The sequence below is a fragment of the Strix aluco genome, chromosome 16 (genome assembly GCF_031877795.1).
Source record: "Strix aluco isolate bStrAlu1 chromosome 16, bStrAlu1.hap1, whole genome shotgun sequence".
In the NCBI taxonomy this organism is placed as follows: domain Eukaryota; kingdom Metazoa; phylum Chordata; class Aves; order Strigiformes; family Strigidae; genus Strix; species Strix aluco.
This window is the reverse complement of record NC_133946.1, coordinates 13,746,630-13,890,808: the sequence shown is the minus strand read 5'-3', so window position 1 is coordinate 13,890,808 and position 144,179 is coordinate 13,746,630. Positions and strand designations below refer to the sequence as shown.

The following is a 144,179-nucleotide window of genomic DNA, read 5'->3' as shown; positions in this document are numbered from 1 at the left end:
GGCTTGGATCTATTAGGTGTTAAGCAACATCTCTGCTTGTTTACAATATTCTAATATCTGAAAACTGCAACTTGAAACAGTCCACTTAATTTATTGTGGGTTATGCACAGATCTGATACCAGCCTGGGAGGCAAGTGTCCCAGTTAATTGGGTTAGTACAGCTGATGTCACCATGCAGAAAGCGATGGTGTTCACTGGCTCCTTACCATTAGATCCATATTGACATATATTATTTTTCTAAGGAGAAAGAGTGAATTGTGAATTCTTATTCTACAGTAGCTATGGTTCTTTGAAGTGTTGTTATCCTCAAGGATCCTGTAGCTCACCCTTCATCCATACTTGAGGTAGGTGGAGAAGAAGAAGAGGCCACTTGAATCTGTAACTGGTGGCACATGCAGCAGAGCACGTATCACTGGCTGATTCAGACAGTCTGCAAGGCCCGACACGTGTGCTCAGGGAGAGTCATGCTGACTGCACCTGCTCCTAAAACCCCTGTTTCTATAAAGCCAGTCTTCCCCAGTTTACTAGGTTGCATTCAGACGGGTCTTTACCTACTCAGATATCACCTCCCTGCCAGTGAAAACCCTGTTGTAGGAGCATTCTGCTCTTCTGGTTCATCCAACATGGGCTTGGTAGAGGTCTCAGAAGAGCGATTTCAGCCCAAGTATGGCAGCTGGCTCCCTGTGCCATACTGTACTGTCCCATGATAGAAGTGGCTGTATCTCTCCTAACTTCGACATACAGAGACCAACAAGGTGATTGACTAAACTGAAATCTTGTTTCTTACAGTTTACTTCTATAATGTAAATGTTTCCCTCATGGAAAACAGCTTTACCTTTTATTCAGGTTAGCAGGAATTGCCTTGGATTCCTAGATGAGATTTTTTTCAATGTTATATCAAACTTTCTTTTGTAAAGGTGCAAGAAAATAAGCTATTAAAACCTTAAGGTGTTTGACCCGTTAACACTTTAGTGCTTGTATTTTAAAGCATGTGACAAATGCTATGTTAATGCATCTTTAACAAGAGATATAATTATTCCAGGGTTTGTATGCCTGCTCCATAAGTAAGAACAGGTGTTTTTTTCCTACGCCTGTTCTCACACTTCAGGCGCACAAGTTCAGCAGTGATACTATATCCAGCCTTAATAAATGTGAACGTTGCCATAGAAACACTGTCACTTTGACAGAGGTATCGAATGCCAGAGAAACCTGTTCTCGCAGCATGCAGATGCTAAAAGCAGATGAAGACATTTATCAGTTAATCAGTTAAGCTTATTATTTATGGAAAATACAGATCATGTGAGACTATGGTATGCATTTGTTAATTAAGTGAAAAATCAGAAATTGTGTATGTTCCAGCTAATTCCTCATGTGTTACTGTAGAGCATGAACATACAAGCCCTAACAAGTATATTTCTGGAAGCTTAAAGTAGTCCCTAACTTCCCACGTTATAGATATTAAAGCACATAAATAATGAAGCTGCAAATCTTGTTAACATTTGCTTTATTGTTGCCAATGTATTTTTGCGTTATCAGTTTTCTAGGAAGATATTGGGGTTTGTAATTGGGACAACCACGTTTTCTAAAGCTTGTAACTGATTTTTTTATAGCAGTATTCAATGGATGGTACATGGAAGTAGGTCCTGAAAATGAAACCATTTCAGCAATTTCTCTCATAGGCCCAGGAAATCACCTTAGGGCCTCAGTTCCATAGCTGTGAAGTGGAGATATGCTGCCACGTTTGCCAAGTGTTCTGAGATCTGTTGGTGAAAAGTTCTGTACAAAAGCTCAGTTGCTGCTCTGCTTCTGAAAACCTAGTCAACAGTCCCCGTTTGCTTCTTGGTCAATAAATAAGCAGGTGACTGAGCTGAGTCAAGTTTCAGAGAAAGCTCTGGGTGAGCGCAACAAGACAGAACTGGGAACTGAATACCTGTGCACATGTTGCAAAGGAGTGCTGGTAAGCAGGTAGCTGTCAGAAGAGAGACTTTGCCAGCTCTATACTATGATTTACACTTTGCCATAGTTTCATATGAAGACAGTAAGCTCTGGGCAAAGCAAGACTAGTTTTTGACATGCGCAAAAGCTAATGAACAGTTGGGTACCTGAAGTGTTCTTTAGCAGCAGCAGGACCAATCTGCAGGAGGGACAACCTAGTGTATTTTGGATGACCTTTCTTGTGGGCCAAGGAAAGGGACTTGATAAATCATTGAAGGCTGGGCGTGGCAGTCTTGTCCTCCTGCTCCCATGTAGCCTTTAGTGAAAAGAATTGTACAACACCTTGTTTGTTATAGTCAAAGCGTATTTTTCAGCTCTGTTTTCCAGTATGTCTTGTCTTTAATAGATACATGCACAGATGCTTTTGGAGGGCAAATGCAATAGTCCTGCTGTCAGCTGCTAGGCAGTAGTTTTGGAAGCTCCTTTTCTAGTAAGGCTGTTCATGTTAAATTCTGTACACATCTCTGGATGCAGGGGGTCAAATTAACTTCTAGAGACTGTTTCAAGCGCCTATCTAGAGCCCTTTGAGGGACCCCCAATCCTTCTGCAACGCTGTTGCCACCATCGGGTCCAGGGTCACGGGCTGAGGAGGGGGCTGGAGCCCAGGCACACAAGGGGAGGTGGAGGGCAGTCCCTGTGCCCAAGGGGCAGCAGAAGGTTTAGCTGATCCTGCCCCAGGAAAGGGGCCCTCAGCCCCCCGACCCTCCTCCCTCTCCCACACGAGGCCATCTTTAAGGCCCCCCAACTCCCAGAACAGCCATATTTGGCCACATGCATCCCCATGACAGTGGACTCTTGATGCCACAAACCACCTCGCTTCCGTTTGTGTTTGTTCCGGAACCAGTAACCATAGAGACCCCAGCAGCTGGCCCACAACTCACTGAGCTTCGAGACCCTCGGGGTACAAGGATGCCTGGCACGAAGAGGCTGATGGCTTCCTATCTTCACGTGGGCAGGCGAGAGGACGTGCGGCCGCAGGAACCACAGGCCAAGAGGAGGAGGTGTGAGATGGGGGCACCATCTTGGGACTTGAACTGCGTGGAGCCCATGGACGTGGATCTGCCCACAGATGCGGAAGAACCAATGGAGGTGGATCCACCAGCAGATGTGGAAGAACCGATGGAGGTGGATCCACCTCCGGCACAGCCTCCCTCCGTGATGCTGCAGGACGCCCGGCCCAGCCGCCAGACCTGCAGTTAGCTGGGAGGCCCAGCCTCCACACCTGGCCATCCCCTGGGCTCACCCGTTCCATCTCCCGGCAGCAACAATTATTGTGCCACGGGTGGTGTGAGCCCCTCTTTCCTATCCCCCATCTCCTCCTCATATTTAAAAAACCAAACAACCCTCCAATAAACCCAGAAAACACCAGGAAAAATGCTTTCCTCCACTCTTGTTTGGTACTTTGGCAACTGCATCTGGACTCCTCTGTCCCCTCCTGGTCTCCCAGTCCAGGAAAGACACCGAGGTGTGGGGTGTGGGCCCAGCCCAGGGCCCCCGGGATGGTGAGGGGCCGGGGCACATGGCACACAAGGGCAGGCTGAGGGAAGTGCCTCTGGTCATGAGGGTGGGGAGACACTGGAGCGGGTTGCCCAGAGAAGGTGTGGATGCCCCGTCCCTGGAAGTGTTCAAGGTCAGGCTGGCTGGGGCTTTGAGCAACCTGGTCTAGTGGAAGATACCTGTCAGCCTCACCTCTGTGCCTGGGAAGAGCGTGGAACAGATCCTCCAAGAAGCTACGGCACATGGAGGAGAGGGAGGTGATTCGAGACAGCCAGCATGGCTTCACCAAGGGCAAGTCTTGCCTGAGCAAGCCCGTGGCCTTCTGTGGAGTGGACAAGGGAAGAGCTATGGATGTCATCTAGCTGGATTTCTGTACGGCCTTTGACAAGGCCCCCCACAACTTCCCTCTCTGTAAATTGGAGACATATGGATTTGATGGATGGACTATTCAGTGGATGAGGAATTGGCTGGATGGTCACATCCAGAGAGTGGTGGTCAAAGGCTCAGTGTCTGTATGGGGAGCAGTGACAAGTGGTGTCCCTCAGGGGTCTGTACTGGGACCAGTGCTGTTTCATAACTTCATCAGTGACATAGGGATCGAGTGCACCCTCAGCAAATTTGCAGATGACTCCAAGCTGAGTGGTGTGCTTGACACACCTGAGGGATGAGATGCCATTCAGAGGGACCTGGACAAGCTTGAGAAGTGGGCCCATGTGAACCTCGTAAAGTTCAACAAGGCCAAGTGCAAGGTCCTGCCTTTGGGTCAGGGCAACTCCCAGTACCAAGACAGGCTGGGCAGTGAAGGAATTGAGAGCAGCCCTGTGAAGGACTTGGGGGTACTGGTGGATTTAAAACTGGACGTGAGCTGGCAACATGTGCTCGCAGCCCAGAAAGCCAACTGTGTCCTGAGCTGCATTAAGGGAAGTGTGGCCAGCAGGTCGAGGGAGGTGTTTCTCCCCCTCTACTCCCCTCTCATGAGACCCCACCTGCAGTGCTGTGTCCAGCTTGGACTCCTCAGCACAGGAAAGACATGGCCCTGCTCGAGCAGGTCCAGAGAAGGCCACAAAAAAGATCAGAGGGCTGGAGTCACCTCCCCTGTGAGGACAGGCTGAGAGAGTTGCGGTTGTTCAGCCTGGAGAAGAGAAGGCTCCGGGGAGACCTTATAGCAGCCTTCCAGTACTTAAAGGAGGCTTGTAAGACAGATGGGGACAGACTTTTAATAGGGCCTGTAGCAATAGGACAGGGGGCAATGCTTTTAAACTGAAATAGGGTGGATCCACACTAGATATAGGGAAGAAATGTTTTACGATGAGAGTGGTAAAACACTGGAACAGGTTGCTTAGAGAGGTGGAAGATGCCCCACCCCTGGAAACATTCAAGCTGAGATTGTATAGGGCTCTGAGGAACCTGATCTAATGGAAGGTGTCCCTGCCCATGGCAGGGGGATTGAACTAGATGACCTTTAAAGGTCCCTTTAAACTGAATCCATTCTAGGATTCTCTGCTTCTGTATACTGCATCAAGCTTCAGTTGCTTCAGGTTGCAAAACACCAAGCTGATTTAGAGAAGTCTAGAGGACTAGATCTTGATGTTTTAAGGAAAATCTGCAAATTGACATATACTTCACCCAAGGAAAGACAGAAGAGCTTTGTAATCATTGGAAAAAGGAAGAGCAGTGGAGTTCAGTCTTCCTCTAAAGAACTCTTAAATGCCCTGTACTGGGTTTGCATGGCAAGGTTTTGGTAGCTGGAGGAGCTTCTGTGAGAATCTGCTAGGAGCTTCCCCCATGTCCAACAGAGCCAATGCCAGACGGCTCCAGGGGATTTCAGGTGTGGCTTTTTAACTTGATGTTTTCCAGTATGCAGGAAGGTTGCCTTTTGCTAGAGGCTGGTCCTGTAGTAGCAAGGAAGCTTGCTGGTGTCCCAGTTGGAGCCAGCTTAGAGCTTTTTAGAAACATAAGATGGAATCTTGAAACATGGAGCAGGAGAGGCTCAGGGCTGGCTGGGGCTGTGCTGTTGCTCCCCACAAGAGAAGGACAAGGAGGAATGGATCTGAGGGCAATGGGAGGGTTGTAGATGGTTTTCTCTCTAATGCATTCATTCTAATATCTACAGGCCAGGTACTACCCGTGGTTGTAGTAACAGTTATCACTAGCTGTATTGGTGCCAGGGTTTTAGCTGATGTCCTTAGAAGCTTTGGTACCACTTGCAAATTTGCTAAAGAGGCTTAATGCTGGGTTGAATTTTAAATGAGTAAGTTTGATTTGTTTTAGGGGTGTGTTTCAGGAAAGTGTACTGGTTGATTTGGTCTGGAAAGCCTGTTTCTAGATAAAAGCATTGCAGCCCTCATCCAAAAGCTATTAGGGGGCTCTGCCAAGGATTGTGTTATATTTTGAAACCCAGGTACTGTCTGTTTGTACATATGTGCACAACTGTACATAATGTAGCAATATATAACTGAGACAAGGGCGGTCCCTGATTCTCCTGCATCAGTAAAACCCACAGGGAGGTGCACTTTGCCATGCACACACAGGCCCACGCGCTCTCAGAGCATCTGATGCTTTTTAAAAGGACCTATTATCTTAAATTTCTTGAAAACTTCCTGAAAATTAAAAATCAATCCATTTTCTTGATCTGTGTCAAGCCAAGTAATCTCATGGAAGTACTTTTTGTGCCCAAAGTGAAGGACTCTGACAGGAGACAAATGCAGTCATTTACCCTGGCAGACTCATTCTCTGCCTGACCTCACCCTAATGGCATTTCAAAAGTGTGGGTGCATTATTTTGTTCAGGTGAATCATTCAAAATTACCATTTGTCTGAAAGAGTTTATCAAAAACTAATGGGATTTTGCAAAATAAATGGGTTTGCAATTCTTCATCTAGCAGATTGCTAAGACATGAAATGGGTCTCTGAAATATTTATTAACTTCTGTTGGTAGCTCTGAATATAAGAAAGGCACGTGCTTTAAACTTTTCTAAAGGAAGTCTTACCCTTTTCAGTTATCAGGAGTTTTTAATGCACAATGAACATGCTAATCATCCAGTTTGCTGCTTATAATACTGTTTGTAATAACAGAAGATTATTTTTAATAAAGAATTCAAATTTTCTAAGAATAATTTTCTAAAAATAAGAATTTTTAGAAAATTCTTTACAATAGTATTTTCTGAATAACTGGTCTTTTCTAGCAGCTCAGAACACTGGTGGATGCCTAGTCCCTGAGGATAAGGAGAAGGGTTTCTCATGTAGTTGCTCAGCGATGGGCGTGGAAGAAAATGGCAGCTATGATGCTCATCAAGCAGAGTACACCATCAAGTTTTGATACCAGATGTAATTATTCACTAGAAGCAAGTGTATATTTAATCCTGTAAGATAAGAGTGTTAAGTAGGCAGGATAGAGTTCACAGGTATGGAATACTGCATTCTTTAATGATGCTGGAGCAGGCTAAAGCTTATTCTCTTCTTTTGTATCTGCATGTTAAAGCATGAACACAAATCAAAATCTTTGTTGGTACAGATCAGTCACAGGTGCAAATGTGCAACCGCAATTTAATTAGGGCAAACTATGTCAGCAAAGGGGAACTTGCCCTTCCCAAAAGGTACCCCTCAAATTGTGCCTTTGCCAGAAGACTGTGCTAAGTAGATGAGCTCTTCCCGCCATAAAATTGTGTTTTGAATCTCATCTAGATTGTCAGATAAGCTTTATGGAGACAGGGATGGTATGCATGTAGCATGTGCTAAACGTGTTTGGACCGTGATATGCTGTCATAACCTAGTTATGACTGGGTTATCTGAGCGATACCATAATATAAGCTTCAAATTATTTTTGCCTTCTCTTTACCTGGTGTTAATGTATATACTCATTCTCCAAGGAGCAAAGGACTATGAGAAGGAAACAAGGAAAGATTATCTGTAGGAAGGGAAATTCCTTCTAACTTTCTCTAAGTCTGTAATTTTCCGTAGTCACCTGTGTTAGTAGTTCTCTTATATTCTTTGTCGATAAACACTTAACTGGCCCAGAACAATAACAGATGAAAAAAGGAGAACACAGTATCACTGAGAGACTGTTTTAATTTTGATGGTCAACAAAACTAACTGTTCAGCAGTGCAAGGGAAAAACAGATGGAAGCAGCAACTCTAAAATCAGATGAGGTTAAGATGAGTTTTTAGCAGAATGTTTCATCTGTAATAGCTAATAACATCTCTTTACATCTTATTTTGAAGGCAAAATATTTTTTAAATAGTTTTTTGTCCAGCATTCTGCAGATGGGGAGAGTTTGGGAATTTTTCAGATGATTTTCTCTAATGAAGTGTTCTATGGCTAAGACCATTGCTGGAATAAAAATGTTAGCTACTTCTGCCTGCAGCTTCTACATCAAAATCCTATATACAGTCATTAACTCTAGCTTCCTCCTTTCTTACTGATCTTATTCATTAATGAATACTGTGGGTTCCTTTATTGCATCTTCTTCATCCTGGATCATTTCAGGGTCACTAAATGTAATTCTTCCCTGTGGGTATATACTAGCTGTTCCTGCTTATTTCACCACATTGTAATTATGGAGAAACAAGAGGTGGCAAATTATGAAAACAATTTAGTTTAATTTAGATTCAGTGTCAGCTGTAGGGGAAAATCCATTTATGCACCCACATTGTTGGCTTTAATTTTTGCTTTGGTTTTAATAGAAAGGGACCTGGTTTTACTTATCCAATGCCTCATACAAGGTAGGAGTTTTGTGGCAGTGTTCTTTTTTCATAGCCAGTTGGATTTGAGATTTAGTACATTTTAAAAGAAATTATTCTTATTTCATCAGGCAAATGCACCTGAGGTCCTGAGTAGCAGCAGCTCTGGCGTTGGTGAATGTCATGGTTGGTTCCCCTGAGGACTGTGCTGTGCGTGATGGGACTGGCTGTGCGTGTGAAAGAAACGGAGAGTGCTGCTGCTCGCAGCCTCTAGCTCTGTTTGGGTTTCTCCTCTCCTGTGCTTTGAGCTAAGCCAGGTCATGATGTAGGGCTGGCTGCTGCCAAAATGCCTTGTGTTTCTTTTGCTGTGTGCGCTGTCGGTAGAAACAGCAGCTTCAAAAAGATGACAACTGACTCCTCTATTTCTTGGAACAGCTACTTCTTTTCTAATCATGCCAGTGTGGAAACAGTTTCCCGTCAACGACAGCTAAGAGTGAACTGCTCATTTTTTTTCCCTTCCTAATTTTGCAAAGTCTGGGGCAGCACACCTTACTTTACACACTGTCCATTACAGCACATGTCCTCGTGCTGCTTATATTCCTCTGGATGTCCCTAGGGATTTATCGTTGAGCTTTTGAGAGGGATGGTTACCAGACACTTCATCTGATTCTGAGAGATGAGGAAAAGGGGAAATGCACATCCTTCACTGGTCGGCAGCAGAAATGATCCACTCTAGGTTTAGTATTACGCTGATCTCACTAGTGTAGTTGGTGTTTAAACCCAAAGATGACAGTTACTTTTCGGTACTTTTGACAACAGACAAAGCAGGTACTGAGTACAGATTTCCACACAGTGCTGCTGTTGAACCTCAGTTGTTTCAGCCTACAGCACATCCATTATTCCAGTCCTTAGACTCTGATCATCAGGAAATGGCTACTGCGTGAGTGCTGCAGTAAGAACAAGTCCCTGAAGTGTCTGAGGGCCATAAGCCCGTTTCACCTCTACCCATGCATCAAATATGAACTCATGTCTCCAGTGACTTAACTTTCTGCACCACCGGTCTCCAGGCCTCTCTGTAATGCTCTTATTTCTGCATGGGTCACAGGGGACCTTCTCAGGCTTTTAATCTGTAGCTTATTGTTTAAAGATTTATTTGTTTTGCAAGACTACTGCCAATGCTGATCACAGGCTGACATCCATGGATGGAAGCTGGGCAACTGGAAGAGTGTCTACTACTTCTCCAACTGGGTGCCTTATCTGTGATGAGACTGCTTTGAAGGATTCAGGTCATTTGCAAATGTCATCTTAAAACAACAAATGCTTAATTTTTCTTGTTTACAGTAGAAATGTGTGAGAGAAAATGAGGTGTAACCAGCAAGTCCCTGGATGTTGCAGGAAAGCTTTTTTTTGTAGAAGTGCCTTGTTTCCATGGCTACCCTTTGTTAAGATTCCTGCTGTTGGGATCAACTTTGATTCTGCGAGTACCAGAGGATGCCCTGTGGTGGGACGGTTTGGTCTCAGGCAGGGGGTGGGGACAGGATATTCCCCTGCACAAACCAGCAGTGTCTGTTTTCTGGGCTCTGCTAATCTCTCCTCCTCCTCCCTCATGTTAAAGAAGGCAATCTCATGTTTCTTTCTCTTCCTTCTTCTCCCTCCAGCAGACTTCCCCACTTCAGGGACACATCACCATAACATTTATTAAGACCAGAAACCATTAAGAAAATGCTGATCTTTCTCCTTGCTGCCAAATCAAGATGGTATAGCCAAGGGAACAGCAGACTTCTTGCCCCCACCCCTGTGCTCGCCCACTGATCAGCCTGTATCCTGCTAAAAAAACCCCAAACAAAAAAAACCAAAACCCACCCAAACCAAAACAACCACAGTCTCATAGAATTGCTGTTAATTTCAAATCGAGATATCAATGTTAAATGTTTCTGTCTCAGATTTTTCCCATGATTTTTTCCTCTTCCAGATTCTCCCTCCCCCATGCAGGCAGCAACAAGTTGGTGGAAGGAATTGTTAATTTTTGGTTGTTAGTGTAGCTATACTCGGATGCCACAATCTCGGGAGTGTTGGGTTATAGGTGAAGTAGTAGTTTTCTACTTATTCACAGATACATCTGTAATAATAGGAAAAGGTTTCTGAAAGCCTAATGGTGGTTTGATAATATTGGTAACTTCTAAAAGTTTTCTTGGATGTTTCTATGAGTTTTTAAGTGTGTCACATATGGATCATTTGATTCCCTCTTTCTCATCTGTTTTGAAATTGCATGTTCTTGTCAATGATGTGTGTCCAGAAGCACCAGACTTCAAACCTATTCATGGATTATTTCTAATTTCTCATTATCTTTCTCTCTTTGGAATTGATTGAATATATCTGGGACTTTCTCTCTTGTCACAAAAAGGAGCAATGCTGCTTGCAGCCTTTTCTCCTACTTATCTATTTCTGTAGCCATGAGGTACAAGAGAAATCTCAGCTTCTATTTTCTTCAATTTTCCGCTAAATTTCCTTTGAAGGTTATCTTTCCTGGAGGCTTCAACTGATCCATTTTCTTTTCATTTCCTTCTCTTTTTTTTGGCACTGTATAATGTATTTATGTAAAGAAGAAGAAAGGAGAGGAGAAGAAAGTATACCTTTCTGTTGACATGAAAACTCTTTGGTTCTTACTCTGCTTCTGGGCTTTCTGCTTGGATATCCTAAATACAGCCATGCATCTCTTCTGTGCTATAAAAGGGAATGCTGCTGTGAAGAATGCGATTTGAAATAGCTTTCCTTATGGACTTTGAATCAGGCCCTTTTGCAGCAGGTCTGTTATCCATATATATTCATGTAATCATAGCTCTTTGCTTTACTGATTCAAAGACAGTTTTAATTATTCCTTATTTTTCTATTTCATCTGGAGCCAATGCAGCTAAAACATATTTATCCTATTTTGGAGAGGGTATGAGCTTTGGAGGGTTGTTTCTGCTCCATGAAGATGCCCCTGGCTGCTCCTTTAGGGTGGGGGCTCTTAACACTCCTGCAAAGGGTCTGTGCTAGGACAAAGTGATCAGGTGAAGAGCAGAGCCATCCTGCTGCTGAGAGTCACACGTGTGTGCATGTAGGTGCCTTGTGTGCCCTTACCTCTGCTGCTGGATACAGAAATTGAGTGTGCCTGGGTGCTTGTAGTGTCCCAGACCCAAGACATTTGAATGACTGTCTCTTTCCCTGTATCCCCACAAGGCAGTAAAGACTGGCTGTGTTTGCCCTGTCCTCTCTCCTGATGGGGCTCATCTGGGAAAGTTTAGAAGCCTTCCTCATTTTGAGAATTAATTGATGGCATCTTTTCCTGAGCATGCTCTGCCCTCAGCTTTTACTTATGCCTTCAAGACTTCATGCAGAGCTTTCTTTTCAAGCAAATTCATCTTTTGATAATTTCATCCCACTTTCTCAGCAACTCTTCTGGACTTTTTTAATATTTTCTGAGTGTGTCTGTGAGCTGCCTGGGAGTTTGGTTAGTATTTAAAAAGTATTTATTTACACATTTCACATTCAGAGCATGTAAATAACCAAATCAATATTGGGTAAGTCCCAGTCCATACCTCAGAACTAATGGAGGGACATTATTGCATCTCTCCAATTCAGAACCTCTCTTGTCCAGAAAACCAACCTTAGACATAAAATTGTTTGTGTTAAAGGAAAACTGGAAGCGATGCAGTTCAGATCAGCCCTGCTCCTGCCACCTTGTATCTTCCTTCTCTGAGGGGGCTGTAGGATGCTGGCACCAAAAAGCCTCCTCAGACACTGGGTGCTCTATGCTAGAACCACTGTCTCATCTAAAACTGCACTTTATATTGCCACCAAATTGCCTTAGCAGGATGAAGAATTAGGCCTGTTGGTTTCTCAGTTGAAAAGCATAGCCATAAAATCCTTGAGAAAAGCAAGTTTTCTGTTCACAGCAGAGCTAATGTAGCTTTCCTACATAACTGTGTTCTATATCTCCATCACCTGCTCGTATCCACACTGTTTTTCCTTCTGCTTTTGTAAGACTTTCTAGTTCCCTTTCTGTATTGCTCTGGGCAAGCAGCAGTGTTTTGGCTGATTGAGAGTTATGGATGGGCTGACTGGCAGGTCAGTTAGTTACGTGTTTGTTAGTCAGCTGGCTGCTCCTTCATGGTATCAGCTTTCCCTCTCTATGTGGCTATTTGCTTGGGTTTCTATCCTCCATCCAGCTGATTTGCATGAAGAAAAAATATTAATCTCAAGTGGTATGTCAAATGTGGCTGAAATTGGTATTAACAGGAGTATCAGTTTGCTTCTTATGCTGAAAAACATCAGTGTGCTCCTATTTGGCCCCAAGTCATTTTATATTTTATTGAAATATTTGCCCACTAGCCTTAAAAGATACCAATAATTGAGCTTTCATTCTCTTTTTTTTTTTTTCTGTGGAATTTTATTCATTCATGGGGGAGCAATCTGATAGCTTCTATAGCATGTAGACCATTGGTTATATGAGTTTAGTAGAAGGTCATTGTGCAGAAGATTAATAAAGTTATTTGACTGTGTTGCATTTCCTCTTTATTCATTGTGTGAGCAGTGTTGACGTGCGCAGTACACTGACACAGATTGTACTGTTTCATCCAAGTACACACAGTCCTATTCTCCCTATTTTTTGTCTTTAAAGTGAAGCACTTGTGAATGATGTGATTTATTTCATTAATGGTATCTTTGCTGCAGGCTGTAGCATTGAGTCTCTTTGTCCTGATGAAGTCTTTTTTATGACAATGATAATATATGGCTTAGTGTTTGTTTCGGTAACAAGGAGACAACTGTATTTTGCTTGTACTTATTTTTTCAGTCTTGAATTCTTTGGCCATTCCCAAAATAGACAAAATGGGCTGAAGCATATGCAAAGATCCTTATTTCAAACTTAGCATTATCTATTACCACATTATTTTTAACTGGAGGCAACTGCTCAAGTAAACCAACACATTCCTTAAGCATATCCTTAGGTTTTGTTGAAATCAGTCTGAGGTTTCAGACCAAGTTTAGCAGCCTTAGCCTGTTAAAATTGTAAAGTTAAGTGGAACTGCGGATCGCTGTGATTCTGGACTGCATTAGATGAGCACATAAAGAGAGCCCAGGGACCTGCGCGGGGTTTGCTAGCAGGGAGAACCCGTGTTGTCTCCAGCTGCAGCTGTGGCAAGGCGTTAGGATGCAATTGCACAGGCTGGACTTTGTCCAGGGTATCAGGAAACCCTATTCAGAAAGTGGCCTGTGCTGTTATTGACCACACATCACCAGGGCTGCCCTTTACAGCCCTGTGTAAGAAGTGGTAACGCTGCCAGAGTAACTCCTTCCAAACCTCATCCTGCAGTTCTGGCTCAGTGCTGGGCCGAGCTCAGCTCTCATCAACATCGCGTTGGTGCCACTTGGAGACCTTCCACTGCAAATATTGATCCAGCTAACACTGCTTAGCTTATGAGATCTGAGGAGATGAAAGTATTTGGCCCCATGGCTGCAGGCTATTACAAATGATTACAACGTGAATCAGATCCTCCGCCTACCTGCAAGGTACTGAGCTTGGGATTCTTTTCCATCCCCTGCCCACGCAGTCTTTAGCCCAAAGACTGCTACCTCTGCAGAGAAACATGCCGCTGGAAGGGTCTGGCTGGCACATCGCCTTCTGGTTTGTGTTTCTGTCTTGAACACATCATCTTTTTATGTTCATTATATGCTTATGATAAGGCATTGGCTAGAGTGGAAATGTTTGGAGATCTTTTGGCTCCAGCCGTGTCACTGCTTGTTCAGCTCAGTGTCATGATTCACAGGTCTGCATTCTTTGCACTGAATCAGATGTTAGAGATGCAAAAGGTCTGTTAGGTCACCTAGCACGCCCTTTGGTGACTCTTCCTGTCAGGATGTAGTCTAGTTTTTATACTGCTAGGAGAAAAAAGGAAGCAGCATTGCATGGTGTCTCCGCAGGTCTGGGTTGCTGCATGAACCTGTGTCTCTGGTCCTTTGTGCTCATGGAGAGCTTTTGGTGTTGATACATTCAGAAAATCAGTATTGTTTCTTTTTGACTGATCACATGTGATCTGATGCAGCAAAGGCAGAATAAAAGTCACAGTGCAGTAGATAATCAAGGGAGAAAATCTTTCTAAATAGTGGGGTTTGGGTATTTGTGCCACCTGCTTTTTGCCATCTCTTGGGGACAAACACAACACATGCGTATCTTTCCTGGCTTATTTGTCGTGACATTTCTTTTTCTGCTACACTAAAAAGCATTGTTAGTATTGGTACTTCTTTGATGTCCATATCTAGCCAAAAAAACAGGATCTTGTTGATTGTCTCATTTAAGAGATAACTGGTGAAAGAGAGAGGTACTGCTAGGAACAGATCTTGTTTATTTGAGAAGCAAATCATCCTTCCTTGAGCACAGGAGAACCACTGGAGCAGAGACTCACTTCACATTCTTGCAGTCAACACCCTCCTTTGCTCACTGAGGTGTTTTTCATGATTACTCTGCCATGCTTGTTCAGGGTGAGCTTCCTTCTCTCTTTTCTCCATGCTCCTCTTTTGAATTACAAATGTGTGCATGAGTGCCCAGGGACATGCGACCCTACCCAAGGCAAGACTCGGACAAATATCTTCTGCCCCACTCAGGTTTCTGGCTAGGCTTGCATTTCTACTTGAGTTTGTGTGCTATATTTTGGAGATTATTATTTCAAGTATCAGCTCTCAGAGAGGAATTTACTGATTTCTTGAAGCCATTTTAAACAAAAGTCTGTGTTTATATCCCATTGTTTTAGTGAGGTATATCCCGAGCTACAATCAAACTAGCTGATTACTTGTATTTCAGCAAGACCTGTATGGGAGTTTATTTTTCTGGGCTCCACACATACATGATGGGAGACAACCCCTGTGCAGGGGAATTTACTGAGGAGACACTACAACAAAGGCTGAACAGAGACAGTGAATGTAGCAGCTCGAAAGCAAGAAGCAAATCAAGCTGAGAGCCTAACTTAGAAATCCATCTTTCTCAGGTGCTGCCTAAGCCCTAACATATTCCACCCCAGTACTTCCCAGGTACTCTGTTGTGTAATTTAAAAAACATTGAAATTGGTGAAAAAGCTGATGGCTTTGAGTCCATAATGCAGGATTCTCATTTCAGTTCATTTCATACTGAGGAGATTTATTAAATGAAAGGTGAAGTTATAAAACCTAACACAGGAGCCTTTCTTTTCAGTGGAAAAGGGAGTTGCTGCCAACTTGTTTGGATAACAGCAGTTAGCCAAGCCTGTGTCCCAGAGTGTGCTTTAACCCTCAGTGACTCCAAGTTCTCCGGCTGGTTTGCGGCAGGCAGACTGGCAGCGTAGGTTTGCAAGAGCTCCATGTCTGACCTTCTCACCAGCCATAGCATGCTGGCAGCCTGGACTTTCTCTTCCTCTGTGAGAAGCACATCAAAGAAACAGGTGTAAAAGCTACAGATTAGGGTTAATTTGTATTTCATTTGCTGGATAGCAAAACAAAAAGCAGAACGGTGAGGACTCATCCTCATTTTCCTAAACAGGTCTTATAAATCCTCTTAAAGTGTCCTACTCAGGGGAAAAAAATCCTTTCTGAATCCCACTGCTCAGGAGAGGCAACTGTGATTTCAAACAGTCTTTGCCGTCTCCCAACCCCAAAAATAGCCTAATGATGCTCTGATGCAGACAGGAGCCCGTAGTCCCCCTAGCACAAGTTGGTTTGGGCTGGAGGTGCTCTCTGCACCGCCCTCATGGGATATGGGTTTGCCCGCATGGAGGATAACAAAATGACTTTTGTCCCCTTTCTGTTGTAGCTCTGTATCCCCCTTCCCTTACTGCAAGGACACTCTAACCCCATCCTATTTCTCTGAGTAAATAATGTATTAAAAATGAGGGAGGGGTTGGTTTTGGTATTAGTCAATAACGGAGGGGGTTTTTATGTTTGAAGGAGTAAAAATTCGTGCCGAATTACTCAGGATGGGAGATCTTGCCAAAGTTGTTCCAGTCATGCCTCAAGACTACTTGAGAATTCAGTAATTGAAGTCCACGCCAAAACCTGAAGACCTATATCTGAGAAATGGTTTTGGTTTTTTTTATAAGTCTATGAGTCTATATTTTAGGTTTTGTTTTAAAACAAGCAATTTTTTAAAGATGGCAATCCCCAGATATTGATGACCTGAGTTAGTAGTTACAGGTCTCAACAGTCAGTGGAAGAGGGGACACTTTCCAGAGAGGTGAATGCCCAGGTGAGGTGGTGACACTTCTAAAGGTTGCCCATGCTGTGCTGTAGGATCTGTTCAAATGAGAAATTATTATGTTTTCCAGCTCAGCTTGGGTTTTTTTGTTTTGATTTATTTGCATTTTCCTTACTAGTGCCTGTAAAGCAGTCCTAGGGAGTTATGAAAAGTCATAAAATATTCCTCACTTCTCAGAGGATCAACAGGTCCCACCCAGGGGTGCATCCTACCTGGCTTACTTAAGTATATCTTTCACAGAAAATGCAGGGTACTCAGCACCTCAGAACCCATGTTTTTAGTGCCTCCACTTGATTATATCTAAAATAAGTAAAATAATATGAACCTAAAAAAAGAAACTTTTTTTCTGGAAAATGTTTGGCTTGGAGTTCTTAGTCTGTTCATTGATGTCTGTCTCAGAAAGGGCAGATGAATCTTGCATTTCCAAGAAGACTATAAATATAGAGCAGTGTAGTCTCATTTACTAATATTATGAAGCTAATTTAGCTGTAAATTCAATCTTGCATCTATCTAAACAATCAAGAAAAAAGTCCCCATGCTGGGAGACTGAGTTCCCAGCAAACATCTAAGCAGGAGCACAAGTCTCCACTCCTCTTCCTGTCAAATCATGAAAATGTTGTTCTCTTGAAGCTTTTTGAAATTAGAAAGTCGTTGTATATTCAGGACCTACTATTGACTGAAGGAACCTTTATATGTTTCCTTTTAATTTCTCTATCACTTGTGATCTCTATGTATTTAATGATTACTGAAATTTCCTGCAGTTAAAAGCAGTGTCTCCTTAGTTATTAATTAAATATATATATATATATATAAAACAAAGAGAGAATCATTTGATAATCTGCCTGGTACTTTTCCAATAAGTGAGTGATAATATACTATTCTAGGTATCTCAAGAAATTCATTAAGCCTTTCAGCACTGAGCAGGTCACTAATGGATGCAGAATATCCTTTAAGTCCCTACTAAAATACAATAATCTTTACTGGAAATTGTAAGCCTTTGACAGTACGCTCTAGGGTAGGGTGGCAGGGATCTACCTGAGGTGGAATTTGGTTGCACACACAATTTATTATCACTCGCTTACAAAATGTTCCAGGAATTTATTCCGATTCTCTGAGCTTTCCTTCATATCACCTAACTTTGACTCAGAGCCCAGACTGCAAAATGTAGTTTGGTTTATGAGATAAGATTTTCAATTTCAACCTTAACAGAATTAAGTATTGACTTGACATTTATACAGATTCTGACTTGTGGGATGAGTTGACTGATTAAAATGAGGACAAGCAACCTACCAGAGCGTAAAAAAATGATGAATAGTGAAGAATTAGTGGTTGATAGTAATTAGGGAAGATTATATAATGTCTGTAGATCTATAGGAGCTCATACTGAATGAACTGCAAAAGTTAGTTAGGAGACCCTTAAACAGAAAAGCAGAAAATTCCAGTGAACTTCTTAAATGTGGTTGACTTGAGCGTTCATTTCATACAGGTCTTATTACATCAGATGAGTATTTACCAGCGGTGTACAATACGAGTTTCCACCTTTCTTCTCCAGTGAAGAGGTAAGGGCAAGGCTCACTTGCAAGTCTGTTTAAAGTTTAAACTCTATCATGCTTTTTTCATAACCTTTAATATTGCTTTCCATTATCTAACTCTTGAGTGACTCCCCCTGAATAAAACCAAACAGAAATAATGAAAAGGCTTCATGGCAAACTGTACCGCAGGGACCATTATCACAGCTTTTAGAAGACAGAGGTTGAGCAAATAAGGAGCTGGGTCCTCAGAGTGCTGGTTTCCTGTTAGATTTCATTCACTTTTTAGTTGCCTGTTTTCTTGCCTACCCCTGTCGCTCTCTTCTGTTTGGTGTCTCCACTGTGTCAGAACTGACTCTTGAAACCATGAACTTCTGCAGTGAAACTGAGTTGGGCACAGGATTTGGCTAGGTGGGTTTTTTTTGTTCTCTTACTAAAAGTGGTGAAATTTGTGTTATTTTTCTCTATGTTGTGTTCAGAAATAGACTCCTAATTTCTCTCTGATATTCCTGGCCAGTACCTTAATTAAAACAGTAACCTGGCAGTCACATAGAACCTGTCAGCAGATTACCTGAAATTTAACTTTCTAGAACCAGATTTGCCATCTTTTTTTCCTCTCTATAAAATTTATCATGATCTATCCATAGCCCTAGATTACACCAAGTTCTTCACTGGAACGGTGGGGAGGCACCATGAGGGAATACTATAAAATCTCTCCAAGAACAGCAGATGGGGGGAGAAAACCTGCTTTGCTCCCAAAGGCAAAATATCTGGGCACAGAGACAAGTATCGTTTATAGCAAGAGCTGATAATATTTTATTTTTTTTAAAACTAACCAGCTTCCCTCTGGAAAAATGCTACTTGCTTGTAATGATCTATTTTAGTGAAACTGGGAAAACTGTGAAATGGTTCAATATTGAAAGGGACACTTCATTTAGACTCTCTTGTCTCCTTTACGCTCTTCCATTTCTTTTGCTCTGATGCCTTCGCTTTATTCCCACTATGTATATGGTAAGAATGATTATATATATAGTAAAATTTTGATGTTCAGAGTTCATTTTTTACATCCATCTCTATTTTTATTCACATTAACTAGCTTCCCACTCTCTGGTGTTTGGGTTTTTTTCTTACTTAAAATCACTTTAACCTATGACACTATTTCCCAACTTCTAGTCCCTTCCCTCATTGCTCTCCTCCTTCATTTGGCCCTTAGCCAAATGGTGACGTCCCGAACTTTTAAATCTTGTTCTCTCTCTCTTATGTTTGACAATGCCTAAGGAAAGATCTTGGGGAACAGATTATGCGTGAATAACAGTGTACAAGGAGAAGCCCCAGGACACTTTCATACTTTTCTGATGCACAATACTTTTTTCTTCTTCTTGCTTAGGGAAAACGAGCTACTACAAGCTTCAGATGATGTTCCCATCACACCTACTAGCTATTGACCTTAATTTATGGGATAATGGGTTCCCATTTTGTCCTCTTGGCGCTGATGAATACCAGGAGAGCTGATTTCAAAATCTCACTGTGAGGGTCAGGCAGAGTCTAACCTTGATCATCTTCATCTTCATCTTTTATCCTTGGCATGTGCTACAACTCTTGGAAATTCTCAGCAATTACCCCTGAATGTTATTGCTGTTTCCGGTTTTACAGATGCATCAAACATAGCTTGAGGACACATTTTAATAGACACTGTATTAGACTGATGTATGATCTCTGATCTTAGACATTTATGATCTTAAAAAACCTTCCATGAACTGTAATTCTGTCTCCAACGTGTTTGTACAAAATCTCGTTTTTGGCACGTTGCAGCTAAAGAAAGAAGATGATAGCAAAGATGCGGGCTTTCAGCAAGAAGAAATGCTTAGGAAAGCTTTAAGGAAAGAAAGAGAGAAATGGCACCGATGATGGAAGTAAGATTGTGTCAGTCACTGAAGCTGGGAAACATGAACACAAAAGCAGAAGGCCAGCAAAGGAATTCCTTGAAAGACGTGGACTCCAAGACAGTGTGAAGGGGAAGGTGACTTGCTGTTAGAGCTCTCCAGTGACCATCCAGGGGCGAAGTAAGGAAGAGCTGTGAGGGGTTTGGGAGGCCATGGAGGGAGATCAGCAATAATTGTGGTGATTGAGTTTTCCAAGTGAGGGATGTCTCTGGTAGATTTTAACTGAAGAAATGAGTGCAAGTGAAGTGATGCATCAGATGCTGTGACTCTTGGCTGTGGAGGGAACAATGAGTGGCAAGGAAGACAGGAATAAGAAGGTGGAGAGATAAATGGAATCTATTTACTAGAGATTTGTGACAGGGTAGATATGAGCTGCTTCTTATTGAATAATTACTGTCACTGCAAATACTGTTTAAGTGAATCCATTCTTTATCCTTAACGTGTATATTAGCCAAGTCATGGCTGTCTGTTCCAGGATTTCAAGTAGAGGTGAAGGGCTATTCCAAACAAGACTGCAGCTCTGCTTTGACATTTGTTCAGTGTTGTCATACGTGCTGTGGGTTTATACCTGCATCTCTCTAACCAGTTTTTGAACATTGTAAGCTTTAAGGAATCATACTATCCCAAGGCAAGCAATGCCACCAGTTAGCTGCTTCTAATGCCAGGGAGAGGAAACGGATCCTTCCCCACTCATCTCCACAGCAAACACAGTTAGGAAACCTTGTTCCTATTCCAGCCTCAGCTCTCCTTTTTTCCTTTAGAAATGTTCTATATTTTTTCATAGAACCATCGAATGGTTTCAGTTGGAAGGGACCTTTAAAGGTCATGTAGTTCAACCCACCCTGCAATGAGCAGGGACACCTTCAACTAGATCAGGTTCCTCAGACCCCTATACAACCTCAGCTTGAATGTTTCCAGGGGTGGGGCATCTACCAACTCTCTAAGCAACCTGTTCCACTGCCTCACAATCCTCATTGTAAAACATTTCTTCCCTATATCTAGTGTGGATCTACCCTATTTCAGTTTAAAAGCATTGCCCCCTGTCCTATTGCTACAGGCCCTATTAAAAGTCTGTCCCCATCTGTCTTACAAGCCTCCTTTAAGTACTGGAAGGCTGCTATAAGGTCTCCCCAGAGCCTTCTCTCTCCAGGCTGAACAACCGCAACTCTCTCAGCCTGTCCTCACAGGGGAGGTGACTCCAGCCCTCTGATCTTTTTTGTGGCCTCCTCTGGACCCGCTCGAGCAGGGCCATGTCTTTCCTGTGCTGAGGAGTCCAAGCTGGACACAGCACTGCAGGTGGGGTCTCATGAGAGGAGAGTAGAGGGGGAGAAACACCTCCCTCGACCTGCTGGCCACACTTCCCTTGATGCAGCCCAGGACACAGTTGGCTTTCTGGGCTGCGAGCACATGTTGCCAGCTCACGTCCAGTTTTTCATCCACCAGTACCCCCAAGTCCTTCACAGGGCTGCTCTCAATTCCTTCATTGCCCAGCCTGTCTTGGTACTGGGGGTTGCACTGACCCAGAGGCAGGACCTTGCACTTGGCCTTGTTGAACTTTACGAGGTTCACGTGGGCCCACTTCTCAAGCTTGTCCAGATCCCTCTGAATGGCATCTCATCCCTCAGGTGTGTCAAGCACACCACTCAGCTTAGTGTCATCTGCAAATTTGCTGAGGGTGCTATGTCACTGATGAAGTTATGAAACAGCACTGGTCCCAGTACAGACCCCTGAGGGACACCACTTGTCACTGCTCCCCATACAGACACTGAGCCTTTGACCACCACTCTCTGGATGTGACCATCCAGCCAATTCCTCATCCACTGAATAGTCCATCCATCAAATCCATATGTCTCCAATTTACAGAGAGGGAAGTTGTGGGGGGCCTTGTCAAAGGCCGTACAGAAATCCAGCTAGATGACATCCATAGCTCTTCCCTTGTCCACTCCACAGAAGGCCACAGGCTTGCTCAGGCAAGACTTGCCCTTGGTGAAGCCATGCTGGCTGTCTCGAATCACCTCCCTCTCCTCCATGTGCCGTAGCTTCTTGGAGGATCTGTTCCACGCTCTTCCCAGGCACAGAGGTGAGGCTGACAGGTATCTTCCACTAGACCAGGTTGCTCAAAGCCCCAGCCAGCCTGACCTTGAAACACTTCCAGGGACGGGGCATCCACACCTTCTCTGGGCAACCCGCTCCAGTGTCTCCCCACCCTCATGACCAGAGGCACTTCCCTCAGCCTGCCCTTGTGTGCCATGTGCCCCGGCCCCTCACCATCCTGGGGGCCCTGGGCTGGGCCCACACCCCACACCTCGGTGTCTTTCCTGGACTGGGAGACCAGGAGGGGACAGAGGAGTCCAGATGCAGTTGCCAAAGTACCAAACAAGAGTGGAGGAAAGCATTTTTCCTGGTGTTTTCTGGGTTTATTGGAGGGTTGTTTGGTTTTTTAAATATGAGGAGGAGATGGGGGATAGGAAAGAGGGGCTCACACCACCCGTGGCAATCAGCGCAATAATTGTTGCTGCCGGGAGATGGAACGGGTGAGCCCAGGGGACGGCCAGGTGTGGAGGCTGGGCCTCCTCCCAGCTAACGGCAGGTCTGGCGGCTGGGCCGGGCGTCCTGCGGCATCACGGAGGGAGGCTGTGCTGGAGGTGGATCCACCTCCATCGGTTCTTCCACATCTGCCGGTTGATCCACCTCCATTGGTTCTTCCGCATCTGTGGGCAGATCCACGTCCATGGGCTCCACGCAGTTCAAGTCCCAAGATGGTGCCCCCATCTCACACCTCCTCCTCTTGGCCTGTGGTTCCTGCGGCCGCACGTCCTCTCGCCTGCCCACGTGAAGATAGGAAGCCATCAGCCTCTTCGTGCCAGGCATCCTTGTACCCCGAGGGCCTCGAAGCTCAGTGAGTTGTGGGCCAGCTGCTGGGGTCTCTATGGTTACTGGTTCCGGAACAAACACAAACGGAAGCGAGGTGGTTTGTGGCATCAAGAGTCCACTGTCATGGGGATGCATGTGGCCAAATATGGCTGTTCTGGGAGTTGGGGGGCCTTAAAGATGGCCTCGTGTGGGAGAGGGAGGAGGGTCGGGGGGGCTGAGGGCCCCTTTCCTGGGGCAGGATCAGCTAAACCTTCTGCTGCCCCTTGGGCACAGGGACTGCCCTCCACCTCCCCTCGTGTGCCTGGGCTCCAGCCCCCTCCTCAGCCCGTGACGGGGCTCCCCTGGACCCGATGGTGGCAACGGTGTTCCAGGAGGGTCGGGGGTCCTCAGTGACCCCCCCACAACCCGGCTCCCTGCAAGTGGCGCAGTCCCCCATGCCCACCAGTGGCTGAGAGGGGGTGAAGCATCCAGACATCCTGCTGGCGGGCGAGGCAGGCGCAGCCGGCCTGCGCAAGGTCTCCCAGCACTCCATAAAAGAATTGCTATTTGGTTTTGTTTGTCTTTCAGCATCTTTTCTAGTTTGCTATGTCCTTTTGGAAATGTGAGGACTAGGATTGTGCACGGTATTTGAAATATGGGTGCAATATGTATTGAATTGTTGAGGTAAATGTGTTTGTATTTTTTTGTTCTATTTCTTTCTTTTTAATTTCAAACCGCTTATTGGCTCCCTGCTCCATGAAGTTTCTTTGAAACTTCACTAACAGAATCATAAAAGTCTAATTGTTAGTGTAAGTAATGGAGTATTTCTCAAAAATTAGTTTCCACTAGGGCTCATATTTGGGCTCTGAACAGGCTGTTCTGACACTGCAGAGACTGCTGCATCTTAGTTTGTGTTCACACGAGATTTTTATTCTCTGTCAAATTGGTCTAAAAGCGTGCCTATGAACTTACTTACTTCTGAAAATGTTATTTAGTCCTTAAAATTTGTGTTCCTATGCTTGATTTACATGAAGTGACTGTTTTTAAGCAAAAACAATTAAGTATTTTTCTAATGCTAATGCAAGCAGCAGAAACTGGTAATGAGTTTTTCACAGGAAATTAACAGACCAGGAATGAAATTCTTGGCTCTGTGAAGTAAGCAGTAACATTTCCATCGGTTTCAGGGATGTACTCCCTGTGAGCTGCTAAATAATTTCAAAATACTGAACAGGTTTCAGGACATTTTGGCTGTCTTCAAATGCAACTTTTAAACAAAGAAACGGGGAGGTGGCGTTTAACAGGCGATTATTGGCATTTAAGCTAATACAGCCCCATTGACAGCGACAGTCCCCAACATTGCAACTTTAAGGGCTATACTACAAGTCCCTGCACGTCCTTGGATGGCAGTGCTACATGTGAAAGGCATGTTCTTCCCTTACGGGAAGACGACAAAGAAAAATTTGATTTTACATGGGAGGGTATCCAATATACCTTTAACAGATTCACAGAGGGGTATAAACACTCACCTACAATTTCTCATGCTGCACTTGCTGAACTTTTACCGACAGTTTAACTCCCTGAAGAGGTAAAACTATATCAGATTATAGACAATATTCTAATTGGAGGACCCTCTCCTAACAAGGTGGGAGAAGTGGCAGCAACAGTTTGGCAAACATTGCATGAAGCAAAAATTGAAATTCCACCTGAAAATGTCAGGGACCAAGTAAAGAAGTGAAATTTCTGGGCATTTAGTGGATTGCTGGAAGCACAGCAATTCCACCAGATACTCTAAATAAAATAGAACAATCAGAAATGCCCCAATCTAGAAAAAGAAAATTACAACAGCTAATGGGTACTTTAGGATATTGGAGAGAACATGCACCTGGATTCTCCATTGCCTGTCCACTGTATTTGCTTTTACAAAAAGGAAAACCATGGAGTTGGGATTCAGAACATGAAGAAGCGATTAAAACTCTGATACTAGAATTAAAAACATATCAATCCCTAGGACCTGTCCATCCTTGTGACCCTATTATAGCAAAACTGGGTTTTGCAGAACATGGCACTTACTGTAGTTTATTTCAAATCGGTCCTGAGGGACCAAGGAGACCTTTACTGTTTAGCTCAACTGCATTTAAAAAGACAGAACAAAAATACTCGGAGTGGGCAAAGGATCTTTTGTCTTTAGTCTGTGGAATTACACAAGTTAAGAAAAGACATCAAGAACAAGCTGTCCAAACTAGAGGTCCCTTTAAAGGGGACTGCTCCCTGAAGTGCTAAGGCTTGGACAACCGGCCCAAGCCAGAGTTGACCTATAGATGGATCCTGTATATTTTATAACTGATACCCATTGTGCTAATAGCTATTATACTGAGTTATAACAAACCACCTCCTCTGATGTAAAAAGTGGAAGTATTGAAGCCTGAAGAACAGGCCCTGAGCTGAAGCTGCTAACTCAGTATGTAATCATTAGTGAAATATGTACGGAAGATGTAGCTATCTTGAATGTATCTGTATCTTTCTTTGTGTGTATAAGATAACAGGGCCACAGAGACAGTTGTCTGGCCCTCTGACCTGATGTGTGATCCTGCTCATAATCCAACTACATAAGCAGGGAAACTCCCTTAGCTTCTCCCTTGAGCCCTGGCCAGGCTCTGGGGGAACCTAATGTGAGATTGAAACCAGATATTTCCGCTTAAAACAAAGGTGCCAGCTATTCTGGCTTGCTGATTTTTGGGTATATAAGGCCGGACCCGCTCACAGCGACTTTGGAAGCCTCACCTACGGGTGGACGCACCGCGTAGGATTTCCCACTTGCCGGGACAGGCTCTCCAAATCCTCGCTGTGACCGGGGCTGCCCAGCGACTGCGGGTCTGGATGATGGTGACGTATGCAAGTGGTGATGGATCTTTTTTAAGCACTATTTTTTCTCTCATGTAGTAATGATTTGATGCATTACCCTGTATTTTCCTATTTGTTTGCTTTAAGTGCAGTATTCTGTCTTTTTTTATTGTATGTTTTCTGTATTATTCTGTTACATTATTTAGTTATCCCCAGTGAAATACACCTACTCTTTTTACTCTGGTGTCCGAATTTAATTGGTATCCTTAATCAGCAAAACACACGCCCGCCCCCCCCCCCCGCCGAGGGAATTGCACAAAACCCTACAATTAGGAAATGGTATACCTATCTAGTGGGCATGGCAGATGAAATGTGATTGGCTCAAGGATACACAAAAGTTTCTAAATTACAAATGCCTATTAATACTGACCCACTAGCATTACAACAACTAGTTAAACCTTCAACAATTTTAGATGCACCTCCCCTATTTCTAGCATGGGATGCTATTGACAATAATGAGGTAAAACAAAATCAGTACTAGATAGACTTATCCTGCATCCTAAGGGGTAACCTGTTCAGCCTCCCCCCCCCCGAGGCCATTCTCTTTTCTTTCTTTTTCAGTAATAACCAACTCCATCAACAACATCGCGGAGGAAACAAACACCACATCCAGCAAGCCCACCAGTAGCACTGTGAAAACAATCCTCGTCTTTAATATGAGAGTCTCTGCAGAATTGTGCCTACCCTTTAAAACCTGGACAAAAGACTCTTATCATGGTCCAGCATGATATAAAAGAAATACATCCAAGTGCTAACGAGAGTCAAAGGGATGAAAAACATCGATGGTGGGAAAGTTTATTTGGATGATCACCAACCGCAACAGGACTGTTTAATTCCATGTTCCACCCGGTCATGATTTTCTTGATTCTAATTTTAATATGTTTACTGCTCATAATCGTATTGTATATTAAGGTTTGAAGGATAGTTAAACAGATTACTCAGTTACAAAAGTATCCCTGTGTGTATATACTATCCCAAAATAGGTTGGGGTTTTTTTTGAAGCTAATCAAACACAAAATTTCCTTCAATTGTAATTGGATTATGGCATCCTCTGTTTATAGGCATAGAGGCAAGAGGCAACCACACTGCCACTCTATGGACAGGATAAATTGACTTTAGTCACGGGGTGGATTGTGGTGGTGCAATTCTTACCCCTCCCCGCCCCTCCTTGTTGGGCTGCTTGGTGCTATGTATGATTCCACCCACATCCCCCGAGCTATACACCAATCTGTGGAGATAAGGACTGATAACGTTAACGAGCCTGGCTCCTGCCCCTCCCGATTGCTCGGAAAGGGTTAAAATAGCCCATCATCTCCTAAGGGCCTGGCACACCTGTGCCTGGGATGTGGTCAAATGGGAACAATAACAGAGTTGCACATTCATGAAGTTCTTGTGCAACTGCTGGAAGGCACCAGATGGTATCTGACAAAAGTCAATTATCTTGGACCCTATAAAGGGCGACCACGAGGGAGACCCTTTGAGCTCTCCTGGATCGCAGCGGGCCTGTGACCAGCATCTCCCCTGAGCTGGGACGCCTCTCAGGTACCAAAACCCTTAAGGTGTTGTCTGCTGCCAGAGCTGACAGAAGGCCAGGGTGAAGTCCACCCGCTCGAGTCTCAATTATCACCCGTTGAGGAATGCCAAGGCATCGTGAGTATTTACTCTAAAGTCAAGAGGGAAATTTTCCTTTGAGCTAGCTTCTCTTTCCCCCATTCTTTCTCTGTTTATTGGTGTGTGGGTACGTACTTCATTTTACTGGATCCAGATACTTTTGTCTCTGTGGGTGTGTTTGTACGTTTTGTGTATGCGCATGTATATATGTATAAATTAAGGTACTGTTAAGTAAGTTAGTGTGAATCTTCTCATTTTAGAATCTGTGAATAAGTTGCTTTCCTTTCAGCATTTCTGAATTATTTTGTAATAATAATAAATTGCTGATAGTTATTAATAAATCTAGATTTCTTACTAAATCATTACCGTGTCAATACTTTCATCCGCGGCACCGTTAAAAAATGTAAGTAAAGGAGAAAAGAAAATTCTTACAGTAATGCATCAATTACAGCCGTTACCACGATGTATAGGAAAAGCTGTGTTTTGCTCCAGTGATTTGGGGGTTCTCTATTTGCAGGAACTTACTACCTTGCAAAGGATCTCTGCACCATACTGAGTCAGCACTGGAAAACACCAGGGTACAGAGCCATTTTGAATGCAACGTGCTAAATAGTTGCCCTGGTTCTAAAACACTTAAATACCAGAATCACATACCTGGTATTGCTGACTCTCATTGTAACAGGTCAGATATTGGTATACGATGCTATCATCCATCTGGTCATTGCTGAAAGCATATATTACGTGAGGCCAAATTTTTAATCCCTGTTATGTCTGCGTAAATCTGTCAAAATTTTATTGATTTCAATAGGCTTCCTGGTGAGATTTTTTTTGTGTATAAAAGGGCAGAATTTGGGTTATGTTCTCATTTCCAAGACCAGTGCTCCTGTGGACTTCTGCACTGCTCCATGCTGGCTGCAATAAAGGCACCACACAGCTCGGATAACTGTGTCCCGAAAGTAGAAGTGCTCCCTGACATTTGAGTCCTGGGGTTTTTGCTGCCTCTCTCGTCTCCAGCTTCTGCAGGCTGAGTACGAACGTTCATTAGGCTGCTGTATTATAAAAATAGACTAGTCACTAAGACATCAAGAAGTCACTTAATTTAGAAAGAATACATGGATTTTTTTCACTGGTGATTTTGGGGGAGTGGATAAATTGCATGATGAAGACTCTGGGGCTGATGTGGTAGAGTATCAGCTGCACTTTGAGCTCAGTCCCTTGTGAAATTGGGTATGTAAGCAAAACTGCTGTGCTCTTTTTTCCTGTGAAACATGCCTGAGGTGTTTGACTGTTAGAGGATCTTTGCCAAAACCCCCTACCTTCGGATGTACCCTTGCCAAAACCACCCTGTTCTCAGGTACATGACATCATACATAGTCTTCACCCCAGTGAAAAGGAAAATATGTAGTTCAGACATTCAGACACCTTTCGGCAGACTGTCGAGGCATGGCTGTCAGCAGAGGTTAAACCAGCTCTGTATCCAGAAGGAAAATAACCTGAAAATAGCTTGCAACTGAGCTTATTTCAGTGGATAGCACTATTACTGTAGGTAGTACAGTGTTGTTTTTATCTTGAACGGTGGTGCAAACTTACTGGTATATATTTGTGTACAGATGTGAGAGTACTTTCTGAGGGACAGTATAGTCCGTGGTCACTGCAGGTAGCTTGGATGGGATTGCCTGCTGGCTTTAAAACTTATTTCTTAGATCATATAAACACCAATAAATGTTGACTGCAAGAGTAAGGAGATTCTTTGTGAAAACATGTTGGAAAACCGAAGATTGTCTTCACACTAGAGAGCTACAGCAAATTACCTGACACTCAGGCAGTTACTTAAGAGTCTGAAGCAAGACACTATCATATAAAAAAATACTAGTCATGATATTAATCACAGAATCACAGAACCAGACCCTTGGGATCACCAAGTCCAACCATCAGCCCTACTCTACAAAGTTCTCCCCTACACCATATCCCCCAACATCTCATCTAAACGACCCGTAAACATATCCAGGGATAGTGACTCCACCACCTCCCTGGGCAGCCTATTCCACTGTCTGACCACTTTTTCTGTGAAAAATTTTTTCCTAATGTCCAGTCTGAACCTCCCCTGTTGCAGTTCAAAGCCATTCCCTCTTGTTCTACCGCTAATTACCTGTGAGAAGAGACCAGCACCAGCCTCTCTACAATGTCCTTTCAGGTAGCTGTAGAGAGTGATGAGGTCTCCCCTCAGCCTTATCCTCCTCAGACTAAACAGTCCCAGCTCCTTCAATCTCTCCTCATAGGATTTATTCTCCAGGCCCTTCCCCAGCTTCGTTGCCCTCCTCTGCACTCGCTCCAGCACCTTGACATCTCTCTCATATTGAGGTGCCCAAAACTGGACACAATACTCCAGGTGTGGCCTCACCAGTGCAGAGTACAGGGGGACTATCACCTCCCTAATTCTGCTGGTCACACTATTTTTAATCCAAGCCAGGATGCTGTTGGCTTTCTTGGCCACCCGGGCACACTGCCGGCTCATGTTCAGCTGCTTGTCAATGAGAACCCCCGGATCCTTTTCTTCCAGACAGCTCCAGCCACACCTCCCCAAGCCTGTAGCCATGCAGGGCGTTGTTGTGGCCCAAGTGCAGGACCCGGCACTTGGCCTTGTTGAAGCTCATCCCGTTAACGTTGGCCACCGATCCAATCTATCCAAGTCTCTCTGTAGAGCCTCCCTATCCTCATGCAGACCGACACTCCCACTTAACTTGGTGTCATCTGCAAATTTACTGATGATACACTCTATGTCCTTATCAAGATCATCAATAAAGATGTTGAAATGGTCCCAACATCGAGCCCTGAGGAACACCACTTGTGACGGGCCACCAGCTGGATTTAGCTCCATTGACCACCACTCTCTGGGACCGTCCATCCAGCCAGTGCTTGACCCAGCAGACCACTCACTCATCCAGGCCATGGGCAGCCAGTTTTTCTATGAGAATTCTGTGGGGAACTGTGTTGAATGCTTTTTGAAAATCCAGGTAGACAATATCCGCAGCTTTTCTCTCGTTCAATAGTCGGGTCATCTTGTCATAGAAGGAGATCAGGTTTGTCAGGCAGGACCTGCCTTTCATAAACCCGTGCTGACTGGGCCTGATCCCCTGGTTGTCATTATATGACTTGTAATGGCACTCGAGAGGACCTGCTCCATGACCTTCCCTGGCACCGAGGTCAGACTGACAGGTCTATAGTTTCCTGGATTCTACTGTCTGCCTCTCTTGTAGATGGGTGTTACATTTGCCACCCTCCAGTCCAATGGGACCTCCCTAGTTAGCCATGACTTCAGGTAAATCATGGACAGCGGCTTGGTGAGCACATCTGCCAACTCTTTCAGCACCCTTGGGTGTAACCGATCCGGTCCCACAGACTTGTGTGCATCCAAGTGGTGTAGCAGGTCTCTGACCACTTCCTCTTTAATTGTGATGACCTCATTCTGCTTCCCCTCCCCATCTCCTAGCTCATGAGGCTGGGTGTCCAGGGAACAGCTTATTCTTTGCATACCTATGAGCTGCTGTTAGTAGTTCCTGTCCATATCCCTAATAAAAGCGTGACCCTTTGTCACAGAACCAAGTCAGAGACAACTATCAACTATAGCTTCATCTGCTGCAGTAAATAGGGCTTGTTTCTATATAAGCTGTGGTGTAAGCTGCAGTTCTAAATTGTTCTTATTTAGTAGTTCCCACATGAACTGCTGTGTTTGCTCAGAGACCAATTTGATTTCAGGAAGGCTCTATGCAGTCACTGCAGCCTGTCTTGATGTTATCAGCAGAAAGATGAGAGCCATAGATCTTAATTCTCACTGTTAAGGAGTGTCAAAAATACGCAGCAGGAGCCCATATGTGCTGTGTACATTACTTAGACCTGCCTGTTATCCCTAGGGCAGATTTTTTTATATATTGAAACACAAAAATAATACAATCATGCTGCTTGTGGATGTAATGACTATAACCATGTCCAATCCATTTCCCAATGGCAAGAAAAGATGGTCTTTGCACTATGCCTTTCATTATTAAATCCAGACTGACATGAAAGAAAGAAGTGGTGAGGATGAATCCCTGCTCAGATATGTACCCCATTAAAAAGTCAACAAAGAACAAAACAAGTTTTGTCTACATTAGACATTGTTCTGTTTCCTTATGGAAAAAAAGTCTATCCCTCACTCCCCACCCCGGAAAGCATTAACACTTCATTGCCCAATTATCTAGAAAGCTTCTCCAATAGTAAGACTAGTGCCAAAAGAAAGAGTCTAAAAAGCCTGTAGGGCATGGATGAATGACAGGTTTGTTATTATAACTTCCTACAATGAAATGAGAAACGACTTTGCTCTTCTGAGAGTGGGAATTATAAAGAAATTTGGTCAAACATGTAGTGTGAAATCTTGCTTTCAACAAACTGAGAAGCCTTTTCAGCATATGCGAAGGCATGGATTGATGAAAGTATTTGGAAGCAAAAGTCTCTTTATCACTTTGGGACTAAGTATAAAAAGCTTAATGCCATTATTAATGTGACTCTATCATTTCACTAATACCAGGTAAATCCAAACAAAATGAACAGATCACACCTTTTGGCTGCATCATCTAATGACTTGTCGTGGTGTGAATCTCATGTCCCTCTTGAGGAGCAAGCTGGGCTTGCTTTCTCCTGCCTCTGGCACAACGCTGCTGTGGAGGAGGAGGAGGAGGCTCTTTGGCCACAGCCAGACAGTGATCTTCACATGCTGCGGGCTGTGGCTGAAGCCACAGACTCTCCTGTTCCTGGTCCCTTTGGGGATGGCTAATACTCCTGGCGGTACTTGGTTTGACTGTGCTTGTGATCGGATCTGGTGCCAAGCTGTAATTACGACTCTGCTTGTTCTGTCTAATCTCGGGGCTGTATCACTGTCTTGTCCTTGGTTTGTAATTTCCTTACAGCAGCAGCTACGTTTGTGTTTTGTGCAATGCCAGCCAGCAGCTGCAGATATATATGCAGTTTGGCTTGGAGTGCTGGTGTGGCTCTAGAGGGAATGCTCCCAGTTGTCCCCATGTGCTGCCTGCAGATTTGGACCACGGAGCAGTTTCGGTGCATGCAGACTATGTCCTTTCTAGAGGAAACCAAACCACATTCAGGTGGGTACTTACTGTGTGCCCACTCTTAAAGTGTTCAAAGCAGCAAGCGGGCCACACCATCACAAAATCCTCCAGCACGGACTTAAGTTCTCTGGGAGATCCTGTGACACTCTGAGGGGCTTTTCAGGATGTACAAAGGCCCAAAACATGTCAGGCCCCTCATGTTTCCTGCTGACTGTTAGCCCTCTAACCTTTGCAACTCACTTCTTCATCTTCCCTAAGACCTCCCCTGCTTAATCTTTTCCCTGCTTTGCTTGTTGTACCTTCTGTTGCTGTTCCCCGTTCCTGAAGTACCTATCTCTTTTATCTTTGGGTTTTGGGTTTTTGGGAGCCTTTTTTTTTTTGTGTGTGTGTTTGGTAACATCAATCCTTTTATTATTCCAGGAAAGCCAGCGCAGAGCAACCTAGAACTTGAAGGAAATGACATTGCAGCACTACCAGGAGGTTGCCAGCTGTGAAATGAGAATGAGAAAATGTTCAAGATGTCCATTTCCTTGAAGACCTGAGGAAAGAACCATGCAAAATGGTGACATGGCAGCTATTCCCCATGTTATGATGTGGTACAGACACCTTGGACATGTCTTCCAGTGAGAGTATACCACTAAATCAGACACTCCTTTGGATATCCATGCTCTGGACAGACTGTATAGGAGTCACAAGGAGAAGGTATCCTTTGGATCCCTTTTCTAGACCCCACAAAGTCCCCCAGAGAAGACAAATCCAGGAAGCCTCTTCAGACCACTCCTAGCCCCAGCCTGCATCAGCAATCCCCTATGTTTCTCATTCCAGCCTAAGTGAGCAAACTGCTTTTCTATTAATTTCTTCTTTTGAGAAAATGATGGGGGTACAATTTGCAGCTTCTGCCAGGAGAGTTTCTGGCTTCTTCTAGAACCACTGAGTTATGTACCCAAGAAGTGCCAGGTAGGCCAGTTAATGGAGCACAAGTAAGAGTAATGTCTGATGTGTTTCCCTCTCTTCAGAGACCTCTTTTAGGCTGAAAGCACACAAAATGGCAGCATGCTCCATACAACATGGTGACCATTGGGGCATCTCCTCTCCACAAAATGGAGAGGCTTAATAACATCTAGGGTGCAGGTGGCCCTTGGTGAGGTTCAAAAAGCATGGCCACTCCATGAATAGAGTGGTTGGCCAAAAGTCTAGATAAATGGGTAAATGGCCAATTTCTCTAGAGACAAAAAAAGGGAGAGAACAGGACAGGACAGAAGGTCTTGTGTCACTGTGGACAGGGGGAAAGAAAGTTTCCTTGGTGAAAGGGTGCTTTTATTGTCCTGCAGGATCCAGTCAGCTGGTTCCACCCCTTGCCTTTCTAGCCCTTATGAAATCTTACTCCCCCATCCATATGAGCTGCTTACACATCCTTATTCCCTCTGCCACTCTCTCCACCACCTCCCAAGAAGCAGACAGCAAGCAAATCCCTGCTCACCCTCCCCACTTTCCTGAACTACATGGCACAGCCACTTGTCAGCCACATTTTTCTCCATCAAAACATGTAGCCTTCAGCCTGTGATGTTTCCTGAGGGTTGTGGAGGCAGCAGTCGCAGCCATCTGCCAGAGTGCTCGAAAGGTCAGAAGACATAGAGGGCCAGGATAGACACAGTCAGAGTAACCATGCTTGCCCAGAAGTGTGGATTGAGGTCCCCTGGGGAGTGAGTGGGTAAAGCAGGCAAACCTAAACCCCTCCTCTAGGAAACTGAGGAAAATGAGATCATGTGTAGTTAATTGGACTCCACCCTAATCTGCTCAGGTCACCCCATTAATGAAGGTTTGTTCAGACATAGGGGGTCATCTGGCTTCCCCAGCTACTCACAGACTGCAGAAGAGGGACATAAAGCTGCTGAAAAAACTAGTCCTTGTTCTCCTTGTCCAGATGGAAAGCCAATTCCTTGCAGAAGCTGTGTAGGACACAGCAGTCATCAGGGCTGCACTGATTTATGCAGCTTGTGCAGTTTGCGCATTTGTGTCTAGTCTGTCAGTCAGGACCTGCCATATTGTAGTCAAAGAAAAAAGCACATTCCACTTATTCATAGCATCTCATAGCATGTGGTTAAACTAGCCCTGTTCTCCACTGTTGTGTGGGTATGGCTTCATCACCCAGCAGCACAGAGGGGTTTCAGCCCCTTCCACTTTATGCTGTGAATGATTCTGCTTGGAAAGAAGGTTTCAGCATTCCCTTTGAACCTGATGCTGGAGGAGGGGAAAACACAGATATCATGAGGCCTTCTAGTGAAGCCTGCCAGGGTGTCTGAATCTGTGTTGGTGGGTCCACCGAGGCCTACTGCCAACTGAGTGGTGACTCTTGTGGTTTCAGTAGCTGCAGCTGCTCTGGGATGGGGGCTGGATGGGTGAGTGGGCCTTGTCAGAGAGGGAACCTGTGGAAAGCGGTGGCCTGGATGTTTCAACGATACCTCTGACTCGTGCAGTCCAAACTGAGAAGGTTTAGAGGATGGCCTCAAGATCTTTAATCACAACTTTGCCTGTGTTGGATTTGCTCACCACAGCCTTCTTATGCTGGCTGGTGGGACTCAGAGGTCACAAGTCTCTGAGGGGCAACCACTGTGTAGTGCAGTAGTGGTGCCAGCGGGTTTCATTTTGAAGTTCTCTGTCTTGCTGCTGGTTGACTCACTGGTCCGAGCTCATCTTCCTGGCCCAGAGTCTTCAGCTGACAAGGGACAAAGCAATTATAGAGACAAGGACTTTCAGAAACTCAAGCCTTTATCTTCTTCCTCAAGCAGTCCAGTTCACTCTGGGTGTCCTCCTAGCGCAGCTGCCATGACTGCAGTTCGGAACCTCTCATTCTGCCTCCATCCGTGACCAAACTCAGCACTGGGAGGGGGCCTGGGCAGCAGGCCTACAGTGTCCCCTGGAACAGGACAAGGAATGAGTGAGGCAGGAATATGATCAGAAGCAAATAGCTTGTGCATGGGGGGCCTTGTACTGGGGAGGATGGCTGGGGTGAGATGTGGCAGGTGGATAGGCAGAGCTTCAAACCTCACGTACGCTTTTTTGGTTCAGGGAACCAGACTGCATCTTGTCCAAAATGGTACAGCAGTGCATAGTGCAGTTGCAGTGACCTCAGCGCGGTTGAATTTAATCTCCTGATCCACTCTTATTTCACTGCGTTCCTTGTTAGCAGGCAGTGCTCAAGCGAGAACTTAAATATTTTCATTTGAGGGGAGCCAAGTGCGCAAATATTTGCTTGCGTCTTATAAGCTGTTTTGAAGAAGTGCAAATCTAATGCACTAGACTTGATGCCAGAACCCAGGAAAACTGCAGGTCACTTTCTGCGCTTCCCTACTCAGTTCCCCACCGACGTGATAATGTGAGAAGAAGTTGTTTGTTTCCTGTGCAATCTCTCCCACATCCAGGGAAGGTGTGCTGACCTCAGGGTCAGATATCTTACAAACGCTCTTGTCACTACTGAATGTGTTATTTAGCATTGTCTCTGCTGATTTTCATTTTCACCACTTTCCTTTTTGTCCTTTGCTTTTTAAAACATTGCTGGTTAAAATCAGGCCCTAGCCTTGCCAAAGCTTTTGGAAAACATCCACACACAAGTACTTGGGGAACCAAGAAGTTATTTAGCTGGGTAAGAGTTTGCTGGAATATTACTAATTAGCATTCATTTACTACAAGATAGTAAAGGAAAGTGCCATTTTAAGCACAGGAGTGAATTGAGTGGTGCATGCCCACATTTCAGTGGGCTCACAGTGTAAGCTCCTCAGAGTCACTGTTTATCTATGTAACTAATAGAAATTTAAGTTTAATGGTAGGTTTAATGATTATTACCATTTGTTCCATTATTATTTTGTGTGACTACTACTTTTTTTTTAATATCTTTTCTTTTAATAGAAGATTTGATAGTGAGCCAAAGCATCTTAAAAATTTTGCTTTATTGTGTTATTGTGTTATTGACTTTCAAAAATGGGAGTCAGAGTTGCTAATAACAGAAAATCCTAGAGATGCGTTTGTTCGATTTTCCTGAAGGAAATTATTTAGCAAGTAGAACATTTGTCTTGCACGGTGCTTATCAGTGAAGACAGAATTAAAAAAAATTATACATTGAAAAAATAGTGTCTGATTACATACAACATGTTCTGCCAGATATTCTGAGACAGCACCAGAAGGCACCACATTTCAAGTGGCAACAACATGTCATAGAAATATCTGGAAAGTCTCCTTTTCAGTAAAATGTCTGTTTATCATGCACTTGTTATCAAGCTGGCCTGTTTGTTTTTACCTTAATTTCCCAATTCTTCAATCAGTAGGTACATTTTCACTTTTCAGATAGATTCTGATTTTCAGTGATTTAAGATCATAAAGTAGCATAATGTAATTTTTAAAAAAATATGTATATTTACAATTAATTCCTACAGCAGATATATTGATCTCATTGATTCATATTGACTTCAGTGCCTTGTTCTCGTGTATGTAAAACATGACAACAACAAAAAAAAATCTATTTCAACAGTCTCTTCACCTGTGGTGCTGCTGGTGGTGAATTAATAGGCTGATGTAAGGAAGATACAGAGTGTCTGGTGGAGTAAGTAAAGGGCTTGTGTTGTTTATTCCCCAGTATGGCTTACTTGACTGATGTAGGCTTTCTGCATATCCTCAGGCATATTCCTTAGCCTGTTCGTGCTTGAATGCCCTGTCTGCGAACGGGATAATAATATTTCTTCTGTCTATTTAGACAGTAATTTCCATGTGACAGAAACTGGGTCTTACGACATGTTGGTACAGAATTCACTGGTGTGATCCACTAATACTTTTTTTTTTTAATTGGTGGTAAAAAACAACTTGTACAAATATGAAAAATTAAATGTTAATTCCTTAGCTGATATCTCGGTACAAACTAATTTCACATATTTGAACAAGTGTTTTTCTTCTTCTTGGCAATAGGCCTCACTGGTCAAAATATGATGGATTTGGCAAAGTTTGGTAACACCACCTTTGAACCAAAAGCTCAAGTGCCTCTGGAGCCAAACAGAAGCTGTTCTGAATATAGGGTGTTCTGCTACCCATATAAGATTTCTGTGAGGGATGTAGATTGGGGCAGGAGGAAAAGGAGAGGAAGAGAAATTGCTGAAACTCTGAAACAGACTATTTTCTCACCTCCAGCAATTCCTTTTTCGCTCCTGTTTCCCCATACCTAAACTAGGGCAAGTCATAAGACAACAATTTCATTTGGGTAGCATACATCTGTTCAGTTTTGGAAAAACACCCTTTCAGGTCTTTAAGCTGGCATTCAGCAGTGCCTCAGAATACCCTGTATCCTGAGAAGGGGCTCCTTAGCCTATCGATGGTGGGAAGAGGGTGGGAAGGGAGTTGGCTTCATTGTTCATTGTGTGTTGAGACGTACAGGGGGTGTGATGAGACCACGAGACTGCAGGACTTAGTGGAGGAATCTGAGGACAAGACAGGCAGAGCAAATTAGTAGAGAAGGAGTCTGCCAACAAAGAGTTGCCCGCAGAATGGGAAAAACAAATGGGAAAAATGGTAGACAGGAGAAAAAGACACGTTTTACAGGTTTTTTACATTGGCATCTCAATTCTCATGTTCAAAGAAAATGAACTGCTGCACCTTCTCCCATTCACCTGCAACTAACCCTTACGTGATGAAATGACAGTGCTGAGGCAAATTGTTGTAGGCTGAGAAAAAAACAGAGTTTCACTAAGCAATAGCAGTGATTTCAGCAAGCTGTGACATATGAAAACACAGACGGACTAGTCTGTCCTTTATTTACTAGCAGTAGAGATGCCCTGTTATTTTTAATAGGCAACCATGGTCAGTAGCTAAGAGTCAAAATAGTAAGGGAAGCTTCAGCTGTTGGGGCATCTTGGAAGTATGAAGAAACATGGCACTTTGGTGATAGGATGCATGAAAAAGAGTGTGGGGACAGGAAAAATATCTCCTTAAAAGAAATACATGTCCCCAAGCAGCTTTAGACAGAGAAAAAATAATGTTTATGGATCTGTGAAACTCTCTACAGACAGGACCTCCTGTACAAACCCCATTGCTAACAACCATACTGTTTTAAGACACCACCTAGGTGAAGAATCCTTACTGCCCTGTGTTTAGCACTGGAAATTTAAAAGGTGATGAGAGTGTTTTGAAGGACAGCTCTTCTGGCTGGATGCTGATACCACATTATATGTATTTTTGGTCATTTCAGTTGCCACCAAGAGATCAGAATGTGACATCTTGAAGAACCAAATATTGTACAGCCAACAACGGCGGGTTTATCACCACCAGACCAGTTCTGATGGCTCAAGGAAGAACTCCACATTTCGTATCAATGCTCTGCACAGGTAAGTGCACGCTGTAGAGGCAGGGCGGCTAAACTAGTCTGGACACCAAAATCATGGATCCATGTATAAATGTGCTTGTTTAAATATACTTCCAGTATCTCTATCCTATACTGCAATCTCAGTTGTTTAAACCACTCTGAAGCACTGACTCTTTTAAATCTCATCATTTCATAGTCTCAGACATCTGGTAAACTCCATCTGTGCTATGGAACTATGCTATTTCAAGGTCATGCATTTCAGTAAATGATTCCTAGTGCATTTTGCTCCTGTGTGGATTTAGAGTTCTCAGAATTAACCAGACGGCTCTCTGCATCCGGCTGAGGCACAGAAATACTGGGACAACGAATTCTAGAAAAATCGCATCAGAAAATTAGTCCATGGGAATAGGTCATGAAGGGTAAAGGAAAATAGAAATGAGGCTGCAAGTGAGTAGCCGTACGAAAAGTGAGTTTATAGGAAATAGCGGAGTTGGCATTTTGCTAAAGAAATGCTGTGAAGCACAAGCACACACCACCTTAGAGCAAAAAGAGGACAGGAATTTTAGTAAGACCAGAATGCCTCAATCATTAGTTCTCCTTTGATCTCAGCATAAGAAGGAAACATGCAGAAAATGAAATGTAGGTCATCATACTAAGGAGTTATACTAAAATGGTAATACAAGCCTTTATCATGGAAATTATGCTGTAAGTTAGCAAGAGGAATAAAATACAAGGAAGGATATTTCTGAAAGTATATCTAAGTAAAAAGAGGGAGTTCAAGCTCAGGTGTTGTACAATACCAAGAAGGGAGGAAAAGCGCCAGGGAAGGGGAAAGGAATATAGTTTTTTTCACTCTTTTCTAATATACTTAACTGCAATCAAATAGCTAACAAATTCTTGTCTACATACAGAACAATGCATGTGTTGTTTCTGAATTACATGCTCTCTTTTTAGAGCTTTTCTTTAATTCTTGTGGTCCTTGGAAGTCTTGTTTTCTCCCCCAGCATGTAGTTTCTGAAAATGTAGGACATGTGCTTTCTTGTTTCATCATCTAGGTTATTACTGAAATATGTAATAATACTAGATCAGGTCAGGTCTTCTGGATAGTTGTGTGGTACTATGCTGAGTTTTGTCAATGAACCACTGAAAATCACTGAGTCCAGTGTTCCCAGCTGCCCCGCTTCGGCTGTAGTGCTGCCATCTAACATAACACAGAGAACTAGCCTGTTTATAAGCACATCATGAAAGACAGTATCAGAAACCTCTACTAAAATCAAGATACAGAACACATACTGATTCCTCCTACTCAAATGCCTGTTAATGGATCATAAGAGAAAAATATTTTGAACTGACACAATTTTTTCTTGGAGAAGAACATATTGGTTGTCCTTGTTTTCTTCTAGGCATTTACAAAAAGTTTAATTATTTGTTTTAATACTTTTTCCAGAAAATGAGATTAGAGCGACTGATCCATAATTCTCTACTCTTCTGCCTTTTTAACATATTTATCCTCTTCAGTCTCCTGGACTTCTAACCTGTTTTCTATGAGCGCTGAGGGTAACCACCAATGCCTCTGCGACTGCTTACCATGTACTTTATGACAAATGTTGTCAGGCCCAACTGATTTAGTCTGACCTGCCTAAGTAATTTCTCACCCTTTTTTTTCTCTATTCAGGCCTAACTATCACAATTAAGTGGATCTAGAAGATCACTAGTGATGTGAGTTTTGTGTGAATAGTGGAAACATGCTTTGACTCTGCTCTGTTGGCTGCACTGTCTTACCAGCTCCAGGAAAGCAATAGAAGCCAACTAAGATGTGCCCACAAATCCCCAGGTTATTTACAAGGCGGGTGGCAGAGGTTTGTCAGGGCAGGTGGTAAAAGCTAACTGCCTCTTTCCATTTTGGGGCAGCAGGATCATGCGTGACTGAAAGGCGTGTGAAAATCTGGCTGTTCCCAAGCTTGAGATTCAGAGGCTGTTTTCGATATCCAGGTGTTTCCTACACAAGGACTATTTTTTTATTATCCTGCCTCTCTCTCTTTGCTCTATGGAAACATCATAAATGTAAGAAAGCAAATATGAGCGGTAGGGGATAATAAGAAGTTTCTGATATTCTGTATGAGGAGAAAGGAATCCAGCAATGTTTAGCCTTCTTGTGGTGAAGAAAAAAAAAAAAAACCAGCTTCTGTGTCTTGTGTGGGGCAGAGGCTCTGGTCATACTGTGGTACACAAAGTGGCTGTGTGTATCGATTACGATAGCTCGTTTTCTGGCCAAGGAAATCCAGCTGTGGTTTGTGGGATTGTCTTTCGTAGCACTGCTTGTTCATTTCATTCTGAAGCCCTCCAAACTGTGGAGGTGGTGGGCGCAGTGAATTCGGCTGCTGAGCATCATCTGGCTGGAGGGGGCTCTCCCGCAGTGCGACACGAAAGCAGGGCAGCTCGCTGGGTGTGAATGTGAGCCTGGCAGGTCACAAATCCCCCAAACTGCCCTCATGCAGGTGGCACGTGCTGCCATTGGGAACGTACGCCGAGACGAGCATGGGGACAGAGAGTTGCAGGTGTTACCTCAGCTCTCAACCCTGAACTTGCCACCCACGGGTTCCCTGAGCGGGTCAGGAGCTGCAGGACTCTGTAGCAGCCCTCTCGCTGGGAACACGTTGTGGAGCTGCCTGCTCCTGAGAGACAGCGCTCAACATGCCCCCTGCGTCGGGAAATTGTGGATGCAGTTGTCCCCAGGGCATGGGCACCATAACACAAGCTCCTCTGGAGTGCTGGGGGCCACCTAGCCAGCAAGGTCCGGTCTTGCCCTATCCCTCTGGCCTACAGACAGGTCTCAGAAGGTGCCATGAAGACTCCTGTGATGGTCTGCAAGGGGCACGAGCAGTAACTGAGGGCACGCGTGGGGCTCGCCAGCCTCTGGGGGAGGCTCTGGTGTGGTCCCATGCTGTGAGGAAGACGGGTCAGTGGTGAGCACAGTAGATGGAAAGAGGTTTGCGGTGTAAGGGATTGAAGGCACCATGCTTCACAGTGCGGCATGGATATGCCACTCTGCTCAGGGGGGCCCTTGTGCTGACCAGCGAGGAAATGCCATCTGCCTCGAGCTTGCTTCTGCCATGTGTCACAACCAGCGGTTGTACCCCTAGTTACTCACTTCATCTGGAAAGAGACCAGAAAATGTACACTCTCCTTTCCAGTAGAGTAAGGATCTTCTCACAAATAGCAATTTAGAGGTGATTTGTGGAGAAATTTTCTTCTGGGCTTGCTTTCGCATTTTTAGGATCTATGGGGAAGGTCTAAAAGCTACTAGTTACCGTTCCTTTCCTGCTTCTTTTTTATCCTAGCAATATCACAAAATAAATACATAAATACATACATATGTAAAAAAATATAAATGCATAACATCTAAACACATATGGAAGAAAATCAAGATGGGATTGCTTGCTTTGCTAGAGGATTGCCTGAATGCCTGGGTATTCAAAACCTGACCTGTTCTCTAAAGAACTGATGCTGGTGCAGTCTCTAAAAACAAAAGTAAATTTGCCCACATTAATTGCCTAATGCAGTTATGTAAGTGTTAGGGAAAACATATACCATCGTAAACTTAAACAATCTTGTCTAAAAATCCTATTCTTACCCAGTTTATTTCACTCCTTTCTCTTGAGTTGTTTTGTAATTACTATTGGGTATAAACACATCTGAATTGCTAAAGTAATCATACTAGTTAATAAAAATTGACAAGCCCATCTTACAAACTACAGCAAAAAAAAGGGGGGGGACAGAATTTTTCCTTTGTAGATCAATTTCAAGCCTCAGAGAAAATGACACATTTTGAAGTGTTTACTACAGACTACTTTACTGGAATAGGTAGATACAAAAATAGATCAACATTTATAAAAAGCTGTAGCTACTTGGCTGAAAATAGTTTTACTTCTTACTCAGATAGAAACTGATAAGTATGTCTGAGGGGAAATGGCTTATCTTTTCTTCTAGTTTCTGGGTGCTCATTGTAAGTGTAACAAATAGTTCACTTTTTTTTTATACACAGGAAAAATTATTGCCTGTTTTGTTCTGAATTACGTCTTACATTCCTAGCCCAAGGAAAATCAAATTGTTTGTAACTTTTCTCCCAAGCTTCTTGTTTTATGGCTTTGAGAAAGCTGGTTTCCTCCCATCTTCTTAGGGTCAGCAGTGGCGTTCTCTGTGGGAACTGCAGCACATGGATCTCCTTAGGTCACAATATCCACATGGTACAAGGGAGGATGTTTAATGCCTGTTTGAGACAGGTAAATAAACACGTGCCACCATTATTAGGTACACATATAATCCTAAATTAGTGGAATAACTCCGTGTTAAAGTTACCTACCATGCTGACTCGCGTCCCAAAGATTTCCGTAACTTTTTTCTGTGATAAGCCTGTGAACAAGTTTTCTTTTAATCAAGCTATTATATTCTCACAGAGCACTTTTTAGCTTTCAATACGTCACTTACTGCATACACGTCTTCTAACCTTCCAAACCCACATCTTTGCCAGGCTGCCAATGTAAAATAAAGTTCTGGATCTTTCCCCCAAGCACTTCCTGAAATCTTTTTTTTCCTGTCATTATATAAACCGCTATGGTGCTCTTTCTTTTAAGCTTGCCATCTGGATGTCATTCTTGATTTTGTCTCTTTTTAAATATGCATATTCAGGCTAGACCTGAAATGACGCAGCTTCTTTCTATGTAACGGTTCTAAAAGCTGTACTTTCTTTCCCAGCCACTTCATCAAAACTTTGGTCATGTCTTCATCATCTCAAGTCTTGGTATTTCAAGTTTTTCCTCTCTGTTATGAAACCCTGAATTTTCTACCTCCCTAGGGATATGCAAACTGGTGCTGCAAAATTTATTTTCCTGACTGCATGGACCATACAAACCCCCTTTTGAATCATCTTCCCCTGCCACCTTCTATTAAAGTTTCTTGTCTTCCCCTTCTAGGCACCTCACCACTCAGTCTTTCCCAGGTTAGCTGATCGAAATGAAACCTGGAGTGTGTTGTATCCTCATCTCCATGTCTTTATTCACGTGTATACCTCTTGTCTCCTGAAACCAGGGCTGACAGCAAGGGTGGCTCCTGAGGGCAGACGAGGTGCCGAGTCTCTGCCAGAGCTCAGGGTGCAGGGAGTAGAGAGCGGCACTTCCAGGGCTGGTTCTGCCTCTGGAGGGTCCAGCTTCTGTCCATTGACAGCACGGGGAGTAGAAGACAACCGTAGAACGTTACTATCATGCATACATATTGGAACACCCAAGGTTTTAGACTATAACATGTCTGTACTTGAGACTTTCTCCCTCTATACCTATGTTTATACAACAAAGAGAAAACAATTCCTACTGGGATCTTTGGATGCAGTTATAAAATTACAAAAAAATGCTGTTCGTTAATTGCTGTCCATCTCTTATTTTTCTGTGATCGCTACCTTGTGCTTTGCAAGAATATCACTCTATTTATGGAACTGGACTTCATTACCAAAAATAACAAATGCAGAGAATTTAACATAAATAGCTTTTTTTGCAATAGAGTCTTCTTTAACATAATGGATGCTGGTGTTAATTGTTTTAATCCTTTAACCTGTCAGTGTTGTTTAAAAACCCAAGATTTTCTTGTAGAATTCACAAGATTGAACAGCCACATCAGCAAGAATAGCTATTTAAAAGGATGTATAATGAAACTGAAACCTAAAAAAAGATAAGGGAAAATAAAAATGTTTGGTTTTCTAGGTATCTTCGAACCAAGAAATCAGATATCCTGTGGCAATAGTTTGCACAGAGATTAGTGTGTTCTTAAAACTCACTTAAAATCTGCTTTTCATGTCACTGCCTTTCCTGACAGTGGAGTTGACTGGTTACTGTACTAATAGCAAACTATGAGATTATGACTGTATTTTTATTAAAAAACACCCAATATTTGATAAACTAGCAGCAGTTTCACTCCATCATAGTTTGTACTTCTGATTTTTCTTAAGCTAGAGGACATAATTAGGAGAAGACTTGTCCTGCTGGCTTAATGCTCGCACACTTCCTGATCCTGAGAGTGGCCAGTAAACGATTCATAGGTGAGAGCACCAGAACCAGGACACGTGGAAAGTAACTCGTTTCTCATTGCCAACCCGCCTTCAGGCTGCCAGTGCTTCAGGAACTTCCCGAGTCAAAACTGTGTCCTTGATCGCTGCGCTTAGTAGCTGCTTTATGCTCTGTGACTTTGTCTAACCTTTTGTCACTCGGATGCAGTTTTGTTTTCCACAGACCTCTGTGGCAGCGACTTCCACAGTTCCATGATTGTGTCTGCATAAAACAGTATCTTTTTGTTTGTTTAAACTTGTTGCTTCATACTACCCTTGGGTGTCCCTTAGTTCTCCTATTTTGAGACTTTCTCTGTGCAGCTCAGGACTTTACAGAGCTCTCTTATATCTCACACTCACTTAACCCTTTTCCAAACTGGAAAATGTTAGGCTGTGTATTCTCTTCTCTGAGAGTTGTTCCTTATTTCTGATCAGCCAGGGCAATAAGGAAATGAATGTGAAAAAGCAGCTTATCACTATAGGAGAATACCAAGCCAAAGGGGCCTGAGTCCTGGCATCCCTCTTCCAAAATACAGTTGTGAGTCCCAGTGACAAAGTGTCTCCCTCATCTCCCTCTCACACAGTTCCCCCATTAACTCACAAGGTATTGGTTTGTTTGCCGTGTGTCAAGTGCTCTTCTCCTCCACTTGAGACAGAGTGGGTGTTGAAAGGTGTTATTCATGATGTTGTTTTTGTTTTTAAGCAGAGAAATCCAGTGAAAGATTTGCAAAGTCCAGCACGACAAATTTGGGGATGCTGGAATTAAGATTCCAGGTACATCACTGATTTACCCCCATGTGTATATGGGGTATCATGTTAGTTCTTCATTAGCTCCACAGCCTGTTGTTTCTGGGTGGCTCTGTTAGTCACGGTGCCAGGCAGGCAGTGGTAACCAACCGGACTGCAGTGGGAGGGAGGCTCCTGCCCATGGGGCCCTCACCTCACTTGGTCCAGAGCTGAAATGGGTGTTGAATACAAAAAGTCTGGGTTTCCTGGGCAAATAAGCAGAAGGTTACCTGGATTGCTGTCCCTGTACCTCCCCACACAGCTCCAGAGTTGTAGAGGGCAACTCCCTTCAACAAAGCTTTTGTACACGGCCACTACTTCTGTTTTTGTTATTTTCTAGGTAGGAGGGGTGTGTCTACATTACAGACCTGTTGGTGTGACTACGCCATTCAGGAACGTGGTAAGAACTAACTGTCATCCTGTGCTGGCTAAAGGCTGCATGTACGTGTACATATGTATGTAAAAATATATGTATATGATTTTGTCGCTATATATCTTTTCAAAAAGGAGAGAGGGAGAGGAAGGGAAGAAGGAATTACCTGAAAGTAGGTCTACCAGCAAAAATTCTGCTTCTTTGTAGTATGTGCAGTGGCCATCTGCCCAGTGTTTTGGATGTCCAGAAACATACTGGTCAGTAGATTATCACCCAAATAGGTAGGTCATCACTGAGAGCAGGAGCCTGCCCACAGCTGAGGTAGCAGAGATGTGAAGGACCAAGCTGAATTCACCACAGACGGCAACCAGAGCGCTCAGACTATGTACAGCAAAGGGTGAACATGCGGCTGTGACAGGAGGCGGTGGGTGACACTCGGAGGAGAGGGTGGCCCTGATGCGAACGGCCTAAAGGAATGGGAAACCCACGCACGTCACAAGACCTGACAAAGAGTGGGGAAGGGCTGAAGTCTCTGTGACTTTTTCCCCCCTTTTCCCTCCGGGCGAATCCGTGCCTGACATTAACGACGCTTTGGCTTTAAACCCCTGCGCGCCTCGGCTCGGCATCTGTACGTGGGGGCAACAGTACCTCCCTGCCCTCCCCGCGGGTGCTCGGAGAGGCTCATTAACGCTCGGAGAGGCTCATTAACGCTCGGAGAGGCTCATTAATGGCGCCCCGGTACAGCCCGCGGGGGCTCGGTCAGCACCTCTTCAGCGCCGCGGGGAGGGGGGGGGCGGAGGCGAGGGGTGACCCAGGGGCTGCCACAGCCCGCGCGTTACAGACAAAGAGGTTTGGTGCCGGCGGGCCGGATCTGGGCACCGAGGGGCCCGCCACCGCCTCCCGCCCGGCGGCCCGGCCCGCTCCCGGGTCCGCTCCCCGCGGGGTCCCGCCGGGCCAGAGCGGGCCGCGCTGCCCGCAGGACCGCGGGGCCGGGGCGCGGAGCGCCAGGCCCCGCCCCCTCATGCATATAGTCGCTGTCATTAGCATAGCGATGAGGCGGGCCCCGCCCCTCGGCGGCCATTTGTAGCCGCGGCGCCCTGGCTGCGGGGGCGGGCGCTGCTCGCTCCGCTCCGCGCTGCCGCACCGCACGGCCGGGCGCTGCCGGCGCCGCACTCGGCGGAGCGCAGCGGCGGCGGGGCCTGCGGCGGCTCAGCCCCGGCGGGCCCAGGAGGAGGAAGAGGAGGGCAGGGAGCGGGAGGGAGAGAGGCGCCGGATCCGGCGGCGGCGCTGCCGCGATCGGCTCCGCTCGGCTCCCCCATGGCCGCGGGCTGCAGGGACGGCCCGGGGCAGGAGAAGTACCGGCTGGTGGTGGTGGGCGGCGGCGGCGTGGGCAAGTCGGCGCTCACCATCCAGTTCATCCAGGTGAGGGGCCGCGGCGCCTGGGGCGGGGAGAGCCGCTCCGCCCGGCCGCGGCGCCGGGGCCTGGGCGCTGCCCGGCGCGCAGCGCGGGGAGGGGGGGGGCCGGGGCCGGCGCGGCGGGCGGCAGCTCCCGGAGGCGCCGCGGGGCTGCCGGGGGGGCGGCGGCGGCGGGGCTCGCCGCGCTGCCGGGCGGGGAGGCGGCGGCGTGACCTTGAGGGGCCCGGGGCGGCGGTCGGGGCGCGGCGCCCCGGGGCGGTGCGAGCCCCCGGGAAGGTTCTGGAGGGCGGGAAGGGGCGGACGCCGCCCCCGGCCCGCCGGGCGCCTCCGCCGGGGGCCTCCGTCGAGCCGCGCTGCTCCGGCGGCCGGCGCCGCCAGGGTGGGGTCGCGCCGCGCCGGGGGGTGCGGGATGGCCGGGGCCGCCGAGGCGCCGGGCCCGGCGGCCTCCCGGTGCCGCGGGCGGGGTCCGGCCCCGCGCTCCGCCCGGGAAGCGGCGGTCAGCAGCCGCCGCCGGGACAGCGGTGACACTTGGCGTCCGGCTCCGCAGTAGCTGCCCCGGGGCTGAGCCTGCGCCTCCTGTGCCGGCCCAGCGCGGGGCGAGGAGGCTCTTGCAGCCCCGCCAAGGGAGCAGAGAGATGAGGGGGGTCCACGCTGTGCTGGCTCTGACCAGCCATCGCCCACCGCCCCTCTGAGCTGTGGCTCTTGGTGCTTCAACTTCCAGATATTTGAACTTTTTTGTCTCTTCATTTTCAGTAAAAACCATGACAGAATAGGTGATGTAAAGTGCGTGTGTCAGTCTCTTGGGGAAGAGCCCTGTTTACTCTTCTGTCGCTAATTCAGCCGTACCCCCTTTATTCATTTTTATCTTCTGCCCTGTTGCTTTTAGCATTTCTTACCGCTGTCACGGGAGTGTCACTAATCTACCTCTGTCTGTTTATGGTGGAACGGGGAGACAACTGCTTGCATTCTGCTTGCTGTTATTGCCAGTGGACAGAATGACTTTTTGCTTCTTTTCTTTATTACGGCCTCTGCTCCGTGGGATTACTCTACCTACCCTTAAGAGAGGCTGTTTGACAGCAAGGCATACTTGTCTTTTAACACTTGGGGCAATGGTACTCTCAAATAATATTTTGTTAGAATAGGTGATTGATAGCAGACTGTTTCTTTATTTCAGATTTTCTTCACTAAGCGTGCATCCATGTGTTCATTAGCTGTAAGATTCTGTTGAGAATTTAAACTCTGCAGCATAGACTAAGTAACTGTATAGAAACCAGCACTTTCAAAATCTGGATAAGTACTGGATAACTGAATGCTTAGAAGATCCAGTGTTTTACAGGGCATTAAGATAAACTGACTTTAGGAGAATTAGTTCTTTGGGAATTCATTTGAACGGTGCATTTGAGATGGGAATGTAAATAGATGTTGTACAGGTGCCTTGTTTGCTGGACGTGTAGGTCACTGGTCAGATACTGGTAAGATGCCGACTTGCTGGTCTGTTTGAAGATGGGGCTAAAATAACTGCAGTCCTCTCAGTGTGTGGATTGAATTCCTCATTGCTTGTATATGGAGATAATTAATTACTGTGGTTGACAGAAGCTGGTTTAGAGTGCCATTCACTCAAACACGGTACTGCTGCTTTAGACGATATTGTCCGTGTCTTCCTGTGGACATCTAAACTGGTTGTGACAGCAACGTGTGCAGCTGGACATGGCTTCAGCTCTGAGATGCTGCTGTCTTGGAAAATGTTGAATCTCTGGAGTTCTGGTGATGTTAAAGGCTTTTGGATAATTTTAACTTCACCAAAAAAATGCTGTAATATCTATTAAAGACATGAGGAGAAAAAAAAGTGAAGTTCACAGTTGATGCCTTGGTATGTCCATTTATTTTAATAGTAGTAAGTTTCTGCCGAGTACTGCATAACTTCAGTATTTGAGTGCTGGTAGAAATCCATTCTTTAAACTAAAAGCTTGAGCTACACCCCTGTAGAAATAAAAGTTTTGGCTCAAGTGCTGCATCTGACACTTGTCTTCAAGCGAATATCTGCAAAAGAGGAACCTGCGTCTGCTTTGTCATGTATAAAGATCTCTTCAAATTAATAGCACAGAAAGAAATAGCTCGCTTTGAAAGTGTTGAGAGAACAGCACTGTAGTGTTAAGCTGACATGTTGAGGGTGAATTTTTCAAAACAACTTATTGTCAGTTTGTATTAAGCTATCTACATCTCTTTGTCCTCTCAGCTGCTTTATCTTGAGATAAAATCTTGCCACCACAAAGTGATGCTTAGCAGAAAACTCAGCCTTCTGAAAAAAATGAGAAATAGCTGGGAAATAAAGGCCTTTTCAGCAGAACCTCAGGTACCTTAGAGAAGAGTTTTTGTATTGTTTCCGTGCTTGCTACGTAGTTACGGACAATAAGAGATGAGACTTGGTGTATGATATACCACAGTATCTTCCTGAGCTCTTAAAGGTGTGATGTTATCAAGTGTGTGCAGTGCCATGCAACCACTTGTGTAGTTTCTGTGTGGCAAGTATTGCCAAATATGTTGTTTGTTTTTTAAGACTGTGTAGAAACTGCTCCAAATTGTTTTAAAATTGATTACAAGCAAGTCCCGTGCTTCATTTTTGGAATTTCTTAGGATTAAGTGACAAACTTGTAGCTGCCTTCACTAAAACATAGATCATTACTAGTTCTTGCCACATGACAAATCTTGATGTCAGTGAAGGATTTAAATTCTCTTTTGCTGCTTTATTGCTTGTGTTTAAAATATGGCTGTTGCTGACTCAGTTTTGAAGCTTAAAAAGGAAAATTTCTTCTAGCAAATACTAGCAAGTATTTTCACACTTGGTCTTGCTTTCCTATAATCCTGTGTTTAATTTTCAGTAAATCAGTACTCAAGTACAGTTTTTCTTACTTTTACTTCAGTATTGCTGATTATTTTCTGGTAACCAAAACTATTGTGATACGATATCATGGGAAAGCATGTGCTGTGATTTGTGTCGTATTTTTGAAACACGAAGAGGGGTTCATATTTGAAAATGGGAAAACTACTCCACTTAAGATGAGATAAATGAAACCATGAGGAACTGAGTATTTAAGAACAACCAGTTCATCTTCTTTCTTTTGCCAGCTTTCTGGGATTTGTGCACAGTGCATCCTTTCCAGCCTTGTTTAGGTGTTGATGGGGAATCAGGGAGCATTCCTTCTTATAAGAGTAGTGATGGCTGGGGCTGGACTCTTACTATGGTAGTGATCAGCACGTAAAGCGTTCCTGTGCATGCTGTCCTGTGTGCAAGTGTCGGTTCCTGAAAATTGTGCCTCAATCTGAGCTGAAACAACAATGTTTTTGTAAGGAGGCCGAGTGAGCGAACCCATGTCATACAATGAAAGCTCTTTCACGTACTGGGTTCAACATCGTTGTGCTAATTAGTGCAGTGCAGCAGGGATGGTACATGAGATGTGACTGGTCACTTGAGTATAATTGCTTGTGATCTTGGGTCCCCTTTTCAGAAGTTCATCTAACAATTTGGAGAAACTTTAGAGCACAAATTAGCAGATTAGTGCTTTCACTGGTTCAATGACTAGTGTGTTCCTCAAAATTCTTCCTCTGGGAAGATAAACACGGCTCAATATTGCTGTTGGTGGGCCAGGATTTCATCCTGGAAATATCAAATCATTTCCTTTAAATCAGGATATGATATATGAACTTACTGCTGTCGAGTCTGTGCACTGTTAAGACAGGAAGTAAAGATGTTTTAATTGTAGAGGAGAGTTGATGGGATCTGTTGCAGCTATGAACTTTAGGAAAGCAGCAGTGAATGATAGTTCAACATTACACCACACTATTTTGTAAAACTGTAAGTGATGGAACTAAGCATTCCTTCTCTGATTTAAAACATACACAAATAATCCATCATGCTCACATCCCAAGAGGCAGAAACTTTTAAAATGCGTTGCAGCCAGTTAACTGGCCTCTTAGTAGGCTGAGGTATTTGGGAGTATGAGCTGTGCAGAGCACACAGCTGTTGCCACAATAGCTTTACTCCAGCTGTCATGCAGAGGTCCGTCACAAAATACCCCACATTCCCTTCTAACTCAGCCCTTTGTAATATTCAGGTTTCCTTGCTCAAAGGGAGTACAGCCTAGCAAATACCTAATCTCCCTCTGCATTTTTTTGTCCTGCAGTTGCCATTTACTTCATGCTTTTTTTTTGTTAAACCCAACAATGTATAGCTAGTTTTAGCAGTATACAGCAAGAAGCTACTAATGCTTTATTCTTTCAAATCTGCTCTGCAAAACAGTGGATATTTTTGATCAGAATTGTTAAAATTATTTGTCACACTGTTTTTCCTCTTCATAAAACTATAGCTTTTGATTTGTGACAATAATGTGTATATTTGCATATTGAGTAGACTTTGGTGACTTACATGAATGTATTAGTTAATGTCACTAGAAACTTGAGATGGTATTGACTGGATGTAATTCAGTGTGGCCGAATTGAGCTTAGTTTGTCAATCAGCTTAATGTTTACTATGGTAATGCATGAAACTGCTAAAACACTTAATGTAATACAAAATGTACGTAGGGGTTCAGTGTTGGGGGTTTTTTGTTTGTGTACTGATTTTGTGCTGTGTTTACAAGCTTAACTTTTACTGCCAAATTTGTAAAATAAAGTATTTTTCCTACTGCTGTTAAACTGTCAGTAACAGTTTCTGATTGGAGCTGAGCTTACTGTTGACTAAAACTAATGAGTAAAAAGAGTTGGATGTGGATTTGTTGACTCTTTAATGTTAATATCAGACACTTGTCTGAAAGCAAGCATATATGACTTGCAGATGGGTGGTGAGCAGCTGTTCAGACTTTTTTTTTTTCCCCTTTTTCCTTTCTTTTTCCAAGTTGCTACTTTCATAAGACTGTTAGTTCTCATTAACTAGCAATAATGCTAAAAGTGGGTTATCTCAAAGTATCTTTTATCCCTCATATAACTGTTGGGCAAGAAAATAGCTTGTTCTGAATTTTATGGTAAAGCTCTAAAATAAGAGTAGTAAAGCAGATTGAAAAGCAACAACTGAAAACGCAGCTGGTGTTAGAGCCAGCGTGCTGGATGTCTGAAGACCCCAGTGTCTTAGTGTACCACTTTTGTATGCTAGACTTGGGGCATGTGCAAATCCCTCTGCAGTTCCTAGGTATTTTGACTAACCATTGCTGACCGTCAAAAAAATGTTCTTCAAGTAAACGCATAAGAAAATCAAAGGAATAACATGCCATGAATTCCAGGCTGCAGATTCATGCAGGGCTATGCTAGGACTGGTATGCTTACATTTTGATAAAGCGTGGGGCCTTCTTATGTTAAGCAGTACAATGTAATGCAAGGTGACAAAATGGAGTTTAGGAGAGTGAGCAACTGATGGTTGGCATCTGTTGAGGTTAAAGGTGGGAAATAAAAATCCTAATCAAAACAAAGGACTTGTGATGCAGTCACCTGGAATAATAAGGGCTGCTTGTTGCACTTCTTGTGAAACTTGAACTGGTCGGCTCCTCGCTTCCTAGAGCACTGCTACCAAACAAAAGATTTGTCTCGCTCCTGTTAGTTGTAGATCTGGGAAATGCAGTAGATTACTTCAAGTTTAAGTTGCAGGCAAGGAGGAGTCGTTGGTTTTCATGTTAGTATTCTGGTATAGTTAGCAATGGTATAACACTTAGCAACTTAGCCAGTAGGGATGCCTTGTATTAGTCTACATATAGGGTAGAACTGAGCTGGGTTCAAAGGCTGGCATAAATTTGGAGTAATGCTTAAATTTTGAGATACTGATCATCCCGGTTTTGAGGAATTTATAATCCTTTCCCAAAGTGAAATTCCTTTGGGATAATTTAAACCACACTGCAGTCAGAAAGCACCTTTCTGTGTGTTAACCCCTAGCAGCAGTTGCTTGTATAGCAAGTAAATATTGATGTACCTTTTGGTTATCAGGTTGTCTTCTACTGCCACTTGCACAAGGAGTGCTGGCGCAGGTTCCCAGATTACTGGCCGCCGTGCCCTTTGCACTCTCAGGGATGAATAGGCAGCCGCTGGCCTGTAGCCCTGTTCCTCCTTCCCGTGCTAGAGGGAGAGGCTCCTGCTTCTGGTTTTGGCTGGAGCTCTGAATTCCAGTATTCAGTAGTGGTGGTAGAGGGTGGCTCGTATAAGTAGAGCCCTTATATTCAGAGGATTTTGAAGGACCTGCATAGCTTGTGTTTGTATACTTTATGCAACCCGTCTGCATTTACCGAAAGTGTTACCAGCACTGAAAATGTGAGTGAGCTCCTTGATGTACCTGAAGATAAATACCAGCTTCATGAAGTGAAATGTAGCAGTCTTCTGGCTAGCTGGTAGGAAGCTAGGTTTTTTGCAGACCTTCCTAAATTAGTCACTCCACAGGCCTAGACTGGTATGACAGAAGTGGGTAACTTCTCCATTGGTTCTGATGATTCCAGTGGCTTAACTGCACTGGTTTGGTAGTCTTGTCTTCAGTTATGGCCATAAGCACTGTTAAAGGAAAATATAACATCCAGGTAAATGCAGCACTTACTTTTTGAAATAGAACATTTATAGTATGTAAAACCACCATTAAAGCTGAAATCACTCCTGTAATTGCCTTTTTTTTTTTTTGACTTTTCCCTGTTGCATATAACAAGTCCAAAGATTTCTGGATGTAGCTTTGATCAATCAAGACAAACTTTAATTGAAAGGGGTAGAGTGACTGGGATCCAGATTAATGGTAAACAATACTGGTAGGCAATGTTTGCCTGGCAAATGGTTTGCCTTACAGAGTTGATGGAGTTTTGTTTTGAAATGCTGTCAGATAGTAGTGGTAGCCTGTTATTACAAACTTATAGAGTTGAGTTGGATCCCAGGTGAATTATTTCTATCTGAGCAGTGAGTGAGGCCCTTCCTATTTGTCTTGAACTGTATCTTTCTTTGCTGAGAGAGATGCGCCCTGTGATTGTGAACACATTTTTTTTCTTGGCTCTCTTTTTACCTTCTGCTACTTGCTGTTTTTATGTTCTATCTCCCAGCTTAAGTGTGATTGCAGGTTGGGTCCAGGATAGCCTGTAAGGCACTCTGTGGGAACAGGTAACACAAAGGAAGATATTTCTTTCGTCTGTATATAACTTAATTACTTGAAGTAGATAGCAGACAGAAAGGATGTTTACTTAATCTGTTTGCTTTGCCTTTTCTTACTTATTCTCTGACACACTATGCATAGACTTAAGCTAGTCACATCCCATTGTATAAACTGCCTGATACGCAGCACTGCTTCTAGATGGAACATCCATGAGGTGAAAATTACTTTTACTAGGTTGCTTCTAAGAGGGCAGGCTGGACTGCAGTGTGCAGGCCGTTCACAGTTAAGTTAAAGAAGGTCACGTATTCACGTTTGAAGTGCTTGATCTTGCGACTAATCAAGCACTGTGCATGATGGCTGCCTGTCATTAAAGTGAGGTCAGGGATTCTTATCTGCCCCTGGAAAGGGAAAGGCTGGAGATCTTGTACTTCAGCTGTCCTTCAGTATACGCAGAGCCTCACACCTGGGCTGGGTGGGGGTTTCTGGGGACGACTGTAGTGCACTTCTGTAGTTACGGGGGAAAGTGCTGTAAGCTCTACTTGCAGATGGAGATCTTGTTGGATGATTAGGTTTTGTGCTGAATTTTTGTAACATACAAATGTGCTCACACAGGACTGAAAAGGAGAAGGTGCCTCTGGAAGAGGCTTGTGTGGAGCTCCCCAAAACCGCGATGGAAAGCGAGGGCTGTGTGTGTGTGTGTGTGTGTGTCCGTGAGGGCTGTGCTGAAGCTGGTGCAGGTGGGAGCGGCGTGCTGGTGCAGCTGGAGAAACTGAAAGGCCTTGAAAGTGAGGGCAAGTTGATTGTTTGTTTGCTTTTTAGAAGGGACAACCAGTGAGGAGGCACAAGGCTAGGGAAATGTTCTTACTCTTCAAGCCTGAAGAAACAGGGCTTTGCTGTAACTGAAGATTTAATTTGATAAGCTAGTACTACCAGTAAGGAAAAATGCTCAAAATGTTGCCACAGCTGCCACAGCAATTTGCCACTATAGCTATTTACTCCATCTAGTTCACTGACACTCCACAAGCAATCAGAGTTAAAAATAACCGGGGAATGTTTCTTACCCAGGATCGGTTACCCTGTCTGGTTCACTGTGCAGCTCTGAAAACAACTTCATCTGGCAGTTGTGCTCGTTTAACCAGACCTGCACCAGCTTTTCAGCTGCGACTGGAAAGTAAACTGTAGTTTCTGGTGAATCTAGATAGGAGTGAGTTCAGACGGTAGGAATGTATGCAGAAGGGCACTAGTAAAGATAGCATAAAGTACTAGCTGCTAGGACCAGTGTGCATTAATAATTAACTAGGTGTTAGCACTGACACATAAAAATGCTACAGTTCAAGCAAAAACAGTTAGTGTAATACTAATAAGCAAAGTACTCTACAAAGATCTTTATGCAGAAGACCTGTAAGAAGCATTATTTCTCAGCAGATTAACCTTTCATACACATATTCATAACTACCATGTGTGTCACTTTCCTCAAGTCTTTTAAGCCAGAAAATAAACTTGAGCTTCCACACAACTTACAAGCAAATTATTTTTCCAGTCCTGTTCTGAGTATTCTGTAACTAGTAATATAATACGTTGAGTCACTAGTTATATTTGCTAGGAAAAGGAGAAATTTTAAAATCACTGCAGTTGCTGTTTAGTTTTTCTGACAAAACAAACTTGCTCAGCTCCTGTCACAGAGCATCTTCAGCGTTCCTCATTTAAGCAGATCTATAAACCTGCAAGCAAATCTGAATATTTTGCTTCTTATGTGGTAAGTAGACCATGAAATGGTAGGATGCCAGTGATAAATCTGTGTGAAAAATCTGGCATCTTCGGGTAGAAAAGTGATCTGCTAAATTTCTTCTGTTATTAGACTTACTCTATGTAAGGAAAGTAAGTGGGCTACAGTAATATGTACAGCTTGAGGTAGGGGTTTCTAAATTGCATGTTCCTAATAGTATTTCTATGTTTATCTCTCCTTTTATGAAGGTCTTTTACAATCATCTGTAAAATGCACTACCAACTCTACTGCTTAAAAAGTTCCTGTTAAAAATGCATACAATGTTCTTCTCTAGTAGCTCACACTAAGAAGTTTTTGTTAGCAAAAATCAATAAAGTAACGGTGATGTATTTAAAAGGATTTTGGCTTTGCGTGACCCAGCATTACTAAGAATGCAAGTAGGAGTGTATTTTAACTTTGTCTTACAATTTCAGTTGCTGCTCAGGATTTTTTTTTCTAGCAGTTTGTCTTCAAAGTCCTTCAGAAATAAGTTATCCTTGCCCTTGTATCTTACTCTCCTGCCTCCCCCCAGACCCCAAACAATGTTACCTGAATCTTGACCACATCTTGATTGAGGTTTGCAAGACGCAAATATACATGCTGTGTATCATTTTGATTTTCCGTACTTTGACTTTCTTTACCTGATGTTCCTCCTCCCTGTGAACTGTGTTGTCACCCTACTGGGAGTTCTCAGCTTGAGATCCCAGGGCAAAATTCTTCTTAGCACATAAGCAAGGTAAAACAACTCTCTAAGTTAAGTCAAATGTGTCTTGCCTTACTGTCTCAGAGTATTTAAATGGGAAGTTTTAAACTGTAGAGATCTATCTTATTTCCATCTCAGTAGGGGTAGGAGGTGTGTGTGTGGTGGGCTGGGATTTTTTGTTTCTAGAAAAGGAGTACTCTGCTGGGCGGGTGGACCACTTTGAATATCCCGCCTTGCTACTTCTAATGCTGGTTCTTAACAGGTTGTCACCAACCAGCAGTGCTGTTGATTGCTTAGCTTTGGTTCAGATGCTCATGCTTCTAGCTCTTTCAAGTCCAGAAGTCTCTTTCTACAAACTAAGGGAAGAGGTATACTAAACCACTGTACAATCTTGCGTATGGTTTAGCTACTCCTGTAGCTTTTCGTGCAATATTATTTTATGTTGTACAAGTGATGTTACCAACTGCAGAATACAAAGCCTTCAAGCTCTCATCTTGTTTGATTGCTGCAATAACTAAATGTTTAAACTGTATACCATACCTGGATTATGGAAGGATTAATCATCTGGAGGCACTCCAGAATCCAAGAAATCATCAGAAGGGAATTGGACTGTAGCTTCTTGAGCATGATTTTAGCATTAAATGTTACATGAAAACAGGTCTTCAGCAGTAAAGATAATTTAAGATACTTGTGCTTCTAGCAGTTACATGGTTCCTAACTTGCTCTGTTACATCAGTTCAGCCTTTGGGGGTGATGCTGTAAAAAGGATCACATAAACCCAGGTGAAATTCTCTGTAGCTGATGTGGACCAGCGCAGTTACACCGAGACCCGCGTTCAGGCAGAGCAAGTGGGGGAGGGATGGGACAGGCAGCAACTTCTGCAGTGGGTTAACCACTGAAGGTGTGTGTACAACTGCATGCAGCCTTGTGCAACAGGGGGAAGTTAACCTGTGCCAGCTCTGCTCAAGATGGAGAATGAGACTTAAGAGTGGTGGCTCTTACTGGGTAGAGCTAATGCAAGAAGAGTTGCAAAAGGCCTCCTCTGTATGATATCGACGAGTGAGTCCTCTCATCAGATAAGAGGGTGTTCAGCTGAAGTCTCAGACTTTAGGCTGTGTCAGATTAGCTAATGGAGCAAGAGGTTTGATTTCTTTCAGGTTCAGCTGGAAATGTTAAGGCAGCTCTGAAGCATCAAGCTGTTGTGGTTGTCTGACTAGTCTAGCTACTGTAGGTGCCCGAGCATCTCTGAGGCCACTGAGGCTGAAAGTTAGTTTACTGCCTGTCAGTGGGTTAGCTCTTTGATCCCCTTGGCTATTGTTCCGGGGGCATTACTGTGTGCTAGGAGACATTTTTAACTTGAGTGCTTTAACGAGGATGTGTAAAACCTGAAAATTTTCTGATTTCCTCTGTGTCCTAAATCTACTAACTATAGAAAATGGTTTGTGTCCTACAGTTTCTGATTTGTTTCTATCTTGCTGGACAGGTACGCTCAAACATATTGATGTATACATCTTAACTTCTTTGAATTTTAAAAAAGACACTTCAAAGCTTAGCTTTTGAAGTAGTTAAAGACACTTTTTCTTTTTGCTATCTAGAAGTGTTCGCACCCATTAGAATAAATACAGTGTGTATCAGGTAACCAAAAGGTTTGATACATTTTTTTTGTCTGTGAAACTAATTTTTAGTCCTTAGTATGTTCTACAAAGGTTGATGAAATGCCTTAGTATTTGTAAATTTGAAATTGTCCGGTGTCTATGTTGGTGGGACTGTATGGGAAAAGAGCCTCAGGTCTAAAGTAGTTGACTTCCTTGTGCCAATATTATCTTCCCTCTTCCAAGTAGGTTACATTCCACACATTTTTAATAGTGGATTCCCCTCCTCCTTAGCTGCTTTGACTTGTTTTGTGGGAGGACTTGAGTATTTCAACTGACACACCAGAAGTCTTCTCCCAAAAAAGGAAACCGATAATAGAATTGTTCGCTTTGAGCAGAATTTGAAAATAATCTGGTCTGTGCTGACTGAATGTCTGTTCAGTGGAATTATGACCTGGGGTTTTAAAATCGCACTGAGTTAGGGGTTTTGCTCAAGGTTTAAGAGTTTGGGATTTTTCTAGTTTAAGAGCTGAAGTTGCACCTTGAAATTCTGTGTTCTGTGCATTTTTTCAGTTCACAAATATTCTGAAGAAAATAAAAAAAAAAGCCCTGCATCTCTTGACATGATCTCCTCAAAAGGCGCTGGCTGCCTCCCTGCTTGAGGGAAGGTGGTGATCTGGAAGAATTTGTTCAGGGTGATTGCAGAAGATTAATAATTTAAGATGCAGCCACTTGCTTCAGACTTAGATAATTGAGACTGAGTTTTCTAACAGCTGAACAGCTTATGTTAAAACTGAAAAAATTCCTTAGCTAGCCGTTTTGTATGTGAGTGCTTCATGCCAGTTGAGTAGCCTCAGAAATTTAAAAGGATCTCAGCTTTTCCCCAGTGCTGGTAGTTATTGTGAGATGCTACTGTAATTGCTTAATGCTATTTAGCTAGGTATTTATCATCTTTCTGTAACTTCTTCCTCGAATGGATGATGATACCTCTGGTCTTTCCTAAATCTAGAAAATACATGAAGTGTAGTTAGTGAAAAGGACTCGTGCTACTTGATTCCCCTGGGCAGAACCCCATGTGTGTGCTAGTTCTGTTATTGCTGACTGAACACCGCTTGAGTTGGAGCTCTGACTTGTTGGCTTCCACGCTTGTGCTCTTAAGTGTATGCTGTTGCAAACCAGTGGCTGCCTGCTCTCCTAGCAGTGGGCTACCATAGCGATTCATAGGAAGATATCCCTAGATTTGTTTTTATGTCTTACCTTCAGGATGCAACAACCGTTTTCTAAACCTGAAGCACACAGGTTGTCAGTGCCAAAACATAGTTGAAGAGGACTTTGTTGTAACTCTTCCTAAAAAAAACCCCAAACCAAAAACAGTGTGTTAGTGCGGTCTTGATTCTGTTCAACAAGTTTGTAGTGCATATGGCCCCTCTAATCAGTTTTGAGTTTTGATCATTACGAAAAGTTGCTTTTAACACGTGCACAGGAAATGAGTCTAGAAGACTTACTATTTAAATTAAAATACTTCCTAATGCTGGAAGAAAGCTCAAAAGGGGAACTACTTGCCTTTAACTGGTAGCATCCACCCTGTCCTTGTAAATAACTTTAGCTTTGCTGCATGTTAAAAGCTGGCAGAGCTGTGTGGTGGTAATGCTCTCTTCAGAGGTATATTCACACTTGGCAACATATGAGTTAACCAGCAAGAAGATAAGGTGTTCTGAAGGGTTTCTGCTTGTCATACTGATGTACTGCCTGTCTGCAGACTTCACCTATGATTACTGGAAATCTGAATAACACTGAATAGTCCATTATTCTAAGTATGATGAAGTTGAAGAACCTGTTTCTAATCTATAAAAATGAGAGAAACTAATGTGCTTTCCTGTGGTTTCGGTGCAGAAGGCTGACTGCCTGTGCATTCCACACTCTGTTTTCTCTTCACTGAATGCCTTTACCACAAGATCACTACTCGGTAGAATATGGGAGCGGAAATAGCAGTAGGTTTTTTAAAAAAACAACAAAAAAAAGCTCTGATCAAACCCCGTGCATTCTAAAACCTTCTTCTGAAAGTAAACAAATTGAAGGTCTTTGCACACTGCTCATGCATTTTAAGATGGCATTCACTGTACTGCTACCTCTTGACACCTTTAAACAAAATGTTTGCATAAGTTCTTTGGTCAAGAAAGCAATCAAATAATGACGTTCTCCACTTACTTAAAGTCAGTCTTTATTGTGCATGCCTGTCAGACCAGGGAAGAATATTACACATTACAATTTGAATTTAGAAGTTGCTGTGTCGATGATTTTCTTAATGAAAATGAGTGCTTTTAGGTGATGGAGTATGTTCTTTCCTTCAGGACAAGGTGTTTTAAGCTGTCTTCCCTAGTAGATATACAAAAAAGCCACTTTTTCAAGTGCTGCTAACCTGTTACAGTAGTAGGGGGCTGCGGCATGCAATGAATTTGGCTAGTTTGTGATAAGCTCCTCACTTCTGAATGTGTTCTGTATTGGGCTCAGGTAATTTATTTGCTGCTCCATTTCTATCAGTGTGAACTTGCTTGGAAAGAGCTCGAATTTGTTTAATTTCTAATGTTTTTGTTTGGGGATTTTATAATTGTTCTATTTCATGCTACAGAAACCCCTGGGTTGCCTTCTTTCTCCACTTGGATTATGTCCTCCAGAAATGAGGTAGGGAATGGATGGATTGCTTTGGAGGGGTCCAAAAGGCAGCTAAAAGCAGCAAGGTTACATTTGAGGAGGAATGTCTTTCCTTCTAGAAGATCTTATAGAAGGTGTTAACTTGAAAGCCTGTAAGCTGGTGCAGTGTAGCTGATTATGGCATGTGATAGTGTAAGTTTAATTTGTCATGTTAAGATGATAAACAAAAAGGATCTTCTGTGTAAGTTGCTACTAGCCTGTGTAGAAACCTAATATTTTCTGTGCCGGCTGTTGGATTCATACTAGTATTCTCTTTTCTGAGCTTGCTATCTGCTCTAAGAATATGGGTGTATGTAACTGTTTTTTTTAAAGGCAAAATATCTTAGTAATGAACAAATTACTAAGTTGCTTTTGTGGCAGTGACTGTTCATAGAATCTGTCCTGAAGAAGGTAGCTTACTTCATTGAAGACTTGTTACAAGTTAGTAATCATAAAATCAGAGAGAGATAACAGCAGGTAGTGGAGCCAGCTTAAGTGGAGAAATACGACTAGTATGATCGATTTACTTTTCATCAGCCCTTGTCCTACCTCACTTTGATCATACTTGTACATGGTTTAGATAATATATTTACAGATGCTTTTCATGACCTGTATTCATCTGATGTACACCTGTGTTTTCCAGATAGTGATGCTTTTCTTCTCAACTGATGTCTGTAGAGGAATTTATATAGAAAAGTCAGCATGTATCCTCTAATGCAAATGAAGTAAATCATGTGATCTGACTGCTCTGTGCAGCTTGACAGCAGCTTGTAAGTTTAGAAAACAAGTTTATTTGAGAATTTATGTAAATTCTTTGTAAGAATGAGAGCACACAGGGGACAGAAGGGAAATCACCTTGCTGGAAACCCCCAGAGCAAATCTTGACTATATGCAATTACTAAAGTATCTGAATTTGAATCCTTAGTTTTTAAGTTCACACCTTTCATGAGCCTAAAAATCCAAAAGCCTGCCAGTCTTGAGGATGGGATAATGAACTGGTCAACATGAGTGTGGTGTAGGAGAATAACAAATGCTTTAAATTTTTAGTGGTGTGCGTCCCTTATTTTCTCTTAAAACTTGAAAGCCTGCTAAAATACAGGATTGTGTTGTATTCAAGACAAGAGTAGTAGGAAAGAGTAATTGAATCTGATCAAGTGGAATTTGGTGAAGAGCTGTCCTTGAAGGTTTGCGTGGACATATGTGGGTGGCTCTGAAGATTTAGCTGTGCTCCTCTTAAGAAATGCCAACAGAAAACTGGGCCCAAATGTGTTTAAATAACCATAGACAGTTACAATGTTGCTAGAGGATGAGAAAAATATTTTACTTAACTGAATTGAGATCTGTTGTTAGTAGACTGGTAGTGCTTCTGCCCTCTTCTAGTTGGGATAGGGCATTTCCCTAAAGCAGAGCATGTGAAAGAATAAAATAACACTAACAGAAAGGAAAAACCTTTGGATGCAGGGAGTCTACTAAGCTTTGGAACACCAGCAGAGACAATACTAGAAATACCCTCTTGGAGGGGTTTGTGTGTCTGCAGTGCAGGTGGCCCCCTGAGGTTTTTAATATGAGGGTTAGGTAAGGAGCAAGGGAAGAATGCAAAAAGGAGGGTGAGCATTTCTAGATCTGATGGGGGTTTGCATTCTCTCGGTGATTGTGAGTTCTGTAGATTCATTTAATAGCCTCCAGAGAGTTTGCTGCTATACTTGAGGGAGAACATTTTGATGTTAAAGCCCTGTTTGCAGTATTAATTTGCTAGCCAATTACTTAAGCAACGCTGTGTTTACAAGCTTTAGCTGACAGAACCGAGAGTGGAGAATGGCTGTCTCCAGTGCTGTGCTATCACAGCATGTGTGGTTAGGTTATAATATTTGGAGCACTTGTGCTTCAAACAACAAATTGCAACACCATAGTTTCATGAGAAAAGCTCTTCACTGGAGAGCTCAGGTTTTGCCTGAGCAGACAGATCTTCAAAGAAATAAAGCACTGTTTCCTTTTAGCATTTGCTTCTGAATGAGACTGTCTACAGCACTTGCTCTCGATTTGATCTTTAAGCTCTCCTTCCCCTTAGAGAAACCTCACTCGCAAATGGTGGGTAGAGGACTATTCTGGAACCTGCTCTAGCATACTGCTGAACTGGATGATGGAGAAGAAAATACTAGAATTTGCTTTGCAGTGATCCTAAGGTCTATGTGACTCAAACTGTGAATTCCCTATACAATGAGGGATTGTCTGTGGATGTAGTGTTTAAAGCAAATAATGTTTTTTCTTTTACTTAGAATCAGCTCCACCATGGGAAGCTGCTCAGTGTAAAACTGTTCCAATCTTTCATTTGCCTTCTTTACTGCTACCATAAATGGCCATATTGTAAAAACATTTGTTGACTGCATGTGGTGGTTGATTATGTAGCACCTCAGCTGAATGTTTGCTTGCAGTTTCTTGATGTGGTTTGTAATAGATGTGGCTTTTTGTAATGTGAAAGTAGGTATTTGCACATAAAACTGTAGTTTGTGGCATCCTATAGTGTGAAGCAGATCCTAACATGAGAACAAGTCTGCTAATGCTTGCCTTTAGCATGTGTCGCTGGGTTTTGTTAATTGAATGAGGGTTGTGCCTTACAAGACATGCTTTTTTTTTTGCCTTAGTTATAACAGCACTTGGTTTGGGGGTAATTATATTCTCACCTAGGTAAAATAGTCCTTGATAAATTCTCTAAAAGCATAAAAGTTAGGATTAACACCTAACTGCTTAGGTCCTCCAGCTCAAAGGTCATGAGCTATTGTTAATGCCATAGATGTTAAGTAGTGTTTGTTATTGCTCTCTTTTTCTATTCCATGTGGTGTCTATGATAATTCCAAGCAAAAAGTAAGTTCCCTCTGAGTTATCTATGTGTTTCCCTGCCCTGTGATTTGGGGTGATGCTGACTAAGAATGGTACTACACCTGCAGGTGCAGAGACAAAGGGGAAGAAACACTGTGGTTGGTTTTAGTATAAGCAAATGTTTTGCTGGTAAATATGCTTTTTTTAGATGGAAATTGATGCTTGCTTAAATATGTAGACTGAATACTGAAGGCAAAAGCATTTTAAATAAAATTTGAGGACATAAGCATGTTTCCGTTTGACACTCTTTTGACTTTAAAATCCAAAGTTCCTGAGGCTGAACATTCTGGCACTACTTAAGAGCATTCAGATTGCACTTACTGAGGCTTTAGGATCTCTTCCTTTTCCCTGTAGATCAGCTACCAAGGTAGTTTCAGCAAGACAGTGCTTGTAACCAGTTCTGGGCTATGAAATCTTGCTCACATGTCAGGATTAGCAACCGTAAAACCACTCGATAATTTCTGGTTCCTGGAATTGGAGTCTGTACACATTTCCCCATATGTAAGTTGCGACAATATTGGTCACGTTGTGCTTTTAAAGTCTTCCTTAATTGGGAGGGTAATGCTACTTGCTTCTGTCAACCTCCCTGGTAAATGTTCCTGTTGTGAATGATTTGGCTTCACGACTGCCACGCTGCTGGGGTGTGCCTGTGTGCACTTGCTTGCTTGGTGGAACAAAAGGGGGGCCATCTGAGCGTCTTCTGCCAGGAAAGCATCTCCCCCTTGCTTGTTATGTGATTCTGATGTTGATGCAACTCTGTGCACGCTGTAAAAATAATTTGGGTAAAATACGTACTGCTTGGTTTAATACTCCTGAGCTAAGCATAAGCAAGTATGGCTTGGTGAGGTGCACAGAAAATGATAGGTTGTACATAAGCTTCGGGTATTAGTCTGTAAATTTGCTGGTTTAAAAGTTGCTCACTGATTCTGAGCAACTTTGTGCCACTGAGGTATGGATGTAAGTGTAGCACAGGCACGGGCACAGACTTCAAAGCGAAATAAAACGTAGGGGCTGGAGCTACTGCAGGACAGTATGTTTGAGTTGACTTGCGGGACACTGACACAAAACATGGAACAGTAACGTCTCAGCCTTCCCAACCAAGAGTCTGGTGGTCTGGGGTTTTGTTGTTGCTTTTTCTATATGGGATAAAATTTTCTGTTATTACCTCTTGCATCTCCTGTAGGCACTTCAGCTAACAACTGGCTCTGACTCTAATGTAAAAGTTCCAATACACATGGCTTTGCTTCTGAAAAGTCAGAAATGAAATGCTACATTTTCTGTTGTAAGCAATCCTCGTGCACTGTACTACAACTTACCACTTGATGAGAAAACCAGTCTGGATTACGCTGTTGTCAGATGTGAAGGAGTAGGGAAGGAGTAATAACCTTTGATCTTGAAATCTGCTGCTGGTGCTAGTAAGAGAGACTATAAAGACATTCTCCAAGTACATTAAGATTTAACTTCTCTGCAAGCACTGATTAGGCTGGAAAGAAAAACATTGAACTCTGCTGGTATCTGTGATGGAAAATACTCAGTATTACTCTTTTTGAAGTGGTTTGTCCTGCTGAAGCTTCGTTGCAGTTACAGAAGTCCACGCTGCAGGTTCCTTGAACTCTGTATATTGGATTTTGAATCTTTTGTTCTTAGAGAAACCTGGAGTTTTTGAAAATGGTGGTATTAATCTGAACCATTACTTACGAAGCAGTAGTGAGGGTAGCCTCTGTTTAAAATACTTGTGCTTTTCAACAGGCATCATGCCTCATCGTGATTTCAGGTCAGCCTGCATCACTGAAATCTCTGTCAGGTATCTCTCTGCTGAGATAGGGTAGGATTTCTCTGTCTTGCTTTAAGGGTGAAGTAACTTATCACATTGCTCTGTGAAGTTTGGTTGACAATGACCAAGTCTGGTCTTTCTTTCCCTCTGTCAGAATTGGATCTGTTGATTGCTGTGCCCAAGCAGTCAAACAAAACAAAGGGACTGCTTGTGTGCCAGGAAGATCTGAATACACTGTCCCTAGTGTGAAAAAGCTTACACAGCCTGCTCTACCTTGGAAGAGATCTCCTTCCCTCCTTTTCACTGTCACAATTAAGTGGGTTAACCTGACACCTGAGGTTAGAGACCAGGCAAAAAATATTCTTAAGCTTTTTGTTGTTTGGCTCTAAATCCCAAACTAAGGTTATGAGTACTTCTTGATGTGGCTGAGTTAAAAATCTGATGCTGAAATGTCAATCTCTTGAAAAAACTTCTCTTTGAAGAGAGGACATTAAGGTTAGGGAGCTTGTTGCTGGATGGGGAGTGCCTGTCACGCAGATGCTCTGTCTCCTTCCTGGTCACTGGGGGAGCCCATGCATTGGCCTTGCCCCGAGCTGCCAAATACGAAAAGTACAGATTATGTGGAAAATATACTTGTTGACCAGTACAAATTCTCCCCCTGAGGTTTTACTGCTTACCACAAACTTCTGAAAGGTGGTTTGGGAAGTCAGAGAGCACGTTTTCATCTTGGAATACAGTGTGATGACTGATACGGATATGCAAACATACCTGGTGTTGGGGTATGGCAGGTACTCCCGACTGCTGGGCTGCCACAGCTGCAGTGTGGGGCTCGCACGTGTTGAGCCCATCAGCCTGGTTTGGGATGGCTTTCACACCCGGTCTGTTGAGGAGCAAAGAAAACTTAAGAAACTGCCTTGTTAAAAGTGTGCATTTAACATGTTATTATCACTATTGTGGTTTTTTTTTAGCATGAACTTTTTGTTGATAGCTTGCCACCTGCAAGCTGTTCAGATACCCTTTTCTAAGGGGAAGTTGCCTAGTATGTCTTTATTTTAATTGATTTTGATGCATATCTTACCATTATAATATGTGCATCGTGCAACTTCAGATGTTGACACTGCTGAATGATTAACACACTTTCAAGAAGTCCATTATTTCATAGGAAGGCAACCAATGCTTTCACTGTCATTTAAAGTTTTCATGTCTCAGAGGTAACTGCTTTGTATATTTTACTTAGTTGAGCGAGGATTTTGGGGAAAGGCTAGTAATCATTGGCCTTGCTAATGAAAATAGATGGCTAAACACAGCTGCCATTTCAGCATTCTTGGCACTTCTGGTTATGGCACTTTCAAAACTTAAAGATTATAGTAATTGTCTGTGGTCTGCAAAATGAGTCTAGACAGTCTAGTCTCAGGCCAAAAGGTTGGAGTTGAATAAATACATAATTTTGGCAAATAAAGCTATTAGAACTGTGCTTATCTTTTGACACAATAGTTCGTATTGGATATAATTGCTATTTTATAGCTTTTTCCTAATAATTAGCTTCTAATGATCAGTCAATAAATCTTTGAAAAATAAAGTACTCCAGACTTTGCTAATGAAGCTGACTGTGTTCATGTTGGATATTGTCCAAGCTAGTGTTCAAAAATTCCATGGGATTAACTGTGGTAATAGAAAAAAAATTATAGGACAGGAACTAGTATATTGCTATCTATGACTACAGTGATCTCACAGTATAAATGAGATGTGTTACCAGCTCTGAAAGAGCCATCTTAACTTTTAATTGCATATGTGCTAATGATTCTGTGTATTTTTTTTCTTTTGTAACAGAACAAGTGGTATGATAACTTCTGGAATCTTTTGCTCTTGGTTTAGTCCCTGTTTGCTATATTTATATATATTTAAGCAAATTATATATTTAAAAATACTTATTTTTATATATATGGTAGAGTTGGAGGGAAAAGGCATCTTTTAGCGATATGCTGTGAGCTTTCCTGAGTTGTCTGGACATTTAAAGGTAGTTTGCAGTTGGCTAGTATTTGGATGGGGGATTTTTTTTTCATTTTTACCTGGCAATTTGAACTGTCTGGTCTCCTGATTGTGCTGCAGGCAGCAGGGGACCATGGTGGAAGGTCAGGAGTGGACATGACAAAGCCTCCGTCTTCCACTAGCGTGGAGTTGCTAATGTAGTTCAATTGTATTGTGAAATACTGTCCTACAAATATTTAATCCTACCTTGAATCATTCTAGAAAACTGTAGGCTTTGGGTTTAATGGACTAGTTAATCTGGCTGATCTCTTTTAACTGTTTTAAGAGGAAGAGTGTGGAGAATTTGCCTTCCTCAGACTTTCTACCTGTCTCTTCCTGATGAACTGTGGTCCAAGCCCACATCTGCTTCCAAGCTATTACAAGCCTACACAACTGACCACAGTGCCTGGCTTCGTAGAGAACTGAAATGTAATAGTAAAGGTAGGAAAAGGCTCTTACTACCTAAAATGGATCTTTACTTCCTACTTTCAGAATATGAAAGATACAAACTTCAGAATTTTTTGACCTTGGCTTGCTGTGGAGTCGCAGGGCTTGAACAGTTTCAGATACTTAAAACGTGAAGTAGGAGTTAACATTGCTAAAATACACTAGAGTTGCTGAAGTGAGACTTTGTTTTACTGGCTTGTTTGGGCTAGAAAAAGGTCTTACTGCATTGATGTAACTGTATGGGTCCAAATGTCCATAACCTAGGCTAGACAATCTGAAAAGTCCAATTAACAAGCAATTGCAATTTGAACCTATTTTAAAGGTTCTGATTTGATGTGACTACCTTGCACTCTCAGGAGGAATGGAATTATGGAATTAACTTTTCCAGTCTGCTCTTCAGTTCTTCCAGTATGTTCCTCAAGGAGTTGTGAAGTGGCTTCTTTCTTGATAGACTGTAAATGCCTTAAACATGGGTCTTCATAGCCTCTGACCTGAAGTCTGTTGCTGACTGTTTTAGTTAGGTTTCAATTACTGAAGTGAAAAGCTATTTTAATTGACTTTAAGTCTTACCCTGTTACAGTACTTACATTTATAAATCAAAAGCTCTTGAATTACATCATATATCTTGAGGTGTTCTAATGATTTTGTGTGTATGAGAAAAGGTATTCCAGTAATTTTACTTCTGCCCCACCAGGGGATTTTTTTGAGTAACCTTACTTTCTTTTCACTTATAGCTGTGTTCCGCATTATCTGGTTATACACATACCCTAAAATCAGATATGTACTGTTTAAAACGTGTTATGGGCTTCTTGAGACAGAAACCTGAGTTCATCCTGAAGAGGTTGTGTGAGCTGCTATGTTGAAAACTGAACCTGATAAAATTTTGTGGATGAAAAGATAGTATGCAGCAAATATTTTAATCATTCCTTGAATTGCAAGTGGCCAAGATCGGGAAGATTAAGTACTTGGTGTGTTCATAGTTCTTGCACATATTTTCTGTGAAGCAAAAATGAAATTAAATCAGGACCCATATATGCTTGCAGTAGAGTACACTTTACAGTCAGACACGTTTCAACTTGAGAAATTGCATAGCTGCCTTCAAAGAATTTTGTAGGTGCTTACTGGCATTAAAAGGCATTAATTCAAGGCATTACAAAGAAGTCTTGACATGGAAAGTGTACGTTCTCTGATGTTGAGTAATGAAAACTGCATCACCAGGAAGTATTCAAGAGGCCAAAGTTTAATGCATGTATTGTCTAAAACAGGTCTCTGTGTGAGCGTACTCAGTGTTTGGTGTGGTTTGATTTTTGAGAAATCTAGTATTATAAATTAGAGGCGAATGTTCACAGGCTGGTGAACTGCTAATACTGAGTTGATGTACTGCGTGGAGAGGTGTAAGCTGGTAACTGAAAGATGTGAGCGCAGTGCAGATTCAGTTTGAGTTTAAAAGGTGAAAGCTGTTTTTAGAAACGTATCAATCTGCTGTTTAAGGAAGATAGTATTTAAAAAGATGTTCACATGCATTTCAAAATATAGATTAAAAAAACCCCACTCTCATCAGTATTCATGTTATATGCATGTAACCAGTACCCACCCTGTCCATAATTCAAGTGTTGAGGCTGCATTAACGGTTTACAAGAGTTAACCTAACAGTATGTTTAAGCTTGGCAGGATGTTAGCAGAAAGGCATGTAATTTTTCAATAAAATAGTTCTAACAGTTATTCTTTAAGCCTCTATGATTTCAGCCTGCACTGAGAGGCTGCCTTAGTTATGTTTCTAAGACTCTTTTCCCCAAGTCTGCTGTCTCTGGGTGGATTCTTAGTTTTTGCACAGAATCTTGTAATCATCTGTTTAGCAGTTAAAAACTCTCCAGATTTCTACCTGTAAGCGTGAGCTGTTTTGCAAGTCATAGCTTGGGCGCTGGGCTTGAGGGAGAAAAGACAAGAGATGCTTTCCTGTGCTGCTGCAGCCCAGGTGGGGCTGGAGAAGGTAAAACTGCTTTATTATAAGTAGCGATTGGGGGAAGGCCAAAAACTAACAGGCAGTTTCTTAGGAGTGTTGAAAGGTGTAAAGAGCTGATGGATGTTCCCTTTCAGAGCACAAAAGTCAGTTTGATTTCATCTTTCGTCTTCCTGAGTCTTAGACCACTGTGTGACCTGCACAGTACATTGATGCTCCAGAATGAATGTGGATCTTAAATCCCTAACACAAGTCAGTGCTGCTGAACTGTGGATAAAATCTGTGGAATTTCCTAGTGTACAGCTATCTAGAGTAATGTCATTGGAAATGAGTGTGTTATGGATATGAAGTTCAAGTGCTTACTTAGGAAATACAAAAATTGAAAGTGCATAGACAGAATCAGATATGTGTATTAGCCTTCAGACTGAAGACACTTTACCCTTTATACCCTTTCTCCTCCCATCCTAACTCATGTTTCCCAACACCTGTGAGGGAAGCAATGTTAGTTTTGTTTTTAGGTACTTCGGGTAGTGAGCACAACAAAGCCCATAAAGAAAAGAGCTGTGTTATGTTTGGCTATGTACAATAAATATGTCCATGCACTGCACACAGATTTCTTAATAGTTTTCTATTAAGTGATCTAATAGTGATCACTGTGTATGGGAGGGCAGGGAATGGAGAGAGGGAGAGAGAGGAGTATGTGGCTGTACAATAGGATTAACTCATGCTCTCTGTTTAGTGTTTCCAGACCAAGCATAAGCTCTTGACAATCCTTGTATTGCAGAAAAAAATTAAGGGGAAGACTTATCTGTACTTAACAAAATCAGATGTTTATTTTTGTATCCTACCATATCTTATTCAGAATTTAAGATTTGTACCTCTTCTGTCTTTGAATTATATGTTGGGGGTAATCTAATGAATGCACTCTGAGGTGGCCATGGGTTATTAAAGAACTTCGCATTCTCTGTTATGATTTTCTTCTTTAACAGAACTGTTAAGATTTGATTAGGCATGTACTTAATCGTAAGTATCAGTATGATATGTATATGTAATGCAGGTTCTTCAGGAAGAAATAAAAGAACTTTTCAACTTGGGTATGAATTTTCAAAGCTAAATGCTCGTATATGGCTCATGACATCTTTTGCTATAATTTTCTTCAGTTTAATCCTCTCCTCTTTGTGTCTCAGTCTTCACTGTTCATGAAATTATCAAGTGTTTCACATCACTGGATAATTGCAGTAATTGTAGTTACAAATGACATCTGTTCCCTGGATAGCCATAACAATGCTGGCAATATACATTAGAACAGTGGGAAGTAGTGTAAATTGGAGGAAGCATCACTGGTTGTTTACAAGCACTGACTGTCTTTTAATTTATATTTTTTTGGAAGGAAGGAACAGTTGGTCTTACTGTTTGTATAATTAAAAGAAAGTAACTCAAAGATTTGTATGAATATGGGACAATTGGAGGAGGATACACCTGCCTTCTGTAGCATGGTTGTTATCTCTGCAGTCTGGTCTTTATCAGCGTAATTATAGACCTTTGGTCCCCTCTGTGCCCAGTGTTCCACACCAAAATACTCCTCCTCGTTCTGCGAAGTGTGACTGTTTACACCAGCAAAGCATGCTCAGTGCCATCTCAAGCACTTCCATTTAAAAAGGTGCTGGGTTGCTGCGGGTAGCTCCTGCAGTCTCTGGTGGTGGTCTGTCTGTGCAGTGCCCGAGCCCTTCACACGGGTGGCACTCCCTGGGTCAACCCCGACAGCACCCATCTCCCGCTCTCCCAACACCGACCAGTGAGACCTGTCTGGAGACATTGGGTCCTAGCAAACCACCTGCTCTTGGGGAGGTATATGTTCAGTGTTTAACAAGCTTGTCAAAGGCTGTCTAATCAGCAGTGTGCTTTCTTGTGTGTTTTTTCTGTGACCCAAGTACATGGGGCTCTGCAAAATACTAAATTTGTATGTTTTGCTGTGTCTGTTCCTTTACTCTGGAACGCAGTCTGGGTTTAAGTTTGCTTCCCAACTTAAACTTTGTTCATTTTTTTCCTGCATGTTTTCCTTGTTTTCTAGCCAGCCAACTCAAATGTTTCTAAATAGATGGCTTGGGGAGCCTCTTTGTGGTGTGAAGGTAAGTTGTTCAGTTAATCTCTTCAGGCCTGAGGCCCTAGAGGCTCCTTTGCCCAACTGCCAGTTCTGCTGGGCAGGCTGGTTCTGGCTGGGGGCCAGCATCCTGCTTGAGCGAGGTGGCAGGTTGGTGCCACCTGTCCTCTAGGAACATGCCTGTGGTGACATTGAACCTGTTTGTGCTGCTCTGGGGACAGAGGTGGAAATGTAGATTAAAACTCCTGGAAATGGTCTCTAGCCTCCTCTGCAGCCTGGAGGAGGGCACAGTGTGACACTGTGGTCATGTTAGTATAGATGTGGCTGCTATGTTGCTCTTGGGTGGAAGAGCTGAAGGCAGAGGCTGTAAGATTTCCATGGGTGACAAAGCAGTCAAGGTTACAAACTGATTTACTTGTCATTTAGATCTTAATTCATGGTCTGAGAAAGCTTTTATGGTATAGTCAAGTATCTCAAACAGAAATGTGTCCAGTTATGGTCCTACCAACTGGCCAGGGCACTAGAGTTCTGGTCTTAAGCTATAGCACTGACTTTGTCTGCGATTTTGAACAAATGCCAGAAATACTCATTTAAATGAAGAAAACATGGTCAGGTTTCTGTCTTTTTCTGGGTTAAGTATTTCCAGTCTGATCAGAGTGGTGTGTGACAGGGCTGTAGCTGACACTGTTATTTGTTCTATGCCCATGTGAAGACACGCTGCTGCAGATTGTGAATTGGACTGTTGAGTGGGACAGGAGCATACAATGCAGAGGAAACGAGGTAAAACCTAAAGAAGAGATGATAGGGTTAGAGGTAGTCAAAGGAGAAACTACCAAAAGAGATACTCTGTCAAGTAGCACTTATAAGCTAGGAGATGTCTTGGGATCATGTATTTCAGGTATTTGGGAATGTACTCAAGTCTAAAGCTGAAGCTTTAATGTGTAGCATTCACCTACATGTTTGTTTTAAGTTCTAACTTATAAATTATAGCTAGGAAGGATTTTTGGGCTATTTGCAATCCTGAAATTGTAGATGCTATTTAAATCCAGAGCTGGTCTGTAACTTCAGCTGGAGGGTGGAAACCCTTCTATTTCCTTGCCTTCACTGGGTTGAAACCAAAAATTTAAACATGGAAAAAATTTAAATAAGCAACTAGTGGCTCTTTGAAACATTAAGTATATATTTAGTAAATACAAATGGAGATTATAGACACAGCAAGGATGAATATATGTTTTGTCATGTACCACTCCTTTAACTTACTCATAGTGGTGTGCTTTCACTGTGCTGGGCTGCCTTTTATTGCATGTCCTTCAAGCTTTCTGTAAAGATAAAGTAAGTACATTATGCAGCCAGCCTCGGGACTGCAGCTTATTGCAGCTCCCCATTGGTAGCATCTGACTTCTCTCTTGCCTTGGAACTTAAATGTTGGTGCAAAAGAAAGTAATCCAGTGGCTTTTCAGCTTGTGGACTATTGATGACCTTACAGAGAGTAAATAAGAGCTGCAGAAGAGCTGTGAAACTGCACTGGGGTTCTCCATCTTTCCATGTAAGATGTCTTTACTTAGTTGTTTTTATTAATTTATGAAGTGGGACTTGTAAGGCAGTCCAGCTAATGGAGGAATTTCCCTTATGTATATTAAAGGCAGCATAACAAAGGGGGAAGATGCTAAACTGAAAGCAGGTTTTCACATGTTCTCCTTGCCAAAAGACTTGAGAGATTGAAATAATGTTTTAGGGATTACTGTTACCTGGAGAAAGACTGCTAGAGCAGTGTTTGGTCCTGAGCACTGCAAGTAGAAACTCCTGTGAAGGTCAAGATTGTGTTTGAAATACACACACCTGTCATCCTGAAATGTATAGGAAGGGATTTTGGTGGTGGGTTGCCCATCCGCAAGTGATGTAGGTGGTCTGAGGATGGGGGGTTTTTGTTGTTGTTCATTGGTTTGGGTTTTTTTCTCTGAAGAAGGAGTTGCATCATTGACAGACTTTCCCATATCTGGACTTGTTTGCCTCAGTCTTAGAAAGAGGAAACCTAGAAAACTTGTTGCATAATATTTTGGGTAAATTGAATGGTTGATGAGACTACTGGGCTTGGCTTCTCATTTCCCTTCTAGGAGGTGGGTGGAAAGAGCCTTGATTTTACTAGTGATTAAGGGAGTGGTGTAACAGAAGAGCATTTTTCAAGTTATTATCTTAGAAGAAATTTAGTTTCTTCTAATTATTTCCTGCAGGCAGTGGCCAACTGCAGTGGAGCCAGCTGAATGAGACTTAGCTCCTCGAATTCGTCATAGAAACTCAACCGTTCCTGCAAGAGCACATCTGACAACCTGGTCTGTAATGGGTCACCCTGGAGAGTGGTCCAGTGTGTCTTATACTAGCTGGCATTCAGGACGCCTGCTGTAGCTTTCTGGAATTTTTGTAGTTTAGCAGGGTAACTGCTTTGAAGTGTTAGGACTTGCACATACAGCTTTCATAAAGGAGATAGTGGTAGGCAGGCCTTGGTAGTCAAATGCTGGTTTGTGTGTGTTTCTCTAATTTGTCTGGACTCAGTGTCAGCTCAAAACCAGTTGGCAGTGGTTTGCATCTGCTGGAATTGCACTCCTGTTAGTCTTTTAAGGAGTTCTGCCACAAACTCCTTGATATCTATAAAACAACTTATGCCAGTTTATGATCTTGGGCTTGCTGGGCGTGCAGGCACCTTCCTACTGTTGCAGGGCGGCATTCAGAAGTGATGCTACAACATCATGGAGTGTTTCAGGATATGGTCTGACATCCCTTAGTTCTTTAAACACATCAGCAGTAAGGTCCATTTCTGCTCAGATTGATAAATACTGTGTCTGCTACATCTAATTTTCATAAATCAGCCCTGACCGAATAAGGCCTGCAAGCTGTGGTTGACATGCTCCCTGTGGCAAATGGTCCCAGTGCAATTTGGGAAGACTCCTTCAAAACCAGCAGCTATTTCAGGCACACAGTTTTGTCCAGTGCCTGGAGGTAAACCACAATGCTAATTGCCTTGCAAATCTCTCCTGTAGTGGCTGTGACAGCAGATTTGGCAGCACAGCTCCATGGGAGGGAAGAAATTGTTCCTAAGAGGCTTGTTAAATGGGAGAGCTCTGGCATCTGCTCATTCTGAATTTGAGATGTGGCTGATTCTGGATCAGGGCAGCTTAGTGTTGTTCCCTTTCTTGAAGGAGGAACCATGTTCCATGTCTCTGTACCTAGTCTAGCATTCTTGTTTTGTGTGTAGTTTGCTTTTTTTAATAAAAAACCCAAAAAACCAAAAAGGATGGCGAGAATCACAGCAATGCCCTGGAGATTACCAAACATGCTCCAGTTCTTGGCTCTTGGACAGATAATAAGGAAAATATGAAGAATTCCTCTGAGAGTATTATGGTTTTCTTTTTCTGATGTCTCTCAGTGAAAAATATTGTCCATGTTGGATATAAACTTGTGGCTTTAGGTGGTCTACTGATACTGATTGATGAGAATGAAATAAATAGATTCCAAATTCTCCCTTTTGTTTAAAACTTGGCATACTTTTACCGCTTTATAGATATAAAGGGTCAGACAGTAACTTTGAATTCTGCAGGAGAGAGAAAGTTGAAGCTGGAGAGGAACCAGGGAGTAACTTGAGAGTGCATGCTTTATCTTTCAAATCAGAACCTTGAATTTCTAGATATACTGGCAACACCACCACTTTGTTTCCTTAATGAAACACAGGACTTAAAATTCTCTTCCTTATGATATTCCCTTCTAAAATCAGATTCTGTAAGTGATTTTATTTACACATTTGTATGTTCACATAAGTGAATTTGTCTTCCATCTTTCAAAGAGTAAAGGCCACAGAAGACTTGAGACCCAATTTGTAGTTTATGAATAAATTAATTCCTCAAAAAGTCTGTTCTTAAGCTCCTGGATAGCACTTCTTGAGTCATGAATCTGGGTAAAAGAAGAGAAAAGAAGTTTTGAAGGCTGTGGTTTTTTACTCTTTAAATCTTCAGAGAAGCAAGGCAAAGGGACAACTGGAACAGTGTCTTCTGAGGGCTTGTTCAGTGGTGAGATGTTCTGCTGCCTGCAAATAGGCACTCTTCTGGAAAACTTAAAGTTTTTGTGTGCTCCATTTAAGATCCCATGGCTGTTGGTTTGTTTGAATTTGAGGTGGAGTGGGGGGGTGTTTATGGCTTTTTTTGTTTTGGGTGGGTGGGGTTTTGGGAAGAGGGGGAGATCTGAGGAGGGAGATTGCTTAGCCTGGGTGAATACTCTAAACAAGAGAGAAACCATTTCTTACCCAGAGATGAAACACTGTGAGAAAGGAGTGAATTACAGCATCTCATGTGCCACAGATGTCTCTGGTGGGACAGACTGCTAGGATTTCATGCTTCTCAGGGAGGAACATGGTTGGCTTAATGTTATTGCCACCTAAAGGTAGCTGGTTACACAGTGGTGCCGTTGATGCAGAGCAGCTGAGACTACTGCGTAGGTGTATCCTGAGAGGACACTTTACCGATGTCTGTTTAAAATGCAAAGGAGATGTGCAGAGCTGTTCAGTGTCTCTGCTGTAGGGGTCAGCAGTCTTTCGATATGGTGCCAGATCTAAATGAACAGATAAGCAGCAACCTGTACATACTCTTCCTGTAGCCAACTGCATGACAGTGAGGTTGTTCTATATGAGTAAATGTTATGTATCGTATACACAGCTGGCAAAGTGTTTAACAACTGGTGGTGTTTTCCTCCCAGTAAGGCTGCTGTAGCTCAGTTGATGAGCTCTGCTGGGGAACCCATGTCCATGCTATTAAGCAGAAACCTAGTGTGGACATGCCCGGACAGTGGGAGTCAGCTGGGTGCAGTCAGGACAAAGTACTGCACTGAAACTAGACAAAAACAAATACAACCCAACCATATTAATAGAACTGTATCTGCAAGAACGGTTAACTGTATTCTGCACTGACTGTGATGTGTGTGGAGAAGGTTCGTGGGCTAGTGCTGTAATTTCAGTTGTTTCTGGGGCTTTCTTTCCCTATTATGACATCTGTTGACTTTGATAAGTTTAGGGGAACAGAGTGGGGTTTTGTTGGTATCTTTGAACTTGTTTGATGGGAAGGACACTTCAGTGAGAACTGTTAATTTTGTGAATAAAACATACCCTGTTTTTGGTGATAGCTTCTTAATGCAAGAACAGCCCCCTTTTTTGCCTTCTGGGAGCCAATACGTAGTTTTAAAGCATTGCTGTTTCCTTACTGGCTTACAGACTGAATAATGTATGCAGGTAGTACTCCTTCAGTTATTGTGACATTCATCTGGGTGCATACGTGCCCTATGTGCTTGATTTCTGAGCAGTTGGGGTAGTACACATCCCCAGTGCCTGCTGCATTGGGCATAGAGGGGGAGGAATTTGATCAGAGTTCAGATTTGTTATGCCAGTGTGCTTTAGATTTGAGTGAAGATAACTTTGCTATGATTGCGTGCAAGCTAAAAATTCATCTTTTGAAATATAAACTTGTTGTCTTCAGATGGTATTGTCAACCCAGTATTCAATACCAGGTCACCCATTCTCTGGAAATATGTGCCAGAATCTGCTTTGCTCGCAGTTTGCTTGATAAGTGGAGCTTTGGGCTTAGGCAGTGTGTGACCCAGGCGTTTCATGGCTTATTCTGCTTTCAGGAGTTTGTCTTTTTGGAGGTTGTGTGTACTTAAAGCCATTAAAACCAGGAGAGAAATCCTGGGAACAAGGATGATCCACTAAACTTTATTCAGTTTACAAGTTAATTGCCACTTGTGCTGTGTGGAGCTGCTGCTAGAAATTGTTATAAAACTGCTAGAGAATTTTGGAAGGAGCTGGGGAAGTCCTGGCACTTCCTAGAAACTACTGGTTCTGTGAGCAGGGGAGAAAATGCAGGAAACTTTTGAGAATTTAAAAAAAAACTTCTAAATCCTACCAGAAGTTCAGAGAAACATTTTTAGCCATTACTAGTGACCTTAAAAGCTGCTAGAAACTAAAGGTTTCTAGGGGTTCCTGCTGGGAAATTCTAGGAGTTACCAGAAATATCTAGAAAATGCTAGAAATTCTGTGGGAATCCAAATTCAGTGACTCTGCTAGTAATTTCTACAATTTACGAGTGTTTACTAGGCATAGGAAGGCTGTTACCTGTTATCTTTTTGGATGAAGTGGCAAACAGTTGTACACAGGTAAAACCTACTCATCTTCCCTAAGCTGTGAAATGTACAGTTTTAGCATCTTACCTGATGAGTGTCCTGCATGTGCTTGTTCTTACACACAAACTTGTTTCATTTTCTGCAGTCCTATTTTGTTACGGATTATGATCCAACGATTGAAGACTCCTACACCAAGCAATGTGTGATAGATGAGAGAGCTGCGCGTTTGGACAGTAAGTAGCCCAGCTAAAGAGTGGTACTAAGAGCCAGTAGCTGTTGGTGCCTGTGTTTAGATCTGAATGCATAAAATGTAATGCAGGTAAACAACTGCTGCAGCATGTGGTTTTTATGTGAGTGACTGGTAAGGGCTACCTATCTTTGTTTTATTAATGAGATACACATACATAATCACTTCAAATCCTGGGTAAGTGTCTTTCTTTAAAGTAAATTGGATTTTTTTTTAAGAATTATGTCTGAAGCCTTAGTGCCTACAAACCTAGGAGAATTTATATAACTCCTGGCAGTTACCTGGGTGACATTGTGGAATGAAAAACACATTGCTTGGTGATTGTGTGCTGCCTCTCCCAAGTGCAATATGAATGCTTTGTTTTAAAAGTTTCAGTTCTCCCTTGTCAGTGATTTCTTTAAGCACAAAGCAGTAACTCTCCCAACCCCCGTCCCCAAGTCTCTCTAAGCATTTTCCAGCTGGTTCAGCTGGTTGTGAATTAGCAAAAGTCCACCAAACTTTGTTGTTCGCTTTGTTTGGTAGGTCTTGAATTGTTCGGTCCGTCCATAAACTTGTTGGGAATCTTAGCAAAGATCCAATAGTATCTGTGAAAAGCAATTTCTGCTTAGTTACAATGTACAGGAGAAGCTCTCACAATATCTTGTTAGGAAGGTTTTTTTCCTCAGTCTGTACTCTTAAGAACATGAACTGTAGTAATACATGTTTTTCTTATGTTCAGTTCTGGATACAGCAGGACAAGAAGAATTTGGAGCCATGCGTGAACAGTACATGAGGACAGGGGAGGGTTTTCTGCTTGTTTTCTCAGTCACTGATAGAGGAAGGTAAGCCTGATGTTAAGTTATTAAAACAAACAAGTTGTAATTAATTTTAAATTGCTGCTTATCCTTTATTGAAATAACCTCAAACAGAAACAGTAAGTATGCATTCACTCTTCGATTCTGTGGTGTGATGCTCTTTCAGCGCTGATGAAAACCCATTTTAAACCAATCACTTGCTGAAAGTATCTTGTTTCTTGCAATAGATGACTTGAAAGGATACACAAAAAAACCCCAACTCTCTTCAAGCACTTCATTACAGTCTGGAATACTAGTTTCCTGGAAGTGACAGAAATTTAAACTAAGGGCAACTTGCTATGATGTCTGGTCAGTTCTTAGAAATATCCCCTTGACTCATGCTCATCAACATCGAGTGTCTGGCTCTGGATTTCTGCATGGGTGTATCCATAGGGTATGTCTCTGCAGCCTTTTGCAGGCCCGGCTCACTCTGCTTACTCCCGTGAATTGTCTGGAACCTGCATAACTGACTGTGAAGTTGAGATGAAACGTATCTTTTTGGAAGCTCATGGAGCTTGGTTAGGTACCTCCTGATCATTGTAAGAATAGCAAAATGCCATGTCTATACAATCAATTAATATTTCAGCTGCGATCTTCCTCCGTTTAGCTTATCAGATATGTAGAAATAAAGAAGTGTTCAAGGATCTATCCTTCTACTTGTTTTGAGTTGTAACAGAAGAGCACTAAAGTGACCAAAAAATTTGTCTATGACTTCCCCCCCTTATAGATTCAATTTAGGCTCTAATAAGTTACTTCTAATTTTATTAATAGCTCTATAATGAGAATTAGGATAAATATTCTATGAAGCATGAGCATGTTTTCATTGGATATGTATATTTCACTTAAGAATGCTGCTAAATGTATAAATTAATCTTGATGTACTATCCAGAAGAGTGTCTTACACTTCTGTCAGAGATCTGGGTCTGTGGATTTAAGATGTACTGAGCACTTGTGTTAACATAAATATTTTTGCTACAGAGGACTGTAGATTTTTTGAAGTTGTCAGGTGAACTCCTTGGTTTGTCTAAAAATCTTCCGTTTTGTTTGCCCTTCTGGCTAAGGGTCTGCCTTGATTTTAAGCAGGTCTTGACACATTAAACCTGTATATTGCTCTCCTTTCTGAAATCCTTCAAAGACTTTGGAAGAGCAGAGTTTTCGTTTTTGTTCTGATATCCATTTGATTTAAGACTTACCTAGCCTGTCAATGAAGTATCTGCTAGTGGTGTCTGTCCTGCTTGTGTGGTGTAAAGTAATTCTGAAGCAAGAAGAAATCTAGAGAATGCGGTAACTTTCAACTCTCTTCCTCCAGTTGCTACAGACATCTGAGCAGAGTATTAAAACCTCTTATCTACATGGAGGTCCAACCATGCTTAGTGGCATACCTTTCTTTTAATTCACCTTTCTTCTCCTGGTTGCTTTTTATGGATGAGGTGGATTGGCATTGTTATGTCTAACTATTTTCTTTTAATGCAACTTTCTTACTGATGATCACCTTGCTTTTAAATTTTAGTTTGCAAATCTAAGTGTAAATGGCTTCAGACAGTATGCCTGGAAGTAAATGTAGTGCTTGGAAAGTCTGTACTCCAAAGGATATGTGATTGTCTGCAAGCATCTGTGCTGAAGCTCCTTATGTAGTGATGTAGCTTAAATAGTGTTTACTTGAAAACAGTGTTGGTTTTTTTTTTCTCCAAAAATCATTGTTGAGGCCAGAACTAGCTTGTTTGATACACTGTCCTTGGAGAAGCTTTCTACTTTGTCACCTCCCCTTTAGCACTGCTGGAATATTCCTTACCGCTTGAACAGGATCAGTACCTGGTATAATTTAGTTGTTGACTGGAAAGCTTTCTGATCATTTAGCCCTGCCATTTTTCTGTTCTTCAAGAAATAAAATTTTCCAGCTTTGATAGCATCCCCCAAAATTCCCAGAAGTAGCTGTGGAAGTTGCCAGCTGAAATATTGATCACCAGGGTCTCTAGACCGTACTATGGATATTCTAGCCAGAGTTGAACTCCAAAGTCAGTATTTGTAGAATGGACTGTGGTTGTTTAATTCTCTGCAACACATTGGCACCAGAGTCCCTCTAGATCGAGACACAGTAAGCATTTTGCTTACCCTGCAGACCCACCTAAGTCTAGTACATAGCACACTGCTAACTGGAGGATTTTTCTAGTTTGAGTGTTGAATTGTTCTCTAACTGGTCATGCTGTGACTGGACTCTGTGGAGTGCCTGCAGCTGTCTGCGCTTGTGTGGCGTGGCAGGGCAAGTCCAAATAGGTGACTCATAATTTCTGAACTTCTGCAGAACCTGAGAATCTGTGAATTAGTACACTGATGCTCTACTTCTATTCTTTTACAGTTTTGAAGAAATCTATAAGTTTCAGCGACAAATTCTTAGAGTGAAAGATCGCGATGAATTTCCTATGATTCTAGTTGGTAATAAAGCAGATCTGGATCACCAAAGACAGGTAATTCTTTTGCTATTAGTTACTGCTCACTTTCTTCTAGAAACTCTTACAGTTTTCCTCCCAAAAATAGAGTGGGAACAAGAAACAAATTTAAAAAAAAAAAAATCATATCCTACTAACTAATTCCAGTGCAAGAAAGAAAACTACACTGTTTGAAGAATCTTAGCGGCATGATGGCATTCCACATACAGCACATCTTCTGTCTGACTCAGTGGGGTTATGTTGAGACCAAATCTATTCACGTACAGAGTTGAGAGCTTTCTGTCATGACTTGATTACTCAGGCATGAACGTGTCCAATTCCTCCGTTCTGTAACTCTCCATAGTGCTCTGTGCCAAGCAGAGTGCATTCCAGCACCAGCTCTAACGATCCTGAGACTTCCGTGCTGTTGCTTTTATGGTTCACTGCTGTTATATATAAGTAGCCATTCACTGTTTAATATTTGGCCCCTCATCTTCTGCATGACTGACTTAAAGCTTTGAAAGTTGGAAGTACAGCAACACAATTACTGTCATATTTATGTACCTTAAAGTTTTGAAACTAGTAGAGTTCAACCTCACCTCTGGTTGTAAGAGTTTAAAAGCTTTCCTTTAGAATCATTTAAAGAAGGAGCTTTAAATTTGTTTTCCCTGTTTACTCCTGATTTTTCATGAATCAAACTGGTTTGAGCTGAAATGAAAATAGTCTTACTACATCAGCAGGAAAGGGAACAGGTGTCAAACTTGTATTCTTCAGCAACTTCTGAAATAAGTTTATAGTTTTCTTCTGAGACAGATGGCTCTTCAAGCTTGGTAGCAAACATATGATTGATTTTTATCTGAGAACAAACTAAATATTACTAAAATGCTGCAATTTTAAGAGTTTCACAAGGAAAACACACATTTAAACAAGATATTCTCAGATTTGTGTACCAGGGCATGACTTAGTTTCTCTCCACAAGTGCTTACATAGGTTTTGTTCCTTGCTAAATAAATCTTTGTCAAAAAACAGTGACTGGAACAAGGAAGAAAAATAGGCTCAAAACAAATAAACAGTTTAGTGGGTTAGTATGTTGTTGTTGAATGAATTTCTTGAGTAAGAAAACCTTCAGTACAAAAAAGTTCCTGTTGAGTATGCTCCCTTGATTGTCACAGCCTCTTTACCTTAGAACCTGTGTAGAAAGATCATGACAAAATTAAAACCTATGCTGAAAGATACTGTCTTGAAAGAAGTTTTTCACAGAAGTAGCTCGTGAACTCATCAGAAGTAACGTCATGTACTCATACATGCACAGAACTATCAGCCCGTCCCTGAGACAGAAGTGAAACTCTTCCACTCTTCAGTTATCATGTTCCCATCAAAATTTCTGAATTTAAACTTGCAGGTCCTGGAATATCATGTTCTTAATTTGATGCACAAATGTTGGCATGCAAGCCATGTAGGTTAAACTGAATGGTTCTGCAAACTGTAATTGCTGAAGGACAAACATCCAGATGCTTTAGGAGGGAAATAACATCATTGTTGTCAGCCCCAGTTCTCAGAGGATATCTGCAAATGTAGTTGGTAATCCTGTAGATCCATTTCTACAAGCAGTTACGAACTTTGTTCTCTCTCCCTAATGTTATTACACCGCATCTGTTTCTCCCCTAAAGGAAGAAGGAGGTGCGTGTTGCCTGTTCTCCTGCTAGTCCCTCTGTACCTGATTCGTAGCTGCTTTTGCAGATGATGATGGGCTGGTACACATTCAGGCTCAAAGCAGCTGTTTTCAAATTGCTTCACTTCACAGTTTTGCTGCTTATATCTGCACACAAATAAAAGCATATGTCCCCAAAAGCCCCTTTTGCTTTTTATGGCTATATTAATTGTCTTAATTGGTTAGATGCTGATGAGTATAACTTTTGGTGCTATCACACAATTTACATGCAAATTGGTGGATTTCTGACTTCCATCATAAGTTGGGGCTTAGACAGCTGTAGCTGAAAAAGCACTTCTAGGTTTGCTGAAACAGCTACTTATGTGTTCTTAAGTCTTCCCTGCACCTTTCCTGTCACATGGTGTGTTTCAGTTGGCCTTAAGTCAGTCTGAAGGAATGGTTTAGGGATGCTGAGCTGACATAATTGGTCCCCAGAAGGGAGAGGCTCCCCTCCCTCTTGACTTCATGTTCCGCTCTTTCCTTTGCTGGCCCTAGTTTTCACTTGAAGCACTTTGAGTTGAATCATCTCTCTAGACATGGAGAAAAACAGATGAGCTGGAATGGCTTTCTGGGACCTGTGTGAGCTAAATCAGCTTGCAGAAAGATTTGAGTGCCAGTGCTTGAAGCATGGGAAGGGGTGGGACTGTGGCTCTGAGTGGAGCAGGGAGGAGTTGGGGTGGGGGGAAGAAAGTGAGACGTCGCCTTTTGGCAGCAGCAAGCAGTTAGATGTTATCAGCTGGATGTTAAACGCAGCCAGGCTTCTCGCTTCATCGGTGGGGTTGTTTCTGCGCCATCACGTGAACTCTTGATGCAGGCATCCGGTCAGTGAGTTGGACCAGCTTGCTGATAGGGCTGAAAACTAGTGCTGCCACCATGTCTCCCCAGGTATGGAAAAACTTCAACCTGACAAGCAAGGTCATCCTCCTCTGACTACAGGTTTGCTGCACAGGCAGCTGCGATGGGAGGACTGGGGGCAAAGGTGAGAGTACTCCCTCAGCTTGGTTAGGAGTGCTGGGTGAGTGGGAAGTGTGGGGTGACCCCAGGTTGTAACTTGTGGGTGAAAATGTGAGAAGTGCTAGTCCTCTGCATTTTTGTGTTCTCAGTCTGCTGGCATGTCAGGCCTTAATTTGGTTACTCCAAAAACCTGGTCAGCCAGGCTAGAGTGTCACACTGCAGTTCTTTCACTTACCTGGCAGTTCTACAAGAAGTCATCTTACTCTCTTAACTTGTTTAATCATAAATATATGTTTTTCAGCTTCAGACTAAGTAACATTTTTAGAAATTCAGGAAGCTGGGTATGAGTGTTCAGAGCAAAACTACCTGTGCTAGGCATCTGCTGCCTTTTTCTGAAAGAGGCAAACCAGTGAAATGATAGAACACATGCTACCTCCGAGAGCATAAAACTAAGTTAAAGTAATTTAAGTGTGTGTTTTGATTGGCAAACGATACTCAATAGATTTAACACACTGGAGTCCGAAAGAGATAAACGTGTACAAAAGTTTTGGATGTCTCAAGGGTCTGACCACACCTTTATGCAAGTAACTGTGTTTTGTAGGTGAACGCAGTGCAGAGTACTATCATTGTGATACCATAAATTTGGAAGGAAATTATGTGTAACTAATAATCCTTGTGTGATGGCAACAGTTTCTTCGGAAATACATGAACTGGGTTGTTCAGCAGAACTGCACAGGTGGTAGTATGATCTTGATGAAGTGTTGGGGCATACCGAAGGTGTAATCTACAATAGTAGTGGCTGTAATATACTATAGATCAACTCACAGGTGTTTTTGGAATGAGGGGTGAAAGAGGAGGTTTGAAATAGTGATCTGCTACAGTAATAACTGTAAAGATAAATGGAGTTAAGCAGACTTGTTTCCAGATTCCCCAGTCAGTTACAGATTGGTGACTGAAACCAAAATTGAAGCACCATCTCTTACTGTTATTAAAGTAAATGATATGTAGCAGTCTGTCTCTTAAATGGGTTAATTCCGTACAACTCAAACAATGCTGGATGTTTCTACAGTAAGATAATTCAGTAGAGCACCAGATGTTTTAGTAATAACCACTACTGACAGAGGAGTAGACTTGTCAGTGCAGGATATGTATGACTTTGTAGATAACTGCTAGCTTAAACTGGGTCAAGTCTGATCATTTCCCAGATGGCAGGGTTTCAAGGAAAACCCAGGTTGTAACAGGAAAGTGCTTGGGTTTTGTTAAATGCTGGTTTTTGCTTTTTGTATCATGACTGAACCAATACAGTCACCTAGTGCTAAGATCGTCTGTGCTGCTAGATGCCTTTAAAGCAAGGTTTTAAAGAGGGGTCCATGGCACTTCAGTTTATGCTGATGTGCAAAGCTGATGATCCCAGGCAAGGAGCCTTATGCTTTGACCTTGACCAGCATCAGCTTAGCTGCTAGCAAACAAGCAGTTAGCATGTTGGTTTTGCAGACTTTCTGCTTCACCAATATCTTGGCCTGAGATGGCTTATTCCAGGGAGTGGAGGGGTACAGGAACCTGGGAGGTGGCCTACTAGAATTCATTAACATTTCATTTTGGCCTTTCTCTTAACTATTGTGAACTTGTATGAAAGTGTGACAGTAACTTCTTGAGTGGTAGATTTTATGGCCATGTACAGTGATGCCTCTGTTCTCACAGATGGCTTGTACCTTCAGGTCTTCCCATGGCTTGACAGATTTTGAGCTTTATAGGTAACTAGCAATATGTGTCAGTGCTTCATAACCACAGTTTGTGTGTACCAAAGTGACCTTTTATATGAGAATGTGGACAAAATAGAATGAGTGAACTACACCTGCAGGAAAGCATTATGGTAGCCCAGTGTAAGCGTGAACAAGCAGCACTTGTGGGTGGGCTGGTGAGGCAGAAAATCAGGATGACAGATGCAGTTGTCAGGAGTGATGGGGCTCTGGACAGGAATGGGCAGTGTTTCTGTGCAGGGAGTGCTGTAGGGTGACAGCAAGGAGCTAGAAATGGATTCCTCTCAAACTTGAGGACACACTTACCTGTTGCCTGCTGACACGACTACAACATGGACTTAGTCTTGCATAAGTGTCCAGGCAAAATACAGATAGTGTTATGTTAGGCAGTCTTGTAGAGTTGCTTTAGGTGCAGGAAAGAATAGAAACTTCAGAAATTAATATATTTCTGACAGTTCTCAGATATAGTAGTGAAGAAGGGATGTGTGAGATGTTCATAGGATTCTTGCGCAGATACTCAAATGGAAACTGTATCAGTAAGACGACTGTTAACTTAGGGAGTTGGGAATAAGCTTTTCCAAGTTTGACTTGCTCACTTACATCTTTATAACAGTGTTTAATTTGAGAAACTTTTACCAAATGTCTGAACAGCATGAATGAATGATATCCAAAAATGAACAATAAAATATCCTGTAACAAAAGATAAGCATCGCTGTGATTCCCGTTATATTCCGTCTCAAGCTTACCGAAACAGAAATTTTCACTGCAGAACCAACACACACATCTACACACGCAGTTACTACCAGAAAATCTGCGGTTCTTTTTACTTCTGTCAAAATAAAATGCAGTGTTCTTTGAAGAAAAAGGACTTGGTTTTTATTTTGCTGATGACATTTAATAAGCTCTCCCATCACACTTACTGAAAAGCCTGTCATGACATAGGGTTGTTGTACTTGAGAAGGGAGAATAAAAAGATGTAAATTCATATTTTTGTTTTCAAGTATTTCTGTGTTTGTATTTACTACATTTCCCTTAGTTTTGAAAATTAAACTGGTATGTTCTGGCCTCTAATTTACAGCTTGGGCACTGCAAATGCTTCTGTAGTGTGCCCAAAAGCAAGTATTTTTTTTTTAAACTGACTTTGTTGAGGTCACTAAAATTGACCACAAGCTGCTTGACAAGATACTTGTAAGACTGTCAAAAAGATTATTTTGGAACTAAGCAATCCCAGATATTCTAGTAAATACAATAGGGCTTTAATGTTTCATCTACGATATTTTAGATGTGGAATATTGTGGAAGTGTAGCTTGATTTTATTACAGTGTTAGTTTGACTTGTACCTCTAACGTGCTTTAGATACAATAATGAAGAAAATAATAACCATGTATGTTTAAAGACTGCGTTCAGTTTCTCCTCAGGATTATACATTTCTTCCCAGTTTTACTGACTTTTATTAGCCCCTCACTTTCTGAGGGTACAGTAGACTATGGAGGGAAGAAGAAAATGGGATTAGTTTTGCAAAAACTGTCACATCTGTACTTTAACTTACTTTTGTCTGATGAGTGAGGCAGAGATACATAGAAGGAAGCCCTGATGCAGACTCTGCGGGATTCTGCAATGTCATTGATGTGCCAGAAAACAGCTACGAATGTTTTTCAGAGTGCAGCCTTCATAAGCTTTGGAATAAGGATATATCAACATCTGGGGCTGGAGAGGAAGGTGAAAGTACGTTTGTTCTAGATGTGGAGCAAAATTCCTGAATATCGTTCAGTTTTCAGACAGCAGTGGGGAATTGAAGGATCCCTGTTGTTCTCACTTTGTGCCCTGCAGTCAAAAATGCAGCTCCAGTAGTTGATCTTGAGGTTGGGCTGGTTTTCAGGTGTTTTTTGGCTTCAGGTGATGGTAATAACACTGAAATAAATGGTGAGTTTCTGTGAGTGTTTGAGATCAGCAGATGCATCCTGAGTTACTCCAGCTAATGGCACAAGGTGCTAGGGGCTCCCTGTAGAGCTTCACGAGGGTTTAGTGGGAGCAGCCCTGAGTTCAGCAGTAAAGATATGACTGCTGTGCCAGTGGGGGTGCTAAGGACAGAGGAATCACACACGCATTGAGATGCTGTGCATGAAGGTGCTCAAACTGTGTGTGTAGCTGTTAGGAAAATACGTTGCAAGCTAGAAGTACTTCTGTATCTTGCACTGTGGTGACTGCTGCCAGTGATGCTTTTTTATTCCCATCTAGTTCCATTTCTCTGTAGCTCCTTAATCTAAGTGAATATTTGAGTGCCTTTTCAAAACTAAATTAAAAATAAAATCTCTTTTTTTTTTTTTATTCTCATCATATCAGTCCTTTACGTGCTGGTTTAACATTCTCTGTGAAAGCTGTGTAATCTTTGCAATTCTTCCACTAGCCATTGTCTTGGCAAGATCTGTTGTACTTCCTTTTATCACTGAAAGCTGCCCTTTCCTCCCTGGCCCTGTGGGTGACCTTCCCGTTGAAGCCTTGCATGCCTTGCACTGCTTAGGTTGGCCTTCTGTTGTCTGACCTCACTGCTTTCTACTTCATCCACAAATATGCAGTGATCTCCTTTGGTTTTGCCCTGTGACTGACTTATTCCTCCTTCCTATAATGGTCCACTAGCTTCCTGCCTTCTATTTCATCATGTTAAATTTAATATCAGCTCTTTATGACGCTCATTACTTGCTCTTCATCTCCCTTTCCTCTGTTGTCCCAAGGAGTCAAGAGGTAGGCAGGGTTTCTTTAGCATATTTGGATAGCCTGAAGGATTCATGGATTTTTAGATCTCCTGTAATTTAAACTATGTTTAAAACTGGCTGCATTATTATTTTGCTGTGTCACAAATAGATTTTTTTTTTAAATTAATTTTATAAAGATTCAGAAGCTAAACATCAGTTCTTGTTTTAAAAGTAGTAATAGGATTTTTTTTCCTCTAGATTTAGCTGGGATAGGGAGAAGGTGAATTTAGCAATAGTATTCACATTTCTGTTAGTAATCCAGCAGATGCTGACAAGCACTTTTTTAGGGAGGAGTGGGGGACTCTTGTCTGCCTGTGAAGGAAAACTTGGTCTTGTTATGCAGAACTGAAGACGAGGCAGCTGCAGCGAGGGAAATTCCTTGGGGGGGTCAGTCTTTGTCTATTGCAGAAACTTCTAAAAAGAAGTCTTCACTTGAATTTGAAAAGATGTATTACGTGGATTTATTTCCCAGTTGTAGAAACAGTAGGACAGTGTAGAAACTATTCTGTGTCCAAATAAGCATTATTGTTTGAGGGAAATAAATCCATAACGTGTCTGTGCAGTGTCTACTGATCTGAAAGTGCCTGCAGCAGCCTTGAACTTAATGATTGATGTCTGTTACAGGTGACACAAGAGGAAGGTCAGCAGCTGGCACGGCAGCTTAAAGTAACGTACATGGAAGCCTCAGCAAAAATCAGATTGAATGTAGACCAAGCTTTTCATGAACTTGTCAGAGTTATAAGGTGAGACCAGATAATTAATTTTCCTACATTAATGGATACCTACAGCAAATGAATTGAAATGTAGTGGGAAATAGCTGTGAAAATTCTGCCTGCTGTTACCTGTACACTTTAACCAATGCTCTCCATTATAAAATACTCATGTGTATTAGAAAAAATGTTTACATGAATGTAGTATGTATTTGAAGGAGGATTTCTTCACTTTAATATCTCAGATTTTATTGATCATCCAGTAAGTAAGCCTGATAAACTGTGAGATTGGCCTTCTGTAAAATAAGGCATTTTTTTAAAAAAAAGCTACCCCCCCAAAAATCTAATCATTTAATCAGTAGTTTGAGTGTCAAAAGTATGTCCATCCTCTAATAAAAGTGTAAAAACAGTAATTTCAAATAAAGTTTTTAACTGAAAATGATTCTGTGAATTTAATTTGAAATATCTATTTCCAGGAAATTTCAAGAACAAGAGTGCCCTCCTTCACCAGAGCCAACACGGAAAGAAAAAGACAAGAAAGGCTGCCATTGTGTTATTTTCTGAGAATCCCAAGAACCAAGCTATCAACTGCCAGATTATTTTTTTTCTTTCCATCATTTTACATCACTTCTGGTATTGGTCTAGCCTTATATGTGCATGTCCTAAAAGTGGTCACCAGAATAGCCTTAGTCCAAGAAGCTGGCAGAATAGTCCTTGAAGAAGACTCAGTCATTCTGGGGCAGACTTCAAAACAAAACACTAAGGCTGCTTCTTTAATACCACAGTTCCTTCCTTCTCTCCCTTAAGAGCTTGCACCTTGTGGAGTTTTATTCGCAAAGGAGATGAAACAAAACCGTGTAGGACAAGGTGTTGAAGTCACGCATAAGTTCTCTTGTGAATTAATTTATTTTTACTTCAGACATTTCATTAGCTATTACAAAGACCTATATTGAAGTATAGAGAATACTTTTAAAAAAAGGGGTGGATTGGCTTTTTTTGCCCTCAGTTAAATTAGAGTTGAGTATTCAGCTAGCCTTAAGAAACCTACACTGAATTTCATTGTCAGCAGAAATTTTCATCCCTCATTTATGCTGCAGTTTTATTTCAGTGGCCAAAACAGTCTACTGTATTTATTTTATGAATCCAGAACAGCTACAGGATGATTACTACTACTATTAGGATATGGCCAAATACCTGAGCTCATTCTGGATCGAGGCATTTGAGCTTATTAAGAAATTTCACATCATTTGTTTGGAAACAAATTGTGTCTTCCTTTGTATTTCTGGGTAAGGGATTAAGGAAAACTAAAATTGTAGCTGTTTTTGTTTCATGTGATATAAAAATGAATTTGATCTTTCCATTGTCAGAGATGATTAAATGTTTTTGCTATATACTTTTATACATTATTTTCTTATCAAACTAGTTAACAAGTATTTTTATATGTTTGTAAGCAAATATGCTTTCACAGCATAACTTGTGTATATGTAAAGATGAGTATTTAATTCTCACAGTTCACTTTTAACTGACAAAATGTGGGATTTGCCAAACTGTGGTAAACTTCTCCTTACTCTTCTGGTTATACCCAAGAATGGCCAATTATGTGCCTGCCCAACACACCCATAGAGTAAAATCTAGTGTTGTGTTTTAATGAATTTCAGTATCCCTTACTAAAGACTGACCATTATGTGAATTATTAAATTGTAAGACTTTTAACTGATTGTTTAGTTAAACTGTGGATGGTTGTTCAATTTTGAGTTCTGTGGATTGTGTTTAAACAATTCAAGAGTATGGTCCCTGATATTGAAATACTGAGTGGTATTGCACAGTTGTCACCTTACTGAATGTGTCCAACAGTTCTTTGAAACTTGATTATTAAGCAAACCCTTGTATAACTTCAGGTGCTAGAATTAAAGATGATCTAACCATTATCAGGGGGTAAGCACATTGCCTCTTTCTGACTCTTCCAAAACCTGAATTTTCTGGGGGTGGGGGGAAGAGGGGGGTGATGGGACCTGGTTAGGAGATTTATAGGCATGTCCGCACAACCTTTCTTCAAGCTTGGAAGTAAAGAAAAGCCATTTCAATTCAAATCATGATAGATGATAAAAGCTGATGTTTGTTTTGACTTGAAGTATATAGTCAGTAGTCCAATCAACAGTTCTTGGGTTTTCAGGCTATGTTTGCTGTCAGGTGCTCTGCCATAAATCTGTAAACATCTGCTGAGAAAACAGTGCTTAAACAAGTTCCAGTTACCTTTACCAGCAGCAAAGTATTAAATCTAGAAGTAACACTAGTGCCATGCATAGCAGAGGAATTTAAGATTTTTTTATGTAACTTAGATTAGGTTGTGTAATACTATTTTGAGAGAGTTAAGGGAGTGGGTAGCTTTCCCCCCTTAAATGTACTGGTTGATGACAGGCTATTTATGAATAATGTATAAAAGATTCAAACAAGAAGTTACAGTGGAAGTACATTTGGAGATGGATTATATTTTTCAGGTCAAATGTAAGAAATTACAGCCTGTAGCAAACACCATGTGTTTTAAATATGTAAAGCTCTGGGGTTAAGTCACTAAGTGTGTGGCATTAGAATGAGTTAAGACGACAAATTACAGCATGTGTGCTGTGACTGAACTCGTGAGGTGCAAATATCTTTTAAGTTTCATCAGTTTTTTCCCTTTTTAACCTTTCAGTCATGATAGGTTGGTTTTAAAATAGCAGACTTAGGTAGGTCTTTCAGTATGTAACTAATTCATAGAGAAGGTGGAGAGCACCACACTCTTGCTTTTCCTCGTATGGAAAGCAGAATAGCATTGAGGTGGTTGATGCTAAGCAACCTATTCTGATCTGCTAAGCCACATTGTAAACATGGTAGACTTTATAAACAAGTTAATCAGAAATGGGACCACCAGCTGCTGCTGTGGAAGTCTGCTCTAAGTTTATTAACTGAGACAATATATTCCTGTGCATGTGTGTTTAAGGCTTCTGCTGGAGAGAACGTGCAGGGAAATCTTCATGTACTGTTATGATCTCTTTTTAAGACTGATTCGTATATGGTAATTTAAGGAGCTCTTAAACGTAGGCATTTTGATCCTACTCTTTAAACTTGAAGTAAGTATTTAGAAAAGTAGTAGGGTTTTTTTGGCCAGTAATGGTGATCAAGTGGTTGTGAGTTCAAAACAGCTTAACGTATTTAGATGATTTACTTTTCTAATTCTGGTAACTGAAGGTAGTGGTGAAAACTGGCATTTCTGTCCCTAGTGTGGAGCTTGCAAAGTACAATAGGGACCTTGTCAATCTTTTGAAAAGTAGTAGCCCTGATCTATATGCCTTGGATTATTTGTGAGTTTACAACATTGCCACCTTGCTGTAGGATAGCAGTCTAGCTGACAACCTGAGAGAGTTTCTTACAACTTTTCGTGGCAGAAGAAAGGCTTAAAGATTTGTTGCTCATCTTTGTAGCTACTTCAGTTCAAGGCCACATCCATAAATCATTTAAATTTACAGTTCAGGAATTTGGGGTGCTTAAAATGTATCCACAAATGACCTCCTGCTCCTCCTATAGAGGAGGGTCTGGATCTTTGTTTCAAAGCACAAAGTAACTCGCCTCTTTCTGGAATCCCGCACTACTGAGCCTGCTACTCCCTTGGATGAGAAGGATTTATCTGCTCATAAGCAAAAGCCTTTTCATGCAACTGGTGAAGTTTCATGGATGGTCTAGAATCAGTGATGTACTTTCATGTAATAAGTACACTGTAGTTCCTTATGCCTGCTGTGGTTGATGTATTTGCTTTCTCTGACCTAGCATCTCTTCTGCATCAGTACTCACATGCTAACTAACATATACAGGTGAGGAGGAGAATTTCCACAAGTATGACATTGCCTCTTCTGAAACCTGCTCTCTTTTGTGGCATGGCCTGTTCAGGGGCCATAGAGCCACTGATACTGATGATAATTATAAATTGGTCTTGATTGTGCAGAAAAGAGGTAAATAAAAGCGGGACTAATTGGTTAGTGTTTCCAGCCTGATCCTGTTGCATCAGGTATCTGCCTGAACTGTGTGTCTGCAACTGGTCAGCCTCTCTGCTGCAGGTTAAAAACTTAACCCAGTGTGGTAAAACTGCAGAGCTGTGTAGGCATACGAGGTAGGTGATCTTCATATCAAAGTTGTTTTCCTTTCATTTCTCTAATAATATAAGTTTGCAGTGTCTTGCAGCATGCAGGACGCACTGCCATGCACCCTGGCAGTGCTATCGCTCTTTCTGCAGCAGCAGGACTCCTCTGCCACCTCCTCATCACATTTCTAGTGTGTAACGCCCCAGTATTGTGGGCCCTGTAGAAGTGCTCAGTGTTTAGACTATCAGGCAAGAGGCGATCGGATAAATACCCTAATAAATAAATAAATACTAAATACCTAGCCCAGTGTAGGAGCATGTAATGAGATGAGCTGTTGTAAAAGAGTTAATAAAATATATTTGGAAGGAGTTAACACCCACTAAAGCCAAGGAAAACTCTGACTTTATGCATGGCCTTGTGGCTAGTCGTCACTGATATAAAGTTCAAGTCTGGATTCAAACAAAAATATTAGCTAACGCTCTTCTGACATCAGTTTATGTCAGAAGATTTCACCCGTGGCATAGCTGTAGCCATCATTGACTGGCCTTGCCACATACTCTCGTTAGAAAGCTTTAATGAGCTTATTCCAAACAGAAGGTTCCTGAAGTCAGTCACTACAAGCCAAGCACTGCCGAAAGTTACCTGCAATTATTATTTCGAAGTTTGTTTCCTGGAAAAGCTCAGGAATCAGCTCAGCAGGGAATCATTTGTTCACTCGATTTAGGCATAGATTTTGGTACCCGCATGCACCAAAACCATGGTGAGAGACACTCAAAGTTAGCAAAACACTCAAGCTGGAAATGCGGGGGCACAGTCGTGTTTCCTGTGTTACTCAGTTGACCCACTGCAGGGCAGCAGTTATTGCCAAAACCTGAAAGCTTAAAGTTGTTAGGCTGGGCTCTTGCTGAGAGCATTCCGGACGGTAAATGCAGCACTTACCACTCTGTACATACAGCTTTTCTGTTGTACTTACCTGGTTCTATTGGAAAGTGAAGTTAAAATTGGAGGCCTGAAGCAGGCTCTGGGTTTAAAGTGGGGGTAAGCACAAGTGTGTTTGAGATCTTAATCCCATGTTGTGTGGTACATGTAAGGCCAGAAAACTTGTGAATGTTCTTGGTACTTAGACATTTTCATAGAGCTCTGACCACAGGAACATTTGGTTGAAAGCAATCAACTTTTGTTCCTAAAACTTCGTGGCTGTCTAGGCTGCTTTCTTGATCTTTCTAGGCTTTTGTTCAGGCTATATGAGGAACAGTAGGAAATGGGAAAAATCACTGAGGAGTGACAATGAAGAAGGAAGAAAATAGCCTTCATACTTCCATATGTTGTAGCCTGAGTGTGTGCAACAGATAAATGAGGATGGGTAGGAGTGTCTTAGTAGCCTTTCACTGGGAAGATAAAGAGCTTTAAATGAGAAGCAGCAGATGTGGAAAAGGCAATGGGTTTAACTACAAGACCATAATACCCAGAAACAACATTGTAAATGTGTGCTATGCTTGCTTTCTATAGGTGTGCTACTAGGCTTTAAAACCACAGTTATTTTGGATGGTTTGGGAGATTTTTGTGGATGACATATAAAGGGCAGATGATGTCCCACACAAAAGCTAAATTGGATTAATGCATGTAACATAGTAATGATCCTGAGCCAGCCAGCAAGTAGTATGTTGAACTTAAATGCATCGTTTTGCTGCTGCAAAGCAAATGCTAGTCTGTTCAGCTACTGTTTAAACTGGATCCTGTGAACTGTAGTGAGATGCACAGAGTATTTGGTACTCATTAATTTGTAGTGACATGAGCAATTTATAAATGACTACATTGTTTAAAAAGGCTTCTGATATGAAAGTATTGTATAGAGGGAAAAGTTACCATAGCGAAGCACAGGCACCAAAAATGCAAGTAGAGGCAATGATGAAATCTCCTGGTTCCTTGTCTCTTCCTAGGTGTGAGTTAATGCATACTAGAGACAGTTTTAATTTCACTTGAACTGGACCGCTGAAGAGCGATAATACAGTACAAATACTCCTCTGAATGCATCTTACGCTTTTTACGACAAATGTAAAAAATGAACTTACTCCAGTGATATGAAGAGCTTACATGCTTTAAAAAGTATTCTGTGAAGCAGCGTTTTGAGACCTACCTAGGACTATTTATCCAGTCCACCATGCAAACGTAACTCAAGCTTGTCTGCACTGTAAAAAGCTGTAATCTGTATAGGTAAGACAAGCACTTTTAAAGAAGAAGGATCTGCTAGGAGTAAATGGTGGATTATCTTTTTGTTGTGATTATTTATAAAGCAGTGGACTTGTGTAGGGTATCCACCTCTAAGCGAGGGATGAAATGTGGGATAAAAATGGTGGCACGACTATGTGGAGTGAAGGTGAAAGCATGACGCTGAAATGCTAAGAAAAACTGCTGACTAGGGGCATGGGAAGTTGAACCAAAGCTGTAGCAGCTCCTCGGTGGTTGCCCACTGCCCTCCTGGAGCTGCTCCTGAAGGGTGGAGTGTCCACAGGGCTCCCCGGGGGGCAGAGGGGTGCTGCCCCCACATTGCTCTGGCCCTGGAGTGGGTCTGCAATAAATTCTGGAAATGCGAAATGCACGGGGAACTATTTTATTGGCGACCACAAGATGTCACTGGCAGTAGGCAAACTTAGGTCTGTACAGGGCTTTTAAGCGCTGCTTTTGCCGAGGCCCTTGTACAGAGTTCATGTTCTTATTTTTACAAGCAGGGTAGGAATGAAGGACATAAGAAAGCTGTTGATCTATAATTAAACGGGGCCATGTGTCAGTGCTATTTCAGAGTATTTTGGTCTGTGAACTCTAAAATCTGGATGGTCAGTAGCTAGGGAAAAAACGACGACATAAATAGTGGTTCTGAAGAAATTTGTGTAAAAAGCAGGACAGATGCTTGCAATCTAAAACATTAAATGCGTGTTAATCACAATATAGTACAAATACAAGAGAAAAAACAAGTAATCTTTGTATATCGTTAGTGACATGTACAATTTGCAGTCAGAAAGCTATGCATAAACACTTCATGTTCAGCTAAATAATACATCTAAATGAGGATTACTGTTAGCATGAGAAAAATGTAGTGGCTCTTGTCTAGGCACCAGTTTGGCATTTCCCTGAGGAGCAGGGAAATCTATTGAATGCAGTGCTGACCTTTGAAAGTGAAACAAAGTTCTAATGCTTTTCTCCTTCCTATTGCAACTTCTTCTTCCTACCTGCTGTGACTTTTAAGCAGTAAAAGTTCACATCTGCTCTAATATTTCTCCTGCAAACTGTAAAATATGCCTGTCCTTCATTACCTCTTAGAATAATGTCATGTTGCTGAATTGCTGGCTTCTTGTCTCACCACAAAAGCCATTCTCTTATCTCTTTCCTCATGAGACTAAGCCGTTCTGTGTCTTGAGCTGATTCTTACTATTTACAAAACGATTAAGTGCCTTAATGCAAGTATAAAGTACCACACTGGCACTATGACCTGGTACTACTTCCACTTACAGCCTTCCCCTCACTGGAAGGACTCACTTTAGGTCATTCTGAGGGCAACCTTTACAAGGTTTTAGAAAGTATTACATGCTTGCTGTAACTTTTTGTTTCTCCCTAATCCCACTTTTAAAATACCATTTATCCAGTTACATTTCTGGGAAATGGGAGGGAGAATACCTCGTGAATTCTGAATGGTTTGGTGTTTTTTTTTTTTTTTTTGTCTTGTGGATTCCTGATGTGGAAGTTGCACACAGATGTTGCTCACCTCTCTATTCCAGTTGCATTTATGAACTGTGCCTTTAATAGTCTTATTAACTTCTTGGTTTTTTTTTTTTTTTGTAATTAAAAGTGAGACCTCTCCTGTTTATCTTTCTTTTGAACAACCAACTTGTGATCGTTCAAATCCTTGTGACAGCAGCCAGCTGAACTGACATCTGCCGGGTCTCATACTGCATTTTCTTAGTTTTGTAAGGTGCCTGGGAAGGCATCTGTCACTGCCAAGTCCTAAGGTCTGGGCTGTGTTATTGCTGACCTCTTTATGCAGTGCTGCCAGGAGCTACTTTGTGATGACTTCTTCCCAGTAGCATTATTTCTAATCTCTTTAGAGAGCTCTGGATGTGCAAATAGAGAATACACACCTGTTTCCCACTTGTAGCACCAGAGCAATCCCTTAGTACTGGCAACTTCTGCTTGAATTCTTCATATTACTAGGACTGATTCTGACTTACTCCTCCAGACTGTTTCATAATTAATATGCTGCAAATGATTCCTCTCTGGTTTTGTATTTCCTAGAATCATAGAATGGTTTGTGTTGGAAAGGACCTTAAAGATCATCTAATTCCAAGCCCCCTGCCCTGGGCAGGGACACCTTCCACTAGCCCAGGTTGCCCAAAGCCCCGTCCAACCTGGCCTTGAACCCTTCCAGGGAAGGGACAGCCACAGCTTCTCTGGGCAACCTGTGCCAGGGCCTCACCACCCTCACAGGGGATATATCAAAATACATATCAGCGTATATCACCCTCACAGAGGGTCTTTCAAAACTTACATTTGACTTGCTGAACAAGGAAAATGGGGGATTGTTGCTGAATGGGGTGAGTGATCTAGTGCCAGTAGCCATGGGCATGGCTGAGGGACCCAGTGCCTTCAGTGCCTGTGTCCTGACCAACAGCCCTTCCCAGGCCCCTGTGATTAGTGACAAGGTACAACGAGAAGAGCCGGCAGCAGTGGCTGAGGGTCGAGGCAGGGTGTACTTCGGAGAACTCAACCCGTACAAATTCATGGGACCTGATGGGTCCTATCAAAGGTAGTGAGAGAACCAGCTGATGTTCTTGCAAGGCTGCCCAGTTGTATTTGATGACCATCTCTAATGGAGATCAGGGGAATTCCTGGTGACTGGAGGAAAGCAAGTGTTGCACCCATCTTCTAGCAAGGCCTGGAGAGCAATGTAGGGACCTGCAGTGAGTCAGCCTCACTTCTCTCCCTGGAGAGTTGCACAGCGAGCCCTCCAGGAACAGGTTTCTGGGCACATAAAAGAGAAGAGGTTGGAAACAGTCTGCATGAATGTACCAGTTTACCAGGGTCAATCACCCCTGAGCAGCATGATTGCCTTCTATGATAAAATGACTGAATTTACAGATGAGGGGAAAGCATGATGTATTTTACCTCAGCTCAGCAAGGCTTTCACTGCTTTCTCTCACCATATTTTGGTATCGAAGTTAGGACCTTAAGATCTGGGTTGATGGTTAAAAAACTGACTGGTGGTTTGGCCTCAGAGGGTAGTGGTTGGCCTCAGGGGTTAATGGGCTGGCTTCCAGGGAGAGTACAGCGACAAGAAGGTGCTGGAGGGGTTTAGCCTGGCACCTGTCATGTTAAACATTTTGCCAGTAACCTGAAGGAGACAACTGAGTGCACCCTTACCACATTTGCAGAGATGACACCAAGCTGGGGGGACCAGTCAATAGACTTGGGGGTGGAGCTGCTGTCCAGAGGGACCCTGACAGGCTGGAGGAATGGTCAGCAGGAGCCTTCTGGAATTTAACAAGGACAAATGCAAAGCCCTGTACCCGGGGAGGAAGATCCCTGCAACAACGCCAGCTGGGGGCCGTCTGGCCAAATAGGACCCGGGTTCTTGGTGGACAGTGAGCAGGACACGAGGCAGCAGTGTGCCCTGGCACCAAAGGCAGCCAACAGCACCCTGGGCTGTACTGACAGGAGCGTGGCCATTAGATCAAGGGAAGTGATTAACATCCTTCCCTTTCTCTGCACTTGTGAGAACTCATGTAGAAAACTGCATCCAGTTTGAGCCCCCTGGTACAAGAAGGATGTTGATGAACTGGAGCGAGCCCAGAGGACGGTAACCAAAGAGCTCTGGGAGCTGGGCTGGAACACTTGTCCTGTGAGGAGAGGTTGAAGGAGCTGGTCTTGTTCAGCCTGGAAAAGGGAAAGCTCGCTGCAGGGAGAGGGAAACAGCAGCCTTCGTACCTGCAAGGTAGTCAGACAGAGCCCAGACAGAAGACAGAGCCCAGACCTTCACAGTGGTGTATGGTGAGAGACAAAGGACAAAAGTTGAAATGAGAGTTTCAGACTGAATATAAAGAAGAACTTTTTCACCATGAAGACAGGGCCCAGAGAGGCTGTGCAGTCTCAATGCTTGGAGGTTTTCAACACCTGACTGGATAAAGCTCTGAGCAACCTCAACTGACCTCATAGCTGACCCCAATTTGAGCAGAATGTTGAATAACACACCTGCAGGCATACCTTTCAACTTCAATTGTTCTATGATTTTTACAGAAGACCAGCATTTGGAAAAGGTAGGTACTATGGAGCAAGAGCTCAGTTTGAAAAGGAAACAAAGTTCACCCACCTAATCTGATGATAGTAAGAGTGATAATGTCTAATATGTGCTCAAATCTGTTATGTCTAGGAGTAAATTGCTGGTGATTCTCATTTTGATACTTTTGGGAAAATAGATAAGAATATCATAATTGATGTCCTGGAGAGGTGTCTTTGGGATGAAGGGTGCTGGCTGTAGTGAATAACGCAGCTCCCTGAACCCAAACTGGAATAACCTGAGCTGCGTATCGGGGTGTAACCTATCAAAACCTTTCCCCCTGGACTGTGAGAAGCACCCACCACATGTTACCTTTGGTTCTGTACATGTGATTGCACACCCAACCCATCGAACAGTAACCGGACCCGACCTGCAGCCTGAGCCGTGAAGTGCACCCTTCCCTCAACTGACCGCAGGCGTTGGCTGGGTGTGCCACAGCGTACTCCGGGCCTCCATGGGACATCTGTGTGATCTCTAAAAAACGGTCCTGAGAGAACTTTTAGAACCAGACTTTGCAGTTAAATCAGCTTACGGCTTCAGCGGAGCGCCTGTGCCAAGAGCCTGCTGTCAGGTTTGCACTCGTGCACCTCAGGAGGGATGTAGTTGCACCAGCCTGTGGTGGCTGCCCGGGGCATGCCAGGCTTGCATTGCGGGGTCAAGTTCATCAGAGATCCAGGAAGGGGAAACTAGGAGCAGGGGCTCATGCAACCAATGTGTTTTAGGGGGATAATCAGGTACCTTTGTTATATTTTTGAGTCTGTTAAATGTCACTTCCCTCTACAGAGAAGTCAGTTGCTTATTGGCAAGAAGCAGCTTGTTGAGTGGGATGACAAGATGAATGGTGGTGGTTTGCAGCTCAGGTTCAGATGTTTTAGGTGAACGATGAAACAGGCATTGTACCTTGTGTGTGGAAGGACAGCTGCTTTAGTCTTTAATGAACAGGAAATCAATATGTTATTAGGCTTTCAGTTTAGTTTCTAACTGATCACCTGCCAAAAGTTTCTGCGGCTTCATATTCAGATATCAGTCCTCTGAAATCAACACCCTGTGCAAATCTCTCTTATGGTTTTATGGTCTAGTGAAAAATTTTGCAATTCAAAGCTCTTCTCAGCCAGAGCAGGATCAAGTGACTTTTTTCCATATCTGGAAATGGTATTATTCATGTCAGAATGATGTTAAAAAGCTGGAAAGTGTAATTGGGGTGGTTTCCAACATGAAATCTCGTTGTTTTGTATAAAACACCCTGAGATGTGGTAGGGCTGATAACTGTGTGGGGCTTTGGTGCTTTTTTTTCAGCTGTCCCGAAGATGGCGTTTATTTTAGGTGTGGTGACCACCTCATCTTTGGCTTGTGTCACTGCACTGAGATGACAAAGCTCCTGCTTCCCCAGCAGAGGGGACAGCCTGAAGTGTGTGGGTATGTGGGCATGTGTCTGTCTTGGATTTCATTGCAAAATCTCAAATTAATGGTTTGACATTTTTGTGTACTTCAGGTTCTGTTGTTTGGTTTCCTTCCTAAAGTAATCTCAGCTTCCCATGACATTAAACAACATTAACTTATTTTTTAAGCTTTAAAAATTATTTTTTAAAAGGGTAAGTTGGTTAATTTGCCTTTTTTTTTTTTTTTCAGATTCAGACTTAAAAAACCTGAGGACTAGCCCTGCTTTAATGGTCCTGATATTGAGTTTCTCCTCTAGCAAGATTACAGTTGCTTAAAATTTCCTGTATTTGAAACCAGTCAGTGACAGTCCTCATTACTGCACTGCCTTAAGGACAGGGCTGCCTGGCTATCTAATTTATCTGCTGTCTGTGGTAGTTACAGAAATCTGCAGGAGCATCAGTAGTTGCATTCATTGATGCAACCAAAGAGGCCGAAGCCAGCAGGAACTGTGGAGAAATAGCAAGGGGAGCAACAAGTCTAGTGCAGGGTGGGGATTTAAAACGCCTCTTGGCTGTAAGACCGGGTTCTGTACTGGGGCTGATGCCGTCACTCCTGCAGAACCCCGAGGTTTGAAGGGTGCCCTGAACTGTTGGCATCTCACTGGGTGGAGGCAGGCGGTGCTGGGAGCCAGCATCCTCCCCTTGCTAGAAACCGTCCTTTGGTCTTAACCTCGCTGTTGCTGTGGGACACCCTAGATGCTCGTTTGCCTCCCCATCTGGAGCTCAGTCCTAGCAGCGAGGACACTCTCTGGTTTAATTATTCTGGAGGACGGTGTGCATGAGGCAAGTGCTGGCTGTGAGCTTGCTGGGGAAGGTCTGGGCACCCGCAGGAGCTCCGGGGGTTGAGGGGCGAGTGGAGCAGGGGACAGCACGGGCACTGCGCTTGGCAGGGCTCAGCTGGCAGCAGCACCTCTCTCTGCCCACGCCATGTCACAAACGTGTGTGCCCAGCAGCTGAACGTGTCAGGGCTGTGCGCTTCAACCTAGCTGTAATGGAGTCGTTAATCTTTTCTGATGCTTAGGTTTTTAATTCTGTTCCTTGCAGATTATGTGGCTTACTGTAAGGATAGTCACTGTTTCATCCAGGTTTCTTAAAAAAAAAATATTTTAAAAAGCCACCGTGTTTTTGTTGAACCTGAATTTCTGTTGGTAAAGCTAGGAACTTCTTTCACAGATTTGAGGATGCTGGTCCAGAGGAATGAATGCAATATAAAAATTCTCCAGCAGATGGGGACTGGAATCGAGCTAATTTTGTTTCTTTTTTTTTTTTTTTTTTTGGTAAAGAACAAAGATAACTTCAACTCCTCTTCTAGTCCTCTAAAACTCAGGGATGATTTCTTCACAGCCTGTCTCTGGAGTTGAAGTGCCTGGTACAGCTGCTAGACTTGAGCAGTGTTTTGGGGTCATGGATTGCTTGCCTGGCTTCTTTCTGTGTAGCTGCCTGCTGCAGTTACGTGTCTTTCTGCTCTGCCTCTCCTGGGCCCCCTCTTATGCCATTTTTTCCTCTCTTCTCCCCGTTTTTTTTCTGGTTTTTTATACCTCTGTTATTAGCTGGTCCACGTGAGTGATAAGATCCACACGAACAGAGCACTGCCTTCTCAAATCGCATGACCAGGTACAACCTAGCACCATAAGGTCTCTTAAGTAATAGAGGCAAAACTTTTTGAAATGCAAAGCCTGTATGCAGCAAGCACTGGACTGGATTGATGCACTGTGTCTATTTTTCTGTGCTTTTTCCCAAAGAGCAGAGCCGTGAGCTGGCTCCTGGGGGGCTTCAGGGCTGATGCGAGCTGCTGTGGCCTGAGGTAAACATCAGGGAGCTGCTAGTGCCCCAAAGGAGGGGGACATGGTTGAATGTAACATCAGTGTCCAGAGCAGCTTTGTACCTTCTTTAACCCAAGGGAAATTCTGAATTTTCATATTTCATTTTTTAGTCCTATTAACAGAGCAATGCTTCACTGAAGGCCACTATAACCATCCATCAGCACAGTCTTGAGTTTGAAGTGCAATTTCTGTACATGTGGGAAGTCAGCAAATATTAGAGAAATGAGTAGAAGATGAAAAGAGGTAACAAGCTACTAAGAGATTGCCTTAGCACTTAGGACTGTACAAATGGATGAAACCAGCATGCAATCCTTTCAGTAATATGCTCTGTGAGGAAGGCAGAGTCTGCTAAAAAGTGCAGATCAGCACCCATGCTACTATGGACTTTTTCTGGTTTAGTAATTATAGTATTTTTCTATGGAGTAAATATAGCATATGTGTAGTATATATAGTAAATATAGTATTTTCTATATATTGCTCAAAAGGAAGAAAAGTTGAGCTCTTGTGAGCGCAGTGCCAGTTCCTTCTATTTGTAAAGAGAGGAACTTTGAAACAAGCATGGATTGCATGACTGCTAGGAAGGACAACAGGTTTGTAAACATTTCCACTCAAGAGATTATCAGAGGGTTGGTGTCGTCCTGTGCACGTGTAGGACTTGGGGGCGTCGCGATGCACGCGTTGCTGGAGTGGGACTTGAGAGACTACGGGCAGCGTGGGTGTCTGCAGTGATTGCCTGGTTGCTGTTGGGAAAGCTCTGCTGCTTCGCTTTACTTTCTGTAAGATGTAAATAGTGATGCTGGCTTCTTTGCAAAGTGCTTGGAGACTGATGGATGAAGTTGTTTATTATATTGGGAGCAGAGTAAAATTATAATGACTCGGAGGGAATTTTTAGAAGCTGCATTATCCTTTGAAAGGAAGATGAAATACAGAAATATGCCAGATGCTCTTAAGGATGTAAATACCCACTTTTCAGACAAAATTGTTAAGCCCAACTTTCATGAGCTTTATTTTGGCAGGGTAATATGAGGGCATGTGGAAAAGCAAACAGCAGCATTCCTCCTTCCCCAGTTCCCCAATATAAAACATTATACTGTTCAAGGCACTGGCTTATTAGTCCCTGGCATGGATGTTAGGTGGCCTGGAGTCTCCACTGCTCATCACATTGGTATGGATTTCTCCTCATTATGGCTAGCTGCTCTCCAGCAGTGCAAATGCTTTCACACTGGTTTTTTTAGCTGTGGTAGGACATAATGTACCTTGCAGCCTGTCTTTGCCCTTTTTTTTTTTAAAAAAATAAATATATATATAGTGTTTTTTCACAGGTATCTCATGCTTCTTTTCAGGCAGCAAAGCCCTGCATGAGGAGGCAGGCTCTGTGGTGCTGTTCCTGCACCTGTCCCTGAGGTCACGCATAGCATCCCCTACTGCTACTGGCCAGGTACCTTTAGCTGCAGGAACAGCAAGTGGTGACAACAAATGGTTGAGGCTCTTAACTCCCAAATCTGTCTGGATAGGGTGTGAGTACCTTTGAGGCTTTGCTGACTTGCTTTATAGACCTTGGCTGAGGGGTGTGCTTAAACCTCAGGGGGTTGTTGTGTTTGGGTTTAGGTATAAACCCAAGTCTCTTCCTAAGCAAGGCCCAAATCTTTATTTTGCAGGATGCAAGGATGTCTGCCCAGGTGTCAAAGGGTTTATAACTGTGTTTTCTTGAGCAGCTGTACTAAAATCTGTCTGGTTATTGAAGGAGAATAGGCATCTTTTGTTCAAGTCAGCCTGAGTCCCTCTGGACACTGGGTTGCAATAGCCTCCCACTGATAACTCCTAAACATCACCCTGGTGCTCTCCCCTGGCAGCACGCTGGAGGCAGCCGGTGTCTCAAAGCATGCTACACTATGGTGATTTTCTGAAAAAGCCCCTGCTTATTACTGTGCTTAAGAGGCTGGGTCTCCTCTGCCTGTGGCTTGGAGCCCTCACTCATGCCTCTCATCTCCTTGTCACCTGGAGATCATCTGGCCACGGCATTGAACACAGGCAGCCCCTCAGGAGAAGGAGGGGCAGAATTTTTTTGTCAAAACCACGGGAAGGGGGCAGTTAGTGTCCTGCTGCTCTTGGCACAGGTGCCCATTACAGATCCCTGCCTGCAGACCAAGGAGCATCATCCCCCCCAGGCAGCAGCCCTGAGGGCTTGGAGAAATCCCTGCTTGCGTAAGCACTAATTAACACTGCTGAAGGACTCCTAATCTCATTGAGGAACTTCTGCGACTGTGGCTAGAAAATGACCTGAGCAGTGCCAGCACGTGCAGCTTCCAGCCCCATCTGATATGAAGAGAGATCTTGGCGATTCATTCACTGAGCACACCATACTGCTGGTGGGTTTCTGAAGCGGGAAAGCAAATGTCATAGTCAGCTCTGGCCAGTGCTTTTCTGGCTTGACAGAGGCAGAGATCTGTCTGCCCCTCTCCAGAGCTCACCGCTGGGCCCTAACAAAGGGGCAGATTCTGGGGCCACAGACACCTGATGATGGTTGGTCATGAACATGATGTTTTGCCAGAAAACTGTCCGGGGATGCCCAAAATGTATTAGGTATTTCCAGAATACCTAATCTGAAGTTGTTCTATGTTGTTTTTTTTGACTTTCCACTGTTAAAGCTGTTAGGCACCATTCAGTGACTCAGCAGGTACTTTGTCACTTGTTTGCAGCATGGTACGTGCCAGCATGAAAATACAGGAACAGCTTGTTTGCTTCAGGGCTGCTGCCAGTTTAATTTCTGTGGCATTTCAACAGCTCAAGCCAGTATTCCAGATCACGTTCATTTGGGTGGTAAGGTCATTTGCCATATACTAAACACCTCAAAAAAGTTGGGTTTGTGCTTTCTTGGTGCTTGGTTCCAACCTTTTCCCCAGCTGGCACTGGGATGGTTGGTCTGTGGTGTAGCTCTCCAATGCTTGTAATGAAGAACTAAAATTTTATTACTGCTCCAACATTAACATGTTGTAATCCAGAAGCCTAGCCCCCCTGCTCCCCACGGATTAAACATGCCCACTTTGAGGTGCCCCTGTATCTGTAGTGGTCAGACAGAATCTCTTGAAACAAGGAGCAGATGTGACTCATTTTGGATGTGTGTAGATGTGCCCATGCACAAACACATGACGACACATGCCCTGTGGCACTGCTAACAGAGCAGAGCAAATGGCATGAAAAACATTTCCGTGGCTGACTGAGCTCCAGCACGGGTCTGCTTTGTGTCCCTTTGCCTTGCACAAGCTTGCAAATGCCCTGTCTTCTCCATCAAAACTATTTTGAAAATTTCAGGTTTACAGTAATATTGTCAGCAGTGCAAGTTGTGGGGTCAGATGGCAAAAGCAGAGCTGGGAGACTTGCATAAGAAAGCCACAGCCCAGCAGGAGCTGTAGATACAATTAATCACAGGCAAAGGCTTCACTATCAAAGATGTTAGTGTTTGTTTTGAATTAGTGGCACAGGAGTTGAGAAAAGCCTGGGAGAAAGTGTTGGGAGGTTTTTGCATACCTGCATTCAGGGAGTTAGCCATCCACGTGGAGGAAGCAGGGAGGCACTTGTGTCCTAGGAGGCTAAATCGCCACGCAGAGTGTTCTTCTGAGGAATCTCAAACTGTTGTTCACTTGCAGCAGAGCGTGTGGAGAAGTTGCACTTGTTTTCATTCTGGAGCATCTCTTGTCTCAGGGTGTGTGTGGAGGGGTCGCCCGAAGCGGGCACAGGCAAGTTCTCAAAGCAGTGGTTTGGCAAAACCATACTCTCTATTTGGAGCTTGATGTGGGTTTTGGTTTTTGGTGTGTTACTCGTGTGGTGAGGCTGTACTTGCCATGAGGTTTGGCAGGGTCAGCCCGAAATGTTCACAACCCACCTGCTGCAGTGTGCCAGGACAGCTTTAATTTCTGATGAGTGTATATGGAAATGAGGCTGCTGGGACAAGACAACCCTGGTGTACAGCCGGATTCCCTGCCTGTCACAGCATGAGCTGCCACAGTTGACGTTCTGCTCAACGCTCTGGTCGAGGATGAGCAAGAAGGAGCCTGAGATGCCAGCGAGCTATGCTTAGGGTGAGACATGTATAGTGGAGAGCCCATGCTCCGGCAGCTAACCTGTGCTCCTGGCTTTTATTGATGCGCCTTGAAGGGTTTGCTTCTGAAGGAGGCTTCCCTGGGATGCAGGGACTCATCTGGGTGATTTTCAGCTCCTCCACTGTGGAAGATGTTGGCCTCAATAATCCAACAGCCAAGTAAATGGTCAGGTTTCAGTTTGCCCGTTTACAATTTTCTTAGCATGAGCACAGGAGTGAGCAGATGCAGGTAGGTGGAGGAGATGGGTGGTGACTAACACTCTGCTTTCCAGACAGTTCATTCCATCAGGGTCACTCAATGCAGGTTATAAATGAGATAAATGGAAACGTGGTGTCTATATGTAACATCAACAGCAGCATCTGTAAGAGGAGTCAGCAAGATAAACTCACAAGATGTACACAGTTATAAGGAATGAGGCTTGGTCCTGGACATCTTAATTGCCATTTTGTGGAAACCTAGATGATGTTTTCCCTGTTTGAAAGAATTGTGGCCAAATATCACCCATATTCAGAGAAGGTTTGAGTTGGATTAAAACTGGTACATAAAAAAAGCTCTTAGGCTGGTTGTGCCTATCCTGACATGAAGGGATTAAGGGCTTGGCCCATTCACCCTCCCAAAATAAAGACTGGAAATGAAAAGATTGATTGCAGGTATTCCAAGAGAAAGGGGATTTAACTTGAACTAGAGGAACTGAAGGGTGAAAGATCAAGTGGATCTCAGATGTCCATGAATGCATTTGAGCTAGAAGCAGGAAGGTCTCTGGCTGTCAGCAGGGTGAAGCTCTAGGAGATTCATCTACCTTCTGGAGCTCCAGGAGCTTCTAGAGGCTCTTCATTACCAGCCTCTGGAGCATCAGCCTGAGACCTCTCATCAGATACGATTGTTTGCGAGATGAGGGACTGGGCCTGAATAACCCAAGTTCCTTCCAGTCTTTATTTATGTATGTTTGGTATTTTTAATAATTTTTACTGTGAGATCTTACCCTTAGGGTCTGGGAGTGTGTCATACGGCTTAAGAGCAGTGCTGGGCACCTGGCTGGCCTTGCAGCAAGGGAAAGAGCCTGGAGATGCTAATGTGGGCCAAAGAGCCAAAGCTGTCCGGAAATGGTTTGAAAGCGGTGCCACTGTCCCCTATGCGTATACGTAGACATCCTGGGTCATGCTGGAGGCTGACTGTGCTGAACTGGCACTGCTGCTGGTAGTTCCTCTCTTGGCCGAGGTATGGTCAGGTCTTCTCAGCAGCCCCCTGTGCCCATGCTGTTACGGACTATTGAGAAGCTGTAACTCCTTAAATCTGGAGTGAAGCATAGGGCAGTGAGCAGTGCCTTGGGGCTGTGAGCAGGACATGATGGTGAGGACTGAGCAGCTCTGAATCAGCTTCTGGAGAGACAAACCTCTGCCTGCCCACACCTGACCCTGCAAATGTCCTCCTCGTCTTGGGAGTGTCCACCAAGCATGGTCAGTAAGGCTTGCTTTAGGGATCTGCTGCCCAGACCGAACCCTTTGGGAGGAGCTATGATGGGTGCCCCAGCTAGAGGGTCACGATCTAGCTGTCTCTGTGTGCCTGTCATTGCACAACCGTGCATCTTGGCAACCAAACTTCACAAATGTGTGGCACTGGGAAGCTGATAGCAAGCAAACATTTTAAGAGGAGATGCAAGAAACCACGGCACAGTTTGAAGGCAGACGTGTTGAATAAGCAGCTTGAAAATGCAGAGATGCTGTGCAAGTTCTGCTGAACTTTTTGTTTTTCTGAAAGGAAAACCACAAGCGGATTTGAAGGAAGTTTGGTTTGGGGTTTTTTTTTGGTAACGTGATTCAGTTTGAACTACTGTGTCACAGTCCCCTCATATTGAGGTTATCAGGACTGATCAGAAAATAGTGAGCAAGCAAGGTCTGATTCCCCACAGCACACAGGTGTGGATGGGGCACCTGGGAACAGAGCACAGCCTGTGCTACCTTCAGCTGGCGGAGGTGAGAAACACCTCAGTGAGAGACCTGCAGCTCCTTGGCATGGGCCCCAACACCGAACGTTGCTGGTCCCCACCGGGGAAATGCAGGCAGGAGCCATGAAGTGTGGCTTGGCTCTTGGTCCTACGTCTGAGACCTGTGCTCAGCAAGAGTCACGCCGAGGCTGGCTGGATGTCATTCTGCCCGGCTCTGGGGCAAACCAGGGCTGTGCGCTGTGCAAAACCAGTGACTGAAATGGGGTACGCCAAGCATTTTTGCCATACTCCAAGTGACCCCCGCAGAAGTCTGTACCCCGACCCGTCAGGTGGAGGGGCTGCAGCGGGTGGTGCGGTGGGATGAGTGGCAGGGCCGTGTCCCCAGCGGGGAGGTGATCCTGTGGAGCTGCCCGACCGTGGCTGGCTCCCAGTGCTGCCCCTGCACACAGGGGCTGTGATCATTGTCTGCCTGGAAGATCACGGTGGTGAGACCTAGGGACCCGCAGCAGGGTGGGAGACGGCTGATGTCAGAGCGATGGACCCGTATCTGTGGCAACCAGAATAAATAAATAAATAAAGCGCATGTGCTGGAGCAGGAGGCATACAAGCGGCTGCTCCTGAGCACGGCTTCGCTGAATATCTCTTAAGCAGCTTAGCACCCTTGTTCCAGTTTATTACCTGAGTGCCTTTGTGTCTGCCGGGCAGCTGAGAGCATCCTGCCGCTGGTCCCCCCGGCAGGGACCCTGGGAGCCTCCCCCTCCCTTCATCCCTCCCTCCCCAGCGCGGGCAGTGGTTTGCTCCGTGCATCCAGAGCTCGATGCGAAGCCGTCACTCAGCAGTGAATTTTGGCCCCGCTGCGCAAGGCCAGAGGCGTCCGCCCGCATCGCGGCGGTGGGCCTGTCCTCAGGCAGGTGTTTGATTTCCAAGCCTGGCCGCCAGCACCTGTGGGAGGTGAGGGATGCTGGAAGTGCAGTAGCTGAGCTGGAGATGGATGGTGTCGGCAGCAACAGGACCATGTCTTACAGTAGATGGAGTTACAACAGGTATTGTCTATCTTATTTTGGTTTGTTGTTGGTTTGTTTTTTTTTTTTTTTTTTCCTTCCTGGTATTATAAAACTGGCAAGCTGTTTATATAAACTGAGACCGAGAGCCCTCTTCAGGAAAGCATAAACCTTTCCTGACGCTGTTTTTACAGTCTGACAGACACTTGAGGCACCCTGGTTTCTCAGTGACTCGAGCAGCGGCATTTGCTGTTGTTTAGCAGGCGTTTGTCTGGAACCCAGGGGGTTGTTTTGCCCTGCTGTGCAGGACTGGGGGTCACTCCCAGCCCCGAGCAGTACAGCACAAAGGTTTCCCGGGTGCTCTCCTCTGAGCAGGGCAACTGAGATGCAGGGATTGCCTGAGCAGTTGCCCACACTTCTGAAAAGGGGTCTCTAGTAACTGCTGTTCAAATCCGCCACCTAGATCTTTTCTACAAATATAAACTAAAGCTTGGGAAAGGAAGGGGCCAGGGAGCCAGGACGTGGCTAAAGAGTGATATTTTCAAACAAAAGCTGTGAAGAATGGTGTGTACAGCCCAGGTATCACAGAGCTGAGGGTGCTGAATTAGGTGTCTCACTGAGACAGCTGAAATATTCACAGCATGTTTCACATCAAGATGCAACTACGTATGCATGCTTTTCCTCTTCCGGGGAATGGAAAATTATTGTAGCATTAGTTTTGCTTTTATGTGATTCACAGTTGTGATTGACAGGTTCTTTGAGACTGGATAAATAAAAAAGGTACAAACTTCATACTTTTTTTTTTTTTTTTTTTTTACTTTTTGTCTGTGTAAATGTTACACCTGAAATGAAGCCAGATGCTAAGCAGTTAGTATTAGCATCTCACTGAATCACTACTGCAAGCCACCACAATATTCTGAAGAAATAACCTTTGGAAGTGGTTTTCAGGGCTTAAACACATATTCAGTGTCGCCCACGCTCCCTGGGTGTGTGGGTTTGTATGGTTTATATGTGCATTTAAAGAGTTTCACTCATTTTTCAGTACATTCATACTGCCTCAGCAGAAAATATATACAGATGCGTACAGTGGTAGCAATGGGAAAGGTGTCTTGTTTAAAAAAAAGTGTATATGTTTATGTATATGCAAAGCTGACTTATACAACAAGCTGTGTTTTTATGTATATATTCTCCCCCACAGAGGATGCTTTCCATCTGATGCCATGTCCTCAGAAACAGCAGCTTTCAGACCCTGTAGGGCTTAGGTCTGTCCCATGCAGTACAAGTTTGCAGCAGTTTTGATATCCTAAACAATCCAGAAATTTCACAAAAGCTCCTACTAGATGCTTTCTCCCAGGGCTATTGCTTTTTTATTTAATCTTAGGTATTGCTTGCAATCTATTTCTCCAGTTTTCAGTCTTCCTTACTGTGACAGAGGTCACTGATTACTGTTTGAGCCTTGCACCTGGGAGATATACTGCACTTGTGTGCTACCCTGCTTGGCTTTTGTACTGCATCTGGGGGGGAAAATGCAGTATTTCAGTGCCTGGGCTGGTTTTTTTAGTGTCCAGTTTCCAGATTTTGACATTTTTTCCTAATAAATACAAGCTCCGTGAACCTGTGCCTGGATACTATATATATTTTTCAGTACTGGGAGGCTGAGGAGTGAATTTCTGCTTTTACTCACAGTTTTTTCTTTCTGAGAAATGGTGCAGACTTGTTCTCGCACACTGAGCCTGTCCTCCCACTCCCCTCTGGTGCCCAGGCCCGTGACAGGAGAAGGAGCGAACTCTTTTGTATCCAAACCCCCGTGGCTGTCATTTGCATTTGGAGCATGTTCAATGCCCCATCTTTGGTCTCACTGAGCAACGACAGAAAAAAGGCTTGGGAGAACTTTCTGCCAGGGAGGGAAAGAAACAGGAGGTGCTCGTTTTGAGCATCTCTGAGCATCTGTGGTGTGCGCCCCTGGGCTGTGCTGTGGCGGGGTGAGGTTGCCTTTCTGACCTGCAGGCTCACACGAAGTCCCTGTAAGCTGAGATTGTCCCATGACTGCTTACATGACTGCTGGGGCTTAGACAGGAACATGAAGTTATTGCAAGATTTCATGAAACTTGTGCTTCAGCATAGTGAGTTGTAGGAGCTTTGCTTTTCAAGTTAAATAACCTAATTTGCTCTTTCCTCAAGGGACACTTGTAACCTTGGGCAAGAAATGCTGCTGCTTGTAAAGCACAGTTAGTGACACTTACCTCATTTACAAGAGTCCTGTGAAACCAAGTGATAATTTTTGGCTTATTCCTCCTCACTAGCAGCCACAAAATGTCACAACTGCTCTCAGTGTAGCTGCTCTGTGACAGAGTGTTTCAGGCTGGGGCTTCCCCAACATTAGCTGGCAGCAGAGACTTTTGTTGAGTAAAACCATAATATTTACAATTCCTAGCACTGTTACTCATTACTGTGTGACCTGCAGAAGTCACTGTGCATTTTGCTTGTCTCTCCCCCTCTATTTCCCTGGACCAGAAGGGGTTTAGGCATGTACCTGTCTCCATGGACGTGTGGGGCAGCACCATGAACAGCCAAGCGCTATGCAAAAGCCAAAGACTGCTCCTCTGGATGCACGCCCAGATTTCTCCTCTTGGTGTTGGCCTCCATGAATCAGCACTGCGGTTACAGAGGGACAGGGCTGATGGAGCAGGTGCTGCCTCCTGTAAATACAATTGCATCTATCATTTTAAAAAAATGCTCATCATCAATTAAATCAGATGAAGGGAATTAAACAGAGGTTTTGGACTCTGGACTCTGTAAGAAGCATGATGGTAGAAATCCATGGAAAAGAGGAGAGCTGCTATGTCCCTTCTAAATTTTCTAGTTTTTCTAGTGGCGTTTATATGGCATTTGTTGTGTATCTCAGCATTTGGCCCTGTAATTATGGTCTTTCCTTGGACTTGCTGCGCAGCATTTCTCTACAGAAAAACCACTGCTCATTCCTGCAGGTAGTTTGTGCAATGAAGAGCAAGTCCAAACACTGACTGCGAAACTCGAGATGAGGGAACCCCATGCAATGAGAAGAGACTATTCATCAAAGCTCACCTCAACTGCTCTCCTAACCAAAGTAAAGCTTTTCCCCCCACCCTTCCCCAAACTAGACCAATGTGTATGTGAAAAGAAACAGCTACAGTGTGAAAAGAAACAGCTACAGTATGAAAAGGCTCTTAATGACTGTGTGTGGCTGACTTGTTGGCCTTCCTAAAAGGCCAGCCTTATCTTGGGCACGTCTTTGCTGTGATAATCTCCTTGTCACTCTGAATGTTGCCAGCCAAAAGCAGAGGATAGACAGCAATTTAAACAAAAACTGGGGATATTTTGAAGGTCCTAGAAACACTCATGGCTTCTGGAGTCAGCTGGATAATTCCTAGAGTAAGATAATGCTGCTCTTTGACTCTCTGCCCTCAGCGATATGCTGCTTTTTGGACAGTTACTACTCATTTCTATTTGGTTTCTTTTCCTCATGAGCAATGCGCTACCTGCTCACCATGCCTGTGTCCCATGGGTGTGCAGAAACACTTGTCTTCCAGAGTGGAGTCAAACCTGCCCTTTTTCCCGTTCTTGGTTTTCCCTGCCAGTGCAGGTTTTGGCAGATGTCCGTCAGCACTCCTGCTGTCTACCCTCAGCTTTGTCCGGGGGCCGTGCAGGACCTCACTCTCAGGGATACCACATGGGGACTAGTAAAGTGTTTCCCCATCAAGCTTTTCAGGAAGTGTTCAACCCCCCCAGTTCACTGATTTCAAATGTCATCCATGTGGGTGTAAGAGCCACTATGTAGTACTCTCTTCGGGTTTGATACACTACTGTAGGATTTATGGTCTGTACACAGGGAATTGTACTTTTAAGGGTCTCTGCTCTGTGCTGGAGAAGTTGCTGGTGGTACCCAGCACTGATCAGGTAGGACTTGAACGCTGTGTGAAGTTGACTTCCTCTTGGCAACTTGTAGTCAAGCAGTTACTGAAAACATGCACCATCAGGAGTGAAATGAGAAGCAGAAGATGGGGTATCCAGAAGCCTCCTTGTGTTGGCACTCGCTGGAAATGGTGGTGGCAAGTGGAGGTTTCATATAGCGCTTCCTGTCATACCCTGGTGGAAAGGGAGGCTCAGAGAGAAGAGTCATTAATATGATAGGAAGGTGAAAATGGAGAATAGGTTTTGGCTGGTATAAGACTGAAGAGCTATTCTCATGAGCTCATTAACTCTCAACAATGCCACCCAAATTTGACAACTGAAGTTCAAAATGGTGCTCCTGAAGTCTTGAGGGTTCTCTGATACCATGGACATAGTTGAATCCATGCTCTGGAAAGGCACAATTTAAGAAAGTGTGCAGAATTCAGTCAGCTCATGGACACAGGAGACCAATCAAATATATGGGTAAATACTGTAGACTGGGACTCTGCAGCTTGGAAAAGCTGTGCCAGGCAGCAGTGGACTGCATGATTTTGCAAGGTTTTTCAGGTGTCAGTGGACTATGCGTAGTACTTGTGAGGAGGATCACAACTGAACAGCTAGTCTGGAGGTTTTTCTGCAGGACCAGTAGAGTTTTGTAGCAGAAGGAATGGCTAACCTGCAGATTATACCTATGCATAAACAAAGAAGTTAGTGTTGCTTTTTTTTAAAAAAAATAATTCAAACCAACAAACCACAATAAAATGCCAGCTGTGGAGGCAGTAAAAGCTGCAGTTGCTTCCTTCCTTCTTCACATACCTTCCTGAGTTTTTCTCTCCTATCCTCTTTGCTTCATTTCCATACTTACTTTCTATTTTTTTCCTGGAGGGCTTTAGTGCAGCCGTACTGGGTTCACATTGTGATTAATGTAGGCTTTCTTCTGCTAACATTTGGAAGTATATTTTGGGAAGCTTACTCTCAGGATGTCTCAACTGTTGGAGACAGCTGAAAACTTTTTTCTATTAATCTGTATCTTTGGTCTATTCTGGATATTAGTGTTGTTTGTGGCTTCCTTTTGAAGCTACTGTTTTGCCTTTTTTATCCTGTGTTGAAGAGTTATGACTGTGTATTCGGGGCATGGTGTTGGAGGTTTTCAATCTTAGATCTTGTTTTTAAACTCCTCTACCTTGATCTTTTCTGGGACATGCTGTCATCAATATGTAGGGGTTGTTCTCCAAACTTCATCTAAAGAGGCTTTCTTAGGAAAACTGTAATTCCTTTTTCCTTCTCTTCTTTGAAGTAGCAGCTGTGAAATCCCGAAGCATGTACACTTCTTACCTTCCCAGGCTTGCTGCAGTGAGCACGCTTGGACTAGACTGAGGAGCAGCTCCTCTCTCCATTCACAGCAAAGCCATCTCAAGCTTGTGTGCTGATCTGCCATCAGGAGGTGGATGACGTGTGATGCCCTGAACCTCTGTTGATAGTGATTTCTAAGTCTGCTGTTAAGGGGAGGTAGCACACTGGGGAAGCAGGTTGAGGAGGGAATCCCTTAGCCACTACCACCCTTCTCTCCTTTGCCATCTTGTGTCCTTAAGTGTTTCCTCCTGGAGTAGATATCTTTATAGCTGTAGCCATCGGACAAAGCACCTGTGAGGACAAGTGGAAATTGTTTTATGGTACAAAAAGAGGGGTAGAATCAGCTACCCCTCAAGTGAAGCCAGAATGAAACCTTTGTGACACCCCATCTGAAGTTTTCTGTGGGTCCACTTGCAGGGATGATAGCACGGGATTTCTCTCTCTCTATTGAGAACTGGACTGTGATCTCTGAAATCCACATCAACAAACCTCAAAAAGACAATTCCCCTGTTTAGTGGCTGCCTCCTCATCAACCTTAGATTTCCCTCATGTCTCACTGTAATTTAGCTCTGGATATTTCTGGTTTGGTCTCAGTACCAATTATATTACTTCTCTCAAATACCAATGAAAGGAAGCGGAGAACTTCAGTGATTAAATGTATTTTCACACAATATAGACCTGCTTCTGTGCATCACATCTGCTCTGGGGTAGGTGGCTATTGAAGTGAAATGTGGAATAAATGCTGTTGCCATCTACTGTTACCCCTTACATGTTTAGCTATAATTCTAGTATCAAGACAGAAATATAATTTTGTATATTTTTTTTTTTTGGGGGGGGGGGGGGGGGGTGTGGAGTCAGCCTAGCAGGAATTCTTAAGTTTAAACTAGTTTTAAATGCGTGCTATTAAAACTGTAAATTTTTCTTTGTGAACGTGTGGGGGGAGCAGCATAGTCTCTAAATATGAAGAGTGAAGAGCAATATAGCAAATTATCTCAGCATTGTGTTGATATTCATCTTTCTTCATGGTTGGAGAGCTCATTAACAAATTTTGTGACATCTTTTAGAAGAAGATGGAGAGAAAACTAGAAACAAAATATACATATCTCTTGCCAGTACATTTGTAGACCTCTGTAAAAGTTCCAAGGCCTCTGTAAAACTTTATGCTTAAAACTGGCATTCAGGGTTTCTCTTGAACCATAAAAACAACTCAAGCATTTCTTCAGGGTAGAAGCAGCAGTAGGAAACCAGCATAAATGGCTATAAAGAGACTAGTGTGTGATATGCTGTAAGAAATGCTGGTCTGGTATGTCCTTATTAGCACTTTTCTCTTTCCTTGTTCTTTGGTCATATCACATGCTCTGTGTGAATGCCTTTTTTTACCATGTCTAAAATACACACTAAGTGCCTCGTCTTTGGTGCTGGGGCACAAAATTGACAATCTCTTCTGTGCCTGAATATGTGCACCATACAAGGAAGGTAGAACATCACAGCTTTGAGCTATCAGAGACTCTTTGTGCTCTCACTGCAGCTTTCAGAATCAGATTATATCGTAAAGAAAATCAACCCTGTCTCTCATGATCTGCATTATCATAAAAAGAAAAACTTTTCTCCCTCCAATACGTGATTTGTGTAAATGTCACTACTAATGGAAGTCTGAGAAATAATGTTCATGCTGAAAACCAGCAGAGGGTTTTCCCCTTCAGAAGTGAATGAGGACAGAAGAGCAATCCTGGCTGTTGACACGGTGGTGCAGGGCGGCTGCTGCATGTGGAGCTGGCTGGTGAGCAGCAGCCACACAGCTGGGGCAGGTTGATGGTGTCTGGGAAAGCTTGTTCATCAATGATTTTAAGGGGTGTTTCTCCAAGATGAGAAAAAAATAATATTCAGTTCATTCTGTTCTTTGCAAAGGCCAAAGCTGATCTTTTTTTTTTGCCATACCCAATTAGGTAGGGTCCATTGGTCGACTTCAAGTGTCATACCACTGGGCTAAAACCATAGCCTCACGCAGTCATGTTCATCAGGCTAACAAGCATCTCTTTGTTTCAGTATATCCATAACCATCACTTTCTAGAGGAGGTTGAAATGGCTAGCTTAATCTTTCCAGCACCCTGAAAGCCTGTTGCCTTTGGCTTTGTGCTCCTGGCTAGTGGCAAGTGCAGTACTTCCAGCAGGCATGGGGCACTGTCTGTCTCAGACACATCCCGGCAAGTGGAGCCTGCAAGGAGGAGGCTCACTGCTTACATGGGAAAAGGTCCCTGGTGCCCTGGCTAACCACAAGCACCCCAGGGCAGCAAAAAATGTCAGTTTATACCTGTTGAGTTTTGTTTATTCTTGTATCTGTGAAAAATTAGTATATCGTGAGCCTTTAAGATGGCCAGAATGAATTCTGCTAGCAGTCACCTGTATTTGTAGAAGAGAGGGATGTTAGTCAACACTTGGATGTATCTGGAATGCTTGAATGCTGAGGTCAAGAGCAGGGGAAGACTTCAACAGTTGGAGAAGACTTCAACACTGCAGAGAGCTGTGTTTTGCTTCCCAGGTGTGTTCTTTGGTATGCACAGACACACTGCCATGTTTTGCCAGTAAGTGCATCACCCACACCACCACCACCATCAAAGATTTCACTCCTTTCACCCTGAGCGTGCACCATATAAACATCTTTTTCTCTCTGGTATGCTTTATTTTTCTTCTCTCCTTCCTAGCAATCCCTTGAATGTATTTAATTAGTGGGGATTTTGAAATTCAGTTTGGGTCACTCACGCAAGAAGTGTAGGAGCTGGTCTGGGCTGTGAACCCAGGTCGAGGCCAAAGCCCATTTAAGTCCCTCCTTACAACCCTTCTGTTCTTCTGCTAATCACAGTAAGAGGATTAGCTTGAGGAGCACAGAATGTTGAACACTACAGTCAAAGATGTTCATAGACTCTGGGCTATTTTCATTCATCCTTTTGCAAATGTAAAATGGTTCCTGAAGCAATGGGTGAACTGAGATCCAAGGCAATTTACTCGTGCTTGGAATATATGTGTATATATAACAAGAAAAAGAACTTTGGACTGAAAAATAAGAAGTGGCCTTAAATCAGAGCTGAGATTTAATGTTCCAGACTTGTTAAAAGCCAGAGCTTTTTTCTCCTCTCTGTATTTGGAAGTTGTGTCATGCAGATGTTATTTGCCTTCTCTTATGAAAAATAATGAGCAACCATAAAATATTGCACTACTTTTGTCAGTGTCAGAATTGTACCTTCTGTGAAGGTGCACTCCCCCCATCAGCTCCTGGTGCTCTTTGCAAGGGCGCTGAGGGTAAGACACAGATATTTCTGTTCATGATTTTTGGACCTCCTAGAGTTGAGCTTCAGTCTGACTACAGGTATTATTAAATACATCATCTTAAATATGGTATCATCAAGTGCAAATACACTGCCTTTTGCTTGGGAGGCTGGGAGGGAAGGCAGTGATATTTTCCTGATACTTACTGTCTCCCCTGGGCTTCAGCTTTTGGCTGCTGCTAAGGCAAAGGGAAACACTGGCCTTGCTGTGTGCACCCACTCTTGTGCTCCTGAGCAAGTGAAGCCAAAATTTGTCCAACAGGCATTCTCCTAGGCAGGCTGGGACTGCAGGCATCCTGAACAAACATATCTGTGCCTGGGTGGTTGACTGAAGCTCAAATGTGGTGACCAAACTCTGTTTTGTTCACTGTAGCGTCTTTACCCTATGTTACGTGTATTTGATTAATTCACTGCAAAAAATTACGTATGGACTAATAGGTTGTTTTGAAATGTAATTAGGGTAAAATGTCTGCAAAAGCAGAAATACTTGTGTTTCTTACCCATTGCAGTGAGGCTCTTCTGTTGTGATTGTGCTGTGGATTTGCTAACGTCATCTAATGAGATGCTGAATTCGGAGTCAAACGTAAGGATGCTGTATGTGTGGGAGACAAATTGTATCTGTTCCTGTCTCAGGAGACAAAAATGCGGTTGTTTAGGTAAGCTCTTATCGTTGATTAGCAACTATGGGTGCTCTGCTGTGTTCTCTCTGCTCGTCCTGCGTGAAGCGTTCCACCCAGCCTGGGGGAGCTGTGCTGCAGGAACAGCCCCGGATCCTGGGTGCAGGCTGCTGCTGAGTGATGTTCCTGTTTGTTAGAGGGACCTATGCATTTATCTTTGCCTCAGCTTGATTTTTTTAGCGTTGACAATTATCTTTCTGCTAAAAATCTCTCTTTGCTTTCACTTTTCCCCCATTAAAAGGTGGGATTGTCTGCATGATTTGAAATACATGCTGAAGTCCCTTTTCTGTGGATCTTATGAACCTTGCCGAGAACAACATTGCAAAAAATATTAGTTTGCATCTTATCAGTAACTTTCCTGGCCAGTTGTTTGGTACAGACTCTGTCACAAAGAGCAGCTGCTCGTATTTTTATGCATTTACTATTCTGATGTACTGAGCAGCACAGAAGTGCTTGTGCATCCAGAGTGGTATGATGCTCCAGCGGTGGCATGAGGCTCTGAGTGTGTTTGCAGGTCTCTGGTTTCTTTACCATATGATTGCTCTTTTTCTACAGCTGTAACATCTGAGTTTACCTTTTTAATGTCATCTCAGTCATAGTGCAGCAGAACACAAATTCTGAATTCTGTGTACGGTAAATGAAATAATGTATGTCAGTGTTGAAAATAGAATCAATTTTTTTGCTAAGTTTCTCTTCACCAGTCTTGTGTAGGTAGTTGGCAAGTCAGGGTAGGTGACTTTGATAAGAATAGGCAAGAAGAGGGAGTGCTAAAACAGATTATTTGGCAGAGAATAATACTAGAGCCCTTTAATGAGCCTTTTCTGAAGTATCTAAGATTCAGGCTTTTAATATGGTGTGAAAAGGATGCAAAAAGTTTATAATGTTACTTGGATTCTGTCCACATGTACCATCAATTTTTTCCCATGCATTAGTTACAGGAGGTCTACAGTTATAACTTTTTTTTTGGTTTGGTACAACTGAAAAACCCATCCCTATGCAATGCACTATTCCATTATGTACTCAGATCCCACTGATTGTGGTACAGTGAAACTGTTCTTAAATGCTCATTAGACTAAGTTAAAATTCACCTTCACCTGAATGTTATGCACAAGGGTGGCCTTGCTGCCCGGCTTTGCCAGTAGAAGTGAGAAGAGCAAAGCTACCAGGGGAACAGCTCACTGTAGCAGTACTGATTTATTTACATTTTTGTTCAGCTTTGTTTTAGTTAAAGCCTTGTGGGCTGACATTTAACTGCAGCTTTGTGCTCTCCCTCCTGGCCCCAGGTGGGCTTAAGAATACTCTGATCTATGGATTTAAAAAGAGAAATAATCTCATAATATAAGACACAGAACATTGCTGAGGAAGCAAGAAGTGTTATCTAGTACGTTTTAGGGAATTTGGTTGCTGAAGTCAACCAGCCGCTCTGTCTTTTACTCACCCAGGTGTAGGAAAGATGTTTCTTATCAGATGTTGCGAGATGAGAAGTCTCTACAATTAGATGTTTACAGTGAAGTTCACTCTATGATGCTCCCTGAGAGCTGCTGGCGTGCTCTGTGCTATTTCTGCCATCTTGTCTGTCCTGTAACTGTGAACTTTACCTTTGTTGTTTTTCTACACCCTCTGGGTATCATAGGAGACTTTTAGGGACACTAGATGAGGCTTTTTTTAGCCAAATTCATATCCTTACCCCTCAGTCTGGAAAGGTGTTGGTGCAGGAAATACCCCTTTAAAAATACATGAAAATTAGGAAAATGATTTATTTTCTCCCATCTCTATTAAGTCCTCTCTTTTGTATTCCTTTTTTCTGCTACTTTACCATCTTTTCTTTTCTTTCCAGTTTTACTGCAGTTACATCCCTGGTGACGGACCATATAAAAAAAATCAAGTAATATTTTGTTGCACCTCAGCAGTGGACGAGGTTAGAGAAAGCAAGGGTGGATCTTCACAGCTGTTCACTTGGTTTGCTTTTGCCTGACCTGTCGCATGGAGGATTCAGTTACCTTCTGACTTAAATCTGTGCTGTCTTATTAGAATATTTTCTGACAGTTGGCCGGAGCAATATAAGCTGTTATTCTGAGATATTAATCATGTTCTGAAACAGTATTACACTGTGGTGGTTGTGCAGCAAGCACAGCTTTGCAGTGTTGAAAGCCTGGCATGTCCAATGGTAGGGTGCAGTCTGGCATCTCTGTAGTAGGAGAGATTTACATCATAACTGATTTTTGTTTAGTTTGTTGTTTGTTTGGGGTTTTTTTAATTAGAAATATTTATTGATTAGTAACAAAAAGTAATCATTTTATTCTTTTAATTAAAAGTATTTTAAAATTTCAGGTAAGAGTCTTTTATTTAAATGGGCAAATCAAATGAATTTAATTTCAGAAATAAGCCCTAGTTCATAAGGCTAGACGTGTCATTGTGTCACGCTTTGTAGAGCCACACTCCCTCACTTGCCTTGGCCTGGGTAAGATGAGGAGGAGGAGGAGGAGGAGGAGCTCTCCCCATGCCAGCAGCCCAGCTCCTCAGGTAGCAGTAACTGGAAAAGGTCAGTGGGACCTCAGAGGCTCAGGGAGTGCCAGGAGCTGCTCCAGGTGAGCACCATGAAGCACCTACCAGCACAAGACACTATGGCAGTGTGCATGGGAGGGAGGATCCCTTGATGTCTCCAAAATACTCAGGACTGGGCACTGTTGGAAATGGCAGACTAGCATGCCTTATTTTTTAAGTTTAATCTGAAATAATATGATTTCTTAGGGTTGAGTAACTGACAACATGATGCTGACGGCATGTGATGGTGCTGATGGGTCGCACAGGAAGACCTGCTTTTTGTGGAAATGCCTCTTAGGTCTTGGCCCCACTCTTTGCTGCCTTCTTACATTGCATGTACTGTTGCCCCAGGAGAAGCTTGCTTTTAAATGAACTCTTTTGCAGAAAAGGGAGGACACTATGCATACTGGGACTCTTTCCTTGTAATACCATTCTTTGAATAGTTCTTCTGTTCCCAGGGCACACAGTCTCTGTCAATACAGAAGAGTTTAGTCTCAGACTGAAGAATTATGAGCTGTAAGGTGGGAAGAAGATGAGTTTGTCTCTTTTTTTTGTTTTGTTGCTGTTGTCTTGTGTTGTTTCTTTTAACCATGTCATCTGAACTAGAGCACGAGCAAGAAAAAGCACCATCAAATAGTGACTGCCATGTGAAGGCAAGTAGCAGTGTAGATGCTGCCAGCAAAGCTGTCTCCCGAGAACCTGGCTCCAGAAGCTGGAACAGGCTCAGCTCGTTCCAAATTTCCTCTTGTCCTTTTGTGCGGAGCTGCAAACTGCTCTCTGCTCTCAAGCGCTGTCCTTCACTGTGAAATCTGTCTGGACAGGAGTGCTGACTGCATCCTGAGGTCTTTCAAAGGAAATACAAAGGAAAGACCAGTTCCTCATTTAGAAAATCGGAGAGAGGTGCTAATGGAATTCGCCTGCCTTTCTTCTCCCTCACTCTCAAAACACCTGTTACCAAAGGGTAGAGGGAATGGGGGACCCTCCTCCCAAACATGCAACCAAATCCTACTTGTGTACTCAGCTACAGCAAGCTTCAGGAGCTCCCCTGCCTCAAACCCTGCATGTGCATTCTCTTTTTTCCCCCTCTACCTGGCAATATATATCATATTCACCTGCTTTGCTAGGTGTTGCAAGGCGTAATTCCTTCACATTTTTTGATTAAATCAAATTCAAAGCTCTATTTAATTGAAAAAACACACCTTACTCACTGACTTAAGACACTCATCAGAAACATTACTCCTATCTAGAAATTAGATCTCGTTGCCTGGAGTTTGCATCATGAAAAATACAGTCCGTGTCTTCAGTGGCCCGATGGGCTAGAAGACAGGCATCCCAGCCCTTCAGCACACGTCACGGCCATCATTGAAACTGCTCCGCACTCTTCATAGCAGAGTTGCCTGGAAAGTTAGGAAATATGTCTACAGAAAATGGACTATGCTTTACTCTCCAGCTATTCTGAAGCTTTGGGGAAGCCAGTCCTGGGCAGTTTTCCTGCATGTTTCCTCCCGTTTTGGGCCTGTTTAATGAGCAAGCCCCCGAGTGGCTGTTTGGTTGCCAAGAATAAGTGTTACCAAGAAGTGTTACTCCAGAGTGCTCAGTCACACAGCACTGAGCGCCAGCGGCAAAAATAACTTTATGTAGATTGCATGAGGTACTGAAAGGAAGCTGAATTCCCTGAGGCTCTTGTAGGAGGGGGGAAAAAAAGGCTTTTTTGTCCAACTATGTCATACTCATGCAGTCATGCCAAAGTGTGATGGTGTGCTGCTCCCGCTTTTCAGAGGCCTCTAGATTAATTGTTTTTCTCTGAGAACAAGATATCTGAAAGATATAGTGATTAATGACATAGCAGGCTTTCCCCCCTCCCTGCAGGTCAAGCCTTCATGAGCAAGAATGAGGAGGCTACTAACATGGAGCTGGGATTTCTTCCTGAAACCTGCCAGATTCAGAAACTTTTTTTTTTTTCCACTCTGTGCATTTTTTCCATTTATAGAAATTGTCATCTGTAATTGAGACTGTCATATTGAAATGTGAGGATAGCACAGAAGTATATGTAATTAACTAATTCTGAGCCTGCTCATCCCCCTTGCTAAAACAGACAACATTTTCAGTAACCTTATCAAGTCCTTTCCAGCCAGCAATGTTTTGCTATAAAAACAAGGCAAAACTCCATCACTTAAACCACAAGGCAGAGGAGGGATGGTGAGGACTGGGTTGCCTCCTTCAGCCTGGGCTACGTCTCTTGTCCTTTGTGGTGATGGAGACTTGTCCCTTTTTTTAAGCATGCCAGACCAGCGACAGTGCAGGTGGCTGATGCTCCATCTTCTTGTGGCACAGTGGCTCCAGCACAAACTTTGTGATTTTTAAAATGTTGTTGCATAGCATGGGGTTTGCATCCAGTGAATTGGACGTGAGATTTGGATAAACAGTTTAATATGCCTGTTGCTGTAGGTAACTGAATCTGATCTTGGCTGACTGACATTCTGGTAAAATGCCACACACTTCCTACAACACATACAAAAGAACAGGACAGATAAATTGCCAAACCGACAATTTTTCATGGACTTATTACCACTCTGGTATTTATGACCCAGCAGGTTTTTCTTTATAAGCCCCCACAGGGTGCAGATTTTACAAAGTACCGTTCCCTTGGTCAAGGTTTCAGTGTATTTTAATTTCAGAGACACAGTCTTCTAACTCCAGTTCTGCACTGGCTGCATAAAAGTCATTTGTTACTAAGTCATCAGGAAGAAGTTGAAGACAACTCACATACATTCATCTTGAAATACCTTGTAATTTTGTAAATGCAAATGGCAGAAATCTTGGGGCAGACAGAAAGAGCATAGCTTTGTCTTCAAGGCTTGATGACATTAAAAAAAAGCTTGTTTTAGCTGTCACAAAATAATTGAAATGCTTCTGAAATATTGTTTCAGCTTTTACTCTCTTGTATGTTGGGTGTGAAATGGCTCCTGTTATTAGCAGTTCTCTTTCATCATAGCTCTCAACTCACCAAGACCTGTTTGCAAGGTATACATCATAATACCTTGTTTGCAGTTTATACAGCAAACTGATGAGATACTTGTTACTTTACTGTCACTAATTAAGTAACTGCTTCACCTGAGAGATATGTTGCTTATTTTCTCTGACTTGATTTTTCAGATGAGTTTAAACCCAGGTCACTTGAATTTACTTTTATTAACCATGGTTGAGTTAACAAGTTTGCAAGTATTTTTTACATAAAAAATTTCCAGTCTTGATCTGATTAAGCTGCGATTTAAGCAGAGCATCAGCCTGCTAAACAAATCCAGGGACGTTTTTCAAATGATAACCCTGGCATCTTGTGAGTGAACTTAGTTAACCAATCTTCAGAATCCTTGATACAAAAAGCCCATATAGGAAAAAGAAAAAAAGGGGTAAGTGACTAGAAAATCTAGCATTTTAGAAGTGTAGGTAATAAGTAACATTTTGGGCAAATGCTGAAAAAGTCCCAATGTGTTTAGAGAAGTGCTGAAATTCCTTGGCCTCCTTAAACTACTGCATGCAGCCTTTCATTCCTGTGTGATTCCAGATCCTCTAATCAAGAAAACATAAGCCTGATATTTGCACACGCAGGCTAGGAAGGAGAAATATCAAAATAACCATGAGTCTTCATGGAGAATTGAAAGCATAACAGTTGGAGAATTGAAAGCGTAAGGGTTCCTCTGGCCTCTGGCATGCAGGAGAAGGGATGTGGCTGGTGCCATGCTTGGCTGCCTGTGGCTCCTGAGGCTGGTTGGAAAGGTATCTTGCTGTAGCTGTTTCTTGTATGCCACTGGGCAATGAGATATTGGCTAGAAAATGATTGTATAAGAACCCCCCAATTCCTTGTAAGTAGACATATGGTTTTCTGAGACAGTCAAGTTAAATGATATTAGGCAGAAATTTTGCTTTTGAGCACAGATCACTGCTTCCAAAGCAGAACACCCCAATCCCCCAGGTTGTCCCCAGGAGCTGGGAGTGCCTGAAGCACACAGGAAGGAGGACAGTCCCACTGCCAGAAGGAAAACTGGGGCCACACCGAGCTGGCCTGAGGCTCAGAGATGCAAAGGGGCTTTGAGGGGTATGATTTTATGATGAAACATTTATTTGTGTTATGCAGTCATTTTGCAATATTGGCAAAGTCTGGCAGAGAAAGGGAAGTGCTGAGTGTCCAGCATTTGCAGAGCTGGACTTGCCAGATGCCTGCGTTTCAAGTATTTGGTTTAAATTGCAGTCTGGACCACTGGAAATCCGGGGAAGTCTGCCTTATATCAATTGCAAAATAGCTTATGTACAGGCTGGGGATACTGCTTCACTGCCATGCTCAAAATATCATGTCTGCTCCCTGTTCATACTAGCAAGCGAGCATTTCTGAAGTATATCCTTCTTACAGAGCTGGCAAGAGCCAGATACCCCCAGAAATGCTGGGTTTTCATAGTTTGACACCTATTAAATAAATTAAGAGTAACGGGGCAATCAGAAATCATACAGTCACAGTCATATGTACGTATTACTCAGATGGCCTTGCTGGAGGCCTACTTGCAAGCATCACCCTAAGTTGAAGAGTGAATGGTTGAGCCCTGACAGTCCTGCTGGTCTTCCTGTAATGAACTTTGGAGCAACTGAAAGTGACTTAAATAGGACCCTGCCACACAGATAACAATAAGTGATAAGAAAAATCGTAGCAAGTGAAGCTAGTCTAGAATGTGACTAATATTCCATAACTCCATAGCAAAATGTTTCACAAAGCAGTCTCTTGCTCACATTAAAAACACAGAGACTCTAATACCAGAAGTTTCAATGAGTTCATGCAGTCCCCGATCAAAAAAGAACATTTCAATCCAAATTCTCCATTATAGAAGAATAGGATCTATATGAAAGAACAAAATATCTATCTGTAGACTTTTCTTTAGGCCACTTTTAAGCAGGGGCATGGGAAAATTTAGCAAGATTTCCAGAAGTTTGGGAGAGCACAAATTAAAACAAAAGCCCTAGCCCCAACCCCTGCTCAAACCCCACATCCTTAAAATAGTGAAAATACACTTGAAAATGTGGGTCCCTGAATTTAATTCTATGCAGTAAGTGGTGACAGGTCATCTCTTCAAGTCTTTGGAGTGAACTTGGTGCTGGGCGTCAGCCAGCCAGGTGCATCTGGCAGATGGGACACTGTTTTTGGAAAAGGACTACAGGGTTAGAGGAAATGGGTGTGGAAATAACGGAGCCTGGCATAACCTGGACAGGCACAGCAATATAACTCTGAAACAAGTCTGAGTAAGACTCGGAAACCAAGCCTGCAGGTGCTGACTGGGAGCAGTTTTGGATCTTGGAGCTGGAAAAGTTTTTCTGATATATGCTGGTTTGGGGACAGAAAACCAAACTCGCAGTGATAATTTTCTACTTCTTTAATCAGCTTCTCAGAGAGATGAGATATGAGAACACGCAGCATGCAGAGCAGAGGGGAGGGACCCAAAATACGTACTCAAAAGTGCTGCCAGTATTTTAATTTGTGCTGTGTGATTTCTTTATTGGTTGAGAGACTTGGTCAAATAGAATAAAAGGGTATTTTGTTCAATTATGATTGTACTGTTTGAAATAAATTGGGAAAATGAATAATGGATATCTTATAAGGCTGGCTAAATTTGGAGAAAAAGGTTCAAATATTTTCAAGAGTCTATAAAGTAGTTTAAATAATAGATGACTACATGTTACTGTGATTTCCCTTCACTCCTCTCCTCCCTCCCTGCGTAATATATTGTGGGCATGTATTCATTTTCTTAAAATGAAAATATTCTAAAAGAAAACACCGTGGAAGAAATATTTAAAATTGAAAATCAACACAAGTGCCTTGCTGTTGGCCAACTAGAAATGAAAAGCAAATTCTTCATGAAACAACACAGTGAGCTTCCTCCCACGTTATATCAGTAATATCCCCCCAAAATATAGTGACATTGTGTACAAAGGATGCTGTGTACAAACCATTGACGGGCTGTACATAGTCATGTTATGTGGATATGTATTTTGCTGAGATAGGATTATTTCCTTTGCCCAAAAATTCAAAATATATTTCCTTATATGGGATAACTGTAGTCAGTTTTTTGATGCGAACAAAGTGCAAAGTATCTGCCTTTGGCTTAGCAAACAGACACTGAAGTAGAAGCTTTTACCTTTTTAACTTGCAATTTTTTGGGGGTGGCCTTCCCTGTCTGACAGCTGTTTCTGCTGCACAACAGCGCTCTTCAGCACATCCCAGGTATGGCCAGAGATGGTTGCCCTGACAATTCACTGCTGATGAATCAGACTTGTTGTCTAGGCAACTGCCTTCAGCTCTAACTGGAAAACCATGAGTTAAGACCAGAGTCTTAAAACTGCGAGACCTCCAAGGGTGGTCTCATCACACTTAAGGCTCTTCTAAACCTTAATCTTCACAGGCACATTCTGTAAAGATGCAGTCCAAGGATGTAAAGGGGAATATGACATCAACAAGAAATGATAGATGATTTGCTGCAGTGGCGAGCTGCTATACCCTCCTGTGCAGGGACAGGGGTGGATCTGATGTCTGGGCATAGTCTCCAAATCCCCATGAGGGGATGCAGAAGGTGGAGTGGGAACACTGAGTGCCCTCCTGTGCCCTGCAGATGTCTGGCATTTCACTAAACGATACTCTTAAAATTTCTGTGCTGGGCAGAGCAACCTTTTATAAGGTCTAGCACAGACAAGAGCTTGGTAACTTAATGGAGGGGAGACTGTTTACGAACAGCTGTGCCTGACTGATGGTGGTGCTGCCGCCTACTCCTGAGGATTGCCAGCATGTTTCTCGAAAAGAAAACAAAGAAAATGCTGTTTCTGGCTTTTCAACGTAGATGCAGGCTGTGCCCTACTTATGTAGAGTGCTTTATGGCAGGTTCCAGTCCCAGTCTTGGGGCCACCCTGGTGTAAAGGAAGATGACAGAGGGCACAAATAGATTTCCTTGTTCTTCTTTGATAGGTACATCTTCAAAAAGGTTTCAAATAGACTAGCTGCTTCTCACAGTGGTGGTAAAGTTGCTCATTCAGAATTACATGAAACCAGCTCTGACGTGAGAGCCTCATTGTGCACGCATTTGAATGTGCAGCTGGTCAGCGGCTAAATAGCATGAACCAGAAGTACTGAACTTGGAAAATTTACGGGGAGTATGTGTGTGTACATACTGATCTTTGATAATTCTGCTTGGCTTGAAGCTATATACCAATGTGCTGAATGGACAAAGTAATCATTTCAGGAATTTATGTAAGTGATGAAAAATGTTCTTTCCCTCTCCTGAATCTATGGCTGTAGTGAGGGTATCTTTTTCTAGACCTGTGCTTTACCGTGAGGATGCAACTTGTGAGGACTGCAGGTGGTCTGTACTGGGCAATATAGGGGATGATGGTGTAAAACAGAGGTGCTGAGGCAGACAAGATGGATAAAGCCATCAGGCTAAGGGTGAAATACAGGAAGACAGGTAGGTGAGAGCCAAAAAGCCATATCCAGCATCCTTTGGTAAAGGTTTAAAAACAGCTTCCTCCCTGGGGGAGCTCCATGTACAGCCCATCTCCAGCAACTTGGCTGTTCACTTCTGCCCCTTGCGAGCACGGCTGGAAATAAAGGAAGTATCATTTTTAAAGAAGCTGAGCTGGCTATTGAGTGAAACTTATAATCTTCCATTATGTTTTGTCCCAGTAAGTATGAAGTATCTGTCTGTATTTATGGAAGCTGCCAAATGTCTGTCTTCTACCTTTGTGGTGAAAATCTGTGTGGCCAGACAGACACTGTAGTATGAGCCTGCAAAGAGAGTAATAACAATTTAGAAAAGGGTAGTCTTTGGGAATAGAATATAATCAAAATGGTTTTGTTTTCTAGTAGGGTGAAGACCATTGCTTCTGTATAGTTTTCCTTGGAAGTCTGCAAAGTCTGCATATGAGGGTTGCAGATGCTAACATAACTATAAAAATCTGATTTTTCTTCCCTAACAATGTTGAATTTTACAGGCTGGTGTATATAATATAAAATCTCTCCACAGCTAATCACAGTAACAAATTATGTGTGTCAATGCAGACAGATGAAGCACACTTCGTATAAACACATAGAAATGGTCACCTGAGACCTCTGAGACAGAATACTTTTTGTTGCAGAGCTTCTACCAGAGCCATCAACAATCTTGACAGTTCTAGTTTCCTGTTGAAATTGAAATGTTTCATGGGAATAGATTAATTACTGCTAATAATCTTGACAGAATGCTGTCAAAACATCTTGTTTTGATTTATATGGAATATAGAATGTAAGTCAAAATGAATCACTGGTGCTTGAAACAGCATGCTTCAGAGTTTTAAATTTAATACTCTCAATTTTTCATTAAAATGAGTTCTTAACAAAAAACTTGGAATTTCAAACACAGAAAATTGTTCCCCAGTCATTTCCAGCTCATAGTTTTCTTTCCTCTTTAGCTTATATTTTAACCAAATATATCCAAAGCATATAAAAGAAAACGTATTTTTAAAATGGTGATTACTGATTGCAAAATCTCTATATTGGCTCTAGATTTTAAGTCTTAAAATACATTGAGTATTTTAATTGATGCTGAGGATCAGTATAATATGTTTATCGCATTTTTGGGAAAAAAACCCTTCATCCTTTTCTTGAACACATTTACTGAAACATTTCAGGCTCTACCTAGGAATATGCTATGCCTGAGATGCTGAGAAAGACTTATTCTGGTTACCAGATACATCAAATTCTAACCCCATCATTTTTCTCTAGGAAAAGATGCTATGACAGACCTTCTTCAATGTGTTGTTGACTATGTTATCAGGAAAATGTAACCTGTTGTGGCACAGGATCCCAGCACAGCTGTAGCTCCCCGCTGTATTGCAAGAGGATTCACGGGATCTGGAAGCAAAACAAACGGGTCTCCTTTTTTTGTACAGTGACGTGTTTATTTCATCATAAAAAAGTTGCAGAGGAGCGGCGCAACTAGTACTGGAAGAGGAGAGGAAGATCTAATAATAGTAAAATCTAATAATGGGTAGGAATGTGTGTGTAATGTGCTATAAAATAGCTATAAAATAGCTGAGGACCTACCCCTGCAGCCACACCCCGTCTAGGTCTTTTCAGGCAAATACCAGCAGTAGGATGCACAGGTGTGTCTGGGCAGCACCAGCTCACAAACCCAGCTTTTAAAAGTTTGGTTAAAGTGGAATGGTGATGAATGCTGGTTCAGGTTCCCTTTGCTGTTTTAGAAATTTCCTCTCCTGTTGGATTTGTGTGATAAATATGCCCCTGGCTTGAGTAGCCGTGTTCAGTGGCAAATTTCAGTAAAGACATGGAAGTATAATACGGGGGTCTGTTGGTCAGAATCTCCTGTGTTTAACAAGAAAAGATATTTCACATTTTTCAACAGTGCATGTGCTATACAGACATGAAGAAATACTGGATTTTTTTAAAAAAGAAAGTGAAAAAATGAATGGTTTGGCTTGTTCAGTTGAGTCAAAGTCCATGGAATAGCACTGTTTATTCCCCTGGGCTGAGGATGAGGTGTTTTGTGATGATTTGCCTTAGGCTTCTGAACAAAAACTGCAGGAACATCTGGTTATTACTTTTATTTTTTTAAATCTCCATGAGAAATAATGATTATTTATGGCAACATTTAACTGTAATTATAAACAAGATTTATTCAGCAGGTTTTTTACTTGCTTTATATGGTATTTGCATGTGTAGATATCTCAATCTGTTTCTGTGAACTGTGACACTCACATAGTGCTTCAAGACTTCTCATAAGGGCAGCTAAAGAAGCTAAGCTAAAAGCTGCACAAATATATTTAAAATATCACTGTGGCTCGTACAGGAGATCAGCAAGTGTGACAGGGCAGGTATTTTAACATGGTGCCTGATACTTAGCATGTAGACGAATGCGTCCAAACTCACTTTCCTGCTGGCATTAAATGGATTGCTTTTACAAACACTCTGACACTCTGCATGTTGTACTAAGGATTACTAAAGCTTGTTGTCGTAATCGTAGAAGCCATTATTATTTACATTCAGTAATTGTTTTTCCCAGTTTCACTTCATTGCTTTACAGCTTTATTTACTTTCTACTTTTCTGTGTTGTTTTCTATAGATGTGATGAGCATTGTGGCTTTTTGATTAGTGTCAGTTTAAATTATTGTAGCAGAAAACTTCATATGTAAAGAAAGGTGTAGAGCATAATTTGTTGGATGTAGTAGCATGTCAACTAAGTCAAGTTACAAGATGAGATGTAAGGAATTTGCTGTATGTGAAGTGGAAAGGAGGAAATATTTTAAAATCCAGTCTACGCTTCAAGGCAACTATCGTTTTCTGCACATACGTAGTGCAAGACAGCATTTTAGTGAGTAATGTAACACGGAACGTAATCTGCACTCCCTGCAAAATTAAGATGTTAACACCTCTATTAATAGGGGAGAAAATGTGGTGCCAATTTTCTGTTTGAGGACTAGAGGTGCCATAATGAAATATATCAAGTAATTAATATCCATGTTTTGAATCTCCTGATGTCTCCAAGTCCTCCCGTAGTGATCCAAATTAAAGCAGAAAAACTCATTTATTTTCTAATTGGAATAAACCGCACTTGTTATAGACAGAATGTGCTGCCAGGAAGTTTTAGCTGGAGCATTTGCCACTCCTTCTAGCAAACTCTGGTTTCATGACACAGTTGAGAGGTACTTGAAGGTGCCACTAAGTAGACAATCAAGCATCTTAATTCTTACAAGTTTGTGGCAAACCTATCTGTGAAGCCCATTGAACTGAAACCCACACTTCTGGTGGGGAGGGAGGAGGAGGGAAAAAAAGGCAGAAAGGAGAAGCTGCTGTGGGGTCAAGAAATGGCACTCTTCTTGTCAGCTGCAGTGAATCCATATCTTGGCATTTGGAAGGGGTGTAAGCGGCTACTTGTTTTATTTGGAATTCTGGACCATTATTCAGAATATTAAAAAAACCCTCTTTGTGGCTGTGGCTGTTAAAAGCAACAGTTTTTCCAAACTTCAGCTCAAGTAATTGAAGGGGGATTTTCCTCCTCATCCTTTTCCCTTGGTATTTTAAGAAAGTATAATATTCGTATATAAATACTTGCTCTCAAAGGATTTGGGGAGTTTGCCAAGGTCTGTTTGCCTCTCTTATTTGGTAAAAAAAGAGAATCCTACACAGGATGGCCTTTTTTCTTTCCTACCATTTTCAGTGTGTCCTTAAGGCTCAAACTATTTTCTAGTACAAGAACTAGGAGTCAGCAAATGAAGCTAGTGGGAGACGCAATCAAAACAAGGAAAAGGAAATAGTTTTTTGCACAGCAGGCGACAGATGTGTAGCTGCTTGCCAAAAAAAGCTGTGGATGTAAAAGTGTTTTATATTAATTCAGGAGGAGATTTGACTCAGGAAATGCCCTGAACTGAAAATACTTGAAGGCTGGAAAAGGAAGGTTTTTGGGTTTGGGTTTGGGTTTTTTTTTGGTTGGTTGGCTGGGGTTTTTTTAAGGTATGTACGTGCCTTATGCGTTCTTTTCTCTGGGTGTCCACATACTGCTTCAGCTGCAGACAGGATGCTGAGCTAGGCTCTAGCTCGGTCTGAGCCTGCACAACTCTTCTGCTCTTCTCACTGGGTTTCACACCTCTCACTGTTAGTGTTTCCATGGCTTTCATGGAAACCGAGTATCACCCCAGAGGTAGCTGCATGTCAGCATTTGCTGATGTAATGCCTTTGAGATGAAAGGAGCTTTGTAAGTAAATAGAAAGTCATGTTCTAACCTACTACTTTTGATGAGACAGTGAAATAGACACCAATCTATATGAATAACTCCCAGCAGTTTTCTTGCAGCTATCCACACTTCAAGCAAACAAGTGTTGCTCTCTATAGCTCATAAAATTCCCACTGAAATAGTAATTGAAACTGGTAAGACTCTTACCCAAAAATCTCTCACATAAACAAAAGCCATTGAACCTGTCAGAGTTGGGGAAGAAACACAAATGGTATGAACAGAGAGGGACTCTGCAGTGCTGGGTAATGCATCTCCTTTCTAGCTCCTTGCGGGTTTTTTAAGTGCCTCCATGTGCTCCTTCACTCCCAACTGATTCTTCCAGTGTCAGCAAGTAATGGTCATGAGGTGGGGGCAGAACTTGCTGTCCCAGAGAAGGAAAGATGACTTTCCTGCTCTGCCCCTTTGACTTGCAGCCTGGCTTCAGACCAGGAAGGCACTCAGTTTGTTATTTAGGACAATTCCAGAGGAATTTGATAGCCCTATATTTGGAGAGAAAGGAATTACAGCACTGCTCATAGCCCAGCAGGACCAAGCCCACAAGACTGTGCTCCATCCATGGTTATTTCCCACTTACCCAAGAAGGTGTCATAGAAGTATTTTTGCCTTAAATCTCTTTCATTAACTGCATGTGCCATATACAGGTAAAATGAGCTGATGACTACATGTAGCCTGGCCTCACTTTCCTGACTCTTGCATATAAATAGGGATGAATGTAAGCAGAAAAAAATAGGAGTTCTTCCATCATCTTGAGGGTACATTGAGGCCAGAAAGTACCCAGGCTCCCCTTTGACCACCATCTGCTCTTGACTTGAGCTCTTAGTGATATTTAATCAATGAGTGTGTTTGCATGTCAAAGAACTAGCAAACTTTCTGCATAAACTGCTTTTCCATTAAGCACCATATGCGCTATGTTGCCCCTGCCAGTGAAAGCCCCACAGAGTGTAACAGAAAAAAATAGAGGAATATATCATGGTATGGGTGGGTAGGCAGGAGGGTTGCTTGTTTTTGTCAGATGTGTCTCTTAAAGGACTGGTCATGGAGGAGGACAAAAGTCTGCTCTCTTCAAAGGAACAGGTGGGATTTATGGCCTGTCACTGTTGCTTCCCTGGCATGGAAGGATGCACCCTGAGGAGATATTGGCATCTCCAATGTTAATCACTAGCTAAACGGCTGAATGCTGTGCATTAAAATAGAAAGTGGAATAGAGATGTTTAAAACAGTGCACAGAAAGAGTATGAGTGCTGGAAGAGAAGCAGCTCAAAAAGGAAATAATACTTGGCAATTCTTTGGAGACTGATGCATGGGGAACATCTCGCTTAATCCATCACAAGAGAGCTCTAACAACAGGGGAAGGGGTGGGAACCAAGCCCCAAAACAGCAAAAAGGTGAATTGTCTTGCTCTGTGTTTAAATGCCAAGAGGAAATTAATATAATGTTTCCCCATCTGTTCCACTGGGATCAGAGTTCTACAAAATGCTTCTCTTGCTTAGTGAGCAAGAAACATCCAATATTGACAAGTCTGCTGTACCAAACTGTTCCTAGCCTAGACTTGGATGCATTAGTTTTAACAGTGCTCTTATCAATGTTTTTGTTATTTAACATATTAATTCTTGCAGGGGCAAGAAATCTCAGCTGTGGGATTGGTTTCTGTTGCTCTCCACACTGTAAGAACAGCCACACAAAAAGATTTCTGTAACAGATCCATGCTCTGGAGAGAAGGAGAGAAAATAAGAATTGCAAAGTCATATGAGCACAGACTGCATATTTGCATGTTCTGGTGGCTTTATGGGAATACAAGAAAAATACCTGCATTTACTTATTTTGTCTGGGTCATGGCACAGCCCTTTTATCAGAGACTAGCAAATGAATGAACTGCTGAACCTTGGCCCGTATGTCTTTCATTTCTTGTCTCTGATACAAGGAGGCAGAAAGTGTGATCCAACAGTGTGAATATGCTCTTTGGTGCTTGCTACAGCTGCTGCAGGAGAGGTTACTTCCTACAGGTGGGCAGTGGTGTGTCGTGTTGTTGCAGAATCTCTGCCAGCAATTAGCTCATACGCCTCTCACAGGAATAAGAAACAAGCTGTGGGGCAGTAGGATTGTAGGACAAGAAATCCTGCCTTCTTTAGTACATGAGAGCGTTTTCCTATTTGCTCTTAGGCTGACTAAATGCAAAAGGCTAATTTTTGGAAGGCATGTAAAGTTGCCCGATTTTACTTTTATATTTCAACACTAATTTTTCTTTGGTAAAGGTTCATTTGCTGTTTTCAGACCATACTTATACTTTACATGCATCAGTGCTTTCAGTAACTTACTTGAAAAATACCATAACATTTCTCAAATTCATGATATATTAGTGCTGCAATTTGGTGCCCTCAGTTATGGCTGGGAAGAAATTGAATACCTCCTATGTTATTAGTTGTAATAACCTAGTCTCTTGGCATTAAAAAAAAAATCTAATTTCCAAACTGTCTTTACATGCTTCACCAGCCACTTTAATGGTGTTATTGATCTTGTTCCTAGAGACTTGATTGTTTTTTTCCTTAAGATTGGGGGAGGGGTATTTGTTATCCAAAGCTGCTTTTGAAATTAAAATTTTGGACAGACCTCATCACATCAGCAAAGAGTTATTTTAAAGGATACACCAAAAATTATGCTTTTTTAATTGAGTGATGTAGATATGCATGTATGTTCTCACAGAAGTAATCTTCCACTGTCTTGATGCCATGCAATGAATCTTGATGTAAAATTTAGGCTCAGTTCTCAGCCACCTTAGAGCAAAGCTCTGATTCCCATGTGTTTTAAATCCTGCCTAGGCCTGGCAGCTGAGAACACCGCACTTAGGGAGTGGGCAGGGGAGACCGGGCAAGGCTCTTCCATCTGATGGGGAACCAGTGAAGTGTGTGGATCCTGACAAAAAGATATAAGAAAGTGTGATGCTCCTATAATGGCAAAAATAGGGAGGTAGCCAGGGCCAGCATGTTCTCAGAACACCTGTGGGCATGGACACATGTGTAAGCAGAGGACTGGTTCCTGAACAGCCATCCCTGCTGCTTGTCTGATGGCAGCAGGCCTTCGTGTGGCACAGTGTTTAGCTCAAATAACTACCCATAAAAGCATGAGGATTCATATGCTTGCGTTCTCCTATCAGCTCTGCAAGCTTAAATAAACACTTAAACCTGTTCAGGGTTAGAGCAATACTCTGCTGTGTTCTGTTAGTGACAGAGCAGTGCTTTTGTTTACCAGTGGATTGTTGATTACTGTTTATCATCGGTGAACTTAACTCATTTTCTCCATACAGCAACTTGTGTGTGCTACTTCATTTGCATTAAGCATTGGAGACAACCATGGAAATGACCTTTTTTAATTGAAAAAGAACCATTTTCTAGTCAAGTTCAATAAACCTAAGCTGACAAAAAATCTGCTCTGATTTGATAGTAATGAGAATTTTACAAGTTTAACAGTAAAGTTATCCCAATGCTTTTTCTCCTTGGTTACAAAACACATGCATTTAGGCATTTGCTAGTAGACAGAAGCATGAGGAGCTGAAGCGTATCTGTGCATGCTCAAACTAGGGCATCAGAACAGAGACAACAATTTCTGAAATAACAGCTGGTGTTGCCAGGCAGGTGATTGAAATAAGCTTCAATGTCATAGCAAGTAAAGATGTAGGCCTAGCTCACCACAGCAATCAAAATGTGTTTCTTACCTGGTAGGCCTTAAAGCATGTGATTTAGGGTGTTCCTAAATTAGGATCAAAAGACATAAAATACCCAAATGTTACTGAGCTTGATTAAGCAAACAACAATTAGATTTCCAGTATGTTGCAGCCCTGATGTCAATGTTTTCTAGCCAAATGGCAATATATAGCAGCTGAGTATCTGTCTCTTCATACCATTCTGCAGTAACACAGTTGTTTTTTGCAGGGCTCTTCTGCAACCGAATGCTCTCAGAGCTGACCATGCTTTATCACGCTCCTTAAATTAATCACAGCTGAACTGGTGAAGGCCAATACTATTTCTTGGGAAGTAGCTGAATGATTGAATCTTTCTTTAGATGAAGAGGAGGAAGAAAATATGAATTCGCTCTCCAAGTAAACATTTATTTGAGTTAGAACTTTGGGATATAACTCTTATGTTTGGGTTATGGCATGAGCACAGCTACTCTGTATCTCTGATCAGATAGGTATGTGTACTTTACTAGTGAAGTTTCTGTAGGTGAAATATGTTCACGGGAAATTTATAAGAAAAGGGAGCTAGGTAATCTCTTTATCCTGTGGTGAGGGTATCATGAGAGAGGGTTGGCTGTAGGGATGAATGGCTTGTATATAAATTCTCGGACTTTCAGAACAGCTGGACTGTTTGGCTGTATCCTACTTCAGAAATTGTGTACAGTCTCTCGAGGAATACAAACTCAAGAAATATTGTCCTATACCATACCACTCTTTACAAAAATTTTTGGAGAAAACATGATTTTTCCAGACAAGGTATTTCTGTACTTGGATGCTCTAGGTTTTCATAGACTTATCACTTATGCCTTTTAGGAATTTATTTATCTAAAGAAGCTCTCCCCCCTCTATCTAGATTTAATTACATGATATAAACTCAGTGAAGAGAAGCTTTCTTTGTTTTACTGTGAAATAAACTTAGTTCAGTTCTATATTTTTAATCAAAGTCTGGAGCTGGTAAGCAAATGCAGGCAGCTTCCAAGCATTTTCTATTTCTGGTTATCTAACAGGTATTAATTAACTGAGGTGGAAAATGCAGCAAGGAGGGAAGATGCTTCAGGCCATGAAGCTATGTCCTTGTAACATGTGGTGTTGGCACAGATGTAAAAGAGTGTTTGGAGCTTATATCAGAGATTTGGTCATTTCTGCTGTGTGTGCTTTAGTACTTTTTATTTGTTGAAGCTGTACAAAATATAGAAAAATACTCAGGCTGTGGATTATTGCAGTGTTGATGCTTTATGAATCAGGACTATATTTTTGTGCCGTGAGCTCACGTAGCAAAAAGGCTGCCTGTAGTGAGGTCTGCAAGAGCTGAATTTATGCTTAGTGGCTCTTGCAACTTGATCGGGAATGTGGCTGAAATTACAAAAGCATGGTAATGCTTCACACAGATGCTTTAGTGGGGAGATCTGGTGTTAGAAGCCAGCATAACAAACAGCATTTTCTTGTCTAATATTAGCTGGGAGCACTGGAAAAGCAACCCTTACCAGGAAGGTAGAAGGATGTGAATACATCCTATAGCATGGTGCTTTGCATCTCTGAGGCAGGAGAGAATTTTCAGGAAAAGCTGGCATGTCTTGATTTTTTTTTAAAAATGTACTTTCTTAAATTTTGTGACTTGGAAAACTCCAGTTATGAATACATGCAACACTTCAATGTGTTTTTATAACTGCTCATCAGAGAAACATCTGTATTTTAAGACATTCTCATTTCCTAACTGTGGACATTATGAAGTGGCACCTTACAGAGTCTGATGGTGACTCTGGAAGTTTGCTTGGAGGCTGTCACAGTCAGGTTTCAGCCTTCTGTTACCTGCCCAACAGTGTAACTGCAGGAGGATCAGGAAGAATTCATCGCCACTGCACCCAGTGGTGCAGAAAGACTGGAGGTGGCTGCTGCCTTGTGCAGGTTGAATTAGAGAGGATAGATGCGGGACAAGAAGATGCAGGAGAATGTCTACCCAACAGACGAGAAAATGAGAATGGGTATTTTGTATCTGTTTGAGTTTTTCTGGCATTAGAATTAGTGGGCTACACAGAAGGATGGTGCAGGAATGGGAGTAAAGAGAACAGGAAGAGGAGGATGATAAATAGCTGAAGACAGGCAAGAAGGCTGACCTGAGGGAGACTGAAACAGATTTGGAGGCTTGATAAAACAGGGAGAGGTTCAGTCAAAACTACTTTCTTACAGGTATTCTCTAATATCTTCCTGGTTATGTTTTTTTCTGCAGAAGATGGGTTGGCTTTGCTCCCACGCATCCCCAAGTGCAGACCCTGTCTTGGCCCTTCTCAGTGTATCAGCATTTGTTTAACTGCCTGTTGTAGTGACACCACTGGTTTCACTCTGGCTGCAAAATTATTATCAGGAATTAGGGTCCCATTTTAAAAAAAGTTATATGGGAATCTGTTACGTTCATACATTTAAATATTACTTAAAATTCCCACAACAAAGTAATCCATACAGATGTTCAAAACAGCCTTGAGTTCTGTATGTTTCCTGTAGGTTTATTTATTTATTTTTTAATAGTCTGCAGTGAAAACCTGTCCAATCCAGATAGCCATTCTTTGGCTATCTTTTTAGAAATAGACCCTTATAAAAATGATATTTTTGCTGAAGTGTTCTGATTTTTGTCTCTTAAAAATCCAAATTAACTAATTATTTCCTTGGCTATCAGAGCCAAATTTCAGTATTAGAGGTTGACTCTGTTGGAGCTTAACCCAATATTACTAGCTTAAGAAAGAAGTTATTACTTTTATCTTTGCTGTTTCATTTGGGATATAAATGCAAAATAAATTGTCAGGGTTTTTTCAGATTGTAAAATCTTTGGCTGTAATGAATCAAACCCACACTTTTGTAATATTTACCTGTCTCAAAGGATTTGAAATTATGCACTGAGGTCAGATTTCAGTACTTAGTGAAATTTCCATTTTATATTCTGTAAACATCAGTGGTGTTTTTCTTTGAATAGAGCTGCAACCAAACATACTTACAGTAATTTGCCTTCTAGTCCTTTTATGCCAAATAAGGTAATTGAAATTCTTCCTCCCTTCTTTAGTCTGAAAATATTTTCGTTAAAACAAATGTCTGCTCTGTTGAGATTTTTTTTTATCACAAACATATTCAGAGATATTGATTTGATCAGGATAAGCATCGCCCATTGAAATCTTAATTTTACAATCTAGTGTCCTTAATAAACATAAGTAGTGTTACCTGTGTTGCTGTTTAGGAGACTTCCTCCCTGTGAGAGGAAAAATTTTTGTTCCAAATTCAGATGCAGTTGGAGTGAGAATGTGAGCATGGAGCTCTGTGGGGCACTACAAGTGGTTTTGATACATAGTGTCCCTGTCCCTGACTGACTTCCCTTCTCTTTTTGGTCTAGTTGCCTTACACTTTGTGTAACTAAACGCCATTTAGATTCTTGTCCATTTCTCAGGGTCTTCACAATGGTCTGAGTCATTGCAAAAGGTAAGAAACCATACAAATAACATCTTATATTTCACAGTCATTTCTGCATAAAGTTTCTGTGTGAATGACTCAGTCAACAGGAAGGAGAATGCTCTACCAAATACACGGGGAAGCTACTTTACCCAAAATGCATGTGCACATGCACAAAGGAAGCCAAGCATACGTGGGGGAGGAAAACAAACTTTATCCCTGGTGGAAACAACAGATGAAATGTTTTTGTAGGCAAATGGGAGTTAGGGTGGCCATGTACTCTTTAACTACCTCTGAAGGACCTTGGGAGCTTTAATGTCTGGAAAGAAACTGCAAGGTGTAATACATAAAATGTTGATAAAAGGGGAGCAGGTGTTTTTTTCTCTCTTGGTAATTCATAATTAATATTTTCAAGGCTGGAGAAGGTAGAGTTTTTTGTTTGTTTTTCTTTCTCTCTTTATAACTTGGGGAATTTTAGAGCACAGTAAACAATGGGTTTTTCATTCCAGTGAACAAGCTGTTCTGGGCTTTCAAGCTGTAGCTTTTAGCCTATTAGTTTGAATCCTGCTGGAGTGATGGATGCTGCAGCTACCATTCAGTGTCTGCAGTCTGGTGTATCTCCATGCTTAATTAGTCAGTGAAATCAGCTTGAAAGGCAGCAGTTGCCTTGACAGAAGCACTGAGAGAGGTTAGTTGTCATGTGTTGGGTTTTTTATGCAGTAAATGTTTGGCTCCCAGGGGATGACAGTTGGCTGGAGCCTGAAGCAAAGGAGGTGGAAGAAAGAGTGAGCATTTAGCCAAGAGGTGTGGAAAATGCCTCACGGTAAAGAGCAAACAGATTTTGGTTCTGCTGGCACAAGACTACTAATCATAGGGCAGTATTTCAAGACCATATAGGAGCTGGGCAAATTGAACTCTGGCCTTGCTTTCCAGGCAGCTAAGTGCCTGCCTTTCCTCAGCATACAAAGTAGCTATGAGATAGCACTGTAATTACGTAAGAAGATGGCGATTTTAAATATTCTCAGTAAAGCTCCTGGGCCAGACACCAACTGGTGCTGGTGTCTGGGCTACACGGAGAATGGATTCAAATCGTGCATCATTTAGAGCAGGCTGTGTCTCATGCCCACCTACTCAAGACTGGTCTGTCCCAGTCTCTGTAAGCGGAATATCAGCTCTGATGACAACAAGCTATGGTAACACTTTGCTCTTGCTGCAGATAAGGCAACTACCCAAGCAGACCAGGGGAGGTGTTTATCCCCACCTACCTGGCACTGGTGAGACAGCAGCCACAGTGCTGGATCCAGTTCTAAAGGAGGTGACTGCTCACTGGCTGCCTCTGGCTGTGACTGCAGGCTCTCTGCTTTTATGTGCTTTGCAGTGGGCAACATTGCTTGCACTGGGCTGGAGAAGCATGAGATTGTTTTGCAGGTTATGTAAAGGGCTCCAATTCCTGTCTAGTTGTTGTTTTTTGATCTTCATTCCTTACCTGTCTCCATTTCAAGTGTTCCATAGAGACTTTCAGGTAGCCCCCCCCAGCACTAAAGCTCAGATGGTGCAAACTGTTGCACCTTTATTTTGTTTAAAAAAAAACCAAAACAAAGAACAAAACAACAAAACTCCCTGGGTCCAGTCAGTCCCTGTGTGGAGTCCTTGCTGTTAAATACTCTGTGGCAGAAGGCACATCTGCAGTATAAACATGGCAACAGATATAACAAACACACTAATTAAAGCAACTCTTCCAGTGATGTCTCTCTAAATTGCACTCTCGGGTAACTGACTCTTTCTTGTTGTTATACGTTCTCCATATCATCTCCTAAAATAGAGGACTTCCTTCTGTCTACGTTCTTGAAGAAGAACAGTTCTTTTGTGGATTGGCAGACATTAAATTACAGATAGTTTTTTGTTCATGTTCTAATTGAAAGTCACCTATTACTAATAAAGGCTGCTAAGGTGCCTGGAGTTTATAAGCCCACCAGACAGGGAGAAACATTTGGGAAGTAGCAAATGGGAGGAAAGGCAGTTACAGTTTCCTAAATAAAGTGATTTAAGAGATGCCTATAAGGAGAGTGGGAGAAGCACTGGGTAATGCAAGATGAGTACTACTAACTAGGCATCCTCTACCCTGGAGAAATGCCTGCTACCCATGTCTGAACAACATCGCCCCTTTTCTGTCATTCCCCCTTGTCCTAGATATGCATTTTGTTGAATATGAAAGCACCATATCCAACGGTTCTTTGTTACTATATTTTGGTATTTGTTGTCTTGCATTTTGGAAGGTTGGTGGTTGTTTTTTTTTTTTTTAGCTTAATGACATCTAAAGACACTTAAACCGGGTTTAAACTTCATATAGTCTGAATTGGTATCAGTAAGAATCAAATCAAGAGTATAAAGTTAAGGAACCAGGAAACTCAGGAGTTATTCTTATTTTGGTAAAGTTCAACCCTAATCGTAGTGATTCAGATGATGTAATTACCTCCAGTACCATGACCAGATCTATCGTGGAACATCTAAGTAGTAGTACTGAGTGCCTATAGACTAAATGACTGCTCTTTTCCTTCTCATAAAGACTTTTGGATCTTATTTTCAATGGGCTTATGCTGGTGAGGTGAGGAGCATCCCTAGTCTTCACTGAGCTCACCAGGAGTTTGGGA

General features: G+C 42.7%; 2 protein-coding genes across 8 annotated transcripts in view; both read left to right on the top strand.

The window, feature by feature from the left end:
* The first annotated feature begins 47,091 nt into the window (after window positions 1–47,091).
* On the top strand, window positions 47,092–91,903 carry RRAS2 (RAS related 2). Its single transcript, XM_074842241.1, has 6 exons — window positions 47,092–47,391; window positions 78,727–78,814; window positions 79,547–79,649; window positions 82,018–82,126; window positions 89,890–90,008; window positions 90,452–91,903. The coding sequence occupies exons 1-6, from the start codon at window positions 47,287–47,289 to the stop codon at window positions 90,537–90,539; spliced, it is 612 nt and encodes a 203-aa protein (XP_074698342.1). The 5' UTR covers window positions 47,092–47,286; the 3' UTR covers window positions 90,540–91,903.
* An 18,521-nt stretch (window positions 91,904–110,424) lies between these two features.
* The window catches only part of TUB (TUB bipartite transcription factor), a 154,404-nt gene continuing 120,649 nt past the window's right edge, over window positions 110,425–144,179 (top strand). For 4 of the 7 annotated variants that reach the window (XM_074841730.1, XM_074841729.1, XM_074841727.1 and 1 more), the window contains exon 1: window positions 110,434–110,765. In XM_074841730.1, coding sequence (XP_074697831.1) covers window positions 110,710–110,765 — 56 coding nt within the window. In that variant the 5' untranslated portion in view covers window positions 110,434–110,709. Of the gene's footprint in view, window positions 110,766–144,179 lie in introns of all 7 variants that reach the window. The other 3 variants (XM_074841733.1, XM_074841726.1, XM_074841731.1) reach the window with 3 other exon arrangements.

Coding starts and splice junctions, on each gene's coding strand:
- RRAS2 (XM_074842241.1), top strand. CDS start 47,287: ATGGCCGCGGGCTGCAGGGACGGCCCGGGGCAGGAGAAGTACCGGCTG. Junction 47,392..78,726: donor TCACCATCCAGTTCATCCAG/GTGAGGGGCCGC, acceptor CATTTTCTGCAG/TCCTATTTTGTTACGGATTA. Junction 82,127..89,889: donor ATCTGGATCACCAAAGACAG/GTAATTCTTTTG, acceptor TGTCTGTTACAG/GTGACACAAGAGGAAGGTCA.